At 50.9% G+C, this 121,896-nt stretch overlaps 2 protein-coding genes across 2 annotated transcripts in view; both read left to right on the plus strand.

The window, feature by feature from the left end:
- LOC147094892 (3 beta-hydroxysteroid dehydrogenase type 7-like) overlaps nucleotides 1–31,925 on the plus strand; it is a 58,995-nt gene extending 27,070 nt beyond the window's left edge. Inside the window, exons 4-6 of the mRNA XM_085974516.1 lie at nucleotides 25,142–25,241; nucleotides 26,725–26,887; nucleotides 30,520–31,925. Coding sequence (XP_085830642.1) covers nucleotides 25,142–25,241; nucleotides 26,725–26,887; nucleotides 30,520–30,944 — 688 coding nt within the window. The 3' untranslated portion in view covers nucleotides 30,945–31,925. The remainder of the gene's footprint in view (nucleotides 1–25,141; nucleotides 25,242–26,724; nucleotides 26,888–30,519) is intronic.
- A 29,170-nt stretch (nucleotides 31,926–61,095) lies between these two features.
- On the plus strand, nucleotides 61,096–116,292 carry LOC147094893 (serine protease 33-like). Its single transcript, XM_085974518.1, has 6 exons — nucleotides 61,096–61,763; nucleotides 68,154–68,180; nucleotides 79,428–79,590; nucleotides 98,562–98,830; nucleotides 100,081–100,250; nucleotides 113,366–116,292. Exons 1-6 carry the CDS (start codon nucleotides 61,721–61,723, stop codon nucleotides 113,663–113,665), a joined length of 972 nt encoding a protein of 323 aa, XP_085830644.1. The 5' UTR covers nucleotides 61,096–61,720; the 3' UTR covers nucleotides 113,666–116,292.
- Nucleotides 116,293–121,896: the final 5,604 nt, after the last annotated feature.

Genomic DNA, 121,896 nt, shown 5'->3' on the forward strand with positions numbered 1-121,896 from the left:
ACATGGTCGGGTCCCTTGACCTCAGACCAAAAATGCAAACATTTGGCACACATGTAAACTTAAACTCTTTAAACTTATACTTAAGACTAGTTATGTCAACAAACTTAAAATACACCTTAAAGCAAGGTATATTCAAAACGCAATCAATACAAATGCCGCCCGTCTCCGGACGGCCAGGCTAATCTCTGGCACTGTCGCAGATTGCTGCTGGCTGCAGCGAAGCTGAACTGCCTCCTGTCTCTGGTCCCTCGCAGCTTATGGCTGTTGAGTGGGGGCCTCTGTTCTCTGGCTTCTCCCTGGCTCGGGAGACCGCCCTACTCCACTGTAAAGTGGGTGACCATGCTTTCTTAGGCTGGGGCACCCGCTGAGACCTTCTGAGGGGTGTCTCTATGGGGGAAACTTTGGCTGGCGGACCCTGAGCTTGGGTCACAGCCCCAGCTGGCTGGGAACCTTCTCCCCCATGTCCAAATAGCCCGCACTGTATAATGTACCTGGCAGCCTGCCGGTGCAAATCTCTCTCTGGGTTTGTCTGCTCTTCCCTGCCCACTCCTGTGCTGGGGGCAGGTATACTCTCACCACCCGCTGCTGGTGGCTGGAAATTTTCCTCCCCATGTTTAAAACCTGGTGCCAGCTCCCCCTCTGTGTCCCCTGTAAGAGGGATTGCTATCCCTGCCCCCCCCAGGGTCCCACATCATGGGGGGGACCACTCTAGAAGCTGGCTGGGAAGCTGGTCCCTTTAAACAGGCCACAGTGCCTGCTTTTACAGGCGGTGAACTTGAACTTGCCTGGACAGCAAACTCATGTTCCCTCACCCAGGTGGCTTTAACTGGGGAATTTTGGACCTGCCTTTTTTCTGGGGCCAAAACTATCCCCTGTGTGCCTCCCTTGTCCTGGATTTCTGCTACTGGACCTGCTCTACAGGGGTCCCAGAACTCTCCTTCCCTGTTCCCTGGCTTAAACAGCTTACTCTGAACATGAATGGCTCCTCCCCCCACACAAGCCACTAAAATTCGCAGGGCTACACACATACTGAAAACGAGAGAAACTACAGCTGATGCTTTCTCCAGATCCAGACCACTTATTAAATCAAAAACTGCCTCCACTCCTACCTGGCTCGTCATTGTAAGGGTTGGGGGCTTCTTTAAACTGGTTTAAAGTAATTTTCCTGGTCTTGCAGCCTTTGCCTGCAATCAGACCAATTCCAATAAAACCAATTTACAAACAGCGGTTTCGAATCGTTACCCCTCCTTCCAGTTCTGAGTGGAGGAACTTATAATTAATGATATTAAAACGGAACAAGTGGTTTGGATGAGAGAAAAAAATCAAGTTTTATTACCTAAATAAACTACAATCCAAAGAATAAACTATACCACACGAACACAGTAATTACATTAAAACTATATAACAGGGGGGTTGCAGACGGCGAAAATGAGGGATACAATGGCTACAATGTTATTTAAACAATCTTAGCAATTCCCTTAAATCACCATCCCCCAAACTCCTGCTAGGCTGCCTTGTTGAGGAGTCAGAACACCCTGCTCACCTGTGGTCCAGCGAAGTAAGAGAGAGAGAGAGAGGCTCACCTGTGGTCCAGCGAAGTAAGAGAGAGAGAGAGAGAGAGGTCACCTATGGTCCAGCGAAGTAAGAGAGAGAGAGAGAGAGAGGTCACCTATGGTCCAGCGAAGTAAGAGAGAGAGAGATAGCTTCTCAGCAGCTATCTTTATACCTGGTGAGCCCCCTGCCGTTCTGCCTTGCAAGGGCTGTGTACAAAATTCCCCGCCCAAAGGGTCCAATACACAAGAGAAAGCTGTGATTGGCTAACTCAGAGTGGTTGGACTGGGTTAATGTGTCTTCCGGAGCTCCCTGGGCTGAAACAAAAGGTAAATACAACTGCTCTATTGTCCAGAATGCTAGGTGATTTCGACCCGTTCAATTCTTAAACGGATCCCATTCAAGATACAAAAGTCTCTTCTGCAGTTTATCCACTCGATATACAAACAAATGCTAATAGCATTCAGTTGCTTTGTAAACAAAGCATTGTCCTTTGTCTTCATTGAACCTTACTTCCAGACACAGAAAGCTGCATTCCAAGCCTCTTTGTCTTCGGCCATGTGGTGACAGCCATTTTTATTCCTGGAAATTTAAAAGCACATCGCCCAGGGATCCTTTAATCAAAAAAATTGATCTTCAGAACTGTAAATTATTGCGAATTCTTACAATAGATGCCAGTGTTATAGCTGTACTTGAACAGCTTGGCTAGAGGTGCGGCTAGTTCTGGAGCACAAGTCTTCAGCACGCTAGCCGGGATGTTGGCAGGGCCCATAGCCTTTGCTGTATCCAGTGTGCTCAGCCGTTTCTTGATATCACGTGGAGTGAATCAAATTGGCTGAAGACTGGCTTCTGTGATGGTAGGGACCTCAGGAGTAGGCCGATATGGATCATCCACTTGGCAATTCTGGCTGAAGATGGTTGCAAACACTTCAGCCTTGTCTTTTGCACTCATGCTGGGCTCCATCATCATTGAGGATAGGGATATTCATGGAGACTCCTCCTCCCGTTAGTTGTTTAATGGTCCACCACCATTCACGACTTGATGTGGCAGGACTGCAGAGCTTTGATCTGATCAGTTGATTGTGGGATCGCTTAGCCCTGTCTATAGCATGCTGCTTCCACTTTTTAGCATGCATGTAGTCCTGTGTTGCAGCTTCCCCAGGTTGGCACCTCATTTTTAGGTACGCCTGGTGCTGCTCCTGGCATGCTCTTCTACACTCCTTATTGAACCAGGGTTCGTCCCCTGGCTTGATGGTAATGATAGTGAGGGATATGCCGGGCCATGAGGTTACAGATTGTGGTGGAATACAATTCTGCTGCTACTGATGGCCCACAGCGCCCCATGGATGCCCAGTTTTGAGCTGCTAGATCTGTTCTGAATCTATCCCATTTAGCATGGTTGTAGTGCCACACAACACGATGGATGGTGTTCTCAGTGTAAAGATGGGACTTCGTCTCCACAATGACTGTGCGGTGGTCACTGTTACCAATGCTGTCATGGACAGATGCATCTGCGACAGTTGATTGGTGAGGATGAGGTCAAGTAGGTTTTTCCCTCGTGTTGGTTCTCTCACCGCCTGTCGCAGGCCCAGACTGGCAGTTATGTCCTTCAGGACTCGGCCAGCTCAGTCAGTAGTGGTGCTACCGAGCCACTCTTGGTGATGGACGTTGAAGTCCCCCATCCAGAGTACATTCTGTGCCCTTGCTACTCTCAGTGCTTCTTCCAAGTGGTGTTCAACATGGCAGAGTACTGATTCATCAGCTGAGGGCGGGCGGTAGGTGGTAATCAGCAGGAGGTTTCCTTGCCCATGCTTGACCTGAAGCCATGAGACTTCATGGGGTACGGAGTCAATGTTGAGAACTCCCAGGGCCACTCCCCTTACTGACTGTATACCACTGTGCCGCCATCCCTGGTGGGTCTGTCCTGCCGGTGGGACAGGACATACGCAGGGATGGTGATGGAGGTGTTTGGGACATTGGCTGAAAGGTATGATTCTGTGAGTATGACTATGTCAGGCTGTTGCTTGACTCGTCTGTGGGACAGCTCTGCCAATTTTGGCACAAGTCCCCAGATGTTGGTGAGGAGGACTTTGTAGGGTCGACTGGGCTGGGTGTGCCGTTGCCGTGTCCATAGCCGGTGCTGATACCGATGCCGGGTGGTCTGTCCGGTTTCATTCTTTTTATTGCTTTCCATTGCAGTTTGTTACAACGGAGTGGCTTGCTGGGCCATTTCAGAGGGCAGTTAAGAGTCAACCACATCGCCGTGGGTCTGGAGTCACATATAGGCCAGACCGTGTAAGGACGGCAGATTTCCTTCCCTAAAGGACATTAGTGAACCAGATGGGTTTTTACGTCAATCTGATAGTTTCATGGTTACCATTACTGATAATAATTATTCCCGATTTATTTAATTAACTGAATTTAAATTCCCCAGCTGCCGTGTTGGGATTTGAACTCACATCTCTGGATCATTAGTCCAGGTCCCTGAATTACTAGTCCAGTGACATTACCGCTACGCTAGCATTCCCAGAACGTTGGTTACGCCACACTTGGAGCACTGTGCACACATCTGGTCTCCATGTACCTTGGTTAGACCACACTTGGAGCACTGTGCACAGTTCTGGTCTCCATATACCTTGGTTAGACCACACTTGGAGCACCGTGCACAGTTCTGGTCTCCATATACCTTGGTTAGACCGCACTTGGAGCACTGTGCACAGTTCTGGTCTCCATATACCTTGGTTAGACCACACTTGGAGCACTGTGACCAGTTCTGGTCTCCATATACCTTGGTTAGACCACACTTGGAGCATTGTGCACAGTTCTGGTCTCCATGTACCTTGGTTAGACCGCACTTGGAGCACTGTGCACAGTCCTGGTCTCCATATACCTTGGTTAGGCCACACTTGGAGCACTGTGCACAGTTCCGGTCTGCTTAGACCACACTTGGAGCACTGTGCACAGTTCTGGTCTCCATATACCTTGGTTAGGCCACACTTGGAGCTCTGTGCGCAGTTCTGGTCTCCATATACCTTGATTAGACCACACTTGGAGCAATGTGCACAGTTCTGGTCTCCATATACCTGGGTTAGACCACAGTTGGAGCACTGTGCACAGTTCTGGTCTCCATATACTTTGGTTAGGCCACACTTGGAGCACTGTGCACAGTTCTGGTCTCCATATACCTTGGTTAGACCACACTTGGAGCACTGTGCACAGTTCTGGTCTCCATATACCTTGGTTAGGCCACACTTGGAGCACTGTGCATAGTTCTGGTCTCCATATACCTTGGGTAGACCACACTTGGAGCACTGTGCACAGTTCTGGTCTCCATATACCTTGGTTAGACCACACTTGGAGCACTGTGCACAGTTCTGGTCTCCATAAACCTTGGTTAGACCACACTTGGAGCACTGTGCACAGTTCTGGTCTGGTTAGGCCACACTTGGAGCACTGTGCACAGTTCTGGTCTCCATATACCTTGGTTAGCACACACTTGGAGCACTGTGCACAGTTCTGGTCTCCATATACCTTGGTTAGCCCACATTTGGAGCACTGTGCACAGTTCTGGTCTCCATATACCTTGGTTAGACCACACTTGGAGCACTGTGCACAGTTTTGGTCTCCATATACCTTGGTTCGGTCACACTTGGAGCACTGTGCACAGTTCTGGTCTGGTTAGGCCACACTTGGAGCACTGTGCACAGTTCTGGTCTCCATATACCTTGGTTAGACCACACTTGGAGCACTGTGCACAGTTCTGGTCTCCATATACCTTGGTTAGGCCACATTTGGAGCACTCTGCACAGTTCTGGTCTCCATATACCTGGGTTAGACCACACTTGGAGCACTGTGCACAGTTCTGGTCTCCATATACCTTGGGTAGGTCACACTTGGAGCACTGTGCACAGTTCTGGTCTCCATATACCTGGGTTAGACCACACTTGGAGCACTGTGCACAGTTCTGGTCTCCACATACCTTGGTTAGACCACACTTGGAGCACTGTGCACAGATCTGGTCTCCATATACCTGGGTTAGACCACACTTGGAGCACTGTGCACAGTTCTGGTCTCCATATACCTTGGTTAGACCACACTTGGAGCACTGTGCACAGTTCTGGTCTCCATGTACCTTGGTTAGACCACACTTGGAGCACTGTGCACAGTTCTGGTCTCCATATACCTTGGTTAGACCACACTTGGAGCACTGTGCCACAGTTCTGGTCTCCATATAACTTGGTTAGACCACACTTGGAGCACTGTGCACAGTTCTGGTCTCCATATACCTGGGTTGGACCACACTTGGAGCACTGTGCACAGTTCTGGTCTCCATATACCTTGGTTAGCCCACATTTGGAGCACTGTGCACAGTTCTGGTCTCCATATACCTTGGTTAGACCACACTTGGAGCACTGTGCACAGTTTTGGTCTCCATATACCTTGGTTAGGTCACTCTTGGAGCACTGTGCACAGTTCTGGTCTGGTTAGGCCACACTTGGAGCACTGTGCACAGTTCTGGTCTCCATATACCTTGGTTAGACAACACTTGGAGCACTGTGCACAGTTCTGGTCTCCAGATACCTTGGTTAGGCCACATTTGGAGCACTGTGCACAGTTCTGGTCTCCATATACCCTGGTTAGACCACACTTGGAGCACTGTGCACAGTTCTGGTCTCCATATACCTGGGTTAGACAACACTTGGAGCACTGTGCACAGTTCTGGTCTCCACATACCTTGGTTAGACCACACTTGGAGCACTGTGCACAGTTCTGGTCTCCATATACCTGGGTTGGACCACACTTGGAGCACTGTGCACAGTTCTGGTCTCCATATACCTTGGTTAGACCACACTTGGAGCACTGTGCACAGTTCTGGTCTCCATGTACCTTGGTTAGACCACACTTGGAGCACTGTGCACAGTTCTGGTCTCCATGTACCTTGGTTAGACCACACTTGGAGCACTGTGCACAGTTCTGGTCTCCATATACCTTGGTTAGACCACACTTGGAGCACTGTGCACAGTTCTGGTCTCCATATACCTTGGTTAGACCACACTTGGAGCACCGTGCACAGTTCTGGTCTCCAAATACCTTGGTTAGACCACACTTGGAGCACTGTGCACAGTTCTGGTCTCCATATACCTTGGTTAGATCACACTTGGAGCACTGTGCACAGTTCTGGTCTCCATATACCTTGGTTAGACCACACTTGGAGCACTGTGCACAGTTCTGGTCTCCATATACCTTGGTTAGACCACACTTGGAGCACTGTGCACAGTTCTGGTCTCCATATACCTTGGTTAGACCACACTTGGAGCACTGTGCACAGTTCTGGTCTCCATATACCTTGGTTAGACCACACTTGGAGCACTGTGCACAGTTCTGTTCTCCATATACCTTAGTTAGGTCACACTTGGAGCTCTGTGCACAGTTCTGGTCTCCATATACGTTGGTTGCACCACACTTGGAGCACTGTGCACAGTTCTGGTCTCCATATACCTTGGTTAGACCACACTTGGAGCACTGTGCACAGTTCTCGTCTCCATATACCGTGGTTAGGCCACATTTGGAGCACTGTGCACAGTTCTGGTCTCCGTATACCTGGGTTAGACCACACTTGGAGCACTGTGCACAGTTCTGGTCTCCATATACCTTGGTTAGACCACACTTGGAGCACTGTGCCACAGTTCTGGTCTCCATATACCTTGGTTAGACCACACTTGGAGCACTGTGCACAGTTCTGGTCTCCATATAACTTGGTTAGACCAGACTTGGAGCACTGTGCACAGTTGTGGTCTCCATATACCTTGGTTAGACCACACTTGGAACACTGTGCACAGTTCTGGTCTCCATATACCTTGGTTACACCACACTTGGAGCACTGTGCACAGTTCTGGTCTCCATATACCTTGGTTGGGCCACATTTGGAGCACTGTGCACAGTTCTGGTCTCCATATACCTTGGTTAGACCACACTTGGAGCAATGTGCACAGTTCTGGTCTCCATATACCTTGGTTAGACCACACTTGGAGCACTGCGCACCATTCTGGTCTCCATATACCTTGGTTAGACCACACCTGGAGCACTGCGCACAGTTCTGGTCTCCATATACCTTGGTTAGACCACACTTGGAGCACTGCGCACAGTTCTGGTCTCCATGTACCTTGGTTAGACCACACTTGGAGCACCGTGCACAGTTCTGGTCTCCAAATACCTTGGTTAGACCACACTTGGAGCACTGTGCACAGTTCTGGTCTCCATATACCTTGGTTAGATCACACTTGGAGCACTGTGCACAGTTCTGGTCTCCATATACCTTGGTTAGACCACACTTGGAGCACTGTGCACAGTTCTGGTCTCCATATACCTTGGTTAGATCACACTTGGAGCACTGTGCACAGTTCTGGTCTCCATATACCTTGGTTAGACCACACTTGGAGCACTGTGCACAGTTCTGGTCTCCATATACCTTGGTTATACCACACTTGGAGCACTGTGCACAGTTCTGGTCTCCATATACCTTGGTTAGACCACACTTGGAGCACTGTGCACAGTTCTGGTCTCCATATACCTTAGTTAGGTCACACTTGGAGCACTGTGCACAGTTCAGGTCTCCATATACCTCGGTTAGACCACACTTGGAGCTCTGTGCACAGTTCTGGTCTCCATATACCGTGGTTAGGCCACATTTGGAGCACTGTGCACAGTTCTGGTCTCCGTATACCTGGGTTAGACCACACTTGGAGCACTGTGCACAGTTCTGGTCTCCATATACCTTGGTTAGACCACACTTGGAGCACTGTGCACAGTTCTGGTCTCCATATACCTTGGTTAGACCACACTTGGAGCACTGTGCACAGTTCTGGTCTCCATATAACTTGGTTAGACCAGACTTGGAGCACTGTGCACAGTTGTGGTCTCCATATACCTTGGTTAGACCACACTTGGAACACTGTGCGCAGTTCTGGTCTCCATATACCTTGGTTAGACCACACTTGGAGCACTGTGCACAGTTTTGGTCTCCATATACCTTGGTTAGGTCACTCTTGGAGCACTGTGCACAGTTCTGGTCTGGTTAGGCCACACTTGGAGCACTGTGCACAGTTCTGGTCTCCATATACCTTGGTTAGGTCACACTTGGAGCACTGTGCACAGTTCTAGTCTCCATATACCCTGGTTAGACCACACTTGGAGCACTGTGCACAGTTCTGGTCTCCATATACCTGGGTTAGACAACACTTGGAGCACTGTGCACAGTTCTGGTCTCCACATACCTTGGTTAGACCACACTTGGAGCACTGTGCACAGTTCTGGTCTCCATATACCTGGGTTGGACCACACTTGGAGCACTGTGCACAGTTCTGGTCTCCATATACCTTGGTTAGACCACACTTGGAGCACTGTGCACAGTTTTGGTCTCTATATACCTTGGTTAGACCACACTTGGAGCACTGTGCACAGTTCTGGTCTCCATATACCTTGGTTAGACCACACTTGGAGCACTGTGCACAGTTTTGGTCTCCATATACCTTGGTTAGACCACACTTGGAGCACTGCGCACAGTTCTGGTCTCCATGTACCTTGGTTAGACCACACTTGGAGCACCGTGCACAGTTCTGGTCTCCAAATACCTTGGTTAGACCACACTTGGAGCACTGTGCACAGTTCTGGTCTCCATATACCTTGGTTAGATCACACTTGGAGCACTGTGCACAGTTCTGGTCTCCATATACCTTGGTTAGACCACACTTGGAGCACTGTGCACTGTTCTGGTCTCCATATACCTTGGTTAGATCACACTTGGAGCACTGTGCACAGTTCTGGTCTCCATATACCTTGGTTACACCACACTTGGAGCACTGTGCACAGTTCTGGTCTCCATATACCTTGGTTAGACCACACTTGGAGCACTGTGCACAGTTCTGGTCTCCATATACCTTGGTTAGACCACACTTGGAGCACTGTGCACAGTTCTGTTCTCCATATACCTTAGTTAGGTCACACTTGGAGCACTGTGCACAGTTCAGGTCTCCATATACCTTGGTTAGACCACACTTGGAGCTCTGTGCACAGTTCTGGTCTCCATATACGTTGGTTGCACCACACTTGGAGCACTGTGCACAGTTCTGGTCTCCATATACCTTGGTTAGACCACACTTGGAGCACTGTGCACAGTTCTCGTCTCCATATACCGTGGTTAGGCCACATTTGGAGCACTGTGCACAGTTCTGGTCTCCGTATACCTGGGTTAGACCACACTTGGAGCGCTGTGCACAGTTCTGGTCTCCATATACCTTGGTTAGACCACACTTGGAGCACTGTTCCACAGTTCTGGTCTCCATATACCTTGGTTAGACCACACTTGGAGCACTGTGCACAGTTCTGGTCTCCATATAACTTGGTTAGACCAGACTTGGAGCACTGTGCACAGTTGTGGTCTCCATATACCTTGGTTAGACCACATTTGGAACACTGTGCACAGTTCTGGTCTCCATATACCTTGGTTACACCACACTTGGAGCACTGTGCACAGTTCTGGTCTCCATATACCTTGGTTGGGCCACATTTGGAGCACTGTGCACAGTTCTGGTCTCCATATACCTTGGTTAGACCACACTTGGAGCAATGTGCACAGTTCTGGTCTCCATATACCTTGGTTAGACCACACTTGGAGCACTGCGCACCATTCTGGTCTCCATATACCTTGGTTAGACCACACCTGGAGCACTGCGCACAGTTCTGGTCTCCATATACCTTGGTTAGACCACACTTGGAGCACTGCGCACAGTTCTGGTCTCCATATACCTTGGTTAGATCACACTTGGAGCACTGTGCACAGTTCTGGTCTCCATATACCTTGGTTAGACCACACTTGGAGCACTGTGCACAGTTCTGGTCTCCATATACCTTGGTTATACCACACTTGGAGCACTGTGCACAGTTCTGGTCTCCATATACCTTGGTTAGACCACACTTGGAGCACTGTGCACAGTTCTGGTCTCCATATACCTTAGTTAGGTCACACTTGGAGCACTGTGCACAGTTCAGGTCTCCATATACCTTGGTTAGACCACACTTGGAGCTCTGTGCACAGTTCTGGTCTCCATATACCGTGGTTAGGCCACATTTGGAGCACTGTGCACAGTTCTGGTCTCCGTATACCTGGGTTAGACCACACTTGGAGCACTGTGCACAGTTCTGGTCTCCATATACCTTGGTTAGACCACACTTGGAGCACTGTGCCACAGTTCTGGTCTCCATATACCTTGGTTAGACCACACTTGGAGCACTGTGCACAGTTCTGGTCTCCATATAACTTGGTTAGACCAGACTTGGAGCACTGTGCACAGTTGTGGTCTCCATATACCTTGGTTAGACCACACTTGGAACACTGTGCACAGTTCTGGTCTCCATATACCTTGGTTACACCACACTTGGAGCACTGTGCACAGTTCTGGTCTCCATATACCTTGGTTGGGCCACATTTGGAGCACTGTGCACAGTTCTGGTCTCCATATACCTTGGTTAGACCACACTTGGAGCAATGTGCACAGTTCTGGTCTCCATATACCTTGGTTAGACGACACTTGGAGCACTGCGCACCATTCTGGTCTCCATATACCTTGGTTAGACCACACCTGGAGCACTGCGCACAGTTCTGGTCTCCATATACCTTGGTTAGACCACACTTGGAGCACTGCGCACAGTTCTGGTCTCCATATACCTTGGTTAGACCGCACTTGGAGCACTGTGCACAGTTCTGGTCTCCATATACCTTGGTTAGACCACACTTGGAGCATTGTGCACAGTTCTGGTCTCCATATACCTTGGTTAGACCACACTTGGAGCACTGTGCACAGTTCTGGTCTCCATATACCTTGGTTAGACCACACTTGGAGCACTGTGCCACAGTTCTGGTCTCCATATACCTTGGTTAGACCACACTTGGAGCACTGTGCACAGTTCTGGTCTCCATATAACTTGGTTAGACCAGACTTGGAGCACTGTGCACAGTTGTGGTCTCCATATACCTTGGTTAGACCACACTTGGAACACTGTGCACAGTTCTGGTCTCCATATACCTTGGTTACACCACACTTGGAGCACTGTGCACAGTTCTGGTCTCCATATACCTTGGTTGGGCCACATTTGGAGCACTGTGCACAGTTCTGGTCTCCATATACCTTGGTTAGACCACACTTGGAGCAATGTGCACAGTTCTGGTCTCCATATACCTTGGTTAGACCACACTTGGAGCACTGCGCACCATTCTGGTCTCCATATACCTTGGTTAGACCACACCTGGAGCACTGCGCACAGTTCTGGTCTCCATATACCTTGGTTAGACCACACTTGGAGCACTGCGCACAGTTCTGGTCTCCATATACCTTGGTTAGACCGCACTTGGAGCACTGTGCACAGTTCTGGTCTCCATATACCTTGGTTAGACCACACCTGGATCACTGCGCACAGTTCTGGTCTCCATATACCTTGGTTAGACCACACTTGGAGCACTGCGCCCAGTTCTGGTCTCCATATACCTTGGTTAGACCGCACTTGGAGCACTGTGCACAGTTCTGGTCTCCATATACCTTGGTTAGACCACACTTGGAGCATTGTGCACAGTTCTGGTCTCCATATACCTTGGTTAGACCACACTTGGAGCACTGTGCACAGTTCTGGTCTCCATATACCTTGGTTAGGCCACACTTGGAGCACTGTGCGCAGTTCTGGTCTCCATTTACCTTGGTTAGACCGCACTTGGAGCACTGTGCACAGTTCTGGTCTCCATGTACCTTGGTTAGACCGCACTTGGAGCACTGTACACAGTTCTGGTCTCCATGTACCTTGGTTAGACCATACATGGAGCACTGTGCACAGTTCTGGTCTCCATGTACCTTGGTTAGACCACACTTGGAGCACTGTGCACAGTTCTGGTCTCCATGTACCTTGGTTAGACCATACATGGAGCACTGTGCACAGTTCTGGTCTCCATATACCTTGGGTGGATCACACTTGGAGCACTGTGCACAGTTCTGGTCTCTATATACCTTGGTTAGACCACACCTGGAGCACTGTGCACAGTTCTGGTCTCCAAATACCTTGGTTAGACCACACTTGGAGCACTGTGCACAGTTCTGGTCTCCATATACCTTGGTTAGACCACACTTGGAGCACTGTGCACAGTTCTGGTCTCCATATACCTTGGTTATACCACACTTGGAGCACTGTGCACAGTTCTGGTCTCCATATACCTTGGTTAGACCACACTTGGAGCACTGTGCACAGTTCTGGTCTCCATATACCTTAGTTAGGTCACACTTGGAGCACTGTGCACAGTTCAGGTCTCCATATACCTTGGTTAGACCACACTTGGAGCTCTGTGCACAGTTCTGGTCTCCATATACCGTGGTTAGGCCACATTTGGAGCACTGTGCACAGTTCTGGTCTCCGTATACCTGGGTTAGACCACACTTGGAGCACTGTGCACAGTTCTGGTCTCCATATACCTTGGTTAGACCGCACTTGGAGCACTGTGCCACAGTTCTGGTCTCCATATACCTTGGTTAGACCACACTTGGAGCACTGTGCACAGTTCTGGTCTCCATATAACTTGGTTAGACCAGACTTGGAGCACTGTGCACAGTTGTGGTCTCCATATACCTTGGTTAGACCACACTTGGAACACTGTGCACAGTTCTGGTCTCCATATACCTTGGTTACACCACACTTGGAGCACTGTGCACAGTTCTGGTCTCCATATACCTTGGTTGGGCCACATTTGGAGCACTGTGCACAGTTCTGGTCTCCATATACCTTGGTTAGGTCACACTTGGAGCACTGTGCACAGTTCTAGTCTCCATATACCCTGGTTAGACCACACTTGGAGCACTGTGCACAGTTCTGGTCTCCATATACCTGGGTTAGACAACACTTGGAGCACTGTGCACAGTTCTGGTCTCCACATACCTTGGTTAGACCACACTTGGAGCACTGTGCACAGTTCTGGTCTCCATATACCTGGGTTGGACCACACTTGGAGCACTGTGCACAGTTCTGGTCTCCATATACCTTGGTTAGACCACACTTGGAGCACTGTGCACAGTTCTGGTCTCCATGTACCTTGGTTAGACCACACTTGGAGCACTGTGCACAGTTCTGGTCTCCATGTACCTTGGTTAGACCACACTTGGAGCACTGTGCACAGTTCTGGTCTCCATATACCTTGGTTAGACCACACTTGGAGCACTGTGCACAGTTTTGGTCTCTATATACCTTGGTTAGACCACACTTGGAGCACTGTGCACAGTTCTGGTCTCCATATACCTTGGTTAGACCACACTTGGAGCACTGTGCACAGTTTTGGTCTCCATATACCTTGGTTAGACCACACTTGGAGCACTGCGCACAGTTCTGGTCTCCATGTACCTTGGTTAGACCACACTTGGAGCACCGTGCACAGTTCTGGTCTCCAAATACCTTGGTTAGACCACACTTGGAGCACTGTGCACAGTTCTGGTCTCCATATACCTTGGTTAGATCACACTTGGAGCACTGTGCACAGTTCTGGTCTCCATATACCTTGGTTAGACCACACTTGGAGCACTGTGCACTGTTCTGGTCTCCATATACCTTGGTTAGATCACACTTGGAGCACTGTGCACAGTTCTGGTCTCCATATACCTTGGTTAGACCACACTTGGAGCACTGTGCACAGTTCTGGTCTCCATATACCTTGGTTAGACCACACTTGGAGCACTGTGCACAGTTCTGGTCTCCATATACCTTGGTTAGACCACACTTGGAGCACTGTGCACAGTTCTGTTCTCCATATACCTTAGTTAGGTCACACTTGGAGCACTGTGCACAGTTCAGGTCTCCATATACCTTGGTTAGACCACACTTGGAGCTCTGTGCACAGTTCTGGTCTCCATATACGTTGGTTGCACCACACTTGGAGCACTGTGCACAGTTCTGGTCTCCATATACCTTGGTTAGACCACACTTGGAGCACTGTGCACAGTTCTCGTCTCCATATACCGTGGTTAGGCCACATTTGGAGCACTGTGCACAGTTCTGGTCTCCGTATACCTGGGTTAGACCACACTTGGAGCACTGTGCACAGTTCTGGTCTCCATATACCTTGGTTAGACCACATTTGGAGCACTGTGCCACAGTTCTGGTCTCCATATACCTTGGTTAGACCACACTTGGAGCACTGTGCACAGTTCTGGTCTCCATATAACTTGGTTAGACCAGACTTGGAGCACTGTGCACAGTTGTGGTCTCCATATACCTTGGTTAGACCACACTTGGAACACTGTGCACAGTTCTGGTCTCCATATACCTTGGTTACACCACACTTGGAGCACTGTGCACAGTTCTGGCCTCCATATACCTTGGTTGGGCCACATTTGGAGCACTGTGCACAGTTCTGGTCTCCATATACCTTGGTTAGACCACACTTGGAGCAATGTGCACAGTTCTGGTCTCCATATACCTTGGTTAGACCACACTTGGAGCACTGCGCACCATTCTGGTCTCCATATACCTTGGTTAGACCACACCTGGAGCACTGCGCACAGTTCTGGTCTCCATATACCTTGGTTAGACCACACTTGGAGCACTGCGCACAGTTCTGGTCTCCATATACCTTGGTTAGATCACACTTGGAGCACTGTGCACAGTTCTGGTCTCCATATACCTTGGTTAGACCACACTTGGAGCACTGTGCACAGTTCTGGTCTCCATATACCTTGGTTATACCACACTTGGAGCACTGTGCACAGTTCTGGTCTCCATATACCTTGGTTAGACCACACTTGGAGCACTGTGCACAGTTCTGGTCTCCATATACCTTAGTTAGGTCACACTTGGAGCACTGTGCACAGTTCAGGTCTCCATATACCTTGGTTAGACCACACTTGGAGCTCTGTGCACAGTTCTGGTCTCCATATACCGTGGTTAGGCCACATTTGGAGCACTGTGCACAGTTCTGGTCTCCGTATACCTGGGTTAGACCACACTTGGAGCACTGTGCACAGTTCTGGTCTCCATATACCTTGGTTAGACCACACTTGGAGCACTGTGCCACAGTTCTGGTCTCCATATACCTTGGTTAGACCACACTTGGAGCACTGTGCACAGTTCTGGTCTCCATATAACTTGGTTAGACCAGACTTGGAGCACTGTGCACAGTTGTGGTCTCCATATACCTTGGTTAGACCACACTTGGAACACTGTGCACAGTTCTGGTCTCCATATACCTTGGTTACACCACACTTGGAGCACTGTGCACAGTTCTGGTCTCCATATACCTTGGTTGGGCCACATTTGGAGCACTGTGCACAGTTCTGGTCTCCATATACCTTGGTTAGACCACACTTGGAGCAATGTGCACAGTTCTGGTCTCCATATACCTTGGTTAGACCACACTTGGAGCACTGCGCACCATTCTGGTCTCCATATACCTTGGTTAGACCACACCTGGAGCACTGCGCACAGTTCTGGTCTCCATATACCTTGGTTAGACCACACTTGGAGCACTGCGCACAGTTCTGGTCTCCATATACCTTGGTTAGACCGCACTTGGAGCACTGTGCACAGTTCTGGTCTCCATATACCTTGGTTAGACCACACTTGGAGCATTGTGCACAGTTCTGGTCTCCATATACCTTGGTTAGACCACACTTGGAGCACTGTGCACAGTTCTGGTCTCCATATACCTTGGGTGGATCACACTTGGAGCACTGTGCACAGTTCTGGTCTCTATATACCTTGGTTAGACCACACCTGGAGCACTGTGCACAGTTCTGGTCTCCAAATACCTTGGTTAGACCACACTTGGAGCACTGTGCACAGTTCTGGTCTCCATATACCTTGGTTAGATCACACTTGGAGCACTGTGCACAGTTCTGGTCTCCATATACCTTGGTTAGACCACACTTGGAGCACTGTGCACAGTTCTGGTCTCCATATACCTTGGTTAGATCACACTTGGAGCACTGTGCACAGTTCTGGTCTCCATATACCTTGGTTAGACCACACTTGGAGCACTGTGCACAGTTCTGGTCTCCATATACCTTGGTTATACCACACTTGGAGCACTGTGCACAGTTCTGGTCTCCATATACCTTGGTTAGACCACACTTGGAGCACTCTGCACAGTTCTGGTCTCCATATACCTTAGTTAGGTCACACTTGGAGCACTGTGCACAGTTCAGGTCTCCATATACCTTGGTTAGACCACACTTGGAGCTCTGTGCACAGTTCTGGTCTCCATATACCGTGGTTAGGCCACATTTGGAGCACTGTGCACAGTTCTGGTCTCCGTATACCTGGGTTAGACCACACTTGGAGCACTGTGCACAGTTCTGGTCTCCATATACCTTGGTTAGACCACACTTGGAGCACTGTGCCACAGTTCTGGTCTCCATATACCTTGGTTAGACCACACTTGGAGCACTGTGCACAGTTCTGGTCTCCATATAACTTGGTTAGACCAGACTTGGAGCACTGTGCACAGTTGTGGTCTCCATATACCTTGGTTAGACCACACTTGGAACACTGTGCACAGTTCTGGTCTCCATATACCTTGGTTACACCACACTTGGAGCACTGTGCACAGTTCTGGTCTCCATATACCTTGGTTGGGCCACATTTGGAGCACTGTGCACAGTTCTGGTCTCCATATACCTTGGTTAGGTCACACTTGGAGCACTGTGCACAGTTCTAGTCTCCATATACCCTGGTTAGACCACACTTGGAGCACTGTGCACAGTTCTGGTCTCCATATACCTGGGTTAGACAACACTTGGAGCACTGTGCACAGTTCTGGTCTCCACATACCTTGGTTAGACCACACTTGGAGCACTGTGCACAGTTCTGGTCTCCATATACCTTGGTTAGATCACACTTGGAGCACTGTGCACAGTTCTGGTCTCCATATACCTTGGTTAGACCACACTTGGAGCACTGTGCACTGTTCTGGTCTCCATATACCTTGGTTAGATCACACTTGGAGCACTGTGCACAGTTCTGGTCTCCATATACCTTGGTTAGACCACACTTGGAGCACTGTGCACAGTTCTGGTCTCCATATACCTTGGTTAGACCACACTTGGAGCACTGTGCACAGTTCTGGTCTCCATATACCTTGGTTAGACCACACTTGGAGCACTGTGCACAGTTCTGTTCTCCATATACCTTAGTTAGGTCACACTTGGAGCACTGTGCACAGTTCAGGTCTCCATATACCTTGGTTAGACCACACTTGGAGCTCTGTGCACAGTTCTGGTCTCCATATACGTTGGTTGCACCACACTTGGAGCACTGTGCACAGTTCTGGTCTCCATATACCTTGGTTAGACCACACTTGGAGCACTGTGCACAGTTCTCGTCTCCATATACCATGGTTAGGCCACATTTGGAGCACTGTGCACAGTTCTGGTCTCCGTATACCTGGGTTAGACCACACTTGGAGCACTGTGCACAGTTCTGGTCTCCATATACCTTGGTTAGACCACACTTGGAGCACTGTGCCACAGTTCTGGTCTCCATATACCTTGGTTAGACCACACTTGGAGCACTGTGCACAGTTCTGGTCTCCATATAACTTGGTTAGACCAGACTTGGAGCACTGTGCACAGTTGTGGTCTCCATATACCTTGGTTAGACCACACTTGGAACACTGTGCACAGTTCTGGTCTCCATATACCTTGGTTAGACCACACTTGGAGCAATGTGCACAGTTCTGGTCTCCATATACCTTGGTTAGACCACACTTGGAGCACTGCGCACCATTCTGGTCTCCATATACCTTGGTTAGACCACACCTGGAGCACTGCGCACAGTTCTGGTCTCCATATACCTTGGTTAGACCACACTTGGAGCACTGCGCACAGTTCTGGTCTCCATATACCTTGGTTAGATCACACTTGGAGCACTGTGCACAGTTCTGGTCTCCATATACCTTGGTTAGACCACACTTGGAGCACTGTGCACAGTTCTGGTCTCCATATACCTTGGTTATACCACACTTGGAGCACTGTGCACAGTTCTGGTCTCCATATACCTTGGTTAGACCACACTTGGAGCACTGTGCACAGTTCTGGTCTCCATATACCTTAGTTAGGTCACACTTGGAGCACTGTGCACAGTTCAGGTCTCCATATACCTTGGTTAGACCACACTTGGAGCTCTGTGCACAGTTCTGGTCTCCATATACCGTGGTTAGGCCACATTTGGAGCACTGTGCACAGTTCTGGTCTCCGTATACCTGGGTTAGACCACACTTGGAGCACTGTGCACAGTTCTGGTCTCCATATACCTTGGTTAGACCACACTTGGAGCACTGTGCCACAGTTCTGGTCTCCATATACCTTGGTTAGACCACACTTGGAGCACTGTGCACAGTTCTGGTCTCCATATAACTTGGTTAGACCAGACTTGGAGCACTGTGCACAGTTGTGGTCTCCATATACCTTGGTTAGACCACACTTGGAACACTGTGCACAGTTCTGGTCTCCATATACCTTGGTTACACCACACTTGGAGCACTGTGCACAGTTCTGGTCTCCATATACCTTGGTTGGGCCACATTTGGAGCACTGTGCACAGTTCTGGTCTCCATATACCTTGGTTAGACCACACTTGGAGCAATGTGCACAGTTCTGGTCTCCATATACCTTGGTTAGACCACACTTGGAGCACTGCGCACCATTCTGGTCTCCATATACCTTGGTTAGACCACACCTGGAGCACTGCGCACAGTTCTGGTCTCCATATACCTTGGTTAGACCACACTTGGAGCACTGCGCACAGTTCTGGTCTCCATATACCTTGGTTAGACCGCACTTGGAGCACTGTGCACAGTTCTGGTCTCCATATACCTTGGTTAGACCACACTTGGAGCATTGTGCACAGTTCTGGTCTCCATATACCTTTGGTAGACCACACTTGGAGTACTGTGCACAGTTCTGGTCTCCATATACCTTGGGTGGATCACACTTGGAGCACTGTGCACAGTTCTGGTCTCTATATACCTTGGTTAGACCACACCTGGAGCACTGTGCACAGTTCTGGTCTCCATATACCTTTGTTAGACCACACTTGGAGCACTGTGCACAGTTCTGGTCTCCATATACCTGGGTTAGACCACACTTGGAGCATTGTGCACAGTTCTGGTCTCCATATACCTTGGTTAGACCACACTTGGAGCTCTGTGCGCAGTTCTGGTCTCCATATACCTTGATTAGACCACACTTGGAGCAATGTGCGCAGTTCTGGTCTCCATATACCTGGGTTAGACCACAGTTGGAGCACTGTGCACAGTTCTGGTCTCCATATACTTTGGTTAGGCCACACTTGGAGCACTGTGCACAGTTCTGGTCTCCATATACCTTGGTTAGACCACACTTGGAGCACTGTGCACAGTTCTGGTCTCCATATACCTTGGTTAGGCCACACTTGGAGCACTGTGCATAGTTCTGGTCTCCATATACCTTGGGTAGACCACACTTGGAGCACTGTGCACAGTTCTGGTCTCCATATACCTTGGTTAGACAACACTTGGAGCACTGTGCACAGTTCTGGTCTCCATATACCTTGGTTAGGCCACACTTGGAGCACTGTGCACAGTTCTGGTCTCCATAAACCTTGGTTAGACCACACTTGGAGCACTGTGCACAGTTCTGGTCTGGTTAGGCCACACTTGGAGCACTGTGCACAGTTCTGGTCTCCATATACCTTGGTTCGCACACACTTGGAGCACTGTGCACAGTTCTGGTCTCCATATACCTTGGTTAGCCCACATTTGGAGCACCGTGCACAGTTCTGGTCTCCATATACCTTGGTTAGACCACACTTGGAGCACTGTGCACAGTTTTGGTCTCCATATACCTTGGTTAGGTCACACTTGGAGCACTGTGCACAGTTCTGCTCTGGTTAGGCCACACTTGGAGCACTGTGCACAGTTCTGGTCTCCATATACCTTGGTTAGACCACACTTGGAGCACTGTGCACAGTTCTGGTCTCCATATACCTGGGTTAGACCACACTTGGAGCACTGTGCACAGTTCTGGTCTCCATATACCTTGGTTAGACCACACTTGGAGCACTGTGCACAGTTCTGGTCTCCATGTACCTTGGTTAGACCACACTTGGAGCACTGTGCACAGTTCTGGTCTCCATGTACCTTGGTTAGACCACACTTGGAGCACTGTGCACAGTTCTGGTCTCCATATACCTTGGTTAGACCACACTTGGAGCACTGTGCACAGTTCTGGTCTCCATATACCTTGGTTAGACCACACTTGGAGCACTGTGCCACAGTTCTGGTCTCCATATACCTTGGTTAGACCACACGTGGAGCACTGTGCACAGTTCTGGTCTCCATATAACTTGGTTAGACCACACTTGGAGCACTGTGCACAGTTCTGGTCTCCGTATACCTTGGTTAGACCACACTTGGAGCACTGTGCACAGTTCTGGTCTCCATATACCTTGGTTAGGCCACACTTGGAGCACTGTGCACAGTTCTGGTCTCCATGTACCTTGGTTAGACCACACTTGGAGCACTGTGCACAGTTCTGGTCTCCATGTACCTTGGTTAGACCATACTTGGAGCACTGTGCACAGTTCTGGTCTCCATATACCTTGGTTAGACCACACTTGGAGCACTGTGCACAGTTCTGGTCTCCATGTACCTTGGTTAGACCACACTTGGAGCACTGTACACAGTTCTGGTCTCCATGTACCTTGGTTAGACCATACATGGAGCACTGTGCACAGTTCTGGTCTCCATGTACCTTGGTTAGACCATACTTGGAGCACTGTGCACAGTTCTGGTCTCCATATACCTTTGGTAGACCACACTTGGAGTACTGTGCACAGTTCTGGTCTCCATATACCTTGGGTGGATCACACTTGGAGCACTGTGCACAGTTCTGGTCTCTATATACCTTGGTTAGACCACACTTGGAGCACTGTGCACAGTTCTGGTCTCCATATACCTTTGTTAGACCACACTTGGAGCACTGTGCACAGTTCTGGTCTCCATATACCTGGGTTAGACCATACTTGGAGCACTGTGCACAGTTCTGGTCTCCATATACCTTGGTTAGGCCACACTTGGAGCACTGTGCACAGTTCTGGTCTCCATATACCTTGGCTATGCCACATTTGGAGCACTGTGACCTGTTCTGCTCTCCATGTACCTTGGTTAGACCACACTTGGAGCACTGTGCACAGTTCTGGTCTCCATATACCTTGGTTCGACCACACTTGGAGCTCTGTGCACAGTTCTGGTCTCCATATACCTTGATTAGACCACACTTGGAGCAATGTGCACAGTTCTGGTCTCCATATACCTGGGTTAGACCACAGTTGGAGCACTGTGCACAGTTCTGGTCTCCATATACTTTGGTTAGGCCACACTTGGAGCACTGTGCACAGTTCTGGTCTCCATATATCTTGGTTAGACCACACTTGGAGCACTGTGCACAGTTCTGGTCTCCATATACCTTGGTTAGACCACACTTGGAGCACTGTGCACAGTTCTGGTCTCCATATACCTTGGTTAGACCACACTTGGAGCATTGTGCACAATTCTGGTCTCCATATACCTGGGTTGGAACACACTTGGAGCACTGTGCACAGTTCTGGTCTCCATATACCTTGGTTAGACCACACTTGGTGCACTGCGCACAGTTCTGGTCTCCATATACTTTGGTTAGGCCACACTTGGAGCACTGTGCACAGTTCTGGTCTCCATATACCTTGGTTAGACCACACTTGGAGCACTGTGCACAGTTCTGGTCTCCATATACCTTGGTTAGACCACACTTGGAGCTCTGTGCACTGTTCTGGTCTCCATATACCTTGGTTAGACCACACTTGGAGCACTGTGCACTGTTCTGGTCTCCATATGCCTTGGTTAGACCACACTTGGAGCACTGTGCACAGTTCTGGTCTCCGTGTACCTTGGTTAGACCACACTTGGAGCACTGTGCACAGTTCTGGTCTCCATATACCTTGGTTAGGCCACACTTGGAGCACTGTGCACAGTTCTGGTCTCCATATACCTTGGTTAGACCACATTTGGAGCACTGTGACCTGTTCTGCTCTCCATATACCTGGGTTAAACCACACTTGGAGCACTGCGCACAGTTCTGGTCTCCATATACTTTGGTTAGGCCACGCTTGGAGCACTGTGCACACTTCTGGTCTCCATATACCTTGGTTAGACCACACTTGGAGCACTGTGCACAGTTCTGGTCTCCATATACCTTGGTTAGACCACACTTGGAGCACTGTGCACTGTTCTGGTCTCCATATACCTTGGTTAGACCGTACTTGGAGCACTGTGCACTGTTCTGGTCTCCATATACCTTGGTTAGACCGTACTTGGAGCACTGTGCACAGTTCTGGTCTCCATATACCTTGGTTAGACCACACCTGGAGCACTGTGCACAGTTCTGGTCTCCATATACCTTGGTTAGGCCACACTTGGAGCATTGTGCACAGTTCTGGTCTCCATATACCTTGGTTAGACCACACTTGGAGCACTGTGCACAGTTCTGGTCTCCATATACCTTGATTAGACCGCACTTGGAGCACTGTGCACAGTTCTGGTCTCCATATACCTTGGTTAGACCACACTTGGAGCACTGTGCACAGTTCTGCTCTCCATATACCTTGGTTAGACCGCACTTGGAGCACTGTGCACAGTTCTGGCCTCCATATACTTTAGTTAGACCACACTTGGAGCACTGTGCACAGTTCTGGTCTCCATGTACCTTGGTTAGACCACACTTGGAGCACTGTGTCCAGTTCTGCTCTCCATATACCTTGGTTAGACCGCACTTGGAGCACTGTGCACAGTTCTGGCCTCCATATACTTTGGTTAGACCACACTTGGAGCACTGTGCACAGTTCTGCTCTCTATATTCCTTGGTAAGACCACACTTGGAGCACTGTGCACAGTTCTGGTCTCCATGTACCTTGGTTAGACCACACTTGGAGCACTGTGCACAGTTCTGGTCTCCATGTACCTTGGTTAGACCACACTTGGAGCACTGTGCACAGTTCTGGTCTCCATGTACCTTGGTTAGACCACACTTGGAGCACTGTGCACAGTTCTGCTCTCTATATTCCTTGGTAAGACCACTCCTGGAGCACTGTGTCCAGTTCTGCTCTCCATATACCTTGGTTAGACCGCACTTGGAGCACTGTGCACAGTTCTGGCCTCCATATACTTTGGTTAGACCACACTTGGAGCACTGTGCACAGTTCTGCACTCTATATTCCTTGGTAAGACCACACCTGGAGCACTGTGCACAGTTCTGCTCTCCATATATCTTGGTTAGACCACACTTGGAGCACTGTGCACTGTTCTGCTCTCTATATTCCTAGGTTAGACCACACTTGGAGAACTGTGCACAGTTCTGCTCTCTATATTCCTTGGTTAGGCCACACTTGGTGCACTGTGCACAGTTCTGGTCTTCATGTACCTTGGTCAGACCACACTTGGAGCACTGTGCACAGTTCTGGTCTCTATATTCCTTGGTTAGACCACACTTGGAGCACTGTGCACTGTGTATATGTATATATTTCTGTATGTGTGTGTGTATATACAAAAGCAACACCAACTTGTATTTATATAGCACCATTATCATAGTAAAATGTCCCAAAGCGTTAATGTGTATATATGTATGTGTGAGTGTTTGTATATACTGTAAACAGGACACAGATGGTTGGGGGGTACAGGCTGTACAGTACCAGACGTGAGTGAATCGTTCCCTTTAACCGCTGTATGTACTTTACATGTACAGGAGCTGACACTGGGACACACATGGGCCGCACAGTACCAGACAGGAGTGAATCATTCCCTTTTACCCGCTGTGTACTGTACATGTACAGGAGCTGACACTGAGCCACACACGGGCCGTACAGTACCAGACGGGAGTGAATCGTTCCCTTTTACCCACTGTGTGCTGTACATGTACAGGAGCTGACACTGAGACACACACGGGCCGTACAGTACCAGACGGGAGTGAATCGTTCCCTTTTACCCGCTGTGTACTGTACATGTACAGGAGCTGACACTGAGACACACACGGGCCGTACAGTACCAGACGGGAGTGAATCGTTCCCTTTTACCCACTGTGTACTGTACATGTACTGGAGCTGACACTGAGACACGCACGGGCCGTACAGTACCAGACGGGAGTGAATCGTTCCCTTTTACCCACTGTGTGCTGTACATGTACAGGAGCTGACACTGAGACACACACGGGCCATACAGTACCAGACGGGAGTGAATCGTTCCCTTTTACCCGCTGTGTACTGTACATGTACAGGAGCTGACACTGAGACACACACGGGCCGTACAGTACCAGACGGGAGTGAATCGTTCCCTTTTACCTGCTGTGTACTGTACATGTACAGGAGCTAACACAGACACACACGGGCCGTACAATACCAGACGGGAGTGAACCGTTTACTGGGATCGCACTGTGCGCCGGAGGTCCTGATTGCCCTAGTGATCTTGACAGTTTCTCCACAGCCTCTTTCCTTGTTGTCTTCACAGGGGTGATGAGGAGACAAAGTACAATGTCCAGAACGAGGGGCCATATGCAACGAGCAAGGCCGAGGCAGAGAAACTGGTCCTCAGTGCCAATGGGGAGAAGGTGAGGGTGAGATTGAGGTGTCCCAGGGTCTGGGAGGATCTCGGGTCAAAGGTCGCGCTCAAGGAGACCCATTTACCCTGGAGTTGAAGAACTCACCTTTGAAGAAGGCGCTGCACAGTAAGACAAAAAATTTGACACCGAGCCACATAAAGATAAATTAGGGCAGGTGACCAAAAGCTCGGTCAATGAGGTAGATTTTATGGAGCGTCTTAAAGGAGGAGAGAGAGGTAGCGAGGCGGAGAGATTTAGGGAGGGAATTCCAGAGCTTAGGGCCTAGGCAACAGAAGGCACGGCCACCGATGGTTGAGCGATTATAATCAGAGATGCTCAAGGGGGCAGAATTAGAGGAGCGCAGATATCTCGGCGGGGTTGTGGGGCTGGAGGAGATTACAGAGATAGGAAGGGGCGAGGCCATGGAGGGATTGGAAAACAAGGATGAGAATTTTTAAATTGAGGCGCTGCTTATCCGGGAACCAGTGTAGGTCAGCGAGCCCAGGGGCGATGGGCGAACGGGACTTGGTGCGAGTTAGGGCACGGGCAGCCGATTTTTGGATCACCTCAAGTTTACGTAGGGTGGAAGGTGGGAGGCCAGCCAGGAGTGCGTTGGAATAGTCAAGTCTGGAGGTAACAAAGGCATGGATGAGGGTTTCAGCAGCGGATGAGCTGAGGCAAGGGCAGAGACGGGCGATGTTACGGAGGTGGTTATAGGCGGTCTTAGTTATGCTGCGGATATGTGGTCGGAAGCTTATTTCAGGGTCAAATATGACACCAAGGTTGCGAACAGTGTGGTTCAGCCTCAGACAGATGTTAGGGAGAGGGATGGAGTCAATGGCTCGGGAACGGAGTTAGTGGCGGGGACCGAAAACAATGGCTTCGGTCTTCCCAATATTTAATTGGAGAAAATTTTTGCTCATCCAGAACTGTATGTCGGACAAGCAGGCTGACAATTTAGAGACCGTGGAGGGGTTGAGAGAAGAGATGGTGAGGTAGATCAAACAGAAAATTGGACTCCGAGCCACATAAGGAGACATTAGGACAGCTCGGTCAAAGAGGTCGGTCTTAAGGCGCGTCTTAAAAGAGGAGTGAGGGTCGGAGAGGTTTAGGGAGGGAATTCTAGAGCTTAGGGCCGAGGCAGCTGAAGGCACGGCCGCCAATGGTGGAGCGATGGAAATCTGGGATGCTCAAGGGGCCAGAATTGGAGGAGCGCAGGAATCTCGGAGGGTTGTGGGGCTGGAGGAGGTTAGAGAGATATGGCGGGGGTGTGGGGGGTGGGTGGCGGCGAGGGCCGTGGAGGGATTTGAAAAGAAGGATGAGAATTTTTAAATCGAGGCGTTATCAGACCGGGAGCCAGTGTAGGTCAGCGAGCATAGGGGTGTGATGGGCGAACGGGACTCGGTGCGAGTTTGGACATGGGGCGTCACAGATTTGGATATCGCGACATCAGGACGTCCCAACAAAGACACTGGGTTTTTTTTTTGGACAGGTTGCGGGAAAGAGGACCCTCGTGACCTGCGCCCTGCGGCCAACGGGGATTTATGGGGAGAACAATGGATTGATGGAGAGAATGTATCGGACGCTGGTGAAATACGGCCGCAGAAGACTCCGTCTCGCGGGAAAGGAGGTGGAGCACAGCCGGGTCTATGTGGGTATGTTAGAATCGCATCATAGATACGTTGGGGGGGGGGGGGGAAATTCGGTTGGCCCGCGCCTCCCGTTAGGAACGTAGCACCCGAACGCAGCAGTCTCTGTGCCGCTTGCGAAATTGACCAGACGTTTTGCGGCAGCGCTAAACACCACCGCCACGATCTCCTGCGCCGGCAGATCCTGACGTCAGTCGAGCGTGCAGTGCCCCGGACCGGATACTGAGTCGCACCCCCAGCCTCAGCGCCCCGCAGCTAGGAGCGACAGGTAGAGGGGGAAAGTTTTCAGGTCGGGAAGGGGCTGGTAAAGCACAACTTAAAGGCGGCCGCTTCCTGACTTTTTCTTCTTGGCAAAACTTTTGGAACATGCGGGTTCAGAGGGAGAGAGACGTCTGGAGAGATTAGATGCTGTCCTCAGGAGCTGTGGTCCTTGGCACCACTTTTGTGATTCCTAAGCGCCGAGCTCTATCCCGGGGCCTATCCATTAGTGCTTCCAACACAATTTGCTTCCAAGGTCTCTCCAGGCCGAGATTCGAGGCTGCAATGAGCAGGGTGTGACTGGTGTTAGATACACTGTCCTTTCCCCCTCTGGGACCGGGTGACACAGTGCGTTAGATACACTGTCCTTTCCCCCTCTGGGACCGGGTGTCACAGTGCATTAGATACACTGTCCTTTCCCCCTCTGGGACCGGGTGTCCCAGTGCGTTAGATACACTGTCCTTTCCCCCTCTGGGACCGGGTGTCACAGTGTGTTAGATACACTGACCTTTCCCCCTCTGGGACCGGGTGTCACAGTGTGTTAGATACACTGCCCTTTCCCCCTCTGGGACCGGGTGTCACAGTGCATTAGATACACTGTCCTTTCCCCCTCTGGGACCGGGTGTCACAGTGTGTAAGATACACTGACCTTTCCCCCTCTGGGACCTGGTGTCACAGTGCGTTAGATACACTGTCCTTTCCCCATCTGGGACCGGGTGTCACAGTGTGTTAGATACACTGTCCTTTCCCCCTCTGGGACCGGGTGTCACAGTGCATTAGATACACTGTCCTTTCCCCCTCTGGGACCGGGTGTCCCAGTGCGTTAGATACACTGTCCTTTCCCCCTCTGGGACCGGGTGTCACAGTGTGTTAGATACACTGTCCTTTCCCCATCTGGGACCGGGTGTCACAGTGTGTTAGATACACTGTCCTTTCCCCCTCTGGGACCGGGTGTCACAGTGCATTAGATACACTGTCCTTTCCCCCTCTGGGACCTGGTGTCACAGTACGTTAGATACACTGTCCTTTCCCCCTCTGGGACTGGGTGTCGCAGTGCATTAGATACACTGTCCTTTCCCCCTCTGGGACCGGGTGTCACAGTGCGTTCGATACACTGTACTTTCCCCCTCTGGGACCGGGTGTCACAGTGCGTTAGATACACTGTCCTTTCCCCCTCTGGGACCGGGTGTCGCAGTGCGTTAGATACACTGTCCTTTCCCCCTCTGGGACCGGGTGTCACAGTGTGTTAGATACACTGTCCTTTCCCCAGGTGTCACAGTGTGTTAGATACACTGTCCTTTCCCCCTCTGGGACCGGGTGTCGCAGTGCGTTAGTTACACTGTCCTTTCCCCCTCTGGGACCGGGTGTCACAGTGTGTTAGATACACTGCCCTTTCCCCAGGTGTCACAGTGTGTTAGATACACTGTCCTTTCCCCCTCTGGGACCGGGTGTCACAGTGTGTTAGATACACTGTCCTTTCCCCCTCTGGGACCGGGTGTCACAGTGCATTAGATACACTGTCCTTTCCCCCTCTGGGACCGGGTGTCACAGTGTGTTAGTTACACTGTCCTTTCCCCCTCTGGGACCTGGTGTCACAGTGCGTTAGATTAACTGTCCTTTCCCCATCTGGGACCGGGTGTCACAGTGCGTTAGATACACTGTCCTTTCCCCCTCTGGGACCTGGTGTCACAGTGCGTTAGATACACTGTCCTTTCCCCCTCTGGGACCGGGTGACACAATGTGTTAGATACACTGTCCTTTCCCCCTCTGGGACCGGGTGTCACAGTGCATTAGATACACTGTGCTTTCCCCCTCTGGGACCTGGTGTCACAGTGTGTTAGATACACTGTCCTTGCCCCCTCTGGGACCGGGTGTCACATTGCGTTAGATACACTGTCCTTTCCCCCTCTGGGACCTGGTGTCACAGTGTGTTAGATACACTGTCCTTTCCCTCTCTGGGACTGGGTGTCACAGTGCGTTAGATACACTGTCCTTTCCCCCTCTGGGACCGGGTGTCATAGTGCGTTCGATACACTGTCCTTTCCCCCTCTGGGACTGGGTGTCACAGTGCGTTAGATACGCTGTCCTTTCCCCCTCTGGGACTGGGTGTCACAGTGCATTAGATACACTGTCCTTTCCCCCTCTGGGACCGGGTGTCACAGTGCGTTCGATACACTGTACTTTCCCCCTCTGGGACCGGGTGTCACAGTGTGTTAGATACACTGCCCTTTCCCCAGGTGTCACAGTGTGTTAGATACACTGTCCTTTCCCCCTCTGGGACCGGGTGTCACAGTGTGTTAGATACACTGTCCTTTCCCCCTCTGGGACCGGGTGTCACAGTGTGTTAGATACACTGTCCTTTCCCCCTCTCGGACCGGGTGTCACAGTGTGTTAGAAACACTGTCCTTTCCCCCTCTGGGACCGGGTGTCACAATGTGTTAGATACACTGTCCTTTCCTCCTCTGGGACCGGGTGTCACAGTGTGTTAGATACACTGTTCTTTCCCCCTCTGGGACCGGGTGTCACAGTGCGTTAGATACACTGTCCTTTCCCCGTCTGGGACCAGGTGTCACAGTGCGTTAGATACACTGTCCTTTCCCCCTCTGGGACCAGGTGTCACAGTGTGTTAGATACACTGTCCTTTCCCCCTCTGGGATCGGGTGTCACAGTGTGTTAGATACACTGTCCTTTCCCCCTCTGGGACCGGGTGTCACAGTGTGTTAGATGCACTGTCCTTTCCCCCTCTGGGACCGGGTGTCACAGTGCGTTAGATACACTGTCCTTTCCCCCTCTGGGACCGGGTGTAACAGTGTGTAAGATACACTCCCCTTTCCCCCTCTGGGACCGGGTGTCACAGTGTGTTAGATACACTCCCCTTTCCCCCTCTGGGACCGGGTGTCACAGTGCATTAGATACACTGTCCTTTCCCCCTCTGGGACCGGGTGTCACAGTGCATTAGATACACTGTCCTTTCCCCCTCTGGGACCGGGTGTCACAGTGTGTTAGATACACTGTCCTTTCCCCCTCTGGGACCGGGTGTCACAGTGCGTTAGATACACTGTCCTTTCCCTCTCTGGGACTGGGTGTCACAGTGCGTTAGATATACTGTCCTTTTCCCCTCTGGGACCGGGTGTCACAGTGCGTTAGATACACTGTCCTTTCCCTCTCTGGGACCGGGTGTCACAGTGCGCTAGATACACTGTCCTTTCACCTCTGGGACTGGGGAATGTCAGGCCAAGTTTACTGGGGCCTGAGTCTCGGAAGTGTGAGTGACGTGACCTCTGAACTCCCCAGGACAGTATGGGGGATTACGGGGGGGAGGGGCGAGAGCGGAGCCACACTGACGCCTTTTTCTTTGTTATTGCACCATCTTTCTGCAGGCAATGTTGCATGGATGCACCTGTTGGCAGCCAAGGCCCTCCAGCAGAGGCCAGAGCTCCTGGGTGGCCAGGCCTACTTCTGCTACGACGACTCTCCCTACCTCAGCTACGAGGACTTCGACATGGAGTTCCTGGGGCCCAGCGGGATCCGGATGCTCGGCCAGCGACCCCTGGTTCCCTTCTTTGCCCTCTACCTGCTGGCCTGGATATTCGAGGCCCTCCAGTGGCTCCTGCGACCCCTGGGGTCCTACGCCCTGGCCTTCAACCGCTACACACTGAGCACTGTCACCACAGGCTTCACCGTCCGCACCGACAAAGCCACGCGCCACTTTGGGTATCGACCGCTGGTCCCGTGGGCAGAGAGCCGGGCCCGCACCGCCGGCTGGGTCCGCACCCTCGACGCGGAGAGCTCCAAGAGGCAGTAGCGGACCACCTTGACCCCCCCCCACTAATCCCATAACCCCCGCCAGTTGGCTTGCCTAATGTCCCGCTGGCCCATTGGGTACAGCAAGTCTCCACCCGCCGTTGACTACCGCTGAGGTCGAACGTGATGAAATAAGAACATAAGAAGTAGGAGCAGGAGTAGGCCATACGGCCCCTCGGGCCTGCTCCGCCATTGAATAGGATCATGGCTGATCCGAACCTAGACTCATGTCCACTTCCCTGCCCTCTCCCCGTAACCCCTAATTCCCTTATCAGCTAGGAAACTGTCTATCTCCGTTTTAAATTTATTTAATGTCGCAGCTTCCACAGCTCTCTGAGGTAGCAAATTCCATAGATTTACTACCCTCTGAGTGAAGAAGTTCCTCCTCATCTCAGTTTTGAAACGGCAGCCCCTTATTCTAAGATTATGCCCCCTAGTTCTAGTCTCACCCATGATGAGGAGCTTTCCGATGGCGAATTAACGCTTGGCTGCCCCTATGTGGCGATGTCCAATTCGCCCGCAATCCCGCAACACCTTGCATCACAGAACAGTACAGCACAGAAGGGGACCATTCGGCCCACCGTGCCTGTGCCGGCTCTTTCGAAAGCTCTCCAATTAGTCCCCTCCCCCCTGCTCTTTCCCCATATCCCTGCAATTTTTCCCCTTCAAGTTTTTATCCAATTCCCTTTTGAAAGCCACAATTGAATCTGCCTCCACCACCCTTTCAGGCAGCGCATTCCAGATCCTAACCAGTCGCTGCGAAAAAGGTTTTTCCTCATGTCCCCTCTGGTTCTTTAGCCAATCACCTTAAGTCTGTGCCCTCTCATTATCGACCCTTCAGCCAATGGGAACAGTTTCTCTCTAGCTACTTTGTACAGACCCCTCATAATATTGAACACCTCGATCAAATCTCCTCTCAATCTTGCAATAGCGAACTACTGCGGATGCTGGAAATCCGAAATAACAACAGAAAACGCTGGAAAAACTCAGCAGGCCAGGCAACATCCGTGGAGAGAGAAATAGAGTCAACGTTTCAGGTCGAAGAAGGGTTTCGACCTGCAACGTTAACTCTGTTTCTCTCTCCACGGATGTTGCCTGGCCTGCTGAGTTTTTCCAGCGTTTTCTGTTGTTTTTTCTCCTCTCAATCTTCTCTGCTCCAAGGAGAACGACCCCAGCTTCTCCAATCTATCCCTCATTCCTGGAACCATTCTCGTAAATCTTTTCTGCACCCTCTCTGAGGTCTTCACATCCTTCCTAAAGTGCGGTGCCCAGAATTGGACACAGTACTCCAGTTGGGGCCGAACCAGTGTTTTATAAAGGTTCATCATAATTTCTTTCCACACTTTTGTACTCTATACCTCTATTTATGAAGCCCAGAATCCCGTAAGCCTTTTAAACCGCTTTCTCAACCTGCCTTGCCACCTTCAACGATTTGTGCACACATACCCCCAGGTCTCTCTGTTCGTGCACCCCCCTTTAGGATTGTACCCTTTAGTTTATATGTCCTCTCCTCATTCATTCTATCAAAATGTATCACTTCATACTTTTCTGTCATCTGCCACGTGTCCACCCATTCCACCAGCCTGTCTAAGTCTTCCTGAAGTCTATCACTCTCCTCCTCACTCTTCACGATACTTCCAAGATTTTGAAATGGTGCCCTGTACACCCACATCCAAGTCATTAATACATAACAAGAAAAGCAGTGGTCCTAGAACCGACCCCTGGGGAACACCACTGTGTACCTGATGCGCCATCAATAACTCCAGAAGACTAAGAGTTAAACTTATAACAAGTAGGCTTTTATTAACAAAAGAATACGAGCATGCCTCTGCTGGTAGACCGATCCTTAAAGCCAGGGGGACTGGAGGTCAATCACCTTTATACCTGGGCTTAGGGGTGGAGCCAGGGGCGGAGCCAGCTGAGGCATGCCCAGACATGTTCTGTACAGGCAGATTAGTGGTTTACCACAGTACCTTCCTCCAGTCTGATAAACAACCGTTCACCACTACTCCTGTCACTTAGCCAATTCCATATCCATGCTGCCACTGTCCCTTTTATTCCATGGGCTTCAACTTTGCTGGCAAGCCTATTATGTGGCACTTTGTCGAATGCCTGTTGGAAATTCATATACAGCACGTCAACTGCATTGCCCTCATCAACCCTCTCTGTTACCTCATCAATAAACTCGATCAAGTTGGTTAAACACGATTTGCCTTTAACAAATCCATGCTGGCTTTCCTTAATTAATCCACCCCTATCCAAGTGACTGTTAATTTTGTCCCTGATTACTGTTTCTAAAAGCTTCCCCACTACCGAGGTTAAACTGACCGGCCTGTAGTTGCTGGGTTTATCTTTACACCCTTTTTTGAACAAGGGTGTAACATTTGCAATTCTCCAGTCCTCTGGCATCACCCCCGTATCTATGGAGGATTGGAATATTATGGCCAGTACCTCCCCGATTTCCTCCCTCGATTCGCTCAGCATCCTAGGATGCATCCCATCTGCTCCTGGTGATTTATCTACTTTAAGTACAGCCAGCCTTTCTAATACCTTTATCAATGTTATCCTATCAAGTGTCTCCACTACCTCCTCCTTCACTATGTCTATGGCAGCATCCTCTTCCTTGGTGAAGACAGAGGCAAAGTATTCGTTTAGTACCTCAGCCACTTGTCCTGCCAGCTTCAAAGATTAGTGTACACACACCCCCAGGTCTCTCTGTTCCTGCATCCCCTTTAACATTGTACCATTTAGTGTATACGGTCTCTCCTCATTCGTCCTACCAAAATGCATCACCTCCCACTTCTCTGCGTTGATTTTCATCTGCCACGTGTCCGCCCATTCCACCAGCCTGTCCATGTCTTCTTGAAGTCTATCACTATCCACCTCACTGTTTACTACACTTCCAAGTTTCATGTCATCTGCAAATTTCGATATTGTGCCCTGCACCCCCTAGTCCAAGTCATTAATCTGTATCAAAAACGGCAGTGGTCCTAGTACTGAACCTTGGGGAACACCACAGTATACCTCCCTCCAGTCCAAGAAACAGCCATTCGCCACAACCCTCTGATTTCTGTCCCTTAGCCAATTTTGTATCTGTGCTGCTGTTCCTTTTATCCCATGGGCTTCAATTTTGCTAATAAGCCTCGTATGTGGCACTTTATCAAATGCTTTTTGAAACTCCATATACACATCTACTGCACTGCCCTCATCCACCCTCTCTGTTACCTCATCAAAAAACTCAATCAAGTTAGTCAAACACGATTTGCCCTTAACAAATACGTGCTGGCTCTCCTTTATTAGTCCATGCTTGTACAAGTGGCTGTTCATTTTCTCTCGGATTATTGTTTCTAAAAGCTTCCCCATCACCGACGTTAAACTGACTGGCCTGTAATTGCCAGGTTTATCTTTACACCCTTTTTTCAACGAGGGTGTAACATTTGCAATCCTCCAGTCCTCTGGCACCACCCCTGTGTACCTAAGGAGGATTGGAAAATTGTGGCCAGTAGTACCTACGCAATATCTACCCTTGCATCCCATCCGGACCGGGTGACTTACCCACTTTAATTACCGTCCAGCCTTTCTAGTACCTCCTCTTTATCTGTTTTTAATCTCATCCACTTTTGCAGCAACAGAAGGAGTTAGATATATTTCTTACGGCTAAAGGGATCAAGGGATATGGGGAGAAAGCAGGGACAGGGTACTGAATTTGGATGATCAGCCATGATCTCATTGAATGGTGGAGCAGGCTCGAGGGGCCGAATGGCCTACTCTTGCTCCTATCTTCTATGTAACTTCCTCGTTTACCGTAACTTTGGCAAGGTCCTCTTCCTTGGTAAACACCAATGCAAAGCACTCATTTAGCACCTCAGCCATGCCTTCTCCCTCCACCAACAGATCTCCATTTTGGTCCCTAATCAACCCCACCGCTCCTCTAACAACCCTTATTTTTTCACCCTTTTTCTCACTACTGTAAGTATATACAGACCCTTAATATTAAATGTTGGTACATATTAAAACGCTTTGCCAGGCCAACAGGTTTTGACGAAGTGAAATAAAGTTGGTGAATGTAACAGACGGTCTCTCACTGATAAGTGGACGTGGAATGTGCTTTGATGTGCTTTACTAAAAGGCAGCAAACATTTGGTGAGCAAATGTGCATTCAAAAGAAACTGTTGAAGTGAAGCAAGTATGATTTGGACAGGTTGGGTGATTGGGCAGATGCAGTATAATGTGGATAAATGTGAGGTTATCCACTTTGGTGGCAAAAGCAGGAAGGCAGATTATTATCTGAATGGCAATAGATTGGGAGAAGGGGAAGTGCAACGAGACCTGGGTGCCCTTGTGCACCAGTCGCTGAAGGTAAGCATGCAGGTGCAGCAGGCGGTTAAGAAGGCAAATGGTATGTTGGCCTTCGTAGCGAGAGGGTTTGAGTACAGGAACAAGGATGTCTTGCTGAAGTTGTACAGGGCCTTGGTGAGACCACATCTTGAGTATTGTGTGCAGTTTTGGTCGGCTTATCTGAGGAAGGATGTTCTTGCCATGGAGGGAGTGCAGCGAAGATTCACCAGATTGAGATCTGGGATGGCAGGAATGACGTATGAGGAGAGATTGGGTCGATTGGGCTTATACTCGCTGGAGTTTAGAAGAATGAGAGGGGATCTCATCGAAACTTATAAAATTCTAACAGGACTAGACAGGCTAGATGCAGGAAGGATGTTCCTGATGGTCGGGGAGTCCAGAACCAGGGGTCACAGTCTAAGGATAAGGGGTAAGCCATTTAGGACAGAGATGAGGAGGAATTTCTTCACCCAGAGAGTGGTGAACCTGTGGAATTCTCTACTACAGAAGGCAGTGGAGGCCAATTCATTAAATATATTCAAGGAGTTAGATATATTTCTTATGGCTAAAGGGATCAAGGGGTATGGGGAGAAGGCAGGGACAGGGTACTGAATTTGGATGATCAGCCATGATCTCATTGAATGGCGGAGCAGGCTCGAGGGGCCGAATGGCCTACTCCTGCTCCTATCTTCTATGTTTCTATGTGATGGAGATATTTCAAGAGCTGGGTGGATAGCAGATACCGACAGAACACGCGGTTGTGGCTGCAGGGGGTAGTCACAGACAACAGAGATAAACAAACCCCCTTAGATTTTGCAGACTTCGGGCTGGATTTTATCAATGGTGGCGTGTAGGAGGCGGGACTCCCACTTTTTAGGTTGTAGTCCCGCCTCCATCGAGTTGTGGCCCACCCACGTGATTTTCCCTTGATTGACCTTGTTGAACCCGTCCAGCGGGCTCAGCAGGCCCATTAAGGGCCACCCGGCAACAGGTGATGTCACAGATTGACATTTCATCTGTCAAGAGCTTTTGACAGATGAAATATCAACGTTTGACAGCTCTGTGAAGCTGTCAAACACTGACAGTCTGTACACTAAGTTAATTCCTTCCTCTCAGGCTGATTTAGAGATCTCTCCAGAACAGAAAGCCGAGGCTGCAACTTTTGACAGCTCGCGGCCATTCTGCTTTCTGTGCCAGTGAGATGAGGGACTCCTGAGACCTGAAGGAAGGAAGCCTGCATTAGTAAGTAATGGTAAGTAAAACTAATTTAAACACTTTACACACACCAAACACACACACCTCTGCACTCATGCACCCATCACTCACCTGAACACCGGACATCTCGAACCCTCCAAGTCCTTCAGACCGACGGTCCGCCTCGCTAACTTGGCGTAGTTTGGAGCCGTCGGGAATCCCACACTTCAGGAATAAAAACAGGGATTAGGCTAAAAACTGCATGTTAACTACCTGTTAACAGGCAGTTAATCGGCACTAATCTCCTTCCCGCCTCAGGGAGGCAGCTCCCAGCACAGGTCGGGTACCCGCCTCCTGGGAAACGGGCATGGGAGGGGGTTGGGGGGGGCGGGATGGGTTCGTGCCCCCCGATTTCGTGATTTTAACACCTCAGGAGCACGGTGGCATAGTGGTTAGCACTGTTGCCTCACAGCGCCAGGGACCCGGGTTCGAATCCGGCCTCGGGTGACTGTCTGTGTGGAGTTTGCACATTCTCCCCGTGTTTGCGTGGGTTTCCTCCGGGTGCTCCGGTTTCCTCCCACAGTCCAAAGATGTGTGGGTTAGGTTGATTGGCTATGATAAATTGACCCTTAGTGTTAGGGGGATTAAATACGTGGGGATAGGGTGGGATATGTGTTGGTATAGGGGTTACGGGGATCGAGTGGGATATGTGTCGGTGCAGGCTCGATGGGCCGAAATGGCCTCTATCTGCACTGTGAGGTTTCTGTGATTCTGTGATTCATGTGCCTCCATTCCCGCCTCCACGGCCCTGGGAAATTCTAGCCCTTCGTGTCTGCAACCAACAGGCCACAAGGGTGTCGAACAACTTTTGGTGGCTAAAGGGGAGGAGTTCGGAAATACAGGATGTAACGGAACACGCGAAATGTGACCACTTCGGTACACTCTGAGGAGTGAATTAACAATTTGGGGCTTTGATAAAGACAGCTGACGGGTAGCCACACAGGGGGTGTGCGTGTGTGAAAGTTTGACAGCTCAAGCAACTCAGGTCGAACATTAAAGGAACACCACTCAAACTCCGAGTAATTGATTTATTGAAAAAGGCAAGGAAAACTCATTGAAAAACAGTGATGAAAAATATCGGCACAACAGTCGAAAGGACGTGGCCCACAATCAACGCTGGACTCATCATTCATGGGCGGTTGTATGTATGATTTCTTTAAACATTATCGGTGTCACCTGACCTGTCCCCCCAGTGACTGGGGTCACACCTGACCCGTCCCCCAGTGACTGAGGTCATACCTGGCCCCGCCCACATTGACTGTCACACCTGGCCCCGCCCCCAGTGACTGGGGTCACACCTGACCCGTCCCCCAGTGACTGAGGTCATACCTGGCCCCGCCCACATTGACTGTCACACCTGACCCCTCCCCCAGTGACTGTCACACCTGACCCCTCCCCCAGTGACTGAGGTCACACCTGACCCCTCCCCCAGTGACTGAGGTCACACCTGACCCCTCCCCCAGTGACTGAGGTCACACCTGACCCCTCCCCCAGTGACTGTCACACCTGACCCGTCCCCAATGACTGCGGTCACACCTGACCCCTCCCCCAGTGACTGTAACACCTGACCTTTCCCCCAGTGACTGGGGTCACACCTGACCCCTCCCCCAGTGACTGTCACACCTGGCACCTCCCCCAGTGACTGAGGTCACACCTGGCCCCTCCCCCAGTGACTGAGGTCACACCTGGCCCCTCCCCCAGTGACTGTCACACCTGGCCCCTCCCCCAGTGACTGGGGTCACACCTGACCCCTCCCCCAGTGACTGTCACACCTGGCACCTCCCCCAGTGACTGAGGTCACACCTGGCCCCTCCCCCAGTGACTGAGGTCACACCTGGCCCCTCCCCCAGTGACTGTCACACCTGGCCCCTCCCCCAGTGACTGTTACAGCTGGCCCCTCCCCCAGTGATTGAGGTCACACCTGACCCCTCCCCCAGTGACTGTCACAGCTGGCCCCTCCCCCAGTGACTGGGGTCACAACTGACCCCTCCCCCAGTGACTGAGGTCACACCTGGCCTCTCCCCCAGTGACTGAGTTCACACCTGGCCCCACCCCCAGTGACTGTCACACCTGGCCCCTCCCCCAGTGAATGAGGTCATACCTGGCCCCTCCCCCAGTGACTGAGATCACACCTGGCCCCTCGCCAGTGACTGTCACACCTGGCCCCTCCCCCAGTGACTGAGGTCACACCTGGCCCCTCCCCCAGTGAATGAGGTCACACCTGGCCCCTCCCCCAGTGTCTGTCACACCTGGCCCCTCCCCCAGTGACTGTCACACCTTGCCCCTCCCCCAGTGACTGTCACACCTGGCCCCTCCCCCAGTGTCTGTCACACCTGGCCCCTCCCCCAGTGACTGTCACACCTTGCCCCTCCCCCAGTGACTGTCACACCTGGCCCCACCCCCAGTGACTGTCACACCTGGCCCCTCCCCCAGTGAATGAGGTCATACCTGGCCCCTCCCCCAGTGACTGAGATCACACCTGGCCCCTCGCCAGTGACTGTCACACCTGGCCCCTCCCCCAGTGACTGAGGTCACACCTGGCCCCTCCCCCAGTGAATGAGGTCACACCTGGCCCCTCCCCCAGTGACTGTCACACCTTGCCCCTCCCCCAGTGACTGTCACACCTGGCCCCTCCCCCAGTGTCTGTCACACCTGGCCCCTCCCCCAGTGACTGTCACACCTTGCCCCTCCCCCAGTGACTGTCACACCTGGCCCCTCCCCCAGTGACTGTCACACCTGGCCCCTCCCCCAGTGACTGTCACACCTGGCCCCTCCCCCAGTGACTGTCAAACCTGGCCCCTCCCCCAGTGACTGTCACACCTGGCCCCTCCCCCAGTGACTGTCAAACCTGGCCCCTCCCCCAGTGACTGAGGTCACACCTGACTCCTCCACCAGTGACTGTCACACCTGGCCCCTCCCCCAGTGACTGTCACACCTGGCCCCTCCCCCAGTGATTGAGGTCACACCTGGCCCCGCCCCCAGTGACTGTCACACCTGGCCCCTCCCCCAGTGACTGAGGTCACACCTGACCCCTCCCACAGTGTCTGTCACACCTGACCCCTCCACCAGTGACTGTCACATCTGGCCCCTCCCCCAGTGACTCACACATGACCCCTCCCGCAGTGACTGTCACACCTGGCCCCTCCCCCAGTGACTGTCACACCTGACCCCTCCCCCAGTGACTGTCACACCTGACCCGTCCCCCAGTGACTGAGGTCACACCTGACCCATGACCCCCACTTTCCCCGGAGACGGTGACCAGGCCTCTCCCCCACGGTCTTTCCCTCACCCGCTAAGTTGCCGTGCTGCCATGTACATCAGGCGTCGACAATCCAGCAGCACGAGCCCGGGCCACAAACTCCGAAACAACAACCGACACGTGTGCAGAAAGACCGCCCGGTCGCGCAGGCGCTGCGAGTCACCCTGAACATAAGAACATAAGACGTAGGAGCAGGAGTAGGCCACAAGGCCCCTCGAGCCTGCTCCGCCAGTCAAAAAGATCATGGCTGATCTAACCCATGCTGTACCTGCCCTGAGAGAGTTTGATGGGACAGTGTCGAGGGAGCTTTACTCTGTATCTAACCCGTGCTGTACCTGCCCTGGGAGTGTTTGATGGAACAGTGTAGAGGGAGCTTTACTCTGTATTTAACCCGTGCTGTACCTGCCCTGGGAGTGTTTGATGGGACAGTGTAGAGGGAGCTTTACTCTGTATCTAACCCGTGCTGTACCTGCCCTGGGAGTGTTTGATGGGACAGTGTAGAGGGAGCTTTACTCTGTATCTAACCCGTGCTGTACCTGTCCTGGGAGTGTTTGATGGGGCAGTGTAGAGGGAGCTTTACTCTATATCTAACCCCGTGCTGTACCTGCCCTGGGAGTGTTTGATGGGACAGTGTTGAGGGAGCTTTACTCTGTATCTAACCCCGTGCTGTACCTGCCCTGGGAGTGTTTGATGGGACAGTGTAGAGGGAGCTTTACTCTGTATCTAACCCGTGCTGTACCTGCCCTGGGAGTGTTTGATGGGACAGTGTAGGGGGAGCATTACTCTGTATCTAATCTGAGCTCTCAACTATTCATCATTGAAGGAATAGGAGTTCGATTGCCACCGGTGTGTGATGTAAAACCCGGAGCGGATCAGTACAGAGAGAGCCTGAGATAAAACCTGGAGCAGATCAGAGAGAAATAAAAACAAAATGCTGGAAATACTCAGCAGTTCGGGCAGCATCTGTGGAGAGAGAAACAGAGTTAACGTTTCTGGTCGATGACCCTTCGTCAGAACTGGAAAAAGCAGGAGATGGAACAGGTTTTTAAGCGAGTGTCGGGGCAGGGAGAGCGGGGAGGGGAGGAAAGAACAAAAGGGAAGGTCTGTGATGGGGTGAAAGACAGGAGAGATTAAGAGACAAAAGGGATGATGGTGCGAGGCAAAAGGAGATGGTAATGGGACAAGTTAAGAAACAAAAGATGACTTTAGATGAAGTGTAAATGGCAATGGCAGAATGATCGACAGCTGCCATGTGAGAGAGAGAGAAAAAACAATAAATGGAAAAAAAAGATCGGGGCAGAGGTTATGGTGTGAAATTGTTGAACTCAATGTTGAGTCCGGAAGGCTGTAAAGGGCCCAATCGGAAGATGAGGTGCTGTTCCTCGAGCATACGGTGAGCTTCATTGGAACAATGTAATAGCCCGAGGACGGTGAGGTCCGAGTGGGAGTGAAGCGGTGAATTAAAGTGACAGGCGACCGGAAGCTCGGGGTCACCCTTACAGACTGAACGGAGATGTTCCGCAAAGCGGTCGCCCAATCTGCGTTTGGTCTCCCCAGTGTAGAGGAGACCGCATCGTGAGCAGTGAATACAGTATAATAGATTGCAAGAAGTACAAGTAAATCGCTGTTTCACCTGGAAGGGGTGTTTGGGGCCCTGGACAGTGGGAAGGGGGGAGGTATAGGGGCAGGTGTTGCATCTCCTGCGCTTGCACGGGAAGGTGCCGGGCGAAGGGGAGGGGTTGTTGGGGGTGATTGAGGAGTGGGCCAGAGTGTCGCGGAGGGAGCGGTCCCTTCGGAATGCTGAAAGGGGAGGGATGAGGAAGATGTGTTTGGTGGTGGGATCACGTTGGGGGTGGCGGAAAATGATGCGTTGAATGTGGAGGCTGGTGGGGTGAAAGGTGAGGACAAGGGGAACCCGATCGTGGTTCCGGGAGGGAGGGGAAGGGGTGAGGGCAGAAGTGCGGGAGATAGAACGGACACGGTCAAGGACCGTGTCAACCACAGTAGAGGGGAATCCTCGGTTGAGGAAAAAGGAAGACCTGTCGGAAGCACTGGTGTGGAAGGTGGCATCGTCGGAGCAGACACGACGGAGAAACTGGGAGAATGGAATAGTGCTGCTGCCTGACCTGCTGAGTATTTCCAGCATTTCCTGTTTTTATTTCAGACTTCCAGTATCTGCAGTATTTTACTTTTGTATCAGTACAGAGAGAGTCTGAGATAAAACCCGGAGCGGATCAGTACAGAGAGAGTCTGAGATAAAACCCGGAGCGGATCAGTACAGAGAGAGTCTGAGATAAAACCCGGAGCGGATCAGTACAGAGAGAGTCTGAGATAAAAGCCGGAGCGGATCAGTACAGAGAGAGTCTGAGATAAAACCCGGAGCGGATCAGTACAGAGAGAGTCTGAGATAAAACCCGGAGCGGGTCAGTACAGAGAGAGTCTGAGATAAAACCCTGAGCGGATCAGTACAGAGAGAGTCTGAGATAAAACCCGGAGCGGGTCAGTACAGAGAGAGTCTGAGATAAAACCCGGAGCGGATCAGTACAGAGAGAGTCAGAGATAAAACCCGGAGCGGATCAGTACAGAGAGAGTCTGAGATAAAACCCTGAGCGGATCAGTACAGAGAGAGTCTGAGATAAAACCCGGAGCGGATCAGTACAGAGAGAGTCTGAGATAAAACCCTGAGCAGATCAGTACAGAGAGAGTCTGAGATAAAACCCGGAGCGGATCAGTACAGAGAGAGTCTGAGATAAAACCCAGAGCGGATCGGTACAGAGAGAGTCTGAGATAAAACCCGGAGCGGATCAGTACAGAGAGAGTCTGAGATAAAACCCGGAGCGGATCAGTACAGAGAGAGTCTGAGATAAAACCCGGAGCGGATCAGTACAGAGAGAGTCTGAGATAAAACCCAGAGCGGATCGGTACAGAGAGAGTCGGAGATAAAACCCGGAGCGGATCAGTACAGAGAGAGTCTGAGATAAAACCCGGAACGGATCAGTACAGAGAGAGTCTGAGATAAAACCCGGAGCGGATCAGTACAGAGAGAGTCTGAGATAAAACCCAGAGCGGGTCAGTACAGAGAGAGTCTGAGATAAAACCCTGAGCGGATCAGTACAGAGAGAGTCTGAGATAAAACCCTGAGCGGATCAGTACAGAGAGAGTCTGAGATAAAACCCGGAGCGGGTCAGTACAGAGAGAGTCTGATATAAATTCCGGAGTGGGTCAGTACAGAGAGTCTGATATAAAACCCGGAGCGGGTCAGTACAGAGAGCCTGATATAAAACCCAGAGCGGGTCAGTACAGAGAGAGTCTGATCTAAAACCCGGAGCGGATCAGTACAGAGAGAGTCTGATATAAAACCCGGAGCGGGTCAGTACAGAGAGAGCCTGATATAAAACCCGGAGCGGGTCAGTACAGAGAGAGTCTGATATAAAACCCGGAGCGGGTCAGTACAGAGAGAGCCTGATATAAAACCCGGAGCGGGTCAGTACAGAGAGAGTCTGATATAAAACCCAGAGCGGGTCAGTACAGAGAGAGTCTGATATAAACCCCGGAGCAGATCAGTACAGAGAGAGTCTGATATAAAACCCGGAGCGAGTCAGTACAGAGAGAGTCTGATATAAACCCCGGAGCGGATCAGTACAGAAAGGGTCTGATATAAACTCCAGAGCAGATCAGTACAGAGAGACTGATATAAAACCCGGAGTGGGTCAGTACAGAGAAAGTCTGATGTAAACCCCGGAGTGGCTCAGTACAGAGAGAGTCTGAGATAAAACCTGGAGCGGCTCAGTACAGAGAGAGTCTGATATAAATCCCGGAGTGGCTCAGTACAGAGAGAGTCTGAGATAAATCCCGGAGTGGCTCAGTACAGAGAAAGAGGGGAAAAATTCAGTCGGTTTGTACCCGGCAGGGGCGCTAACGGGACGCTGAAGCAGTTGCGCTGGGGCGAGGCGAATTCGGCGCCACACGCCAAATACGGCCCCCCATTGTGCCGCCGCTACCAGTTACCGCCGGGGACCTCAGCACCAGGCAGATCGCGACGTCAGTGAGTGCGCAACGCTCACTGGGCGCCCAATCTTCAAAATTCATTGTCACCTCCCGTCTTTAGCGCCTGGTCCCGACATCAACGGGGAGAGGAGGTGTCATGCAGGCGGATGCCGGCTCCAGGGACACTGCTTAAAGGCATCCTCAGTAATGAGTCACAGCTCTCAGGTTAGTGCTGTTTCACTGCTTTCGTGTCAGTTTGACATTGTGCAGCAGTAGCAGGAGTGTTGTGGCTACTAACAATGAGTTACATTTACTCTCACAACTTATCAAAGTGCTGCACTTCCTTACATTAATGGGGGCTGTACTGGCAGTCGACTTGGCTCTCCAGAATCTACTGCGGAGGGAGCGAAGTCAGTGTGAATGACTGGAGGAGGAGGGCCATCAGGACTCTCAACAGGAGGTCTTACCCGCCAAGGGTATTCCGAGAGCACTTCTCCTACCTCCAATTAAGCGAGGAGCAGTGTATTAGAATGCCCCACTTCAATGGCAGTCAAGGTCACCGTCACCCTCAATTTCTTCACCAGCGGATCCTTCCAGTCTGCAACAGGAGACATAGCGAATATCTCGCAGTTCGCCGTCCATCGCTGCATCCAGGAGTTCACAGAGGCTCACTACAGTAGGAGAAGGGACTACACTTCCTTCCCCATCACCAGAGAGAAGCAGGATGAGCGTGCATGTGGCTTTGCCAGGATAGTGGGATTCCCCATGGTGCAGGGCCCCATCGACTGCGCACACGTGGCTTTGCGGGCACCGCATAACAATCCTGAGATCTTCCGTAACCGCAAAGGCTGCCACTCACTTAATGTGCAGTTGGTGTGCGACCACACACGGCGAATCCTCACCGTCAATGCCCGCTATATTGGCAGCAGCCACGATGCCTACATTCTGCGCCAGTCCGGTGTGCCAGCAATCTTCCTGCCACCACATCAAGCTCGCGGCTGGCTGCTCGGAGCTGAGGGGCTATCTGCTCTCCACCTGGCTCATGACCCCAGCACTCATGCCCAGCCCTCATATAATGAGAGCCATGCCTCCACCAGGAGCATCATCGAGCAGACCATCGGGCTACTGAAGCTGCCTTGACCGCTCGGGAGGAGCCCTCCAGTGCTCGGTTGAGCAGGTGTCCCATTTCGTCGTGATCTGATGCATGCTCCACAACTTGGCCATCGTGAGGGCCCCAGCCCTTGCCGCCAGGGATTGCAGGACCACCTCAGGAGGAGGGAGAGGAGACGGAGGAGGACAAGGAGGACAAGGAGGAAGAGGAAGATGAGGAGGAGGCAGCCACTCAATCTTTCTTCCGGAAACGCGGTCCGTGACCGCCTCATCAGACTGCAGTTCCAGTAAATGCAACCCCAGATTCCCGTTGCTCACCACATCCCCATCATTCCATCCCTGTCGCAGGCCATATCACAGCGCACAGCTGAAATGAAAGAGACCACAAAATAATCCAAACTGAATTAATAAATTTATCAAATTGTCACCCGCTCAGCCGAGCGCTGGAGGGCTCCTCCCGAGTGGTCAAGGCAGCTTCAGTAGCCCGATGGTCTGCTCGATGATGCTCCTGGTGGAGGCATGGCTCTCATTATATGAGGGCTGGGCATGAGTGCTGGGGTCATGAGCCAGGTGGAGAGCGGATAGCCCCTCGGCTCCGAGCAGCCAGCCGCGAGCTTGATGTGGTGGCAGGAACACCTATTTACACCAAAAATATCAACTATTCACCCTTGTGCAATCTCTTGGTGCCTCTCGTTACTGTGCCTTTGCCTACTCATAGAAACATAGAAGATAGGAGCAGGAGTAGGCCATTTGGCCCCTCGAGCCTACTCCGCCATTTAATGAGATCATGGCTGATCATCCAAATTCAGTACCCTGTCCCTGCTTTCTCCCCATATCCCTTGATCCCTTTAACCTTAAGAAATATATCTAACTCCTGCTTGAATATATTTAATGAATTGGCCTCTACTGCCTTCTGTGGTAGAGAATTCTACAGGTTCACCACTCTCTGGGCGAAGAAATTCCGCCTCATCTCTGTCCTAAATGGCCTACCCCTTATCTTTAGACTGTGACCCCTGGCTCTGGACTCCCCGACCATCGGGAACATCCTTCCTGCATCTAGTCTGTCTAGTCCTGTTAGAATTTTATAAGTTTCAATGAGATCCCCTCTCATTCTTCTAAACTCTAGCGAATACAAGCCCAATCGACCCAATGTCTCTTCATACGTCATTCCTGCCATCCCAGGTATCAGTCTGGTGAATCTTCGCTGCACTCCCTCCATGGCAAGAACATCCTTCCTCAGATAAGGCGACCAAAACTGCACATAATACTCAAGGTGTGGTTTCACCAAGGCCCTGTACAACTGCAGCAAGACATCCTTGCTCCTGTACTCGAATCTTCTCGCTATGAAGGCCAGCATACCATTTGCCTTCTTAACCGCCTGCTGCACCTGCATGCTTACCTTCAGCGACTGATGCACAAGGACACCCAGGTCTCATTGCACTTCCCCTTCTCCCAATCTATTGCCGTTCAGATAATAATCTGCCTTCCTGTTTTTGCCACCAAAGTTGATAACCTCGCATTTATCCACATTATACTGCATCTGCCATGCATCTGCCCAATCACCCAACCTGTCCAAATCATACTGTAGTTTCTCGGCATCCTCCTCACAGCACACACGCCCACCCAGCTTTGTGTCGTCTGCAAATTTGGAGATATTACATCTAGTTCCCTCGTCTAGATCATTAATATATATTGTGAATAGCTGGGGTCCTAGCACCTATCCCTGCGGTACCCCACGAGTCACTGCCTGTCACTTGGAAAAAGACCCGTTTATTCCAACTATTTGCTTCCTGTCTGCCAACCAGTTCTCTATCCAAGTCAATACCTTGCCCCAATCCCATGTGCTTTAACTTTACACCAGTGCTCCTCCGAAGTGTTGGCCCAGTGGCTGCAGCACGGTGGGTGGAAGGCTGCTGAGTGTCCATGCGGGAGACTTCAGATGGCCTTGCAGGATGCCCTCGACCAGCTCTGGACCTGGAAGGCCCGGCTGTAGACTGCACCACCTCAGCATGGGCGGTAGCAGTCTGGGCTGCCTGGATGAAGGGCAGTGACAAGGACAATGGCGGAGTGTCAGTGGTGGGAGTAGGAATACTGTCATCCTGAGAGAGGACAGCAGCTTCCTGCTCCACTGACCCACTGCCACTCCCCCAGGGCAGCACCTCAGCATCCCTGTTGGAGCACAGATTGCTGGCCTGCTGCGACACCATGAAAGCTCCGGTTGACGGTGGTAGGCCCAGCCACGATGGCAGCAGTCAGAGCTTGCGTGGCATCAAGCTGAGACTGCATGAGAGCAGTCTGAGGTTGGATGCCACCAAGCACAGACTGCATTACAGCACTAAGACGTTGCGTCGCTTCCGCCTGTGCTGCAATGGAAGCTGCCAGATCGCCCATCACATGCGGCATGAGGTCTGTGTCGCCACGGTCTCTCTGGGAGTCGACCATCCTTTGCAGACTGGAAATGATGGGCTCCATGGTGTGCGCAGAGCCTTGTGCAATGTTGGAGGCGGGCTCCTCCACGCTCCTTACCATTGCCGACAGGCTCTCAGGCACCCTTGCCATTGCACCTACCATCTCTGTGTGCATGCCTGTCACCCTTCGTCTAAACACCTCCCCATCGAGCTCCTCACCTGAGTCCTGTGCAGCAGAACTCGCGTGCAAACTCACCCTCCTGGGAGCTGGCCCCCGAGCTAACCTTTCCCCCTGGCCTTGCTGCAGCCCACTCATCCCCAGTGCCTCACCCTGTGCCGATCCCGCTACTACACTAGCCTCTAAAGAAGGCGTAGTGCCAGTGTCTGAGCTGGTGCCTGCGGGTGAGACATGCAGTGACGTGGTGTGTTCTTCCTCCTCCTCTCCTCCCGCCTCGCTCTCTACAGTGCCCTCAGGGACAGGCTGCTCAGCTGCTTGCTGATCACCTGAAAGCATAAAGGCGCAAGAGTCGGGTTAAGGTGGGTAGCACGGTGGCATAGTGGTTAGTATTGTTGCCTCACAGCGCCAGGGACCCGGGTTCAAATCCGGCCTCGGGTGACTGTCTGTGTGGAGTTTGCACATTCTCCCCGTGTTTGCGTGGGTTTCCTCCGGGTGCTCCGGTTTCCTCCCACAGTCCAAAGATGTGCGGGTTAGGATGATTGGCTATCATAAATTGACCCTTAGTGTTAGGGGGATTAAATACGTGGGGTTACGGGGATAGGGTGGGATATGTGTCGGTGCAGGCTCGATGGGCCGAAATGGCCTCTATCTGCACTGTGGGGTTTCTGTGATAAGGTGAGGGGAGGGGGAGCAGGGATTGAGAAATGCAAGGAGACAGCATGATTAGCTGGAAAGCGCGAAACTCTTGTTGGGGTGAGGGGGAAGTGGGATGTGAGAAGAAGGAGTAGGGATGAACATACCGTTGTTGTCCCCAAGGGGGTCAATGTCGCCGGTGGCCACGGCGCCCACCACCTGGCGGCCAATAATCTGCAGCACGCGAGCCTCCAGCTCAGACAGTGGTTGGGTGTAGGCTTGTCTCCCGCCTGTGCGCTCCTGCTCCCTCCAGTTGTACAGCACCCTGGCCTGCCAGAGAAAGGAAAGTGTGTGTGAGTGAGTGAGTGTGAGGCAATGTGTCTGGGTGATGTGCCTGCCATAGTTGAATAGCTGTCATTGTGTGCAAGCTGTGAGATGTGGGTGTGAGCGTTGGTAGGTAGAGATTGTTGGTGGGCGAGTGCTGGGGCTCTGGTGCTTTGGCCAGTGTGTGAAGACTGTGGTACAGATGGTGGTATATGAGCATTTGTTGAAGGATTGACTCACCCTGACCACCCGAGTGAAGTCATCATATTTCTTTCTGCACTATGTGTGTGGGTCCTGGGGACCACAGTGCTGCCCAAGACATGCTGGGCAACCTCCCTCCACATGGCGCGGAAGGCTTGCGGCGAAGGTCTCCCGCCACTTGCCGGGTGGAGCACCACCCTCCGCCTCTCCACAATGAAGACCAAGGCCTCCAGTGCCTCATCGCTGACTCTGTGGGCTCTCTCCCTGCGGCGAGGACCTGCCATCAGTGCACCTTCTTGAGTCGTCCGGCTCCTTCGCCTTGGTAGGAAAAACAGAAAGGCAGAGTATTATTTAAATGGTGATAGATTGGGAATTGTTGGTGTACAGAAGGACCTGGGTGTCCTTGTACACCAGTCACTGAAAGCAAACATGCAGGTGTAGCAAGCAGTTAGGAAGGCAAATGGTATGTTGGCCTTCATTGCAAGAGGATTTCAGTACAGGAGCAAGGATGTCTTAATACAGTTATACAGGGCCTTGGTGAGACCACACCTGGAGTACTGTGTGCAGTTTTGGTCTCCTTACCTAAGAAAGGACATACTTGCCATAGAGGGTGACATGAATCAGTCATTCATGAAAGAAAGACTTATGAAATAATACTGAGCGGCCTACGGGTGGCGCTGTCCAGGGAGAGTATAAATACTCGGGCACGGGCCCAGCTTGCGCAGGACATTCTTAACAGGAACTAGTGAAGGACACAACTGGACCTCCATGTTGTAAAACAGTCGATTAAAGCTTTGTTTAATGCTTAGACCAAGTGCCCAGTAGTTTTCCTACGTCAGAGGGAGTGCAGCGAAGATTCACCAGGCTGATTCCTGGGATGGCAGGACTGTCATATGAGGACAGATTGGGTCGACTAGGCCTGTATTCACTAGAGTTTAGAAGAATGAGAGGTGATCTCATTGAAATGTATAAAATTCTGACAGGGCTAGACAGACTGGATGCAGGGAGATAGCAAAATACTGCAGATGTTGGAAATCCGAAATAACAACAGAAAATGCTGGAAAAACTCAGCAGGTCAGGCAACATCCGTGGAGAGAAATTTGAGTTGATGTTTCGGGTTGGACCCTTCTTCAAAACTGGAAAGAAAAGAAACTAGATCGGAGGCAGGGCTGCGATCGGACAAAAGAATAAAAGAAACAAAAGTAGTAAGAGAGATTAAAAGCTAGACGAGATGGTAATAGGCTGGGATTAGGTGTAAAGTGTACTGGCAGGGCAAAAGATAGCTGCCAGGTGTGAGAGAGAAACAAAAGGAAAGGGGGGGGGGGGAAAGGAGTGGAACAATTACAAGAGAAAATGAAATGGGGGCCGAGCTTATGATCTGAAATTGTTGAACTCGATGTTGAGTCCGGAAGGCTGCAAAGTGCCTAATCGGAAGATGAGGTGCTGTTCCTCGAGTTTACGTTGAGCTTCCGTGGAACAATACAAGAGGCCGAGGACGGTGAGGTCCGAGTGGGAGTGAAGCGGTGAATTAAAGTGACAGGCGACCGGAAGCTCGGGGTCACCCTTACGGACTGAACGGAGGTGTTCCGCAAAGCGGTCACCCAATCTGCGTTTGGTCTCCCCAATGTAGAGGAGACCGCATCGTGAGCAGCGAATACAGTATACTAGATTGCGAGAAGTACAAGTAAATCGCTGTTTCACCTGGAAGGGGTGTTTGGGGCCCTGGACAGTGGGAAGGGGGGAGGTATAGGGGCAGGTGTTACATCTCCTCCGCTTGCACGGGAAGGTGCCAGGCGAAGAGGAAGGGCTGTTTGGGGTGATAGAGGAGTGGACTAGGGTGTCTCGGAGGGAGCGGTCCCTGCGGAATGCTGAAAGGGGAGGGGAGGGGAAGATACTTTTGGTGGTGGGATCACTTTGGAGGTAGCGGAAATGGCGGAGGATGATCCGTTGAATGTGGAGGCTGGTGGGGTGAAAGGTGAGGACAAGGGGAACCCTATCGTGGTTCCGGGAGGGAGGGGCAGGGGTGAGGGCAGAAGTGCGGGAGATAGAACTGACACGGTCGAGGGCAGTGTCAACCACAGTAGAGGGGAATCCTCGGTTGCGGAAAAAGGAAGACATGTCTGAAGCACTGGTGTGGAAGGTGGCGTCGTCGGAGCAGATACGGCGGAGGCGGAGAAACTGGGAGAATGGAATAGAGTCCTTACAGGAAGCGGGGTGGGAGGAAGTGTAGTCCAGGTAGCTGTGGGAGTCAGTGGGCTTGTAGTAAATATTGGCCGATAACCTATCCCCAGAGATGGAGACGGAGAAGTCGAGGAAGGGAAGGGAAGAGTCCGAGATGGACGATGTGAAGGTGAGGGAAGGGTGGAAATTGGAGGCAAAGTGAATGAAATTGTCAAGTTCGGGGCGAGAGCAGGAAACGGCACCAATACAGTCATCAATGTATCAGAAAAAGAGGTGAGGGAGGGGACCCGAGTAGGACTGGAACAAAGATTGTTCCACATAGCCCACGAAAAGGCAGGCATAGCTAGGACCCAAGCGGGTACCCATGGCAACACCTTTGATTTGGAGGAAATGAGTGGAGTTAAAGGAGAAGTTGTTCAATGTGAGAACAAGTTCAGCCAGGCGGAGGAGGGTAGTGGTGGATGGGGACTGGTCGGGCCTCTGTTCGAGGAAGAAGCGGAGCGCCCTCAGGCCATCCGGGTGGGGGATGGAGGTGTAGAGGGATTGTACGTCCATGGTGAAAAGGAAGCGGTTGGGGCCAGGAAACTGGAAACTGTTAAAGTGGCGGAGGGCGTCCGAAGAGTCACGGATGTAGGTGGGAAGAGACTGGACAAGGGGAGAAAAGATAGGAAGAGATAAGTTCTGTAGGGCAAGAACAGGCTGAAACGATGGGTCTACCAGGGCAGTCCTGTTTGTGGATCTTGGGAAGGAGGTAGAAGCGGGCTGTGCGGGGTTGGGACACTATGAGGTTGGCGGCCATGGGGGGGGAAGATCTCCAGAGGAGATGAGGTCAGTGACAGTCTTGGAAACGGTGGTTTGATGTTCGGTAGTGGGGTCATGGTCCAGGTGGAGGTAGGAGGAGGTGTCGGAGAGTTGGCGTTCAGCTTCCACTAGGTAGAGGTCAGTACGCCAAACAACAACAGCACCACCCTTGTCAGCGGGTTTAATGACAATGTCAGGGTTGGATCTAAGAGAATGGAGTGCTGCAAGTTCAGAGGGAGGTAGGTTGGAGTGAGTGAGTGAGGGGAGCAGAGAAATGGAGACGGCCGATGTCACGGCGGCAGTTAGCGATGAAAAGATCTAGAGAGGGTAAGAGGCCAGGGGGAGGGGTCCAGGTAGAACGGGAATTCTGAAAGCGGGAGAAAGGGTCAGTCGTGCGGGGGGAAGACTCCTGGCCAGTGAAGTGGGCACGGAGACGAAGGCGGCGGAAAAAGAGCTCAACATCGTGCCGAGCTCGAAATTCATTGAGGTGGGGGTGTAAGGGGATGAAGCTCAGGCCTTTGCTGAGGACTGATCGTTCAGGGTCAGAGAGAGGAAGGTCAGAGGGGATAGTGAAAACACGGCAGGGGGTGGGATTGGGAGAAGGGGGGTCAGAGGAAAGTGAAGGGGAAGAAGGTTCCGGAGGGGCGTTGGTGTCCAAGAGTTGATGAAGCTTGCGATCCTTGACATCGGAAAGGAAGAAAAGTTTTTTGTTGAAGCGTGGATGCAGGGAGGATGTTTCCCCTGACTGGGGGGTCTAGAACGAGGGGTCACAGTCTCAGGATACGGGGTAGGACATTTAGGACTGAGATGAGAAATTTCTTCACTCAGAGGGTGGTGAACCTGTGGAATTCTCTACCACAGAAGGCTGTGGAGGCCGTCATTGAATATATTTAAGAAGGAGATAGATAGATTTCTAGACACAAAAGGCATCAAGGGGTATGGGGAGAGAGCGGGAATATGGTATTGAGATAGAGGATCAGACATGATCATATTGAATGGCGGAGCAGGCTCGAAGAGCCGAATGGCCTTCTCCTGCTCCTATTTTTCTATGTTTCTATGTTTCTATGACCTGCTGCTGCTGGCTGAGATAGCTGCACAGTCAGCAATGATGAGAATGAGGTTCTGCAGCATCAATGAACCTCCCCTTTAAGAACTGGAGGGTTGTGGGGCTGGAGGAGGTTACAGAGATATGGAGGGTTGTAGGGTTGTAGGAGGGAGCAGAGATAGGGAGGTTTGTAGCGGCCGGAGGCGGTTACAGAGATAGGGACGGCCATAGGGGCTGGAGGAGGTTACAGAGATAGGGAGGGTTGTAGGGGTTGCAGGAGGTTACAGAGATAGGGAGCGTTGTAGGGGCTGGAGGAGGTTACAGAGATAGGGACGGTTGTAGGGGTTGCAGGAGGTTACAGAGATAGGGAGCGTTGTAGGGGCTGGAGGAGGTTACAGAGATAGATAGAGTTGTAGGGTTGGAGGAGGTTTCAGAGATAGGGAGGTTTGTAGGGCTGGAGGAGGTTACAGAGATAGGGAGGGTTGTAGGGTTGGAGGAGGTTTCAGAGATAAGGAGGTTTATAGGGCTGGAAGAGGTTACAGAGATTGGGAGGGTTGTAGGGGCTGGAGGAGGTTACAGAGATAGGGAGGGTTGTAGCGGTTGGAGGGGGTTTCAGAGATAGGGAAGGTTGTAGGGGCTGGAGGAGGTTACAGAGATAGGGAAGGTTGTAGGGGCTGGAGGAGGTTACAGAGATAGGGAGGTTGTAGGAGCTGGAGGAGGTTACAGAGATAGGGAGGGTTGTGGGGGCTGGTGGAGGTTACAGAGATAGGGAGTGTTGAAGAGGCTAGAGGAGGTTACAGAGATAGGGAGGGGTGTAGGAGCTGGAGGAGTTTACAGAGATAGGGAGGGTGGTAGGGGGCTGGAGGAGGTTACAGAGATAGGGGGGTTTGTTGGGCTGGAGGAGGTTACAGAGATAGGGAGGGTGGTAGGGGGCTGGAGGAGGTTACAGAGATAGGGAGGGTTGTAGCGGTTGGAGGGGGTTTCAGAGATAGGGAAGGTTGTAGGGGCTGGAGGAGGTTACAGAGATAGGGAAGGTTGTAGGGGCTGGAGGAGGTTACAGAGATAGGGAGGTTGTAGGAGCTGGAGGAGGTTACAGAGATAGGGAGGGTTGTGGGGGCTGGTGGAGGTTACAGAGATAGGGAGTGTTGAAGAGGCTAGAGGAGGTTACAGAGATAGGGAGGGGTGTAGGAGCTGGAGGAGTTTACAGAGATAGGGAGGGTGGTAGGGGGCTGGAGGAGGTTACAGAGATAGGGGGGTTTGTTGGGCTGGAGGAGGTTACAGAGATAGGGAGGGTGGTAGGGGGCTGGAGGAGGTTACAGAGATAGGGAGGTTTGTTGGGCTGGAGGAGGTTAGAGAGATAGGGAGGGTTGTAGGGGCTGGAGGAGGTTACAGAGATAGGGAGGGTTGTGGGGGCTGGTGGAGGTTACAGAGATAGGGAGGGTTGTAGGGGCTGGAGGAGGTTACAGAGATAGGGAGGGTTGTAGGGGCTGGAGGAGGTTACAGAGATAAGGAGGGTTGTAGGGCTGGAGCAGGTTACAGAGATAGGGAGAGTTGTAGGGGCTGGAGGAGATTACAGAGATAGGGAGGGGTATAGGAGCTGGAGGAGGTTACAGAGATAGGGAGGGTGGTAGGGGGCTGGAGGAGGTTACAGAGATAGGGAGATTTGTTGGGCTGGAGGAGGTTACAGAGATAGGGAGGTTTGTAGGGGCTGGAGGAGGTTACAGAGATAGTGAGGGTTGTAGGGGCTGGAGGAAGTTACAGAGATAGCGAGGGTTGTGGGGGCTGGTGGAGGTTACAGAGATAGAGAGGGTTGTAGAGGCTAGAGGAGGTTACAGAGATAGGGAGGGTTGTTGAGGCTCGAGGAGATTACAGAGATAGGGAGGGGTGTAGGAGCTGGAGGAGGTTACAGAGATAGGGAGGGTTGTAGGGGCTGGAGGAGGTTACAGAGATAGGGAGGTTTGTTGGGCTGGAGGAGGTTACAGAGATAGGGAGGGTTGTAGGGGCTGGAGGAGGTTACAGAGATAGGGACGGTGGTAGGGGGCTGGAGGAGGTTAAGGAGATAGGGAGGTTTGTTGGGCTGGAGGAGGTTAGAGAGATAGGGAGGGTTGTTGGGGCTGGAGGAGGTTACAGAGATAGGGAGTGTTGTAGGGGCTGGAGGAGGTTACAGAGGAAGGGAGGGTTGTAGGGGCTGGAGGAGGTTACAGAGATAGCGAGGGTTGTAGGGGCTGGAGGAGGTTACAGAGATAGGGAGGGTTGTAGGGGCTGGAAGAGGTTACAGAGGTAGGGAGGGTTGTAGGGGCTGGAGGAGGTTACAGAGATAGGGAGGGTTGTGGGGGCTGGTGGAGGTTACAGAGATAGGGAGGGTTGTAGGGGCTGGAGGAGGTTACAGAGATAGGGAGGGTTGTGGGGGCTGGTGGAGGTTACAGAGATAGGGAGGGTGGTAGGGGGCTGGAGGAGGTTACAGAGATAGGGAGATTTGTTTGGCTGGAGGAGGTTACAGAGATAGGGAGGTTTGTAGGGGCTGGAGGAGGTTACAGAGATAGGGAGGGTTGTAGGGGCTGGAGGAAGTTACAGAGATAGGGAGGGTTGTGGGGGCTGGTGGAGGTTACAGAGATAGGGAGGGTTGTAGAGGCTAGAGGAGGTTACAGAGATAGGGAGGGTTGTTGAGGCTAGAGGAGGTTACAGAGATAGGGAGGGGTGTAGGAGCTGGAGGAGGTTACAGAGATAGGGAGGGTTGTAGGGGCTGGAGGAGGTTACAGAGATAGGGAGGTTTGTTGGGCTGTAGGAGGTTACAGAGATAGGGAGAGTTGTAGGGGCTGGAGGAGGTTACAGAGATAGGGACGGTGGTAGGGGGCTGGAGGAGGTTACAGAGATAGGGAGGGTTGTAGGGGCTGGAGGAGGTTACAGAGGGTTGTAGGGGCTGGAGGAGGTTACAGAGATAGGGAGAGTGGTAGGGGGCTGGAGGAGTTTACAGAGATAGGGAGGGTTGTAGGGGCTGGAGGAGGTTACAGAGATAGGGAGGGTTGTATGGGCTGGAGGAGGTTACAGCGATAGGGAGGGTTGTAGGGGCTGGAGGAGGGTACAGAGATAGGGAGGGTTGTAGGGGCTGGAGGAGATTACAGAGATAGGGAGGGTTGTAGGGGCTGGAGGAGGTTACAGAGATCAGGAGGGTTGTAGGGAGCTGGAGGAGGTTACAGAGATATGGAGGGTTGTAGGGTTGTAGGAGGGAGCAGAGATAGGGAGGTTTGTAGCGGCCGGAGGGGGTTACAGAGATAGGGATGGCCATAGGGGCTGGAGGAGGTTACAGAGATAGGGAGGGTTGTAGGGGTTGCAGGAGGTTACAGAGATAGGGAGCGTTGTAGGGGCTGGAGGAGGTTACAGAGATAGGGACGGTTGTAGGGGTTGCAGGAGGTTACAGAGATAGGGAGCGTTGTAGGGGCTGGAGGAGGTTACAGAGATAGATAGAGTTGTAGGGTTGGAGGAGGTTTCAGAGATAGAGAGGTTTGTAGGGCTGGAGGAGGTTACAGAGATAGGGAGGGTTGTAGGGTTGGAGGAGGTTTCAGAGATAAGGAGGTTTATAGGGCTGGAAGAGGTTACAGAGATTGGGAGGGTTGTAGGGGCTGGAGGAGGTTACAGAGATAGGGAGGGTTGTAGCGGTTGGAGGGGGTTTCAGAGATAGGGAAGGTTGTAGGGGCTGGAGGAGGTTACAGAGATAGGGAAGGTTGTAGGGGCTGGAGGAGGTTACAGAGATAGGGAGGTTGTAGGAGCTGGAGGAGGTTACAGAGATAGGGAGGGTTGTGGGGGCTGGTGGAGGTTACAGAGATAGGGAGTGTTGAAGAGGCTAGAGGAGGTTACAGAGATAGGGAGGGGTGTAGGAGCTGGAGGAGTTTACAGAGATAGGGAGGGTGGTAGGGGGCTGGAGGAGGTTACAGAGATAGGGGGGTTTGTTGGGCTGGAGGAGGTTACAGAGATAGGGAGGGTGGTAGGGGGCTGGAGGAGGTTACAGAGATAGGGAGGTTTGTTGGGCTGGAGGAGGTTAGAGAGATAGGGAGGGTTGTAGGGGCTGGAGGAGGTTACAGAGATAGGGAGGGTTGTAGGGGCTGGAGGAGGTTACAGAGGTAGGGAGGGTTGTAGGGGCTGGAGGAGGTTACAGAGATAGGGGGGGTTGTGGGGGCTGGTGGAGGTTACAGAGATAGGGAGGGTTGTAGGGGCTGGAGGAGGTTACAGAGATAGGGAGGGTTGTAGGGGCTGGAGGAGGTTACAGAGATAAGGAGGGTTGTAGGGCTGGAGCAGGTTACAGAGATAGGGAGAGTTGTAGGGGCTGGAGGAGGTTACAGAGATAGGGAGGGTGGTAGGGGGCTGGAGGAGGTTACAGAGATAGGGAGATTTGTTGGGCTGGAGGAGGTTACAGAGATAGGGAGGTTTGTAGGGGCTGGAGGAGGTTACAGAGATAGTGAGGGTTGTAGGGGCTGGAGGAAGTTACAGAGATAGGGAGGGTTGTGGGGGCTGGTGGAGGTTACAGAGGTAGAGAGGGTTGTAGAGGCTAGAGGAGGTTACAGAGATAGGGAGGGTTGTTGAGGCTAGAGGAGGTTACAGAGATAGGGAGGGGTGTAGGAGCTGGAGGAGGTTAGAGAGATAGGGAGGGTTGTAGGGGCTGGAGGAGGTTACAGAGATAGGGAGGTTTGTTGGGCTGGAGGAGGTTACAGAGATAGGGAGGGTTGTAGGGGCTGGAGGAGGTTACAGAGATAGGGACGGTGGTAGGGGGCTGGAGGAGGTTAAGGAGATAGGGAGGTTTGTTGGGCTGGAGGAGGTTAGAGAGATAGGGAGGGTTGTAGGGGCTGGAGGAGGTTACAGAGATAGGGAGGGTTGTAGGGGCTGGAGGAGGTTACAGAGGAAGGGAGGGTTGTAGGGGCTGGAGGAGGTTACAGAGGAAGGGAGGGTTGTAGGGGCTGGAGGAGGTTACAGAGATAGGGAGGGTTGTAGGGGCTGGAGGAGGTTACAGAGATAGGGAGGGTTGTAGGGGCTGGAAGAGATTACAGAGGTAGGGAGGGTTGTAGGGGCTGGAGGACGTTACAGAGATAGGGAGGGTTGTGGGGGCTGGTGGAGGTTACAGAGATAGGGAGGGTTGTAGGGGCTGGAGGAGGTTACAGAGATAGGGAGGGTTGTGGGGGCTGGTGGAGGTTACAGAGATAGGGAGGGTGGTAGGGGGCTGGAGGAGGTTACAGAGATAGGGAGATTTGTTCGGCTGGAGGAGGTTACAGAGATAGGGAGGTTTGCAGGGGCTGGAGGAGGTTACAGAGATAGGGAGGGTTGTAGGGGCTGGAGGAAGTTACAGAGATAGGGAGGGTTGTGGGGGCTGGTGGAGGTTACAGAGATAGGGAGGGTTGTAGAGGCTAGAGGAGGTTACAGAGATAGGGAGGGTTGTTGAGGCTAGAGGAGGTTACAGAGATAGGGAGGGGTGTAGGAGCTGGAGGAGGTTACAGAGATAGGGAGGTTTGTTGGGCTGTAGGAGGTTACAGAGATAGGGAGGGTTGTAGGGGCTGGAGGAGGTTACAGAGATAGGGACGGTGGTAGGGGGCTGGAGGAGGTTACAGAGATAGGGAGGGTTGTAGGGGCTGGAGGAGGTTACAGAGGGTTGTAGGGGCTGGAGGAGGTTACAGAGATAGGGAGAGTGGTAGGGGGCTGGAGGAGTTTACAGAGATAGGGAGGGTTGTAGAGGCTGGAGGAGGTTACAGAGATAGGGAGGGTTGTATGGGCTGGAGGAGGTTACAGCGATAGGGAGGGTTGTAGGGGCTGGAGGAGGGTACAGAGATAGGGAGGGTTGTAGGGGCTGGAGGAGATTACAGAGATAGGGAGGGTTGTCGGGGCTGGAGGAGGTTACAGAGATCAGGAGGGTTGTAGGGAGCTGGAGGAGGTTACAGAGATAGGGAGGGGTGTGGGGGCTGGAGGAGGTTACAGAGATAGGGAGGGTTGTAGGGCTGGAGGAGGTTAGAGAGATAGGGAGGGTTGTAGGGCTGGAGAAGGTTACAGAGATAGGGAGTGTTGTAGGGGCTGGAGGAGGTTACAGAGATAGGGAGCGTTGTAGGGGCTGGAGGAGGGTACAGCGATAGGGAAGTTTGTTGGTTTGGACGAGGTTACAGAGATAGGGAGGGTTGTAGGGCTTGTGGAGATTACAGAGATAGGGAGGGTTGTAGAGGCTGGAGGAGGGTGCAGCGCTAGGGAGGTTTGTTGGGTTGCAGGAGGTTACAGAGATAGGGAGGGTTGTAGGGGCTCGAGGAGGTTACAGTGATAGGCAGGGTTGTAGGGGCTGGAGGAGGGTACAGAGATAAGGAGGGTTGTAGGGGCTGGAGGAGGTTGCAGAGATAGGGAGTGTTGTAGGGGCTGGAGGAGGTTACAGAGATAGGGAGGGTTGTAGGGCTGGAGGAGGTTACAGAGATAGGGAGGGTTGTAGGGCTGGAGGAGGTTACAGAGATAGGGAGGGTTGTAGGGCTGGAGGAGGTTACAGAGATAGGGAGGGTTGTAGGGCCTGGAGGTGGTTACAGAGATAGGGAGGGTGGTAGGGGCTGGAGGATGTTACAGAGATAGGGAGGGTTGTAGGGCTGGAGGAGGTTACAGAGATAGGGAGGGTTGTAGGGCTGGAGGAGGTTACAGAGATAGGGAGGGTTGTAGGGCTGGAGGAGGATACAGAGATAGGGAGGGTTGTAGGGTCTGGAGGAGGATACAGAGATAGGGAGGGATGTAGGGTCTGGAGGAGGTTACAGAGATAGGGAGGGTGGTAGGAGCTGGAGGAGGATACAGAGATAGGGAGGGTTGTAGGGGCAGGAGGAGGTTACAGAGATAGGGAGGGTTGTAGGGGCTGGAGGAGGTTACAGAGATAGGGAGGGTTGTAGGGGCCGGAGGGGGTTACAGCGATAGGGAGGGTTGTAGGGGCTGGAGGAGGTTACAGAGATAGGGAGGGTTGTGGGGGCTGGTGGAGGTTACAGAGATAGGGAGTGTTGAAGAGGCTAGAGGAGGTTACAGAGATAGGGAGGGGTGTAGGAGCTGGAGGAGTTTACAGAGATAGGGAGGGTGGTAGGGGGCTGGAGGAGGTTACAGGGATAGGGGGGTTTGTTGGGCTGGAGGAGGTTACAGAGATAGGGAGGGTGGTAGGGGGCTGGAGGAGGTTACAGAGATAGGGAGGTTTGTTGGGCTGGAGGAGGTTAGAGAGATAGGGAGGGTTGTAGGGGCTGGAGGAGGTTACAGAGATAGGGAGGGTTGTGGGGGCTGGTGGAGGTTACAGAGATAGGGAGGGTTGTAGGGGCTGGAGGAGGTTACAGAGATAGGGAGGGTTGTAGGGGCTGGAGGAGGTTACAGAGATAAGGAGGGTTGTAGGGCTGGAGCAGGTTACAGAGATAGGGAGAGTTGTAGGGGCTGGAGGAGATTACAGAGATAGGGAGGGGTATAGGAGCTGGAGGAGGTTACAGAGATAGGGAGGGTGGTAGGGGGCTGGAGGAGGTTACAGAGATAGGGAGGTTTGTAGGGGCTGGAGGAGGTTACAGAGATAGTGAGGGTTGTAGGGGCTGGAGGATTTTACAGAGATAGTGAGGGTTGTAGGGGCTGGAGGATTTTACAGAGATAGGGAGGGTTGTGGGGGCTGGTGGAGGTTACAGAGATAGGGAGGGTTGTAGGGCTGGAGGAGGTTACAGAGATAGGGAGGGTTGTAGGGCTGGAGGAGGTTACAGAGATAGGGAGGGTTGTAGGGCCTGGAGGTGGTTACAGAGATAGGGAGGGTGGTAGGGGCTGGAGGAGGTTACAGAGATAGGGAGGGTTGTAGGGCTGGAGGAGGTTACAGAGATAGGGAGGGTTGTAGGGCTGGAGGAGGTTACAGAGATAGGGAGGGTTGTAGGGCTGGAGGAGGATACAGAGATAGGGAGGGTTGTAGGGTCTGGAGGAGGATACAGAGATAGGGAGGGATGTAGGGTCTGGAGGAGGTTACAGAGATAGGGAGGGTGGTAGGAGCTGGAGGAGGATACAGAGATAGGGAGGGTTGTAGGGGCAGGAGGAGGTTACAGAGATAGGGAGGGTTTAGGGGCTGGAGGAGGTTACAGAGATAGGGAGGGTTGTACGGGCTGGAGAAGGTTACAGAGATAGGGAGGGTTGTGGGGGCTGGAGGAGGTTACAGAGATAGGGAGGGTTGTAGGGGCTGGAGGAGGTTACAGAGATAGGGAGGGTTGTAGGGCTGGAGGAGGTTACAGAGATAGGGAGGGTTGTCGGGCTGGAGGAGGTTACAGAGATAGGGAGGGTTGTAGGGCTGGAGGAGGTTATAGAGATAGGGAGGTTTGTTGGGCTGGAGGAGGATACCGAGATAGGGAGGGTTGTAGGGTCTGGAGGAGGATACCGAGATAGGGAGGAGCGAGGCCACGGAGTGATTTGAAAACAATGATGATCATTTTAAAATCCAGGCAGTTGCTTCACCTGTGAGCCAATGTAGGTCAGCGAGCACTGGGTGGGGTGAACGGGACTCGGTGTGAGTTGGGCAGCTGGGGGCGTTAAAGGATCATTGGAATGTTTGCCTGGATTAAACGTCCCAAAGGCGCTTCACAGAAGCGTAATTCAAAATAAAAAAATTTGACACCGAGCAAATTAAGGAGATACCAGGACAGGGGAACAAAAAACTCGATCAAAGAGGTCAGTTTTAAGGAGCGTCCTGAAGGAGGCAGAGAGCTTTAGGGCGGGGATTTGACGATGCCTTACCTGAGCCACTAGGGAGAGCTCCCACACCTCCAAGGAATTCCCCAGAGAGGAATCACTTTAACTTTCCTGCTGCACACACAGGTACTTACACAGAAACTTAAGTATCATGAGGTAATGAAAACTGGCACACCTCTGATTCCCTGTACTGCGTCAGCTGCCCCACAGGGGGATTTTTCTCCCGGCTATTGCATTGCTGACTTTGATTTGCTGTTTGCACCTCTTACCTGCTGCGTTCTCCGCCCGGATTCCGGTCTCTGCATTCCTCGGGATCAAACAAACTTGACTGAGCCGTTGGGGATCGAGAGGGAACACAACAGTCGACGGTATGAAGCCCTCGCACGGTCTGGTGGCGACGATCTTCGTGACCTGTAAGTGTTTGCTTTACCCGACCCCCTGGGGGACAGTGTGAGGAGTTCGATGTCCTTCCCTTCCAAATGGCTTACAGGAGTGGGTGGGAGAGAGAGAGAGGAGGAAGGGGGGAGGGGAGTTGGTGAAAGACAGGGAAAGGAAGTCAAAAAAACAGAGGTGGGGAGAGAGAGAAGAGGATGAAAGAGCCGAGTAGTGAAATGGAAGGGGGACGGAGAGAGGGGGAACGATTGAGTAAAGGAGGGAGAGAGAGAGGGGGAAGGGGAGAACGGTTGAGTAAAGGAGAGGGAGAGGGAGAACGATTGAGCAAAGGAGAGGGAGAGAGGGAAAGGGAGAACAGTTGAGTAAAGGAGAGGGGGAGAGGGAGAACGATTGAGTAAAGGATAGGGAGAGAGGGAAAGGGAGAACGATTGAATAAAGGAGAGAGAGAGAGGGAAAGGGAGAACGATTGAATAAAGGAGAGAGAGAGGGAAAGGGAGAACGATTGAATAAAGGAGAGGGAGAGAGAAAGGGAGAACATTTGAGTAAAGGAGAGGGAGAGAGGGAAAGGGAGAACGATTGAATAAAGGAGAGAGAGAGAGGGAAAGGGAGAATGATTGAATAAAGGAGAGAGGGAGAGAGGGAAAGGGAGAACGGTTGAGTAAAGGATAGGGAGAGAGGGAAATGGAGAACGATTGAATAAAGGAGAGAGGGAGAGAGGGAAAGGGAGAACGATTGAATAAAGGATAGGGAGAGAGGGAAAGGGAGAACGATTGAATAAAGGAGAGAGAGAGAGGGAAAGGGAGAACGATTGAGTAAAGGATAGGGAGAGATGGAAAGGGAGAACAATTGAATAAAGGATAGGGAGAGAGGGAGAGGGAGAACGATTGAATAAAGGATAGGGAGAGAGGGAGAGGGAGAACGATTGAGTAAAGGATAGGGGGAGAGGGAGAGGGAGAACGATTGAATAAAGGATAGGGGGAGAGGGAGAGGGAGAACGATTGAGTAAAGGAGAGGGAGAGAGGGAGAGGGAGAACGATTGAATAAAGGATAGGGAGAGAGGGAGAGGGAGAACGATTGAGTAAAGGATAGGGGGAGAGGGAGAGGGAGAACGATTGAATAAAGGATAGGGAGAGGGAGAGGGAGAACGATTGAATAAAGGATAGGGGGAGAGGGAGAGGGAGAACGATTGAATAAAGGATAGGGAGAGAGGGAGAGGGAGAACGATTGAATAAAGGAGAGAGAGAGAGGGAAAGGGAGAACGATTGAATAAAGGATAGGGAGAGAGGGAGAGGGAGAACGATTGAATAAAAGATAGGGAGAGAGGGAGAGGGAGAACGATTGAATAAAGGAGAGGGAGAGAGGGAGAACGATTGAGTAAAGGATAGGGAGAGAGGGAAAGGGAGAACGATTGAATAAAGGAGAGAGAGAGAGGGAAAGGGAGAACGATTGAATAAAGGATAGGGAGAGAGGGAGAACGATTGAGTAAAGGATAGGGAGAGAGGGAGAACGATTGAATAAAGGAGAGGGAGAGGGTAGGGGGAACAATTGAATAAAGGAGAGAGAGAAGGAGAACAGTTGAATAAAGGAGAGAGAGAGGGAAAGAGAGAATGATTGAGTAAAGGAGAGGGAGAGAGGGAAAGGGAGAACGATTGAGTAAAGGAGAGAGAGAGGGAAAGGGAGAACGATTGAGTAAAGGAGAGAGAGAGAGGGAAAGGGAGAACGTTTGAGTAAAGGAGAGGGAGAGAGGGAAAGGGAGAACGATTGAGTAAAGGAGAGAGAGAGGGAAAGGGAGAACGATTGAGTAAAGGAGAGGGAGAGAGGGAAAGGGAGAACGATTGAGTAAAGGAGAGAGAGGGAAAGGGAGAACGATTGAGTAAAGGAGAGAGAGAGAGGGAAAGGGAGAACGATTGAGTTAAGGAGAGGGAGAGGGAGAACGATTGAGTAAAGGAGAGGGAGAGGGAAAGGGAGAACGATTGAATAAAGGAGAGGGAGAGAGGGAAAGGGAGAACGATTGAGTAAAGGAGAGGGAGAGAGGGAAAGGGAGAACGATTGAGTAAAGGAGAGGGAGAAAGGGAAAGGGAGAACGATTGAGTAAAGGAGAGGGAGAGGGAGAACGATTGAGTAAAGGAGAGGGAGAGTGAGAACGATTGAGTAAAGGAGAGGGAGAGGGAAAGGGAGAACGATTGAATAAAGAGGGAGAGAGAAAGGGAGAACATTTGAGTATAGAAGAGAGAAGAAAGAGAGAGAGGGGGAAAGGGAGAAAGAGAGAGAGAGGGGAAGGAGGGAAAGTGAGAGAGGAAGAGAGAAGGGGAGCGAGGAGAGACACAGAAAGGTTCAGAGAGAGCTGCGATGCAAGTACATGTATCTCCAGTTTTGTTTTATAATCCAGTATCGCACAACACAAACTGGGGCTGGCTGAAGGCTCCTAGAAAACAAACGAGCTTAACTGTTCAAACAACTCCTCGTGATCAGCAGCACGAGAGGCCAGCGAGAGAGGTTTCATTAAAAAGAATGTGTATTGGAGCACTGCGCACAGTTCTGGTCTCCATATACTGTACCTTGGTTAAACCACACTTGGGGCGCTGTGCACAGTTCTGGTCTCCATATACCTTGGTTAAACCACACTTGGAGCACTGTGCACAGTTCTGGTCTCCATGTACCTTGGTTAAACCACACTTGGGGTGCTGTGCACAGTTCTGGTCTCCATATACCCTGGTTAGGCCACACTTGGAGCATTGTGCACAGTTCTGGTCTCCATATACCTTGGTTAGACCACACTTGGAGCATTGTGCACCGTTCTTGTTAAGTATGTGTATTGTATTGAACAATTAACACAAAGACTTAAACGTATAACTCAAACAGGTCTTTACTGGTTGGAGGTAGGGACTATACATAGGTCTTTACTTCATGCCCACAGGCGGGAACTGAGGGGAGATCAGTACCCACAGTACTATTTATACCCCTATGGCCAGGAGTGGTACTGCGTATCACTACGCCCAACAAGTAGTGCAGTCCTGTCCATAGGTTCAAAGTAGCACACATATTACATACACAACAGTTCTGGTCGTCATATACCTTGGTTAGACCACACTTGGAGCACTGTGCACAGTTCTGGTCTCCATGTACCTTGGTTAGACCACACTTGGAGCACTGTGCACAGTTCTGGTCTCCATATAACTTGGTTAGACCACACTTGGAGCACTGTGCACAGTTCTGGTCTCCATATACCTTGGTTAGACCACACTTGGAGCACTGTGCTCAGTTCTAGTCTCCATGTACCTTGGTTAAACCACACTTGGAGCACTGTGCATAGTTCTGCTCTCCATATACCTTGGTTAGACCACACTTGGAGCACCGTGCAGAGTTCTGCTCTCAATATACCTTGGTTAGACCACACTTGGAGCATTGTGCACAGTTCTGGTCACCATATACCTTGGTTAAACCACACTTGGAGCACCGTGCACAGTTCTGGTCTCCATATACCTTGGTTAGACCACACTTGCAGCACTGTGCACAGTTCTGGTCTCCATATTATAAAAACGATATAGAGGCACTGGAGAAGGTGCAAAAAAGATTCACTGGAATGATACCAGAACTGAGAGGTTATAGCTATCGAGAAAGATTGAACAGGCTGGGGCTCTTCTCTAGAAAAGAGAACACTGAGGGGTGACCTGATAGAGGTCTTTAAGATTATGAAAGGGGTTTCGCTAGGGTAGACGTAGAGAAGATGTTTCCACTTGTGGGGGAGACCAGAACTAGATACAAAGATGGGAGGGTAAGCAGTGAGTGAGGAGTAACTAGTGGTGTTGCGCAGATGCCAGTTCTGGGACCCCAACTCTTTACAATCTATATTAACGATTTGGAGGAAGGGACCGAGTGCAACATATCCAAGTTTGCAGACGATACAAAGATGGGAGGGAAAGCAGTGAGTGAGGAGGACATAAAAAACCTGCAAAAGGACATAGACAGGCTAAGTGAGTGGGCAGAAATTTGGCAGATGGAATATAATGTTGGAAAGTGTGAGGTTATGCACTTTGGCAGAAAAAATCAAAGAGCAAGTTATTATCTAAATGGAGAGAAACTGCAAAGTGCTACAGTACAAAGGGATCTGGGGGTCCTGGTGCATGAAACACAGAAGGTTAGTATGCAGGTACAGCAGGTGATCAGGAAGGCCAATGGAATCTTGGCTTTTATTGCAAAGGGGATGGAGTATAAAAGCAGGGAAGTCTTGCTGCAGTTATACAGGGTACTGGTGAGGCCACACCTGGAATACTGCGTGCAGTTTTGGTTAGCATATTTAAGAAAAGATATACTTGCTCTCGAGACAGTTCAGAGAAGGTTCACTCGGTTGATTCCGGAGATGAGAGGGTCGACTTATGAGGAAAGGTTGAGTAGGTTGGGACTCTACTCATTGGAGTTCAGAAGAATGAGAGGCGATCTTATCGAAACATATAAGATTGTGAGGGGGCTTGATCGGGTGGATGCGGTGAGGATGTTTCCACTGATGGGTGAGACTAGAACTAGGGGGCATAATCTTAGAATAAGGGGCTGCCCTTTCAAAACTGAGATGAGGAGAAACTTCTTCACTCAGAGGGTAGTAAATCTATGGAATTTGCTACCTCAGAGAGCTGTGGAAGCTGCGACATTAAATAAATTTAAAACGGAGATAGACAGTTTCCTAGCTGATAAGGGAATTAGGGGTTATGGGGAGCGGGCAGGGATGTGGACATGAGTCTAGGTTCGGATCAGCCATGATCCTATTGAATGGCGGAGCAGGCCCGAGGGGCCGTATGGCCTACTCCTGCTCCTACTTCTTATGTTCTTATGTTCTTATGTGCCATCAATATACGATAATCACTGATAAATCCAATAGGGAAATTTCTTTACCCAGAGAGTGGTGAGAATGTGGAACTCGCTACCACAGGGAGTGGTTGAGAAGAATAGCATAGATGCATTAATGGGGAAGCTAAATAAACACACGAGGGAGAAAGGAATAGAAGGATATGCGGATAGGGGTTGGGAGGAGGCTAAACACCGGCACAGACCACTTGGGCCGAATGGCCTGTTTTCGTGCGTGTTGCTATTCTTGGTATCGCTGCCAAGTTGGTGTGACCTATTCTGCCCAACTGTGAATTACTGCATGCCAATCATTCCACACTTGGTGTGTCATTCATGGAGATAGCGTTCCCGCTTTTGGTGGGGGGAGGGTTCACAGCCGAGAACAATGGACTGGCTTCCAGTGGGATGTACCTGCGTCGATACCAATGTTCCCTCTAAGATACACAGCCGCGCAGTGCCCTGGAGCTCCCGTGCATCCTGCTCGTCGGCTTTTAAATAGACAAAACCACACATGCGTGGAATTTTGAATGGGCCGGGCGGCCACCCCCCCAAAAAAATTTAAAGGGACCATTGGTTGCTTCCTTTAAACCCGGCATCGTGAAGGGGAGGTGGGGCTGTATAGCCCTGGTAGAAACCCATCAAGGTCAAGGTACACCATGCATAAAGAGACTAAGCGGACCTCCGCAAACATCTGAGACTTGGGTTAAGATCGCCCGAGGGCAGAACACCACAGTCAAACCGATATATAATAACACAGTGTGTTACCAGGTATAATGCTCCTGTATATATTATATAATAACACACCGTGTGTTACCGGGTATAACGCTCCTGTATATATTATATATAATAACACACCGTGTGTTACCAGGTATAACGCTCCTGTATATATTATATAATAACACACCGTGTGTTACCGGGTATAACGCTCCTGTATATATTATACAATAGCGTGCCGCGCGTTACCGGGTATAATGCTCCTGTATATATTATACAATAGCGCGCCACACGTTACCGGGTATAACGCTCCTGTATATATTATACAATAGCGCGCCACACGTTACCGGGTATAACGCTCCTGTATATATTATACAATAGCGTGCCGCGCGTTACCGGGTATAACGCTCCTGTATATATTATACAATAGCGCGCCGCGCGTTACCGGGTATAAAGCTCCCGTATACATTATACAATAGCGCGCCGCGTGTTACCGGGTATAACGCTCCCGTATACATTATACAGTAGCACGCCGCGCGTTACCGGGTATAACGCTCCTGTATACATTATTCAATAGCGCGCCGCGCGTTACCGGGTATAACGCTCCCGTATACATTATACAATAGCACGCCGCGCGTTACCGGGTATAACGCCCCCGTATACATTATACAATAACAGGCCGCACGTTACCGGGTATAATGCCCCTGTATATATTATCCAATAACACGCCACGTGTTACCGGGTATAACGTTCCTGTATATTATATAATAACACACTGTACATTGATAAACCTGTATTTGTCATCAATCTTGATCTGGGTTTTGTGTTTGTTGGGCTAACTGTTTTCTCCATTGCAGGTTTCCAGTGGTGTCAAGGTGAACTGAGTAAGTAAAAAACTTTTATAATTGACAGCACCAGAGCTCCTATGTTGGCAGAAATGATCCTCAGTATTTTGTTTGCAGTCATTCTGGCCTCATCAACTTGTGTTGGTGCTTTTAACAATTCCTGTATCTCTATTCTCACCAACTGAAGTGGATAAGAACATAAAGGGCTAGATTTTCAGTTGCTTGCGCCAGCAGTTAGCGCCTTAAGAGAAGTGATTTTCGGGCGCTATGCGTGTAGCGCCCGGGCGCAGCGCAGTTTGCGCCCCGCCCCAAATTAAGTTGCCCGTTAGCGCCGGCGCAAAGTTTAGCGGCCGCCCGGATGCGCACGCAGAAAATGACGTCACATCCTCGTGCAACGCCCTTTGGCCGCCCCGAATCCAAACTTCAGTCGGACCGCCCCATTGTGCAGCTGGCGTCCGGAGCGTTTGTAAAATGGAACGCAACACACCCTGGGGAGCGCAAATTAAAGGTCACTCCTCCTGCACTATAAAAGGCAGTCTGCATGTGTTGTGTGGAAGGATCCAGTGTGTTGTTGTGAACGGTGTATTTATGTTTCCGTCCTCCTCCTCCTCCCCCTCCCCCTCCTCCTCCTCCTCCTCTCATCATCATCATCATCATCTTTTCCCCCCCAGACTCTGCCTTTGAAAAAAACACATGCACCCTTCCCCTTTAAGAGCTCACTGGCACCAGAGTGTCTGCCGTGCGCTGCGCCCGAGCTCGGGTGTTGCGCTCTGCACCGCCGGCTTAGCGCCTAAAGATAGTAGTGGAACGCCTCTTTTAGCGCTCCACCAACCTCTTAGGGCGAAGCCACTGAATTTCCGGCAACGGGGCGCTACTTTGGGGCGGGCGCTAACTTCGGGCGGGCGCTAAGGTTAGCGCCCCAAAACTGTCTATACTGAAAATCTAGCCCATCGAGTGCAGTCAAAATATTGAGGGAGCGCTCCACTGTTGGAGGGTCAGTACTGAGTGAGTGCCGCACTGTCGGTGGGGCAGTACTGAGGGAGCGCTGCACTGTCGGTGGGGCAGTACTGAGGGAGCGCTGCACTGTCGGAGGGGCAGTACTGAGGGAGCGCCGCATTGTCGGAGGGGCAGTACTGAGGGAGCGCCGCATTGTCGGAGGGGCAGTACTGAGGGAGTGTCGCACTGTCGGTGGGGCAGTACTGAGGGAGCTCCGCACTGTTGGAGGGGCAGTACTGAGGCAGTGCCGCACTGTCGGAGGGTCAGTACTGAGGCAGTGCCGCACTGTCGGAGGGTCAGTACTGAGGCAGTGCCGCACTGTCGGAGGGGCAGTACTGAGGCAGTGCCGCACTGTCGGAGGGGCAGTACTGAGGCAGTGCCGCACTGTCGGAGGGGCAGAGGGGCAGTACTGAGGGAGTGCCGCACTGTCGGAGGGGCAGTACTGAGGCAGTGCCGCACTGTCAGAGGGGCAGTACTGAGGGAGTGCCGCACTGTCGGAGAGGCAGTACTGAGGCAGTGCCACACTGTCGGAGGGGCAGTACTGAGGCAGTGCTGCACTGTCAGAGGGTCAGTACTGAGGGAGTGCTGCACTGTCGGAGGGGCAGTACTGAGGGAGCGTGCATTGTTGGAGGGGCAGTACTGAGGGAGCGCCGCACTGTCAGAGGGTCAGTACTGAGGGAGTGCCGCAGTGTCGGAGGGGCAGTACTGAGGCAGTGCCACACTGTTGGAGGGGCAGTACTGAGGGAGCGCTGCACTGTCGGAGGGGCAGTACTGAGGCAGCGCCGCACTGTCGGAGGGGCAGTACTGAGGCAGTGCCGCACTGTCGGAGGGGCAGTATCGAGGCAGTGCCGCACTGTCAGAGGGGCAGTACTGAGGGAGTGCCGCACTGTCGGAGAGGCAGTACTGAGGCAGTGCCACACTGTCGGAGGGGCAGTACTGAGGCAGTGCTGCACTGTCAGAGGGTCAGTACTGAGGGAGTGCTGCACTGTCGGAGGGGCAGTACTGAGGGAGCGTGCATTGTTGGAGGGGCAGTACTGAGGGAGCGCCGCACTGTCAGAGGGTCAGTACTGAGGGAGTGCCGCAGTGTCGGAGGGGCAGTACTGAGGGAGTGCTGCACTGTCGGAGGGGCAGTACTGAGGGAGCGCTGCACTGTCGGAGGGGCAGTACTGAGGGAGCGCTGCACTGTCGGAGGGGCAGTACTGAGGGAGTGCTGCACTGTCGGAGGGGCAGTACTGAGGCAGTGCCGCACTGTCGGAGGGTCAGTACCGAGGGAGTGCTGCACTGTCGGAGGGGCAGTACTGAGGGAGCGCTGCACTGTCGGAGGGGCAGTACTGAGGGAGCGTTGCACTGTCGGGAGGGCAGTACTGAGGGAGCGCTGAACTGTTGCAGGGGCAGTACTGAGGGAGCGCCGAATTGTCGGAGGCGCAGTACTGAGAGAGCGCTGCACTGTTGGAGGGGCAGTACTGAGGGAGCGCTGCACTGTCAGAGGGTCAGTACTGAGGGAGCGCTGCACTGTCGGGGAGGGCAGTACTGAGGGAGCGCTGCACTGTCGGAAGGGCAGTACTGAGGGAACGCTGAACTGTTGCAGGGGCAGTACTGAGGGAGCGCCGAATTGTCGGAGGCGCAGTACTGAGGGAGCGCTGCACTGTTGGAGGGGCAGTAATGAGGGAGCGCTGCACTGTCAGAGGGTCAGTACTGAGGGAGCGCTGCACTGTCGGGGGGGGGCAGTACTGAGGGAGCGCTGCACTGTCGGAAGGGCAGTACTGAGGGAGCGCTGCACTGTCGGAAGGTCACTACTGAGGGAGCGCTGCACTGTCAGAGGGTCAGTACTGAGAGGGCGCCGCACTGTCGGAAGGTCAGTACTGAGGGAGCGCTGCACTGTCTGAGGGGCAATACTGAGGGAGCGCTGCACTGTCGGAGGGGCAGTACTGAGTGAGTGCCGCACTGTCGGTGGGGCAGTACTGAGGGAGCGCTGCACTGTCGGTGGGGCAGTACTGAGGGAGCGCTGCACTGTCGGAGGGGCAGTACTGAGGGAGCGCCGCATTGTCGGTGGGGCAGTACTGAGGGAGCTCCGCACTGTTGGAGGGGCAGTACTGAGGGAGCGCCGAATTGTCGGAGGGGCAGTACTGAGGGAGCACTGCCCTGTCGGAGGGGCAGTACTGAGGTAGTGCTGCACTGTCGGAAGGTCAGTACCAATGCAGCGCCGCATGTTCGGAGGGACAGTACTGAGGGAGCGCCGCACTGTCAGAGGGGCAGTACTGAGGTAGCGCTGCACTGTCGGAAGGTCAGTACTGATGGAGCGCCGCACTGTCGGAGGGGCAGTACTGAGGGAGCGCCGCACGTTCGGAGGGGCAGTACTGAGGGTGCGCCGCACGTTCGGAGGAGCGGTACTGAGGGAGTGCCGCAATGTCGGAGGGGCAGTACCGAGGCAGTCCTCCGACAGTGCAGCACTCCCTCAGACGTCGACTTTCAGATGAGACGTTAAGCCGAGTGCCCTGTCTGCCCTCTAACGTGAATGTAAACTCCCACATGACTATAATCAGTCAGGACTGTAAAAATCCTGGTTATCAACAGGCTCGTAATACCTGCTATCTAAAGCTCTGCCCAGTTTCACCATCCTATTTAATTAGCCTTGGTTGACGCCAAGTGTATTATTTACATTTTATTACTTCCTTATAGCTCTGGAGTTAGCTTTCTGCCTTTATCGCTTAGTTATTCATTTCTCTTTCCGTTTTAAGTTTGGCAGATTGTTAATCTACCACATAGGTCCATTCCCAGCTCAGTCCATTCCCAGCTCAGTCCATTCCCAGCTCAGTCCATTCCCAGCTCACGCCGATCCCAGCACACTCCGATCCCAGCTCATTCCGATCCCAGCTCAACCCATTCCCAGCTCACTGCGATTCCAGCTCACGCCATGTCCAGCTCACTCCATTCCCAGCCCACTCCATTCCCAGTTCAGTGCGATCCCAGCTCACTCCATTCCCTGCTCACTCTATTCCCAGCTCACTCCAAGCCCAGCTCACTGCGATCCCAGCTCACTCCATTCCCAGCTCACTCCATTCCCAGCACACTCCATTCCCAGCACACTGCGATCCAAGCTCACTCCATTCCCAGCTCACTCCATTCCCAGCTCACTCCATTCCCAGCACACTGCGATCCAAGCTCACTCCATTCCCAGCTCACTCCATTCCCAGCTCACTCCATTCCCAGCACACTGTGATCCTAGCCCACTCCATTCCCAGCACACTGTGATCCTAGCCCACTCCATTCCCAGCACACTGTGATCCCAGCCCATTCCATTCCCAGCACACTGTGATCCCAGCCCAATCCATTCACAGCTCACTGCGATCCCAGCTCACTCCATTCCCTGCTCACTCCGACTGACTGAGGGGCACTACAGCGGGAACGGCACATTGTTTGAGGGTCAGTACTGAGGGGGCACCGCACTGTCGGAGGGGCAGTGCTGAGGGCGCGCCGCACGTTTGGAGGGGCAGTACCGAGGGAGCGCCGCACTGTCGGAGGGGCAGTACCGAGGGAGCGCCGCACTGTCGGAGGGGCAGTACCGAGGGAGCGCCGCACTGTCGGAGGGGCAGTACTGAGGGGGCACCGCACTGTCGGAGGGGCAGTGCTGAGGGCGCGCCGCACGTTTGGAGGGGCAGTACCGAGGGAGCGCCGCACTGTCGGAGGGGCAGTACTGAGGGTGCGCCGCACGTTCGGAGGGGCGGTACTGAGGGAGCGCCGCACTGTCGGAGGGGCAGTACCGAGGGAGTCCTCCGACAGTGCAGCACTCCCTCAGGTGTCGTCTTTCAGATGAGACGTTAAGCCGAGTGTCCTGTCTGCCCCCTAACGTGAATGTAAACTCCCACATGACTATAGTCAGTCAGGGCTGTAAAAATCCTGGTTATCCGCAGACTCGCATTACCTGCTATCTAAAGTTCGGCCCAGTTTCACCATCCTATTTAATAAGCTTTGGTTGACGCCAAGTGTATTATTTACATTTTATTACTTCCTTATAGCTCTGGAGTTAGCTTTCTGTCCTTATCGCTTAGTTATTCATTTCTCTTTCCGTTTTAGGTTTGGCAGATTGTTAATCTACCACATAGGTCCATTCCCAGCTCAGTCCATTCCCAGCTCAGTCCATTCCCAGCTCAGTCCATTCCTAGCCCACTCCATTCCCAGCTCAGTCCATTCCCAGCTCAGTCCATTCCCAGCTCAGGCCGATCCCAGCACACTTCGATCCCAGCTCATTCCGATCCCAGCTCAACCCATTCCCAGCTCACTGCGATTCCAGCTCACGCCATGTCCAGCTCACTCCATTCCTAGCTCACTCCATTCCCAGTTCAGTATGATCCCAGCTCACTGCGATCCCAGCTCACTCCATTCCCTGCTCACTCTATTCCCAGGTCACTCCAAACCCAGCTCACTGCGATTCCAGCTCAATCCATTCCCAGCACACTACGATCCCAGCTCACTGCGATCCCAGCTCACTCCATTCCCAGCTCATTCCATTCCCAGCACACTGCGATCCAAGCTCACTCCATTCCCAGCTCACCCCATTCCCAGCTCACTCCATTCGCAGCTCACTACATTCCCGGGTCACTCCAAACCCAGCTCACTGCGATTCCAGCTCAATCCATTCCCGGCTCACTCCATTCCCAGTACACTGTGATCCTAGCCCACTCCATTCACAGCACACTGTGATCCCAGCACACTGTGATGCCAGCCCACTCCATTCCCAGCTCACTCCATTCCCTGCTCACTCCGACTGACTGAGGGGCACTACAGATGGAACGGCACATTGTTTGAGGGTCAGTACTGAGGGAGCACCACACTGCTGGAGGGCAGTACTGAGGGAGCGCTGCACTGTCGGAGGGGCAGTATTGAGGGAGCGCTGCACTGTCGGAGGGGCAGTATTGAGGGAGGGCTGCACTGTCGGAGGGGCAGTATTGAGGGAACACTGCACTGTCGGAGGGGCAGTACTGAGGGAGCACCGCACTGTCGGAGGGGCAGTACTGAGGGAGCGCTGCACTGTCGGAGGGGCAGTATTGAGGGAACACTGCACTGTCGGAGGGGCAGTATTGAGGGAGGGCTGCACTGTCGGAGGGGCAGTATTGAGGGAACACTGCACTGTCGGAGGGGCAGTACTGAGGGAGCACCGCACTGTCGGAGGGGCAGTACTGAGGGAGCGCTGCACTGTCGGAGGGGCAGTATTGAGGGAGCGCTGCACTGTCGGAGGGGCAGTATTGAGGGAACACTGCACTGTCGGAGGGGCAGTACTGAGGGAGCACCGCACTGTCGGAGGGGCAGTACTGAGGGAGCGCTGCACTGTCGGAGGGGCAGTATTGAGGGAACACTGCACTGTCGGAGGGGCAGTACTGAGGGAGCGCTGCACTGTCGGAGGGGCAGTATTGAGGGAACACTGCACTGTCGGAGGGGCAGTACTGAGGGAGCACCGCACTGTCGGAGGGGCAGTACTGAGGGAGCGCTGCACTGTCGGAGGGGCAGTATTGAGGGAACACTGCACTGTCGGAGGGGCAGTACTGAGGGAGCACCGCACTGTCGGAGGGGCAGTACTGAGGGAGCGCTGCACTGTCGGAGGGGCAGTTTTGAGGGAGCGCTGCACTGTCGGAGGGGCAGTATTGAGGGAACACTGCACTGTCGGAGGGGCAGTACTGAGGGAGCACCGCACTGTCGGAGGGGCAGTACTGAGGGAGCGCTGCACTGTCGGAGGGGCAGTATTGAGGGAACACTGCACTGTCGGAGTTGCAGTACTGAGGGAGCACTGCACTGTCGGAGGGGCAGTACTGAGGGAGCGTTGCACTGTCGGAGGGGCAGTACTTAAGGAGTGCTGCACTGTCGGAGGTGCAGTACTGAGGGAGCGCTGCACTGTCGGAGGTTCAGTACTGAGGGAGCGCTGCACTGTGGGAGGCGCAGTACTGAGGGAGCGCCACACTGTCGCAGGGGCAGTACTGAGGGAGCACTGCACTGTCGGAGGGGCAGTACTGAGGGAGCGCTGCACTGTCAGAGGGGCAGTACTGAGGGAGTGACGTACTGTCGGAGGGGCAGTATTGAGGGAGCGCCGCACTGTCGGAGGGGCAGTACTGAGGGAGCGCTGCACTGTCGGAGGGGCAGTACTGAGGGAGCGCTGCACTGTCGGAGGGGCAGTACTGAGGGAGTCCTCCAACAGTGCAGCACTCCCTAAGGTGCCATCTTTCAGATGAGACGTTTAACCGATGGCCCTGCCTGCCCTCTAACGTGAATGTAAACTCCCACAAGTATATTGGAAGAAAATCAGTGAGTCTTTAATGGAGTGAGTCAGGGCTGAGATATTTCTGATTTATGTTATCATCAGGCTCGCATTACCTGCTATCTAAAGCTCGGCCCAGTTTCACCATCCTATTTAATTAGCCTTCGTTGACGCCAAGTGTATTATTTACATTTTATTACTTCCTTATAGCTCTGGAGTTAGCTCTCTGCCCTTACCGCTTATTTATTCATTTCTCTTTCCGTTTTAAGTTTGGCAGATTGTTAATCTACCACATAGGTTCATTCCCAGCTCAGCCCATTCCCAGCCCACGCCATTCCCAGCTCAGTCCATTCCCAGCTCAGTCCATTCCCAGCTCAGGCCATTCCCAGCTCAGGCCATTCCCAGCTCAGGCCATTCCCAGCTCAGGCCATTCCCAGCTCAGGCCATTCCCAGCTCAGCCCATTCCCAGCTCAGCCCATTCCCAGCTCAGCCCATTCCCAGCTCAGCCCATTCCCAGCTCAGCCCATTCCCAGCTCAGCCCATTCCCAGCTCAGCCCATTCCCAGCTCACTGTGAACACAGCTCACTCCATTCCCAGTTCAGTACGATCCCAGCTTACTGCGATCCCAGCTCACTGCGATCCCAGCTCACTCCATTCCCAGCTCACTCCATTCCCAGCTCACTGCGATTCCAGCTCAATCCATTCCCAGCTCATTCCATTCCCAGCACACTGCGATCCCAGCTCACTCCATTCCCAGCTCACTGCGATCGCAGCTGACTCCATTCCCAGCACATTGCGATCCAAGCTCACTCTATTCCCAGCTCACTGCGATTCCAGCTCACTCCATTCCCAGCTCACTCCATTCCCTGCTCACTCCGACTGTCTGAGGGGCAGTACAGCGGAAACGGCACACTGTTTGAGGGGCAGTACTGAGGGAGCACCGCACTGTCAAAGGGGCAGTACTGAGGGAGCGCTGCACGGTTGGAGGGGATGTACTGAGGGAGCGCTGCACTGTGGGAGGGTCAGTACTGAGGGAGCGCCGTACTGTCGGAGGGGCAGTACTGAGGGAGCGCCGCACTGTCGGAGGGGCAGTACTGAGGGAGTGCTGCACTGTCGGAGGAGCAGTACTGAGGGAGCGCTGCACTGTGGGAGGGTCAGTACTGAGGGAGCGCCGCACTGTCGGAGGGGCAGTACTGAGGGAGCGCTGCACTTTCAGAGGGGGCTGTACTGAGGGAGCGCCGCACTGTTGGAGGGGCAGTACTGAGGGAGTGCTGCACTGTCGGAGGGACAGTACTGAGGGAGCGCTGCACTGTCAGAGGGGCAGTACTGATGGAGTGCTGCACTGTTGGAGGGGCAGTACTGAGGGAGCGCTGCACTGTCGGAGGGACAGTACTGAGGGAGCACTGCACTGTCGGAGGCTCAGTACTGAGGGAGCGCTGCACTGTCGGAGGGGCAGTACTGATGGAGCGCTGCACTGTCGGAGGGGCAGTACTGAGGGAGCGCTGCACTGTCGGAGGGGCAGTACTGATGGAGTGCTGCACTGTCGGAGGGGCAGTACTGAGGGAGCGTTGCACTGTCGGAGGGACAGTACTGAGGGAGCGCTGCACTGTCAGAGGGGCAGTACTGATGGAGTGCTGCACTGTCGGAGGGGCAGTACTGAGGGAGCGTTGCACTGTCGGAGGGACAGTACTGAGGGAGCGCTGCACTGTCAGAGGGGCAGTACTGATGGAGTGCTGCACTGTCGGAGGGGCAGTACTGAGGGAGCGTTGCACTGTCGGAGGGACAGTACTGAGGGAGCGCTGCACTGTCGGAGGGACAGTACTGAGGGAGCACTGCACTGTCGGAGGCTCAGTACTGAGGGAGCGCTGCACTGTTGGAGGGGCAGTACTGATGGAGCGCTGCACTGTCGGAGGGGCAGTACTGAGGGAGCGCTGCACTGTCGGAGGGGCAGTACTGAGGGAGCGCTGCACTGTCGGAGGGGCAGTACTGAGGGAGCGCTGTACTGTCGGAGGGGCAGTACTGAGGGAGCGCTGCACTGTCGGAGGCTCAGTACTGAGGGAGCGCTGCACTGTCGGAGGCTCAGTACTGAGGCAGCGCCGCACTGTCGGAGGGGCAGTACTGAGGGAGCGCTGCACTGTCGGAGGTGCTGTGAGACTGAGGCCACGTCTGCCCTTTCAATTGGTGAGGTTCCAGTGGGTTGGAAAACCGCAAATGTAACGCCCCTATTTAAGAAAGGAGGGAGACAGAAAGCAGGAAACTATAGACCAGTTAGCATAACATCTGTCATTGGGAAAATGCTGGAGTCCATCATTAAGGAAGTGGTAGCAGGACATTTAGAAAATCATAATATTGTCAAGTAGAGTCAGCATGGTTTTATGAAAGGGAAATCATTTTGACAAATTTGCTGGAGTTCTTTGAGGATGTAACGAGCAGGGTGGATAAAGGTGAACCAGTGGATGTGGTGTATTTGGATTTCCAGAAGGCATTCGATAAGGTGCCACATAAAAGGTTACTACACAAGATAAGAGCTCATGGGGTTGGGGGTAATATACTAGCATGGATAGAGGATTGGCTAACGAACAGAAAACAGAGAGTCGGGATAAATGGGTCATTTTCAGGTTGGCAAACTGTAACTAGTGGGGTGCCACAGGGATCGGTGCTGGGGCCCCAACTATTTACAATCTATATTAGTGACTTGGATGAAGGGACTGAGTGTACTGTGGGCAAATTTGCTGATGATACAAAGATAGGTGGGAAAGCAAATTGTGTGGAGGATGCAAAGAACCTCCAAAGGGATAGAGATAGGCTAAGTGAATAGATAGGGCAAAAACCTGGCAGATGGAGTTTAATGTGGGAAAATGCGAGGTTATCCACTTTGGTAGGAAAAATAAAAAAGCAAATGATTATTTAAATGGGGCGAGATTACAAAATGCTGAGGTACAGAGGGATCTGGGGGTCCTCGAACATGAATCACAAAAAGTTAGCACTGCAGATACAGCAAGTAATTAGGAAGGCAAATGGAGTGTTGGCCTTTATTGCAAAGGGAATGGAGTATAAAAGTAGGGAAGTCCTGTTACAACTGTACAGGGCGTTGGTGAGACCACACCTGGAGTACTGCGGACAGTTTTGGTCTCCTTATTTAAGGAGGGATATACTTGCATTGGAGGCAGTTCAGAGAAAGTTCACGAGGTTGATTCCGGAGCTGAAGGGGTTGTCTTATGAGGAAAGGTTGAGCCTATAATCATTGGAGTTTAGAAGAATGAGAGGGGATCTTATTGAAACATATAAGATTCTGAAGGGGCTTGACAGGGTAGATGCAGAGAGGATGTTTCCCCTCGTGGGGGAATCTAGAACTAGGGGGCATAATTTCAGAATAAGGGGGCATCCATTTAAATGGGAAATGAGGAGGAATTTCTTCTCTCAGAGGGTCGTGAATCTTTGGAATTCTCTTCCCCAGAGAGCTGTGGAGGCGGAGTCATTGAATATATTTAAGGCGGAGACAGACAGATTTTTGAAAGGTCAGGGAGTCCAGGGTTATGGGGAGCAGACAGGGAAGTGGAGTTGAGGCCAAGATCAGATCAGCCATGACCTTATTGAATGGCGGAGCAGGCTCGAGGGGCCGAATGGCCTACACCTGCTCCTATGTCTTATGTTCTTATGTAAAATCGAACAACACTATTGGAAAAGTCAAATGATCTGGACATTGCTGTGTGTGGGAGCTTGCTGTGCGCAAATTGTCTGCCGCGGTTCCTATGTTACAACAGTGATCAACCTTCAAAAAGTACTTCATTTGTTGTGAAGCGCTTTGGGATGTCCTAAGGGTGAGAGAGGCACGATAAAAATGCAACTATTCCTTTTTCCATTTCTCACCCGGACCCAGAGGGGGAAAGGACCTGTGTCTAATGCACTGTGACACCCGGTCCCAGAGGGGGAAAGGACAGTGTATCTAACGCACTGTGACACCTGTCCCCAGAGATGTAATAGATTCAAAATTTGTTCTGCTGTTTATTAAGCGGTTCTGATTTCTCCCATTGATCTTGTAGCTTGCGGTCGTCCTGTGATAGCGAACCGGATAGTGGGTGGCAAGGACTCCAAAGAGGGGGCGTGGCCCTGGCAGGTCAGCATCCACGATGTCGCAACTCACATTTGTGGAGGTTCGCTCATCGCATCCAAATGGGTCTTAACCGCTGCGCACTGCGTCATCAAGTAAGTCTATCCTAGGATCGTAGAAATTTACGGCCCACAGTGAGGAGCTCTATCATACAGCGTTTAATCAACGGCTTAGGATGTTACTGCGGTGACAGAGTCTGCGAATGTACTGCTGATCGAATGGTTTAATTCCTCCCGTTGGCCCTTTCGCCGCATATTTATCCTCCCACACACAGGGCAGGAAAGGCCCAGGCTCCATCCCCGGCCTGTGCTGAGTAAGGCTGATCTCACACCCAGTGTGGGACTGAGCCCCACACACACACATGGAGCAGGAAAGGCCCAGGCTCCACCCCCGGCCTAGTGCTGAGTAAGTCTGATCTCACACCCAGTGTGGGACTGAGCCCCACACACACACATGGAGCAGGAAAGGCCCAGGCTCCATCCGCGGCCTAGTGCTGAGTAAGTCTGATCTCACACCCAGTGTGGGACTGAGCCCCACACACACACATGGAGCAGGAAAGGCCCAGGCTCCATCCCCGGCCTAGTGCTGAGTAAGTCTGATCACACACCCGGCGTGAGACCGAGCCCCGACACACACACACAGAGCAGGAAAGGCCCAGGCTCCATCCGCGGCCTAGGGCTGAGTAAGTCTGATCTCACACCCGGTGTGGGACTGAGCCCCACACACACACACACAGACCAGGAAAGGCCCAGGCTCCATCCCCGGCCTGGTGCTGAGTAAGTCTGATCTCACACCCGGTGTGGGACTGAGCCCCACACACACACACACAGACCAGGAAAGGCCCAGGCTCCATCCCCGGCCTGGTGCTGAGTAAGTCTGATCTCACACCCGGTGTGGGACTGAGCCCCGACACACACACACAGAGCAGCCATCCCTTGCCTAGTGCTGAGTAAGTCTGATCTCACACCCAGTGTGGGACTGAGCCCCACACACACACATGGAGCAGGAAAGGCCCAGGCTCCATCCCCGGCCTGGTGCTGAGTAAGTCTGATCTCACACCCAGTGTGGGACTGAGCCCCACACACACACACAGACCAGGAAAGGCCCAGGCTCCATCCCCGGCCTGGTGCTGAGTGAGTCTGATCTCACACCCGGTGTGGGACTGAGCCCCACACACACACACATGGAGCAGGAAAGGCCCAGGCTCCATCCCCGGCCTGGTGCTGAGTAAGTCTGATCTCACACCCGATGTGGGAACATAAGAACATAAGAAATAGGAGCAGGAGTCGGCCATACGGCCCCTCGAGCCTGCTCCGCCATTCAATAGGATCATGGCTGATCTTCGACCTCAACTCCACTTTCCCACCCGATCCCCATATCCCTCGATTCCCCTAGAGTCCAAAAATCTAATCGATCTCAGCCTTGAATATACTCAAAGACTCAGCATTCACAGCCCTCTGGGGTAGAGAATTCCAAAGATTCACAACCCTCTGAGTGAAGAAATTCCTTCTCATCTCAGTCCTAAATGACCTACCCCTTATCCTGAGACTATGCCCCCTAGTTCTAGACACTCCAGCCAGGGGAAACAACCTCTCAGCATCTACCCTGTCAATGCCCCTCAGAATCTTGTATGTTTCACTGAGCTCACCTCTCATTCTTCTAAACTCCAGAGAGTATCGGCCCCTTCTACACAATCTCACATCATAGGACAGCCCTCTCATCCCAGGAATCAATCTAGTGAACCTTTGCTGCACCGCCTCCAAGGCGAGTATATCCTTCCTTAGATAAGGAGATCAAAACTGTGCACAGTACTCCAGGTGTGGTCTCACCAAGGCCCTGTACAATTGTAGCAAGACTTCCTTACTCTTATACTCCAACCCCCTTGCAATAAAGGCCAACATGCCATTTGCCTTCCTTATTGCTTGCTGTACCTGCATGCTAGCTTTCTGTGTTTCTTACATGAGGACACCCACATCTCTCTGAACACCAACATTTGAAAGTTTCTCACCATTGAAAAAATATTCTGTTTCTCTATTCTTCCTACCAAAGTGAATAACCTCACATTATACTCCATCTGCCACCTTACTGCCCACTCAGTCTATCTATATCTATGTGCAGACTCTGTGTTCTCCTCACAGCTTACTGTCCCATCTAGCTCTGTATCATCAGCAAACTTGGATACATTACACCCGGTCCCTTCATCTAGGTCATTAATATAGATTGTAAATAGCTGAGGCCCCAACACTGATCCTTGTGGCACCCCACTAGTTACAGCCTGCCAACCTGAAAAAGATCCGTTTATCCCTACTCTGTTTTCTGTCTGTTAACCAATCCTCTATCCATGCTACTATATTATCCCCAACCCCATGAGTCCTAATCTTGAGTAACAATAATTTATGTGGCACCTTATCGATTGCCTTTTGGAAATCCAAATATACTAGATCCACTGGTTCCCCTTTATCTACCCTGCTAGTTACATCCTCAAAAAACTCTAATAAATTTGTCAAACCCGATTTCCCTTCCATAAAACCATGTTGACTCTGCCTAACCATGTTATGATTTTCTAAGTGACTTGCTACCACTTCCTTAACAATGGATTCCAGCATTTTTCCGACGACTGATGTCAGGCTAACTGACCTGTAGTTCCCTGTTTTTTCTCTCCCTCCTTTCTTGAGTAGCGGTGTTACATTCGCGACCTTCCAATCTGCTGGGACCTCTCCAGAATCTACGGAATTTTGGAAGATCAAAACCAATGCATCCACTATCTCTTCAGCCACCTCTTTTAGAACCCTAGGATGCAGGTCATCAGGCCCAGGGGATTTGTCGGCTTTTAAGAACATAAGAACATAAGAAGTAGGAGCAGGAGTAGGCCATACGGCCCCTCGGGCCTGCTCCGCCATTCAATAGGATCATGGCTGATCCGAACCTAGACTCACGTCCACTTCCCTGCCCGCTCCCCGTAACCACTAATTCCCTTATCAGCTAGGAAACTATCTGTCTCCGTTTTAAATTTATTTAATGTCGCAGCTTCCACAGCTCTGAGGTAGCAAATTCCATAGATTTACTACCCTCTGAGTGAAGAAGTTTCTCCTCATCTCAGTTTTGAAATGGCAGCCCCTTATTCTAAGATTATGCCCCCTAGTTCTAGTCTCACCCATCAGTGGAAACATCCTCACCGCATCCACCCGATCAAGCCCCCTCACAATCTTATATGTTTCGATAAGATCGCCTCTCATTCTTCTGAATTCCAATGAGTAGAGGCCCAACCTACTCAACCTTTCCTCATACGTCAACCCTCTCATCTCTGGAATCAACCTAGTGAACCTTCTCTGAACCGCCTCAAGAGCAAGTATATCTTTTCTTAAATATGGAAACCAAAACTGTACGCAATATTCCAGGTGTGGCCTCACCAGTACCCTGTATAACTGAAGCAAGACTTCCCTGCTTTTATACTCCATCCCCTTTGCAATAAAAGCCAAGATTCCATTGGCCTTCCTGATCACCTGCTGTACCTGCATACTAACCTTCTGTGTTTCATGCACCAGGACCCCCAGATCCCTTTGTACTGTAGCACTTTGCAGTTTCTCTCCATTTAGATAATAACTTGCTCTTTGATTTTTTCTGCCAAAGTGCATAACCTCACACTTTCCAACATTATATTCCATCTGCCAAATCTGTGCCCACTCACTTAGCCTGTCTATGTCCTTTTGCAGGTTTTTTATGTCCTCCTCACTCACTGCTTTCCCTCCCATCTTTGTATCGTCGGCAAACTTGGATATGTTGCACTCGGTCACTTCCTCCAAATCGTTAATATAGATTGTAAAGAGTTGGGGTCATAGTACTGACCCCTGCGGAACACCACTAGTCACTGATTGCCAACCCGAGAATGAACCATTTATCCCAACTCTCTGTTTTCTGTTAGATAGCCAATCTTCCACCCATGCCAGTATATTACCACCAATCCCGTGATTTTTTATCTTGTGCAGTAATCTTTTGTGTGGCACCTTGTCAAATGCCTTTTGGAAGTCCAAATACACCACATCCACTGGTTCCCCTTTATCCACCCTGTTTGTTACATCCTCAAAGAATTCGAGCAAATTTGTCAAACATGACTTCCCCTTCATAAAACCATGCTGACTCTGTCCGATTAAATTATGCTTATCCAAATGTCCTGTTACTGCTTCCTTAATAATGGACTCTAACATTTTACCAACCACAGATGTTAGGCTAACTGGTCTATAGTTTCCAGCCTTTTGTCTACCTCCCTTTTCAAATAAGGGCGTTACATTAGCAGTTTTCCAATCTGCTGGGACCTTTCCTGAATCCAGGGAGTTTTGGAAAATTACCACCAATGCATCCGCAATCCCTACCGCTACTTCTCTCAAGACCCTAGGATGTAACCCATCAGGTCCAGGGGATTTATCCGCCTTAAGTCCCATTATCTTACCGAGTACCATCTCCTTAGTGATTTTAATCGTGTTTAGCTCCTCCCCCCCATAGCCCCCTGTTTGTCCAGTGTTGGGATATTTTTAGTGTCCTCTACTGTAACGACTGATACAAAATATTTGTTCAGCGTTTCTGCCAACTCCATGTTCCCCACCACTAATTTCCCGGTCTCGTCCTCTAAGGGACCAACATTCACTTTAGCCACCCTTTTTCTTTTTATGTAACTGTAGAAACTTTTGCTATCTGTTTTTATATTTTTTGCTAGTTTACTTTCATAATCTATCTTCCCTTTCTTAATTAATCTTTTAGTTATTCTTTGCTGGCTTTTAAATGCTTCCCAATCTTCTATCCTCCCACTAGATTTGGCTACTTTATATGTCCTTGTTTTCAGTCGGATACTATCCTTTATTACTTTACTTAGCCACGGATGGCTGTCTTTTCTTTTACGTCCCTTTTTCCTCAGTGGAATATATTTTTCTTGAAAGTTGTGAAATATCTCCTTGAATGTACACCACTGCTCATGTACTGTCTTACACCTTAATCTATTTTCCCAGTCCACTTTAGTCAACTCTGCTCTCATACCTTCATAGTCTCCTTTATTTAAGCTTAGTACGCTGGTTTGAGATCCAACTCTCTCACCCTCCAACTGAATTTGGAATTCAACCATGTTATGGTCACTCATTCCAAGGGGATCCTTTACTAGGACATTTTTTATTAATCCTGTCTCATTACACAGGACCAGATTGCCTGCCCCCTGGTTGGTTCAGTAACATATTGCTCAAGGAACACGTCCCTAATGCATTCTATGAACTCTTCCTCAAGGCTGCCCTGCCCAATTTGATTTGTCCAGTCAATATGAAAGTTAAAATCTCCCACGATTATAGCTGTTCCCTTATTACAAGCCCCAACTATTTCCTGATTTATACTCTGACCAATAGAGTTGCAACTGTTAGGAGGCCTATAGACTACACCCACTAGTGACTTTTTCCCCTTATTATTCCTTATCTCCACCCAAACCGTTTCACTATCCTGATCCTTTGACCCAATATCATTTCTCACTATTGCAGTGGTTCCATCCTTTATTAACACAGCCACCCCACCTCCCTTACCTCCCTGTCTGTCCTTCCTAATAGTCAAATACCTCTGGATGTTTAGTTCCCAGTCATGGTCACCCTGCAGCCATGTCTCCGTAATGGCCACCAGATCATACCCATGTGTAGTTATTTGTACCGTCAACTCGTCTATTTTGTTACGAATGCTGCGTGCATTCAGGTAAAGAACTGTTAAATATGTTTTGTGACAATTTATTCCTGCTTTTACCCCCTTTACTACTTTACCTTTATCTTTATATATTCTGTCCCTTCCTGACACGCTCTGGTTTTTAATTCCCCCACTGCTACCTTACTCTATTGCCTTCTCCGCTGACATTTTTATTTTTTGCTCTCTTGAAACCTCCCCCCCCACTAATTAGTTTAAAGCCCTCTCTACAGCCCTAGTTATTCGATTCGCCAGGATTCTAGTCCCAGCACTGGCCAAGTGAAGTCCGTCCCAACGGAACAGCTCCCTCCTGTCCCAGTACTGGTGCCAGTGTCCCAAGAAGCAAAACCCATTTCTCCCACACCAGTCTTTGAGCTATGCATTTAACACTATGATTTTATTTACCCTAGCCAAATTTGCTCGTAGCTCAGGTAGTAGTCCAGAGATTATTACCCTTGTGGTTCTGCTTTTTAATTTGGCCCCTAGCTGCTCATACTCCCTCAGCAGAACCTCTTTCCTTGTCCTATCTATGTCGTTGGTACCAACATGGACCATGACAACTGGATCCTCCCCCTCCCACTCCAAGTTTCTCTCCAGCCCAGAGGAGATGTCCTTAACCCTGGCACCGGGCAGGCAACACAACCTTCGGGACTCTCGCTCTCGGCTGCAAAGAACCCTATCTATCCCCCTAACGATACTATCCCCTACCGCTACAACATTTCTTTTTACTCCCCCCACTTGAATGGCCCCTCGTTCCACGGTGCTGTGGCCAGGTTGCTCATTCTCCCTGCAGTCCCCGTTCCCGTCCTCACAGGGAATAAGAGCCTCGAACCTGTTGGACAAGAGCAAGGGCTGCGGCTCCTCAAACACTACCTCCTGGATCCCCGTACCTGCCTCACTCATAGTCACACCATCCTGTCCCTGACCACGGACTATATCTGAATTAATTAATCTAATTGGTGTGACTACTTCCTGGAACACAGAGTCCAGGTAACTCTCCCCCTCCCTGATGTGTCTCAGTGTTTGAAGCTCGGACTCCAGCTCTTCAACACGGAGCCGGAGTTCCTCGAGCAGCCAGCACTTACTGCACATGTGATCACTGTGAACATCAATGGTGTCCACCAGCTCCCACATATTGCAGCAGTAACACATCACCTGCTCTCCCATTCTATGTCATTAATTAAATTTATTATTATTATTTTTAAATACCCTCTGCCCCGATTCTAGATGATGAATATCACACCTCTATTTAATTGAACTTACCAACTTATAAAGGCTTAAAAGGGAAGGAAAAGTACTCGCCAATCACCTACCAGCTTGGCTGTGATGTCACTTTTGAATTCTGACCTCCCCTTGGAATGTTGCCTGTGGAGCCTGTTTAGGCTGCCTCGCCTCGCTGCTGCGGCTCGACTCGAGACCCGCTGCTGCTCCTGGCTGCCTCGACTGGGCTTCGCCTCGCTGCTCCGCCTCCACGTTGTCTGCTAATCCTGAGGCTGGCAGGAAAAACAAGGCAGAAACAAAACAAAAACAGCACCTAACACCCCACTCACCCAAACTCTCAATGGCACTCTCTGCTGCTCGCACTGGCACCGGTCTTTTTATACTGCTGGTTTGAAGCCAAATGAGTCACCCCTGGTGATTGGTTAGAGAACTGGTTTGTAAACTGGTTTGTGATTGGTTAGAAAACTGGTTTTCACTGCCTACCAATTAACTCCTACTGCAGTGTTACCTTGTTTTACTCTTCTTAAACCAACAGAATCCCAAATATTTAACTTCTCCCCTTTACTTAAACTTACTTAAATATTTAACTTTTAGTCCCATTAGTTTCTCTACTACTTTTTCTCTACTTATATTAATTACGTTAAGTTCCTCACCCTCATTAGACCCTTGGTTCCCCACCATTTTTGGTATGATTTTTGTGTCTTCTCCTGTGAAGACAGATACAAAATATTTGTTTAACGTTTCTGCCATTTCCTTATTCCCCATAATAATTTCTCCTGTCTCAGCCTCGAAGGGACCAACGTTTACTTTTGCTACTCTTTTCCTTTTTACATACTTGTAGAAACTCTTACAATCTGCTTTTATATTTCTTGCTAGTTTTCTCTCATATTCTATTTTTTCCCTTTTTATCAATTTTTTGGTCAACCCTGAAACCTCCCCCAGCAGGAAAGGCCCAGACTCCATCCCCGGCCAGTGTGGGACTGCGTTTTTAATTCAACAGCATGGAGGAAATGTCAAAATACTGCAGTCCGAGAGTGAGAGGATCTTCTGGGCCTGAGGCACCTGTAAAAGGAGCTTTACTCTGTATCTAACCCATGCTGTACCTGCCCTGGGAGTGTTTGATGGGACAGTGTAGAGGGAGCTTTACTCTGTATCTAACCTATATCTCTGTATCTGCCTCCACAAGATCCTGCAAATCCATTGGCAGGATAGGCACACCAATGTCAGTTATCTTGCTCAGGCCAACATCCCCAGCATCGAAGCTCTGACCACGCTCAATCAGCTCCGATGGACGAGTCACATTGTCCGCATGCCCGATACGAGACTCCCAAAACAAGCGCTCTACTCGGAGCTCCGGCACGGCAAGAGAGCCGCAGGTGGGCAGAGGAAACGCTTCAAGGACACCCTCAAAGTCTCCTTGAAAAAGTGTAACATCCCCACCGACACCTGGGAATACCTGGCCCAAGACCGCTCATAGTGGAGGAGAAGCATCCGGGAAGGTGCCGAACACCTCGAGTCTCTTCGCCGGGAGCAAGCGGAAGCCAAGCGCAGGCAGCGCAAGGAGCGCACGTCAACCCAAGCACCCCACCCACCCGCCCCTTCAACCACCGTCTGCCCCACCTGTGACAGAGACTGTAGGTCCCGCATTGGACACATTAGTCAGCTGCGAACTCATTTTTAATGTGGAAGCAAGTCATCCTCGGTTCCGAGGGACTGCCTAAGAATAAGAAGATCTAACCCCATGCTGTACCTGCCCCGGGAGTGTTTGATGGGATAGTGTAAAGGAAGCTTTACTCTGTATCTAACCCGTGCTGTACCAGCCCTGGGAGTGTTTGATGGGACAGTGTAGAGGAAGCTTTACTCTGTATCTAACCCATGCTGTACCAGCCCTGGGAGTGTTTGATGGGACAGTGTAAAGGAAGCTTTACTCTGTATCTAACCCGTGCTGTACCAGCCCTGGGAGTGTTTGATGGGACAGTGCAGAGGAAGCTTTACTCTGTATCTAACCCATGCTGTACCTGCCCTGGGAGTGTTTGATGGGACAGTGTAGAGGAAGCTTTATTCTGTATCCAAACCGTGCTGTAGCAGTCCTGGGAGTGTTTGATGGGACAGTGTAGGGGGAGATTTTCTCTGTATCTAACCCGTGCTGTACCTGCCCTGGGAATGTTTGATGGGACAGTGTAGAGGGAGCTTTACTCTCCATCTACCCCTTGCTGTACCTGCCCTGGGAGTGTTTGATGGGACAGTGTAGAGGGAGCTTTACTCTGTATCTAACTCGAGCTGTACCTGCCCTGGGAGTGTTTGATGGGACAGTGTAGAGGGAGCTTTACTCTGTATCTAACCCGTGCTGTACCTGCCCTGGGAATGTTTGATGGGACAGTGTAGAGGGAGCTTTACTCTCCATCTACCCCTTGCTGTACCTGCCCTGGGAGTGTTTGATGGGACAGTGTAGAGGGAGCTTTACTCTGTATCTAACCCGAGCTGTACCTGCCCTGGGAGTGTTTGATGGGACAGTGTAGAGGGAGCTTTACTCTGTATCTAACCCGAGCTGTACCTGCCCTGGGAGTGTTTGATGGGACAGTGTAGAGGGAATCGAATCCCTTGCTGTACCTGCCCTGGGAGTGTTTGATGGGACAGTGTAGAGGGAGCTTTACTCTGCATCTAACAACAACAACTTGTATTTATATAGCACCTTTAACATAGTAAAAATTCCCAAGTCACTTCACAGGAGTGCCATGAAAAAAAAATTGACACCGAGGCACATAATGAGATATTGGGACAGATGACCAATAGCTTGATCGAAGATGCAGGTTTCAAGGAGCCTCTTAAAGGAGGAGAGACAGGCGAAGAGTTCTAGGGAGGGAATTCCAGAGCTCAGGGCACAGGTAACTGAAGGCACAGCCGCCAATGGTGGAGCGATGGAAATCGGGGATGTACAAGAGCCCAGAATAGACGGCGTGCAGAGATCTCGGGGGGATTATAGGGTTTGAGGAGATTACCCACTTTGGTGGCAAAAACAGGAAGGCAGATTATTACCTGAATGGCAATAGATCGGGAGAAGGGGAAGTGCAACGAGACCTGGGTGTCCTTGTGCACCAGTCGCTGAAGGTAAGCATGCAGGTGCAGCAGATGGGTAAGAAGGCAAATGGTATGTTGGCCTTCATAGCGAGAGGGTTTGAGTACAGGAACAAGGATGTCTTGCTGCAGTTGTACAGGGCCTTGGTGAGACCACACCTTGAGTATTGTGTGCAGTTTTGGTCGCCTTATCTGAGGAAGGATGTTCTTGCCATGGAAGGAATTCAGTGAAGATTCACCAGGCTGATACCTGGGATGGCAGGAATGACGTATGAGGAGAGATTGGGTCGATTGGGCTTGCACTCGCTGGAGTTTAGAAGAATGAGAGGGGATCTCATTGAAACTTATAAAATTCTGACAGGACTGGACAGACTAGATGCAGGAAGGATGTTCCCGATGGTCGGGGAGTCCAGAACCAGGGGTCACAGTCTAACGATAAGGTGTAAGCCATTTAGGACAGAAATGAGGAGGAATTTCTTCACCCAGAGAGTGGTGAACCTGTGGAATTCTCTACCACAGAAGGCAGTAGAGGCCAATTCATTAAATATATTCAAGAAGGAGTTGGATATATTTCTTAAGGCTAAAGGGATCAAGGGGTATGGGGAGAAGGCAGGGACAGGGTACTGAATTTGGATGATCAGCCATGATCTCATTGAATGGCGGAGCAGGCTCGAGGGGCCGAATGGCCTACTCCTGCTCCTATCTTCTATGTTTCTATGTTTACAGAGATACGGAGGGGCGAGGCCATGGAGTGATTTGAAAACAAGGATGAGAATTTTTAAATCGACGCGTTACTTAACTGGGAGCCACTGGTGGCCAGCGAGTATAGGGGAGATGGGTGAACAGGACTTGGTGCAAGTTAGCACACGGGCGGCAGAGTTTTTGGACGGCCTCAAGTTTATGGAGGGTAGAACTAGGGCGGCCGGCCAGGAGTGCATTGGAATAGTCAAGTCTGGAGGTGATCAAGGCATGGATGAGGGTTTCGGCAGCAGATGAGTTGAGGTAAGGGCAGAGATAGGTGATATTGCAAAGGTGGAAATGGGCAGTCTTAGTGATAGAAGGGATATGAGGTAGGAAGCTCAATTCATGATCAGATATGACACCAAAGTTGCAAACAAACGTGGACAGCCTCAGACAGTTGCCGGGGTGGGAGGGGGTGGGGTGGGAGAGATCAAATCAGTGGAAAGGGAAAGGAGTTTCTGGTGATTTTTTTTCATCTATGGGCTGTGGGCATCACTGGCAGGCCGGCATTTATTGCCCATCCCTAATTGCCCTTGAGAAGGTGGTGGTGAGTCGCCTTCTTGAACCGCTGCAATCCGTGTGGTGGAGGTGCTCCCACAGTGCTGTTAGGGAGGGAGTTCCAGGATTTTGACCCAGCGACGATGAAGGAGCGGCCAATATATTTCCAAGTCAGGATGGTGTGTGACCCAGGCAAGTGCAGTCCCATCCAGCTGGACGACGTTTTAAATTAATATTTTGCATCTGTGTTCACTATGGAGAAGGACGATGTAGGCATAGAAATCAGGCAAGGAGATTGTGATATACCTGAACAAATTAGCATTGAGAGGGAGGAGGTACTAGCGGTTTTAGCGGGCTTAAAAGTGAATAAATCCCCAGGCCCTGACGCGATGTATCCCAGGCTGCTGTGGGAGGCAAGGGAGGAGATTGCAGGGGCTCTGACACAAATTTTCAGAACCTCTCTGGCCACAGGGGAGATGCCAGAGGACTGGAAGACAGCCAACAGAGTACCATTCTCTTCTTCTTACTGTCCCTCGGTAACGAGGATGACTTGTTTCCACATTAAAAATGAGTTCGCAGGTGACTGATGAGTCCAATGCAGGACCTACAGTCTCGGTCACAGGTGGGGCAGACGGTGGTTGAAGGGGCGGGTGGATGGGGTGCTTGGGTTGACGTGCGCTGCTTGCGCTTGGCTTCCGCTTGCTCCCGGCGAAGAGACTCGAGGTGTTCGGTGCCTTCCCATATGCTTCTCCTCCACTTTGTGCGGTCTTGGGCCAGGGATTCCCAGGTGTCGGTGGGGATGTTACACTTTTTCAAGGAGGCTTTGAGGGTGTCCTTGAAGCGTTTCCTCTGCCCACCTGGGGCTCTCTTGCCATGCCGGAGCTCCGAGTAGAGCGCTTGTTTTGAGAGTCTCATATCGGGCATGCGGACAGTGTGACCCGTCCATTGGAGCTGATTGAGCGTGGTCAAAGCTTCGATGCTGGGGATGTTGGCCTGAGCAAGAACACTGACGTTGGTGCAGGATCTTGCGGAGGCAGCATTGGTGGTACCTCTCCAGTGCTTTGAGGTGCCTGCTGTACATGGTCCACGTGTCTGGGGCATACAGCAGGGCGGGTATCACTGCTGCTCTGTAGACCATGAGCTTAGCACTGGGTTTCAAATCCTGGTCTTCCAGCACTCTCTTCCTCAGGCGACCGAACGCTGCACTGGCACACTGAAGGCGGTGTTGGTAGTACCATTATTCAAGAAGGGTAGTAGGGATAAACCAGGGAATTACAGGCCAGTGAGCCTAACATCAGTGGCAGGGAAGTTATTGGAAAAAATTCTGAGGGGCAGAATTAGTCTCCACGTGGAGAGGCAGGGATTAATCAGGAATAGTCAGCATGGCTTTGTCAGGGGGAGATCATGTCGAACCAATTTGATTGATTTTTTCGAGGGGGTAACTAGGTGTGTGGATGAGGGTCGTGCAGTCGATGTAGTCTACATGGACTTAAGTAAGGCTTTTGACAAAGTCCCGCATAGGAGGCTGGTTAAGAAGGTAAGAGCCCATGGGATCCAGGGCAATTTGGCACATTGGATCCAAAATTGGCTTTGTTGTGTATGTACCTTTAAGAGAATAACTGGTCTCAGACTGCAGTACCGGCAGTGACCACCCCTGTATAAAAGGCGCTATTGAGCCTCTGTGTTTTTAGTTTCACTATGGACTTCCACCAGTAAAGACTTACTTTGTTCACTCCTGCTGTCCGTGTCTCAATTATTCACGGACGTAACACTGGCGACGAGTAAGAAACAAGGTTACCTGCAACTCGGCAGCACCTCAGACGACGTTATTGAAGGTCGAAGCCAGAAGAAAGAAAAAAAAAATCCAAAAAAACTCGAGAAACGGGCGTCGACCGTGGGCAACCGCTCTCCAAATCGTCGGATTGGAAACTTGCAGGAGAGACTGTCCAGAGCCAGGCTTGGTTCCTCGGTCTGTGGTTTCCCAGCTAATCGGGCTGGTGGCAGGTAGTGCACTGATCCTTCCTGGGCTGCGGCGGGCTGAAGCTCGATCGGGTGGCTTTTCAACGGGGCCGGGCAGCGAGTCAGGAAGCAAAGAGAGAGAGAGAGGGTGGAGCACACAGGGCGCGGCCGGTGCTTCGGAGCCGGGCAGCGTTCGGACCTAAGAAGAGGGAGGGAAGTGTCCCAGAGGGTCCGCTCCACGACGGGAAAATAATAAAAGACAAAAAAATCAATATTAAACGCGCAAGAAACCGTGGAAAGCAGCACTAACAACAGCGGGGAAGAAGGCAAAGCGCGGGAGGCGCCATTTTGTTAAATCGGGGAAGAAGGCAAAGCGCGGGAGGCGCCATTTTAGATTTGCAAGATGCTGAAGACTGGCTGTATCACTGCTTTTGATAATACAATAGAGGACTGGACCACGTATGCAGAAAGAGTCGAGGTATATTTCGAGGCAAACGAAATAGCGGAGGGGAAAAAGGCATCGATATTGCTAAACTTAATGGGCGCTAGAACGTACGGCCTATTGCGGGACCTGATTACTCCAGCCAAACCGAAGGCGAAGAGTTTTAACGAAATTGTTGCTGTCCTACAGGAACACTTAAACCCTGCACCGCTGTTGATAGCAGAAAGATTTAAATTCCACAGGAGAACTCAGCACAAAGATGAGAGCAATGCTGAGTATCTTACGGAATTGCGCAAGCTATCAAAGCACTGCCAGTTCGGAGCAGGACTGGCAGATACCCTACGGGACAAATTTGTCTGTGGACTCCTGAGTGAAGGAACACAGAAGAAGTTACTCTCAGAGAAAGAGCTGACGCTAGATAAGGCTTTCAGCGTGGCAGTATCATATGAAGCAGCAGCCAGGGGAGCTGCAGAAATTCAACAAAAACCACAGGAATACGGCACCCACGAAATGACACGGAAGGACTGCTGGTCCAAAGACAAAATATGCAGGCAATGCGGGAAGATGGGACACATTGCACGAGTTTGCAGGTCTGGGAAGAAGACCAGCGACAACAAAAAGGCTACTAAGGAACCGTACAAGAAAGTACAAAAGATGACGGACAGTAGTTCCGAAGACCAGATGAGCGATAGTGAATCCGGGAACAGGAGACTAAGCTGTCTCAAACTTCACAATGTAATCGCAAAAGAGGATCACCGAACCATTTGGGTCACCCTCACGATAGCAGGGTCCCAAGTTAAAATGGAATTGGATACAGGATCAGCGCTAACCGTCATGAATCGACGAGACTACGAGCGACTATTTTCACGCATACCCTTGAGAGAGACATCCATCGTCTTGACGACGTATACGATGCAAAAAGTATACCCCAGAGGAAAAATAAGGGTGCCTGTCGAATACAACGGCAAGAAAATATGGAAATTGTATCTCTACATGCTGCCAAATGGTGGACCACCGTTATTGGGATGGGAATGGATCAGGAAGATAAACTTAGATTGGCACTCCATTCATGCAATGACGGTGGACGGTAAAAAAGATGAAGACGTCACTCCTGGATGATTGTCAACAATCTTAGCTAACGCCAAAGAGGTATTTCAACAAGAACTGGGCACGCTTAAAGGCGTAACCGCCTCGATAAAAATAGAAGAGAATGCAGTTCCCAAGTTTTTCAAAGCAAGACCGGTACCATATGCAATTCGCCCAGCCGTCGAGGTAGAGCTGGAGAAGGCGGGCGTGTTGTCTAAGGTCGACTGGAGCGAGTGGGCGACACCCATCGTTCCTGTCATGAAGAAAACGTTAAGCAATAAGTCCGGGGAGCCAAGGAAGATTCGCATCTGTGGGGATTTCAAGGTGACGGTGAATCCGGTCCTTCACACAGTACAAAATCCTCTTCCAAGGATAGAAGACATATTCACCTCACTGTCTGGATGGAAGCATTTTACAAAAATTGACCTAGCACAAGCATATTTGCAGATGGAGGTTGAGGAGTCCTCTAGGAAGTATCTCACGATAAACACTCACAAAGTTCTTTACCAGTATCATCGATTGGTATTCGGAGCAGCATCGGCTCCGGCGATATGGCAAAGAGCGATGGAACAAGTCCTGCAAGGGATTCCGGGGACTCAGTGTTACTTGGATGACATCCTTGTAACAGGTGAAGACGACAGTGAACACCTTAACAACCTAGAACAGGTGCTCACTAGGCTACGGGAACATGGGCTGCGAGCCAACCGCCCCAAGTGCGAATTTTTTAAGAAACAGATATCGTATTGTGGCCACGTGATTGATGAAGAGGGGTTGCATAAGTCCCCTGACAAAATTGAAGCGGTTGTTAAGGCCCCAGCGCCTGAAAATGTGCCGCAACTGAGATCATTCCTCGGATTGGTGAATTACTATCATAAGTTTTTGCCGAATTTGTCGACAATTCTGCACCCGCTGAACGCCCTGCTATGAACGGGGGTAGCATGGAAATGGAGTGATGATTGTAAGCGTGCTTTTCAGAAGAGTAAGGACTTAATCACTTCAAGGGGAGTATTGGCTCACTACAACCCAGCACTGCCAATCAGGCTGGCGTGTGATGCGTCTCCCTACGGCATTGGGGCGGTACTGTCACATAAATTCCTTGATGGTTTAGAGAGGCCGATAGCTTTTGCATCACGCTCGTTAACTTCTGCCGAGCGTAACTACGCCCAGATTGACAGAGAGGCCCTCAGCCTAGTGTGGGGGGTGAAGAAGTTCAATCACTACCTGCACGGTCAAAAATTTACTCTACTAACCGATCATCAACCTCTTGTCTCCATTTTCAACCCTCAGAAGGGCGTACCGATAATGACAGCACAACGGCTGCAGAGATGGTCCCTTTTCCTAGGCGCACACCAATATGACATCGAGTACAAAGGAACTAAACAGCATGGAAATGCTGATGGATTGTCACGTCTACCGTTGCGGACGGCGGAAGAAGACGACCTTGCAGTGGATCCAATGGAGTTATTCCACTCGACCATAGTCGAATGTCTCCCTGTGACGAATGCAAACATAGAAAAGGAAACACGGAATGACCCGACACTATCACGGGTCTATGATTTAACGGTGAAGGGATGGCCAGCACATGGTGAACCACTGCTGCCAGCATTCTCGCCGAGAAGAGAACAGCTGTCAGTGTGCAGAGGAACCTTGATGTGTGGATCCAGAGTAGTAATTCCACCTAAGTTGACGGATAGAGTTCTCAATGAGCTTCATGAGGGTCATCTGGGTGGGGTAAAAATGAAGAGCTTAGCCAGAGCGTTTGTGTGGTGGCCGGGAATCGATAGAGAAATCGAAGAGATGACCAAGAGCTGTGCAGGATGCCAGAAGGTCCAAAATGCCCCACCACAAGCTCCTCTGCATCCATGGGAGTGGCCCTCATCTCCATGGCAAAGGGTGCACATTGATTTTGCTGGTCCCTTCATGGACTCGATGTTTTTAATTGCGGTGGATGCACATTCAAAGTGGCCAGAGGTAATAAAAATGTCCTCAACCACCACGGAAAAAACTATCACAGTTTTACGAACCATATTCACCAGGAGTGGGCTGCCTGAACAGATTTGCTCTGACAATGGACCACAGTTTGTGTCTGAAGAGTTCCGGAGGTTCTTAAAGAACAATGGTGTTAAGCATTACACATCTGCCCCATATCATCCAGCCACTAATGGATTGGCCAAGAGGTTTGTCCAAACATTCAAGAAGGCTATCAAGGCAATGTGTAATGAAGATATACCCCTACAACACAAGGTGGACAACTTCTTGTTTGCCTACCGGAATGCGACACATGCGGTTACCAACCAAACTCCAGCCATGATGTTCTTCAGTCGAAGACTACGATGCCGCTTGGATTTGGTTAAGCCAAACGTCCGAAGAGATGTGGAGAACAGGCAGTTTCAGAATATGAATGAAAGGCCGACCAGGAGTTTTAAGATAGGTCAACCAGTTTTGGCCCGGGACTACCGCACTGAGAAATGGCAGCCAGGAACGATTTGTACACGACAAGGACCTCTCATGTATACCGTGGACGTTGGGGAGAACATTGTAAGACGCCATGCTGACCAGAATCTAGAGTCACGGGAAAACGTCAACTCCACACCACGATCTGATACACCTGGTAATGAAATCGACGTTCCAATTGCAGCTACCGCAGAACCGGTAATATTGGAAGCAGATGAACCAAACAACGACATTGATCCCGACTCAACATTGCCAGAAGAACCTGATACCCCAAAGAGGCGTTATCCAGACAGAATCAGGAAGCCTCCTCAAAGACTGAACTTATAATTGCTTAAGCTTAACCAATGTATCTAGCAACAGTAATTGTGATTGTAACTAGTTATCATTTAGTTGTTAAATGAATGTTATGTACTGTTTATCTAAAAGGGGAGGAATTGTTGTGTATGTACCTTTAAGAGAATAACTGGTCTCAGACTGCAGTACCGGCAGTGACCACCCCTGTATAAAAGGTGCTATTGAGCCTCTGTGTTTTTAGTTTCACTATGGACTCCCACCAGTAAAGACTTACTTTGTTCACTCCTGCTGTCCGTGTCTCAATTATTCACGGACGTAACAGGCTTAGTTGCAGGGGGCAGAGGGTGATGGTCGAAGATTGTTTTTGTGACTGGAAGCCTGTGTCCAGTGGTGTACCGCAGGGATCGGTGCTGGGTCCTTTGCTGTTTGTAGTGTACATTAATGATTTAGATATGAATGTAGGAGGTATGATCAGTAAGTTCGCAGATGACACGAAAATTGGTGGAGTGGTAAATAGCGAGGAGGGAAGCCTCAGGCTACAGGACGATATGGACGGGTTCTTCAGATGGGCAGAACAGTGGCAAATGGAATTTGCACCCTGAAAAGTGTGAGGTGATGCATTTTGGGAGGACTAACAAGGCAAAGAAATACACAATGAATGGTCGGACCCTAGGAAGGACAGAGGATCAGAGGGACCTTGGTGTGCATGTACATAGATCCCTGAAGGCAGCAGGACAGGTAGATAAGGTGGTTAAAAAGGCATATGGGATACTTGCCTTCATTAGCCAAGGCATAGAATATAAGAGCAGGGATGTTATGATGGAGCTGTACAAAACACTAGTTAGGCCACAGCTGGAATACTGTGTGCAGTTCTGGTCGCCACACTATAGGAAGGATGTGATTGCATTGGAGAGGGTGTAGAGGAGATTCACCAGGATGTTACCTGGACTGGAGCGCTTCAGCTATGAAGAGAGACTGGACAGGCTGGGGTTGTTTTCCTTAGAGCAGAGAAGGCGGAGGGGGGACCTGATTGAGGTGTACAAAATTATGAGGGGCATAGATAGGGTAGATAGAAAGGAACTTTTCCCCTTAGTAGAGGGGTCAATAACCAGGGGGCATAGTTTCAAGGTAAGGGGCAGGAGGTTCAGAGGGGATTTGAGGAAAAACTTTTTCACCCAGAGGGTGGTTGGAATCTGGAACACACTGCCTGAAAGGGTGGTAGAGGCAGGAACCCTCACAACATTCAAGAAGCATTTAGATGAGCACTTGAAACGCCATAGCATACAAGGCTATGGACCAAGTGCTGGAAAATGGGATTAGAATAGACAGGGTTTGATGGCCGGCGTGGACACGATGGGCCGAAGGGTCTCTTTCTGTGCTGTATAACTCTGATGGTGGAGGGGCATTGGAGCAGACTTTTGTGGTTAACCGTGTCAAAGGCTGCAGACAATTTCAGAAGGACGAGAAGGGATAGATAATCCCGGTCGCAGTCAATTCCCCGTCGCGAGGATTGTTTGATGTCTGCACTTACCAATTGATGAGCAGAATTTGGAAAGCTCGAAAATAAACACATGTATTTGTTGCATTGGGCAGGTCCAAGGTGCCGAAATACATCATCTACGTTGGAAGATATCAGCAGGATGCATTTAATCAGAACGAAGCAAGTGCAAAAGTATTATCCATCACCAAACATGAGAAATACGTTGAGCCACACGATGGCTACGACATTGCGCTGGTGCAACTTAGGCGTTCAGTTGTGTACACCAATTACATCATACCCATCTGCCTACCGAGCTCAAACTTCCAGTTCCCCTGTGGAGCCAACTGTTGGGTGACTGGGTGGGGTCATACAAAGGAGAGCGGTAAGTTCACGAGGCAATCTGCGGCTCAGTCAGTTAGATACACTGTCCTTTCCCCCTCTGGGACCGGGTGTCACAGTGCTCTCACTGCAGTCAGGGAGTAGTTGAGACAGAGATGCACTTCCTCACAGCCTGTGGAAAATATCAGGGCATCAGAGAGAATTTCTATCAAAAATTCTCACAAATATGCCCTGAATTCAGAAATCTGACTGACAACCAAAAACTCCCATTCCTACTGGGGGAGGAGAGAAGCTGTGTAACACTGGCGGCACACTATGTTACAGCTTGCCATGAACAGAGGGACAACCAGTAAACTAAGACAAGAGTATATATAAACAAGGCGAAAATATATTTATAAACTCAGGGATATACCTGTTTATACACTGTATGAATGGAACCGCGTTTATGTGTTCAACCATAAATGTATTTTGATGCTTTGGCAACATAAGATGTACCTTATCATGCCAATAAAGCGATTTGTATTGTGTTAGATACACTGTCCTTTCCCCCTCTGGGACCGGGTGTCACAGTGTGTTAGATACACTGTCCTTTCCCTCTCTGGGACCGGGTGTCACAGTGTGTTAGCTACACTGTCCTTTCCCCTCTGGGACCGGGTGTCACAGTGTGTTAGATACACTGTCCTTTCCCCCTCTGGGACCGGGTGTCACAGTGCGTTAGATACACTGTCCTTTCCCCCTCTGGGACCGGGTGTCACAGTGCGTTAGATACACTGTCCTTTCCCCCTCTGGGACCGGGTGTCACAGTGTGTTAGATACACTGTCCTTTCCCCCTCTGGGACCGGGTGTCACAGTGCATTAGATACACTGTCCTTTCCCCCTCTGGGACCGGGTGTCACAGTGTGTTAGATACACTGTCCTTTCCCCCTCTGGGACCGGGTGTCACAGTGCGTTAGATACTCTGTCCTTTCCCCCTCTGGGACCGGGTGTTGCAGTGCGTTAGATACTCTGTCCTTTCCCCCTCTGGGACTGGGTGTCACAGTGTGTTAGATACACTGTCGTTTCCCCCTCTGGGACCAGGTGTCACAGTGCGTTAGATACACTGTCCTCTGAGACTGGATGTCACAGTGCGTTAGATACACTGTCCTCTGGGACCGGGTGTCATAGTGCGTTAGACACACTGTCCTCTTGGACCTGGTGTCACAGTGCGTTAGATACACTGTCCTCTGGGACCGGGAGTCACTCCCCGTACGCTGACGCTTTGAACTCTCTTCACCACCCGTTTCCTTCTTGCAGTCACCCTCAGCAAACCAGGGACACTTCAGGAAGTGGAGGTGGACCTGATCGGACACCAGACTTGTAACCGTTTGTACCATGAAGGAGCGACTGATGACTCAGAAACCCCCGACATCACCGATACGATGTTGTGCGCCGGCTTTCCGGAGGGCATGAAGGACGCCTGCCAGGTGAGACAAGGGGGAGGGCCACGGGAAGGCAGAGGGGGAACTTGAAGATGGAATTGGTCCTTCAATTGGATCGTCCATGGGTGTCTGAGCGTCCAGGAGGGAATCGGACACTGGTGCAGCAGAGGGGCAGCTGTGCTGATGTCAAAGCACCTTGACGGGACAGTGTAGAGGGAGCTTTACTCTGTATCTAACCCATGCTGTACCTGCCCTGGGAGTGTTTGATGGGACAGTGTAGAGGGGTCTTTACTCTGTATCTAACCTGTGCTGTACCTGTCCTGGGAGTGTTTGATGGGATAATGTAGAGGGAGCTTTACTCTGTATCTAACCCGTGCTGTACCTGCCCCGGGAGTGTTTAATGGGGCAGGGTAGAGGGAGATTTACTGTGTATCTAACCAGTGCTGTAACTGTCCTGGGAGTGTTTGATGGGACAGTGTAGAGGGAGCTTTACTCTGTATCTCACCCTGTGCTATACCTGCCCTGGGAGTGTTTGATGGGACGGTGTAGAGGGAGCTTTACTCTGTATCTAACCCCGTGCTGTACCTGCCCTGGAAGTGTTTGATGAGCCAGTGTAGAAGGAGCTTTACTCTGTATCTAACCCGTGCTTTACCTACCCTGAAAGTGTTTGATGGGGACAGTGTAGAGGGAGCATTACTCTGTATCTAACCCGTGCTGTACCTGCCCTGAGAGTGTTTGATGGGACAGTGTCGCGGGAGCTTTACTCTGTATCTAACCCATGCTGTACCTGCCCCAGGAGTGTTTTGATGGGACGGTGTAAAGGGAGCTTTACTCTGTATCTAACCCCGTGCTGTACCTGCCCTGGGAGTGTTTGGAGGGACAGTGTAGAGAGAGCTTTACTCTGTATCTAACCCATGCTGTACCTGCCCCGGGTGTTACGTCCGTGTATAATCAGACACAGACTGCGGAGAACGGTACAACGGTGTTTACTCAACGTGGCTCAGACTGCAACGGAATCTGTACAGATTACTACTCAGCGTTATATACAAGTGTGGTCACTGCCGGTACTACAGTATACATGAGCTGTACAAAGTAGTTCCCCCCTTAAAGGTACATACATTACAATTCCTGCCCTTTTAGATTAACAGTACCATAACATTCATTTAACAATTAAATATCAAACTAATTACAATTAACACTTTTAACATGCAACATTAGCTGAAAATAGCCTATTTATAAATTCAGTCTTTGGGGAGGCTTCCTGATCCTTTCTGGATAGCGCCTTTCCTGAGTGTCTTGCTCTTGGTGCGGAGGCAATTCTGGCCCCCTGTCGTAGGTTGGTTCATCAGCTTCCGATGCTACTGTTTCTGGGGTAGATGCGACCTGTACGTCGGGTTCATCACCAGGTACGTATGGGCGAGGCATGGGGTTGACTTGTTCCTGTGACTCTAGGATCTGGTCAGCATGACGTCTCACGATGCTCTCCCCAACGTCCACTGTGTACATTAGTGGGCCCTGCCGTGTGCATATCGTTCCTGGCTGCCATTTTTCTGTTCGGTAGTCGTGGGCCAAGACTGGTTGCCCTACATTGAAGCTCCTTGTTGGCTTCTCATGGATGTGCTGGAATTGCTTACCCTCAACATCTCTTCGTATGTTTGGTCTGAGCAAATCCAGGCAAGATCTTAACCTTCAGTTAAAGAACATCATGGCTGGGGCCTGGTTGGTGACTGCATGTGTCGCATTCCGGTAGGCCAACAGGAAATTGTCCACCTTGTGCTGCAGCGGAATGTTGTCATTGTACATAGCCTTTATTGCCTTCTTAAAGGTTTGTACGAACCTCTCAGCCAATCCATTTGTGGCTGGATGATAGGGGGCAGATGTGTAATGCCTTACCCCATTCTTTTTCAAGAACCTCCGGAACTCTTCGGACACAGCTGTGGTCCGTTGTCGGAGCAAATCTGTTCTGGCAAGCCATTCCTGGCAAAAATGGTCCGTAGGACTGCAATAGTTTTCTCCGTGGTGGTGGAGGACATTTTGATGACCTCAGGCCATTTCGAGTGCGCATCCACGGCTATTAAAAACATTGAGTCCATGAATGGACCAGCAAAATCTATATGCACCCATTGCCATGGAGATGAGGGCTACTCCCATGGGTGTAGAGGGGCCTGTGGTGGTGCATTTTGGACTTTCTGGCATCCTGAGCAGCTCTTGGTCAGGTCCTCGATTTGTTTATCAATTCCTGGCCACCACACATAAGCCCTGGCTAGGCTTTTCATTTTTACCCCTCCCAGATGACCCTCATGAAGCTCATTGAGCACTCTATCCCTTAACTTGGGTGGAATTGCCACTCGGGATCCACACATCAAGGTCCCCCGGCACACTGACAGCTGTTCTCTCCTTGTCGAGAATGCTGGCAACAGTGAGTCGCCATGTGCTGGCCATCCCTTCACCGTCAAATCATATACCCGAGACAGTGTCGGGTCATTTCGGGTTTCCTTTTCGATACAAGCGTTAGTTACCGGTAGGTATTCAACTATAGTCGAATGGAATATTTCGACAGGATCCACTGCTGGTGCTTCCTCCGCAGTAGGCAGTGGCAGGCGTGATAGCCCATCAGCATTACCATGCTGTTTCGTGCCCTTATATTCAATCTCATAGTGGTGCGCCCCTAGAAAAAGTGACCATCTTTGTAGTCGTTGCGCAGTCATCACCGGAACGCCCTTCTTCGGATTAAAAATGGAGACAAGAGGCTGGTGATCAGTCAGCAAGGTGAATTTCTGCCCGTGCAGATAGTGATTGAACTTTTTCACTCCCCACACTAGGCTGAGGGCCTCCCTGTCAATCTGGGCATAGTTACGCTCGGCTGAGGTTAGTGATCGTGACGCAAAGGCTATTGGCCTCTCTGAGCCGTCCGAGAATTTGTGCGACAGCACCGCTCCAATGCCGTAGGGTGACGCATCACATGCCAACCAAATTGGTAATGCTGGGTTGTAATGGGCCAATACCTCTTTCGATGTGATTAGTGTTTTGCTCTTCTGGAAAGCTCGTCTACATTCGTCACTCCACTTCCATGGCACCCCAGTTTGCAGTAGGGTGTTCAGTGGGTGTAGTATTGTAGACAAATTTGGCAAGAACTTATGGTAGTAGTTTACCAGCCTGAGGAACGACCTCAGTTGTTGTTAAGTCTGTGTGTTCTAGTTGTAATTACTAACACAGACTACAAGATTAAAGTTCAACAGGTCTTTACTGGTTGGAGGTCAGGACTACTACTAAATACAATATTACTACACAGTGCTTATATACCGGTGGTCACCACCGGTATTACGTATACAGCAGCCAGAGAAAGTAGTACATCTCTTAAGGTGGAACAGGCTTAAGTTCTCTTAAGGTGGAACAGGTTACATACACCACAATCCTCCCTTTTTAGCTTAACAGTCATATCCCCATTTAACATAACATAATAACATATATAACTTCAGGTATAAACACTTCAAAGGTTCAGTCTCTCAGGAGGCCTTCTGATTCGGTTTGGATAACGCCTTTCAGTGGTCTCTGATTCCTGTTGCTGAGGTGACTCCTCTAGTTGGTCTCCCATGCATTGGGTGTTATCATCATCAGGTACATTCCCTGCCGAGGTAGATGCTTCAGGTTCATTAACGTCTTCCACAGTTGTCTCTGTCGCAACCATGGGTTCGACCCTTGCTCTCGATTCTACCAGTTGATCCGCATGACGCCTTATCACATTGTTACCAATACCTACTGTGTACATCAGAGGTCCTTGTCTGGCCCGAATTGTTCCGGACTGCCATTTTTCGTTTCCATAGCCCCTTGCCAACACTGGTTGTCCTACGTCGAAACTTCGAGTGGTCTTGTTATTAATATGCCGGAACTGTTTGTTTTCCACTTCCCTCCGCACATTTGGTTTTAACAAGTCCAACCTGGACCGCAACCTCCTGTTATAAAACATCATGGCAGGACTTTGGTTAGTCACTGCATGAGCGGCGTTTCGATATGCCATTAGGAAGTTGTCCACCTTGTGCTGTAGCGGAATCTGATCATCGTTCATGGCCTTTATTGCCTTTTTGAATGTTTGGACAAATCTCTCGGCCAACCCGTTTGTCGCCGGATGATATGGGGCAGAGGTATAATGTTTCACCCCATTCTTCTTTAAGAATTTTTGGAATTCTTCCGACACGAACTGTGGTCCGTTGTCTGAACAGATCTGTTCTGGCAATCCGTTCCTTGCGAATATTGTTCTTAACACCGCAATTGTCTTTTCTGAAGTAGTGGTATTCATCTTGATCACTTCTGGCCATTTGGAATGTGCGTCCACCGCAATTAGGAACATGGAGTCCATGAATGGACCAGCAAAGTCAATATGTACGCGTTGCCATGGGGCTGAAGGCCATTCCCATGGGTGTAGTGGTGCGATCGGAGGTGCATTTTGCACTTTTTGGCACCCAGCGCAGCTTTTCGTCAACTCCTCTATCTGTTGGTCAATACCCGGCCACCATACATAAGCCCTAGCAAGACTTTTCATCTTAACTCCCCCCAGATGACCTTCATGCAGTTCTTTTAGAACTCTTTCCCTTAACTCGGGAGGAATAATCACTCTTGTCCCGTACATCAAAGTACCATGGCAGACGGACAGCTGGTCTCGCCTTGCTGAGAATGCCGGTAACAGAGGATCACCACGTGTTGGCCATCCTTTCACTGTCACCTCGTAGACTCTGGACAGTGTCGGGTCATTCCTGGTTTCTCTTTCAATACTTGCATTGGTGACTGGTAAACACTCGATGATGGTCGAATGAAATAACTCAACAGGGTCAACTTTCGTCGTTTCTTCTTCTTCAGGTAGTGGCAGGCGCGACAGCCCATCAGCATTGCCATGCTGCTTCGTACCTTTGAATTCTATTTGATATTGATGTGCCCCTAGGAAAAGGGACCATCTCTGGAGACGCTGTGCTGTCATCACTGAAACACCCTTCTTAGGGTTAAAAATGGATACCAACAGCTGATGGTCTGTCAGAAGTGTGAATTTTTGGCCCTGCAGGTAATGATTAAACTTCTTCACTCCCCATACAAGGCTGAGAGCCTCCCTATCGATCTGCGCATAGTTGCGCTCAGCGGAGGTCAATGATCTGGATGCAAACGCGACTGGCCTTTCCGTGCCATTTGGCAACTTGTGTGAGAGTACTGCCCCAATACCATATGGAGAAGCATCACAAGCCAACCGAATAGGCAGTGTCGGGTTGAAGTGAGCCAACACTTCCTCTGAGGTGATCAATTCTTTGCTTTTGCGAAATGCCTTCTTACAGTTTTCGCTCCATTCCCATGGTACCCCCTTCTGTAAAAGAGCGTTTAGCGGGTGCAGTACCGTGGATAGATTTGGTAGAAATTTATGGTAATAGTTAATCAATCCTAGAAACGACCTCAACTGAGAGACATTATCCGGAGCAGGAGCCTTTACAACTGCCTCTATCTTGTCAGGAAACTTATGAAGTCCCTCCCGGTCAATGACATGACCACAGTACGAGATCCGCTTCTGAAAGAACTCACATTTCTGCCGATTAACTCTAAGTCCATACTCTTTCAGTCTGTTGAGCACCAGTTCCAAGTTTGCGAGGTGTTCTTCATCACCATCACCTGTAATCAGAATATTGTCCAGGTAACATTGTGTGCCTGGAATTCCCTGTAATACCTGCTCCATGGCCCTCTGCCAAATTGCTGGAGCCGATGCCACTCCAAAAACCAGCCTATTGTACTGGTACAAACCTCGATGCGTGTTGATCGTGAGGTATTGGCGTGACTCTTCTTCAACCTCCATCTGCAAGTACGCCTGCGCCAGGCCTATCTTGATGAAGTGTTTCCCGCCAGACAACGAAGCAAAAATATCCTCAATCCGCGGAAGCGGATACTGCACCGTGTGAAGCACCGGATTAACGGTGATTTTGAAATCTCCACAGATGCGAACCTTCCCTGGTTCTCCTGGCTTGTTGCTCGAAGGACATTTCATAACGGGAACAATGGGCGTAGCCCACTCACTCCAATCTACCTTAGAGAGTACACCTGAACGTTCTAGCGCTTCCAGTTCCGCTTCTACAGTAGGTTGTATTGCATAGGGTACCGGTCTGGCTTTAAAAAATTTTGGGTGTGCATGTTCATCAATCTTGATGTTTGCCGTAATTCCTCTCAGTGTTCCCAGTCCCTGCTGGAACACCTCTTTAGCATCATCCAATATTTTGGACAATCGTTTAGGTTTGACATCTGTTTCCCTGGAATCTACCGTTAGTGCCTTCAAGGAGTGCCAGTCCATATTCATTTCCCTAATCCACTCCCATCCCAGTAGTGGTGGACCTCCTTCAGGTAGCACATATAAGTCCATTACTTGGCTTTCTTCGCCCTTGTGGACCACTTTTACCTCTCTTTCCGATGGGGTACACTCTTTGCCCCGTGTATGTTTTCAATATAATCTCCGTATCCCGTAGGGGAATATGTTGGAATAACCTTTTGTAATCTTTCTTATTCATGACCGTCAATGCCGGTCCAGTGTCCAATTCCATCTTTACTTGGACTCCTGCTATCTGAAGGGTGACCCAAATTGTCTGGAGATCTGCATCCTTACCAACGTTGTGTACTCTTAAGCTACCCAGTTCATTACTGCTAGCGTCTGAATCTGACTTCTGTTCGGTCGAACTGTTCTTTGTCACCTTGTGTACCTTTATGTATTTTCCTTGCGGTGACTTTTTGTTGCTGGTCTTCTTTCCTGACCGGCATACTTTAGCTATGTGGCCAAGCCTGCCACACGTTCTGCATTCTTGGTTTTTAAACCAACACTGGTTCTGATCGTGCGTTGTCTTTCCACAACGATAACATTTTACAGTACTCAAACCCAATTTATTTGTACTGAGTTCCGGTGACCGTAGCTGCATTACTGCCGTGCCTCTCGCTGTGGCTTCGTGTGCTGCTGCCATAGTGACCGCTTTCTCAAGCGTCAGCTCATTCTCCTCGAGCAGTCGCTTTTGTGTATCTTCTTTTAATAAACCACACACAAATTTATCTCGTAGCGCCTCTGTCAGTCTCATTCCAAACTGACAGTACTTTGCTAGCTTACGCAATTCTATTAAATATTCAGCATTGCTTTCATCCTTCAGCTGCCTTCTGCTGTAAAATTTAAATCGTTCCGCTAGCATCAGCGGCGTGGGGTTTAGATGATTTTTCAGGACAGTAACAATCTCTTCGAACGTCTTATCCGCCGGTTCATCTGGTGATAAAAGGTGTTTCAATTGCCCGTATGTCTTCGCACCCATTAAGTTTAATAATGTTAGTGCTTTCTCTTCATCTGGGATTTTATTTGCTTTACAATAATTTTGTATGCGTTCTACATACATGGCCCAATCTTCGATGTCGCTATCAAAGGTATGAATGTTCCCATGTTTAGGCATCGTTGCAATTTAATTTATTTTTATTTTTATCCAAGATGGCGGCTTCCCGCTCTTGTCTTCGTCCTCCGCCTACAAAATGGCGGTTTTCCCGTGCTTGGCGGTCTTCACCCGTCCCCCGACGCTGTCTCCGCTTCACCGCGGCTCTCGCGCCTTCAGTTGCCCCAGACGCTGCGCCTTTTTAGCCCGAATGCGGCCCGGCCCTTATCACCAGCCGCGATCGATGTCCCCGCGCTGTGCCTTTCGGCCCGAATGTGGCCCGGCCCTTATCTCCGGTCGCGATCGATCTCACCGCCCTTATTCCTCCGTCTTCCCTCCCCGTCTGTACAGCCAACGCGGCCGACTTTCTGGTCGCGTCGCTGCCCGGCTGACCCACCACCGAGGTAGAAAGAAGATAGCTGACAGCCACTGATGGAGGCTTCGAGTTCAGGATGTCTTCTGCACTCTGGTTTCTCGATGTCTGCCGCGCGACGTGTCTTCCAGCAGGGTGATGAGGGTGGAAGCCTCTCTTCGACGTCCGTTCTGTGGACGAAGCTGCCGTGGATATAAACTGCCGCAGGGTAAGAATCGGACTCGTCGCCACTGTTAAGTCTGTGTGTTCTAGTTGTAATTACTAACACAGACTACAAGATTAAAGTTCAACAGGTCTTTACTGGTTGGAGGTCAGGACTACTACTAAATACAATATTACTACACAGTGCTTATATACCGGTGGTCACCACCGGTATTACGTATACAGCAGCCAGAGAAAGTAGTACATCTCTTAAGGTGGAATAGGCTTAAGTTCTCTTAAGGTGGAACAGGTTACATACACCACAGTTGTGACACATTTTCCGGTGCTGGAGCCTTGACTGCTGCCTCAATCTTCTCTGGGGACTTATGTAACCCCTCTTTATCGATAACGTGGCCACAATACGAGATCTGTTTTCTAAAAAACTCACATTTGGGGCGGTTAGCTTGGAGCCCATATTCCTGCAATCTAGTGAGCACCTGCTCCAGGTTGGCAAGGTGATCACTGACATTTTCGCCCGTGACCAGGATGTCGTCCAAACAACACTGGGTCCCTGGGATCCCTTGCAGGACTTGTTCCATTGCCCTCTGCCAAATAGCCGGAGCTGATGCTACCCCGAATACCAGCCGGTTGTATTGGTAGAGACCTTTATGGGTGTTGATTGTGAGGTATTTTTTTGATGCTTCTTCTACCTCCATTTGCAGATACGCCTGGGCCATATCAATCTTAGTGAAGCGTTTCCCTCCAGATAGCGAGGCGAAAATATCTTCAATCCGCGGAAGTGGATATTGTACGGTGTGAAGGACCGGGTTCACTGTTACCTTAAAGTCCCCACAGATGCGAACCTTCTTTGGTTCCCCAGGCGTGCTGCTCAACGACTTTTTCATCACAGGGACGATGGGTGTAGCCCACTCGCTCCAGTCTACCTTGGACAGTACACCTGAACGTTCCAGACCCCCAACTCTGCTTCGACGGCTGGGCGGATCGCATAAGGTATCGATCTGGCCTTAAAAAATTTGGGGCTTGCGTTTTCTTCAATTTTAATTGTCGCTGTCATGCCTTTTAGTGTTCCGAGTCCTTGCTGGAACACTTCTTTCGCGTCAGTTAGGACCTTTGACAGTCGCCCAGGTGTGACGTCGTCATCCTTTTTGTCAGCCACAGTCAGTGCCTGTATGGAATGCCAATCCAGTTGTATTTTCCGGATCCATTCACGTCCCAGTAATGGTGGTCCTCCATCTTGCAATACATACAGGTCTAGTTTTGGTGTTATTATATATAACGGTCACCCTTATTTTTCCTTTGGGGTAGACTTTTTGCCCCGTGTACGTCTTCAAAATAATTTTTGTGTCTCTCAAGGGTATGTGTGAGAATAGCCGCTCATAGTCCCGTCGGTTTATGACTGTTAGGGCTGATCCTGTGTCCAATTCCATCTTTACCTGGACTCCTGCTATCTTGCGAGTGACCCAAATGGTTCGGTGATCCTCCGTTGTGATCACATTATGTGGTTTCAGACTACTCAGTTCCCTGCTTTCGGAGTCGTTATCACTCTTTTGTTCGTCTGAACTATTCTCCGTTATCTTATGTACCTTCTTGTACTTTCCTTTGGTCAGTTTCTTATTGCTGGTTTTCTTTCCCGACCTGCAGACTCGTGCTATGTGTCCTACTTTTCCACACTGTCTGCACACTTTGTCTTTGAACCAGCAATCATTCTGGTCGTGTGTTGTTCTGCCGCAGCGATAGCACTTCTCTGTTCCATATGACATTTCGTTTGTGCCATATTCTTGCGGTCTCTGTTGTATCTCTGCAGCGCCCCGTACTGCTGCTTCATATGATACCGCAATGCTGAAAGCCTTTTCCAGCGCAAGGACCTTTTCAGATAAAAGCCGTTTCTGGGTTCCTTCACTTTGAAGCCCACACACAAAATTGTCCCTTAAGGTATCTGCCAGTCCCGCTCCAAGCTGGTAGTGTTTCGATAGTTTGCGCAGTTCTGTTAAATAATCAGCATTGCTTTCATCCTTATGCTGGTTCCGTTTGTGAAACTTGAATCTTTCTGCTATCAGCAGCGGTGTGGGGTTTAAATGTTCCTTTAGTATCGTTACTATGTCTTCAAAACTCTTTTCCATTGGCTTCGTTGGGGTTACTAGATTTTGTAATAAACCATACATCTTAGCACCCATTAAATTTAACAACACCGACGCTTTCTTGTCATCTGACACCTCATTTGCCTCGCAGTATACCTCTATTCATTCGACATATGTAGTCCAATCTTCGACTTCATTGTCAAATGCGGTGATACTGCCACTCTTCGGCATTTTGGGTGTGGTTTAAAATGGCATCTCCCGCGCTTTCCTTCCTCCCCCGCTGCTGCCGACGCCGCTCCCGGCGGTTCTCATGGCAATGGCAGCGCCCTGTAGGTTTCGCGCGCTTCTCTCTCTCCCTCTCTCCGACGCTGCTCGGCCCCTGAACACAGGCTGCGCCCTGTGTGCTCTGCCCTCTCTCTCTCTCCCCCGTCGACGCTGCTCGGCCCTTTGCTGTGCCGCTCGGTCGGGCTCTAGCCCGCCGCTGTCCGGGAAGGGTCTGCGCACTACCTGTTGCCAGCCCGTTTCGCTGGACCACTTCGACTGGAAAGCCAAGCCTGGCTCTCGACAGCCTCCACCGCAATTCTCGAGTCTCTGCTGGATGACTGGGCGGTTGCCCGTGGTCGACGCCCGAGTCTCTGGCCTTGACCTCCAATCAACTGATCTCCAGGAACGAATCCCCGGGAGGTGATGCAGAGTTGCAGGTAGGTTCGAACCTGCCTCGTCGCCAATGTTACGTCCGTGTATAATCAGACACAGACTGCGGAGAACGGTACAACGGTGTTTACTCAACGTGGCTCAGACTGCAACTGAATCTGTACAGATTACTACTCAGCGTTATAGACAGGTGTGGTCACTGCCGGTACTACAGTATACATGAGCTGTACAAAGTAGTTCCCCCCTTAAAGGTACATACATTACAATTCCTGCCCTTTTAGATTAACAGTACCATAACATTCATTTAACAATTAAATATCAAACTAATTACAATTAACACTTTTAACATGCAACATTAGCTGAAAATAGTCTATTTATAAATTCAGTCTTTGGGGAGGCTTCCTGATCCTTTCTGGATAGCGCCTTTCCCGAGTGTCTTGCTCTTGGTGCGGAGGCGATTCTGGCCCCCTATCGTCGGTTGGTTCATCAGCTTCCGATGCTACTGTTTCTGGGGTAGATGCGACCTGTACGTCGGGTTCAACACCAGGTACGTATGGGCAAGGCATGGGGTTGACTTGTTCCTGTGACTCTAGGATCTGGTCAGCATGGCGTCTCACGATGCTCTCCCCAACGTCCACTGTGTACATTAGTGGGCCCTGCCGTGTGCATATCGTTCCTAGCTGCCATTTTTCTGTTCGGTAGTCGTGGGCCAAGACTGGTTGCCCTAGTATGCCGGTACTACAGTATACATGAGCTGTACAAAGTCGTTCCCCCCTTAAAGGTACATACATTACACCAGGAGTGTTTGATGGGACAGTGTAGAGGGAGCTTTACTCTGTATCTAACCCATGCTGTATCGGCCCTGGGAGTGTTTGATGGGTCAGTGTAGAGGGAGCTTTACTCTGTATCTAACCCGTGCTGTACCTGCCCTGGGAGTGTTTCACGGGGCAGTGTCGCGGGAGCGTTACTCTGTATCTAACCCGTGCTGTAGCTGCCCTGGGAGTGTTTGATGGGACAGTGTAGAGGGAGTTTTACTCTGTATCTAACCCGTGCTGTACCTGCCCTGGGAGTGTTGATGGGACAGTGTAGAGGGAGATTTACTCTGTATCTAACCCATGCTGTACCTGCCCCGGGATTGTTTGATAGGACAGTGTAGAGGGAGCTTTACTCTGTATCTAACCCGTGCTGTACCTGCCCTGGGAGTGTTTGATGGGACAGTGTAGAGGGAGCTTTACTCTGTATCTAACCCTGTGCTGTGCCTGCCCTGGGAGTGTATGATGGGGACAGTGTAGAGGGAGCTTTACTCTGTATCTAACCCGTGCTGTACCTGCCCCGGGAGTGTTTGATGGGGACAGTGTAGAGGGAGCTTTACTCTGTATCTAACCCGTGCAGTACCTGCCCTGGGAGTGTTTGATGGGGCGGTGTAGAGGGAGCTTTACTCTGTATCTAACCCGTGCCATACCTGCCCCGGCAGTGTTTGATGGGCACAGTGTAGAGGTTGCTTTACTCTGTATCTAACCCATGCTGTACCTGCCCCGGGATTGTTTGATAGGACAGTGTAGAGGGAGCTTTACTCTGTATCTAACCCGTGCTGTACCTGCCCCGGGATTGTTTGATAGGACAGTGTTGAGGGAGCTTTACTCTGTATCTAACCCGTGCTGTACCTGCCCTGGGAGTGTTTGATGTGACTGTGTAGAAGAAGCTTTACTCTGTATCTAACCCGTGCTGTACCTGCCCCGGGAGTGTTTGATGGGGACAGTGTAGAGGCAGCTTTACTCTGCATCTAACCCGTGCTGTACCTGCCCCGGGAGTGTTTGATGGGGACAGTGTAGAGGGAGCTTTACTCTGCATCTAACCCGTGCTGTACCTGCCCCGGGTGTTTTTGTTGGGGCAGTGGAGAGGGAGCTTTATTCCATATCTAACCCCGTGCTGTACCTGCCCTGGGAGTGTTTGATGGGACAGTGTAGAGGGAGCTTTACTCTGTCTCTAACCCCGTGCTGTACCTGCCCTGGGAGAGTTTAATGGGACAGTGTTGAGGAAGCTTTACTCTGTCTCTAACCCGTGCTGTACCTGCCCTGGGAGTGTTTGATGGGACAGTGTAGAGGGAGCTTTACTCTGCATCTAACCCGTGCTGTAACTGCCCCGGGAGTGTTTGATGGGGACAGTGTAGAGGGAGCTTTACTCTGCATCTAACCCGTGCTGTACCTGCCCCGGGTGTTTTTGTTGGGGCAGTGGAGAGGGAGCTTTATTCCATATCTAACCCCGTGCTGTACCTGCACTGGGAGTGTTTGATGGGACAGTGTAGAGGGAGCTTTACTCTGTCTCTAACCCGTGCTGTACCTGTCCTGGGAGTGTTTGATGGGACAGTGTAGAGGGAGTTTTACTCTGTATCTAACCCATGCTGTACCTGCCGTGGGAGTGTGTGACGGGGACAGTTCTAATTTCAACCTGTGTTCTTTGTTTGGTGAACAGGGGGATTCAGGTGGGCCGCTGGTCTACTTTAACAACGGTACCTGGGTGCTGGTGGGCATCGTGAGCTTTGGCGACGGCTGCGGGCGACAAAACCGGCCCGGCGTCTACACCGATGTGGCAGCTTTCCAGGGCTGGATCAGCGCGAAAGTCACCGGGCTGCAGTACGTCTCACCGATGGTGGTGTGGCCAACCTCGCGCGAGGGCTGCCTGAACGGGGCGCCGGGAGGCGCGGGGGGGCTCCTACACCAGCTGGGCAGCCTCTTCTCCCTCCTGCTCTGCTTGATCCTTCTGACAGATTAAGCGCCGGCAGCGATGGCCGGTGGGGGGGGGGTGCGATGAGCAGAACCTGAGAGGGGTGTAGGAAAGGGGTGGTGAGGCGGGGGGGGAAAGTGATCGTAAACTGTGACCGGGAATGATGGAAATTGAGCTGAATTTTATACGCCTGGGCGAATTCCGATTCGCCAACGTGAGCCATCAGATGGAGAGGAAACGCGGGATACTGCCCAGAGCCACAATATCCGCAGTCTCCTTGAACCAGCGTTGTTCGCCGGGAAATGGCGGCAGCGTTTTCTCAGCCGCGCCAGGACAATTGGAGCTTTGAAGACGAGATGGATAAGAACATAAGAATTAGGAGCAGGAGTCGGCCATTCGGCCCTTCGAGCCTGCTCCGCCATTCAATAAGATCATGGCTGATCTTCTACCTCATCCCCACTTTCCCGCCTGATCCCCATGTCCCTTGATTCCCTTAATAGTCAAAATTCTATCGATCTCTGTCTTCAATATACTCAACGACGGAGCCTCCACAGCCCTCTGGGGTAGAGAATTCCAAAGATTCACCACCCTCCGAGTGAAGAAATACCTCCTCATCTCAGTCCTAAATGGCCGACCCCTTATTCTGAGACTGTGACCCCTGGTTCTAGACTCCCCAGCCAGGGGAAACATCCTCCCTGCCTCTACCCTGTCAAGCCCTGTAAGAATCTTGTATGTTTCACTGAGATCACCTCTCATTCTTCTAAACTCCAGAGAGTATCGGCCCATTCTACACAATCTCTCATCATAGGACAGCCCTCTCATCCCAGGAATCAATCTAGTGAACCTTCGTTGCACCATCTCCAAGGCAAGTTTGTCTTTCCTTAGCTAAGGCGACCAAAACTGTGCACAGTACTCCAGGTGTGGTCTCACCAAGGCCCTGTACAATTGCAGCAAGACTTCCTTACTATTATACTCCAACCCCCTTTGCAATAAAGGCCAACATACCATTTGCCTTCCTTATTGCTTGCTGTACCTGCATATTAACTTTTTTGTGATTCGTGTACAAGGACACCCAGGTCCCTCTGAACACCAACATTTACTAGAATCTCACCTTTTAAAAAATGTTTTTGCTTTTCTATTCTTCCTACTAAAGTGGAGAATTTCACATTTCTCCATATTATATTCCATCTGCCACCTTCTTGCCCATTCACTTAACCCGCCTCTATCCCTTTGCAGCCTCTTTGCGTCCTCCTCACAGTTTATAATCCCGCTTAGCTTTGTATCGTCAGCAAACTTGGATACATTACACTCGGTCCCCTCATCTAAGTCATTGATGTAGATTGTAAATAGCCGATAGATTCATTTCTTTGGGTGAGGGTGCCAACCGATATGGTGTAGATGGAGTTGAGATAGAGGTCAGCCTCGGTGTGATTGAATGGTGGTGAACAGGCTCGAGGGGCTGAATGGCCTCCTCCTGTCCCTATAGAGGCAGTGCAGCCTGGGAAGTGCTGATACAAAGATTGGCCCCCCCAGAGGGCATTTAAGACGCAACCATCTGGTGTGAGACTGGAGTTACGAGTAGGCCCAGACCAGATCGGGGTGGCCGGTTCCCTTCCCTGAATTGCTCCAGTCAGGTCTCGTACTAATCCGGATGCCAACCCACACTCGATCTAGTATGGAATCATAGAACGATCCCGCACAAGAAGGAGGCCATTCGGCCCTTTGGCCGAGCTCTCCAATTAATCCCGCTCGCCCTGTAATTTTTTTTTTCCCCTTCAAGTATTTGTCCGATTCTCTCTCTTAATGTTAGTGTTGAATTTGCTTGACTGATTCCTGTACTTGTCGATTTTTAAGAGGATATTGTCGCGTCTCATTTCGAGTGATATGCGTTGAAGAATGAAAAAAGAAAGACCTGCATCTATGTAGCGCCTTTCACCACCTCAGGACGTCCCAAAGCGCTTTACAGCCAATGAAGTACTTTTTGAAGTGTAGTCACTGCTGTAGTGTAGGAAACACGGCAGCCAATTTGCGCACAGCAAGATTCCCATGAACAGCAGTGTGATAAATGACCAGATGATCTGTTGCTTTTAGTGATGTTGGTTGAGGGATAAATATTGGCCCCAGGACACCGGGGAGAACTCCCCCCTGCTCTACTCCCAATAGCGGTCGTAGGATCTTTTGCATCCACCCGAGAGGACCGGCGGGGGCCCTCGGTTTAACGTCTCGTTCGAAAGACGGCCCCTCTGTCAGAGCAAAAGTTGCGACACTTTAATTTGGGGGATTGCCTTTGTATATCTACATGATTTTAATTTTATTTTTGACACAATGAGCTCTTCTTCCTATAGAAACTTCAGGCACAAACCATAGCTTTATAAAGAAAACAATAATTTATTATTAATACATTAGAAAACTGACATTGGAATCTAGACAATGTCTTGGGTATGTGCCCAAAATAGAATTGCCATATCATTACATCACCACTGTCTGATTTTCCAAAACGCATAACCTTTTAAAAATCTAATGTCTACCTTAGACTGAACCCATAACCAGAGTTATATACTCAGGTGGCGAGCAGTCAGGAAGATCCCAGGTGAGGCAGCTGTATTGTAAGCAAGTGGTTTTGTATGAGCATGTGCAGTTCGCTCTGGCCGAATAAACACGCACTCAATTGTCAACTCATCGAGTCGTTGTCCTTCATTTGTTCTGCCCGCATATCTCTCTCTCTCTCTCTCTTAGGCAGTCCCTCGGAACCGAGGATGACTTGCTTCCACATTAAAAATGAGTTCACAGGTGACTGCTGAGTCCAATGCGGGACCTACAGTCTCTGTCACAGGTGGGGCAGATGGTGGTTGAAGGGGCGGGTGGGTGGGGTGCTTGGGTTGACGTGCGCTCCTTGCGCTTGGCTTCCACTTGCTCCCGGCGAAGAGACTCGAGGTGTTCGGCGCCTTCCCGGATGCTTCTCCTCCACTCTGTGCGGTCTTGGGCCAGGGATTCCCAGGTGTCGGTGGGGATGTTGCACTTTTTCAAGGAGGCTTTGAGGGTGTCCTTGAAGAGTTTCCTCTGCCCACCTGGGGCTCTCTTGCCGTGCCGGCGCTCCGAGTAGAGCGCTTGTTTTGGGAAGTCTCATATCGGGCATGCGGACGATGTGACCCGTCCATCGGAGCTGGTCGAGCGGGATCAAAGCTTCGATGCTGGGGATGTTGGCCTGAGCGAGAACATTGACGTTGGTGCGCCTATCCTGCCAATGGATTTGCAGGATCTTGCGGAGGCAGCGTTGGTGGTACCTCTCCAGTGCTTTGAGGTGCCTGCTGTACATGGTCCATGTCTCTGAGGCATACAGGAGGGCGGGTATCACCGCTGCTCTGTAGACCATGAGCTTAGTGCCGGGTTTGAGGTCCTGGTCTTCAAACACTCTCTTCCTCAGGTGACCGAAGGCTACACTGGCACACTGAAGGCGGTGTTGGACTTTGTCATCGACGTCTGCCCTTGTTGATAGTAGGCTCCCGAGGTATGGAAATTGGTCCACGTTGTCCAAGGCCTTGTCGTGGATTTTGATAATCGGGGGGCAGTACTGTGTGGCGGGGGCAGGTTGGTAGAGGACCTTTGTCTTACGGATGTTTAGTGTAAGGCCCATGCTCTCGTATGCTTCGGTGAAGGTGTTGACGATGTTTGGAGTTTATACCATAAGAACATAAGAAATAGGAGCAGGAGTAGGAAATTTCTTCTCATCTCAGTTCTGAATGGCCTACCCTTTATCCTGAGGCTGTGGCCCCTGGTTCTAGACTCCCCAGCCAAGGGAAACATTCTCCCAGCATCCACCCTATCAAGCCCTTCGAGCCTGCTCCACCATTCAATGAGATCATGGTTGATCTTCTGCCTCAACTCCATTCACCGGCCCTATCGCCATATCCCTTGATGCCCTTACTAGTCAGAAATCTATCAACTTCTGTTTTGAATATACCCAATGACTGAGCCTTCACAGCCCTCTGCGGTAGAGAATTCCAAAGATTTACCACCCTCTGTGTGAAGAAATTTCTTCTCAGCTCAGTCCTGAATGGCCTACCCTTTATCCTGAGGCTGTGGCCCCTGGCTCTAGACTGCCCAGCCAAGGGAAACATATATTACATTTTTGGCAACCAGGATAGAATCGCAAAGCCATTCTTTGGGACCTTCGAACGACAACGCGTTCAACCTTCGAGTGGACAAGTTTAAGGTGAATTTGAGGCACCCAAGCTAAATTCTTGCGATGTTTTACCATTAATGCTCGTGGCGAATCGCCTGTGCTTCACCTTCGTGTGGTTGTATGCACAGCAACAGTTGATTCTCACAGGTACGCAGGTAGTGGGCTGAGTCACAGGGGTCGGGACAATCACGGCCGCGCCTACGGGATTCATCGCAAGCCTCAGCCTGTGTGACCGAGCTCGCGAACCATTCAGTTCTTACATTGAGCGGACGGAGATGTTTTTTAGGGCCAGTAACATTATTAAGACCCGAAGGTGCAGATGAGAATGTTCAAGCTCAAAATAAAGTAATTGATGAACAGAAGAAAGCAGTTTTTCTAACGGAGATCGGGCCAGAGGTCTACGGAACGTTGACAAACCTACTCGCACCAGGGAAAGCGAAGGATGCGCCGTTTGAAGACATTGTCGAGAACCTCGAGGACCATTTCGACCCAAAGCCATTAGAAATAGCAGAGAGCTATAAGCTTGGTGCCAGAAACCAGAAACAAAGTGAAACCCTCAGTGAGTACATTGTAGCTCTTAACAACCTGTCTTTACATCGTAACTTCGGTACATTTTTGGACCGTGCGTCACCAGATAAGTTTGTGTGTGGACTGGTGGACGAGCGCACACAGTCCAAGTTACTGAACACTCCGAACCCAATGTATGACATAGCATGCAGAATTGCCCTATCTATGGAGGTGGCGTCTAAGAATGCTAGGGAGCTCCGTCCAACTCAAGTGACTCGTGTTGCTGAGGTCCACAGTCACAAAGCCACCGCCGAACCTAAAGCTGAGAGACCGAGTCAAAAGCATGTCGGTGACAGCAGTTCAGTGAATTGTTAGCGCGGCAATGGAAATCACTCACCACAGTCCCGCCAATACCGAAATGCGAAGTGTTTTCACTGCCAGAGAGCAAGGCCATATTTCAACAGCTTGCAGATCTAGATCGAAAGCAGGAAGAACCATTCTAGTGGCAATGCAAAGCAGCGACAACAAAAGGGAGGAGTTGTAAGGGGTTTTCTCCGCTACTGGTCCCCCGTTACACACAGTTCTTGGACGTTAGGATTTATAAGAACAAAATACACATGGCACAAGGTTTTGGCTCAACCTTTGAATTGTTTGTTTATTGAACACACACACAATTGCCTTCCCAGTATAAATCCCTACAATTTATTTTAGGCTAACAACCCCAAAATACAAACCTCCTACACAAGGGTCCTGTTCCTGGGACTAGGGACAGGGTCACTGGCAAGGCTTGGAAGCTAAGCAGAGCCAGGCCTGGTTAGTACCTGGAAGGGTGACCATCAGGGAAGACCAGGTGCGGAAGGAGCCCTGGGAGGGGTGGCTGGTGAGCAGGCCCGGGTGTTGGGCTGAAGATTGTCGGACAGGAGCAATGGTGGAAATGGAATGGCGGCGCGCACAGACGCAGCGGCTTTGCTTCTCCCAGGGCGGTGCTATATATGTTATTTGTACTGGACTCATGGGAGCTTGCAAGATCACATTTCGTTGTACAATAAAAGTTGAATTATTATGACACAGTTAAACCCGTCCGCGATTTGACTTTTACATATATAGTTACCCAGACTCAATAGTAGGGGATTTCAACTTCCCCAATATTAACTGGGATAGTCAGAGTGTGAAAGGCTTAGAGAGTGCGGAATTCTTAAAGTGCATCCAGGAGAGCTTTTTGAGCCAGCATGTAGAAAGTCCGACAAGAGAGGGGGCAGAACTGGACCTAATTCTAGGGAATGTAGTCAGGCAAGTGGTAGAAGTGTCAGTAGGAGAGTATTTTGGGGACGGTGACCATAATTTGGTGAGATTTAAGGTAGTCATGGAAAAGGACAAAGATGGACCGGAAATAAAGGTTCTAAATTGGGGGAAGGCCGGTTTTAATATGATAAGGCAGGATCTGGCCTAAGTGGACTGGGATCAGCTACTTGTAGGAAAATCCACATCACAGCAGTGGGAGTCATTCAGAAAGGAAATAGAGAGAGTACAGCGCCAACATGTTCCCGTAAAGGTCAAGGGTGGGACCAACAAGTCCAGGGAACCCTGGATGTCGAGGGATATACAAGAATGGATTAGGAAAAAAGGGAGGCTTTTGGCAGACACAAAGGACTAAAAACAGTGGAAGCCCTAGAGGAGTATAGAAAGTGCAGGGGGATACTTAAAAAAGAAATTAGGAGAGCGAAGAGGGGGCATGAAAAAACACTGGTGGGCAAAATGAAGGAAATCCCAAGGTGTTTTATAATTATATTAAGGACAAGAGGAGAACCAGGGAACGAGTAGGGCCCATTAGGGCCCACAGTGGTAAGTAGAGCCAGAAGATGGAGGTGAGGTTTTAAATGAATATTTTGTATCTGTGTTCACTGTGGAGAAGGACGATGTAGGCAGGGGGATTGTGATATACTTGAACAAATTAGCATTGAGAGGGAGGAGGTATGAGCGGTTTTAGTGGGCTTAAAAGTGGATAAATCCCCAGGCCCAGATGAGATGTATTCCAGGCTGCTGTGTGAAGCAAGGGAGGGGATTGCAGGGGCTCTGACACACATTTTCAGAACCTCTCTGGCCACAGGGGAGGTGCCAGAGGACTGAACAGCTAACGTAGTACCATTATTCACAAAGGGTAGTAGGGATAAACCAGGGAATTACAGGCCAGTGAGCCTAACATCAGTGGTAGGGAAATTATTGGGAAAAATTCTGAGGGACAGAATTAGTCTCCACTTGGAGAGGCAAGGATAGTCAGCATAGCTTTGTCAGGGGGAGGTCATGTCTAACCAATTTGATTGAATTTTGAGGGGGTGACTAGGTGTGTGGATGAGGGTAGTGCAGTTGATGTAGTCTACATGGACTTCAGTAAAGCTTTTGACAAAGTCCCACATGGGAGACTGGTCAAGAAGGTAAGAGCCCATGCGATCCAGGGCAATTTGGCACATTGGATCCAAAATTGGCTTAGTGGCAGGAGGCAGAGGGTGATGGTCGAAGGTTGTTTTTGTGACTGGAAGCCTGTGTTCAGTGGTGTACCGCCGGGATCGGTGCTGGGTCCCTTGCTGTTTGTAGTGTACATTAATGATTTAGATATGAAGGTAGGAGGTACGATCAGTACGTTCGCAGGTGACACGAAAATTGGTGGAGTGGTAAATAGCAAGGAGGGAAGCCTCAGGCTACAGGACGATATAGACGGGATGGTTAGATGGGCAGAACAGTGGCAAATGGAATTTAACCCTGAAAAGTGTGAGGTGATGCATTTTGGGAGGACTAACAAGGCAAGGGAATACACAATGAATGGTCGGACCCTAGGAAGGACAGAGAATCAAAGGGACCTTGGTGTGCATGTACATAGATCTCTGAAGGCAGCAGGACAGGTAGATAAGGTGGTTAAAAAGGCATATGGGATACTTGCCTTCATTAGCCGAGGCATAGAATATAAGAGCAGGGAGGTTATGATGGAACTGTACAAAATGCTAGTTAGGCCACAGCTGGAATACTGTGTGCAGTTCTGGTCACCACACTATAGGAAGGATGTGATTGCATTAGAGAGGGTGCAGAGGGGATTCACAGAATCACAGAAATCACAGAAACACCACAGTGCAGATAGAGACCATTTCGGCCCATCGAGCCTGCACCGACACATATCCCACCCGATCCCCGTAACCCCTCATATTTTAATCCCCCTAACACTAATGGTCAATTTATCATGGCCAATCAACCTAACCCGCACATCTTTGGACCAGGATGTTACCTGGGATGGAGCATTTCAGCTATGAAGAGAGACTGGACAGGCTGGGGTTGTTTTCCTTAGAGCAGAGAAGGCGGAGGGGGGACCTGATTGAGGTGTACAAAATTATGAGGGGCATAGATAGGGTAGATAGAAAGGAACTTTTCCCCTTAGTAGAGGGGTCAATAACCAGGGGGCATAGTTTCAAGGTAAGGGGCAGGAGGTTTAGAGGGGATTTGAGGAAAAACTTTTTCACCCAGAGGGTGGTTGGAATCTGGAACTCACTGCCTGAAAGGGTGGTAGAGGCAGGAACCCTCACAACATTCAAGAAGCATTTAG

Source organism: Somniosus microcephalus, unplaced genomic scaffold (genome assembly GCF_052327205.1).
Source record: "Somniosus microcephalus isolate GS21.2 unplaced genomic scaffold, FLI_Smic_1.0 unresolved_chr1, whole genome shotgun sequence".
NCBI classification, from domain to species: Eukaryota; Metazoa; Chordata; class Chondrichthyes; order Squaliformes; family Somniosidae; genus Somniosus; species Somniosus microcephalus.

Coding starts and splice junctions, on each gene's coding strand:
- LOC147094893 (XM_085974518.1), top strand. CDS start 61,721: ATGAAGCCCTCGCACGGTCTGGTGGCGACGATCTTCGTGACCT. Junction 61,764..68,153: donor GGCGACGATCTTCGTGACCT/GTAAGTGTTTGC, acceptor TCTCCATTGCAG/GTTTCCAGTGGTGTCAAGGT. Junction 68,181..79,427: donor GTGGTGTCAAGGTGAACTGA/GTAAGTAAAAAA, acceptor TTGATCTTGTAG/CTTGCGGTCGTCCTGTGATA.